This window comes from Rhamphochromis sp. 'chilingali' (genome assembly GCF_963969265.1).
Source record: "Rhamphochromis sp. 'chilingali' genome assembly, chromosome: 11".
Taxonomy (NCBI): Eukaryota; Metazoa; Chordata; class Actinopteri; order Cichliformes; family Cichlidae; genus Rhamphochromis; species Rhamphochromis sp. 'chilingali'.
Window position 1 is genome coordinate 19,401,974 of NC_137938.1, and position 112,950 is coordinate 19,514,923.

The 112,950-nt window shown below is 40.8% G+C and overlaps 5 protein-coding genes across 6 annotated transcripts in view; 4 read left to right on the forward strand and 1 right to left on the reverse strand.

Annotated features, from left to right (window-relative positions):
* Positions 1–205: 205 nt before the first annotated feature.
* Positions 206–48,067, forward strand: nphs1 (NPHS1 adhesion molecule, nephrin). Its single transcript, XM_080897348.1, has 30 exons — positions 206–323; positions 6,932–7,025; positions 11,997–12,191; positions 15,499–15,621; positions 21,937–22,059; positions 22,729–22,810; positions 25,912–26,015; positions 27,845–27,966; positions 28,171–28,342; positions 29,628–29,785; positions 30,895–31,036; positions 35,798–35,922; positions 36,024–36,192; positions 36,374–36,503; positions 36,694–36,866; positions 37,575–37,715; positions 38,262–38,402; positions 40,049–40,170; positions 40,738–40,897; positions 41,007–41,163; positions 41,442–41,593; positions 44,242–44,353; positions 44,449–44,630; positions 44,738–44,788; positions 45,042–45,164; positions 45,683–45,734; positions 46,107–46,239; positions 47,050–47,128; positions 47,288–47,436; positions 47,560–48,067. Exons 2-30 carry the CDS (start codon positions 6,962–6,964, stop codon positions 47,647–47,649), a joined length of 3,726 nt encoding a protein of 1,241 aa, XP_080753474.1. The 5' UTR covers positions 206–323; positions 6,932–6,961; the 3' UTR covers positions 47,650–48,067.
* A 6,179-nt stretch (positions 48,068–54,246) lies between these two features.
* fxyd5 (FXYD domain containing ion transport regulator 5) lies at positions 54,247–60,708 on the forward strand. Its single transcript, XM_080895610.1, has 10 exons — positions 54,247–54,378; positions 55,770–55,815; positions 56,975–57,055; positions 57,225–57,353; positions 57,436–57,483; positions 57,873–57,917; positions 58,358–58,393; positions 58,478–58,552; positions 58,650–58,695; positions 60,268–60,708. The coding sequence occupies exons 1-10, from the start codon at positions 54,322–54,324 to the stop codon at positions 60,290–60,292; spliced, it is 588 nt and encodes a 195-aa protein (XP_080751736.1). The 5' UTR covers positions 54,247–54,321; the 3' UTR covers positions 60,293–60,708.
* A 1,834-nt stretch (positions 60,709–62,542) lies between these two features.
* On the reverse strand, positions 62,543–74,771 carry LOC308405161 (uncharacterized protein). 2 transcript variants are annotated; one of them, XM_080895611.1, is made up of 8 exons: positions 74,685–74,771; positions 68,742–68,805; positions 68,249–68,296; positions 67,330–67,359; positions 66,611–66,676; positions 66,413–66,481; positions 66,160–66,202; positions 62,543–64,954 (listed from the first exon to the last, which is right to left on the reverse strand). In XM_080895611.1, the coding sequence occupies exons 2-8, from the start codon at positions 68,794–68,796 to the stop codon at positions 64,909–64,911; spliced, it is 357 nt and encodes a 118-aa protein (XP_080751737.1). In that variant the 5' UTR covers positions 68,797–68,805; positions 74,685–74,771; the 3' UTR covers positions 62,543–64,908. The 2 variants fall into 2 exon arrangements, with proteins under 2 accessions (XP_080751737.1, XP_080751738.1); XM_080895612.1 differs by lacking the exon at positions 74,685–74,771 and adding an exon at positions 73,406–73,630.
* A 12,356-nt stretch (positions 74,772–87,127) lies between these two features.
* Positions 87,128–106,001, forward strand: fcgbp (Fc gamma binding protein; the record flags this gene model as incomplete). The annotated part of the gene is made up of 23 exons (XM_080896821.1): positions 87,128–87,305; positions 91,739–91,792; positions 93,231–94,472; positions 94,586–94,932; positions 95,098–95,665; positions 95,765–96,363; positions 96,454–97,021; positions 97,259–97,524; positions 97,632–97,973; positions 98,081–98,654; positions 98,758–98,957; positions 99,203–99,344; positions 99,482–99,810; positions 99,910–100,489; positions 100,578–101,176; positions 101,559–102,126; positions 102,237–102,835; positions 102,968–103,535; positions 103,636–103,835; positions 103,934–104,314; positions 104,441–104,727; positions 105,591–105,640; positions 105,738–106,001. 22 exons carry the CDS (start codon positions 87,128–87,130, stop codon positions 105,598–105,600), a joined length of 9,201 nt encoding a protein of 3,066 aa, XP_080752947.1. The 3' UTR covers positions 105,601–105,640; positions 105,738–106,001.
* Positions 106,002–106,706: 705 nt separating this feature from the next.
* The window catches only part of LOC308406480 (FXYD domain-containing ion transport regulator 6-like), a 10,225-nt gene continuing 3,981 nt past the window's right edge, over positions 106,707–112,950 (forward strand). The window contains exons 1-4 of the mRNA XM_080897521.1: positions 106,707–106,936; positions 109,750–109,806; positions 111,415–111,438; positions 111,648–111,671. Of these exons, the coding sequence (XP_080753647.1) occupies positions 109,755–109,806; positions 111,415–111,438; positions 111,648–111,671 (100 nt within the window). The 5' untranslated portion in view covers positions 106,707–106,936; positions 109,750–109,754. The remainder of the gene's footprint in view (positions 106,937–109,749; positions 109,807–111,414; positions 111,439–111,647; positions 111,672–112,950) is intronic.

Below are 112,950 nucleotides of genomic sequence, written 5' to 3' on the forward strand. Positions count from 1 at the left end.
TTTATACATAGAAAAATGTTAGAACTGCTAAGCCAGCTGTAACCTTGTTATTGTTTTTCTGACATTTATTTCACGGCTGACTTGACCCCCTTCGAAGCACCTCCATCAACACTTCTCATACACAACTCCCTTCATTCTGCACTCCGCGCTATTGCTTCTCTCCCTCTCTTTATCTGTTTGCCTCTGTCTTAGACTAAGGAGTGAGAGATGGGGGAGTCCCATTGGCATTCTTTAACATCTCCTAGGCTCACTTGTGTTCAGAGAGTCATCTGTAGATCAGGAAGACAAAAAAGACGCTCCTGAGCCTTTGCGTCACTCAACAGGTAAGCACGGCTCCCTTTCTCTCATGCAAATTCGCACACCTATTCAAAAGGTTCTTGGCTTTTTTAAGAAGGAGGTACGCCCTCTCTGTGTGTCTGTGTGCTTGCCTCATTTTTTTTTCTGTGTACCCTAGGCAGGCAGATGTGCCTGAGTTGGTGAGGGTTGAAAGGAGGCTTTGCCTCTCTGTCTCTCAACTTTTTCCTGGGGAGAGCAGGTGTGTCAGTTTGTGTAACGAAGTCAGTGTAATCCAGTAAACTTGAACACTTTGAGCCAAAGGGACCGGAAACAAAGCAAGTGTTTACTTGAGTGCTTTGAAATTGGACTGGGCGTGTGTATTGGCCAAGCTGATATGATTTAGCTTGTCTGCTCTAATCAGACTGCTTATAAAATGCCATGTTTAAATGAGAAATCGAGGATTTAGATGTAATTAGATTCTGTTGATAATCTAATCCACATCTTTTAGAAGCCCTCTTTATCAGCAACTCAGAGCTGAAGCAGTAATAGTTCACAAGACAGCCTCTATAAGCTACAGTAATTGTACCCACAGGCAATTGGTGAGATTGGTAAGAGTTTAGGTTGGCATTAAGATGTATGACCACATCTGAAATGGATGGCTGCATGGAGGTTGAAACTTCATTTTCTGCGCATTGACTGATTTCATGGGGTTTTATGTTAAATTGGTCTAGGATTGAGTGTATTGAGTCGTTTGATGATGTTATGAAAGATGCCATTAAAAATCTACCTGTCGGGGTCACGCTGAATAGTTCAGCTACTTCTAATGTCCTTGCGGGGAGAGTGGCAGCGTTGTCTCTAAAAGCGAATCAAATTTCAAATCAAACTTTCTAATTTGCATTTGTAAGAAGCTAGAGAAGAACAAGGTCGAAAAGAGAAAAAACACCGAACCAATTGAGTGCTGCAGTAGTAAAATATGTCTCTTTCTTATAGTCGAAGACAAATTAAATTGCCATTCAGTCTGGTATTTATCTAATGCCACATTTTGAATGACACGTTACAGTTATTCTGCAAATGCTACACCGTCGCACTTTTTTTTTGCATACAAAGGCAATCAACATGTATCATTTAATGAGCATTCTTGCGACTGGCTGTATTTTTAAGGCAATTAAGGTGGTTGTTTGACTAGGTAATGGGAATGTGGGGAGGTCAGCCAGGCTGTGTCTGCTTTCATTAAGAATCCCAATGAAAATGGTGACTCACGAGGCCAACAGCAACCGCTCTGTGCTGCACAAACATTTCTCCTCCTCACAGGAAATGGTTGATGTTTGAGGCCTAAATCCCAACGGTAGAGATGAGATTTTGGCATTTCTAATTGCATGGTGACAAATGAACGGAATCCAGCGCTTATCGGGAGATGGAAAATGCTAAATTGCCATTCACGTGAAGACAAAATCTTAAGAAGAAGCCGGGAAATTATCGTCTTTGTGTTTACCTTCACGAGGCAGAGATAAAGAGAAGAAGGGCATTTTTAACCTCAGAAAGATTTTCTATTAATTGAAGAGGGAAATAATTGCCCTTGTGTGTTCAAAGAGTATACTTGGGGCTCTGAAATACACCAATGTTTTGAGAGCGAAAAAATAATTAAGTGTGAGTTAATTCTTATCAAAGCCTGTTGGAGTGCAACTAATCGACTCAGGGAAGATGCGTCAAAAAGCTATTGCCTCCAATTCATTTTGTCTGTTCAGATGAGAAAATGTTTAGTTTTCAATTAAGTAAATCACTATTATTTGTTCCACTCCTGCAGCAGATACATTGAAGTGATTACATACTGATTTAAAATCCACAGAGCTCTCTTCCAGGTCAAATAACTCAAGTCTGTATCCACAATATTGAATGCTATTGGCTTGGAACCACAGCACTGCCTATGTCATTAATTTCTAAAATGTTCTTTTGTCACCATTCACAACAGGAGCATGCCACGATGCAGAAAGTGGACCACATTTCTATACTCATTTATCTGGAGAAAATATCCAAATGCACACTCTAATTGACTATCTTAATGGACTGTGCCAATACAAGTGTTAACCAGAACACTCTGTATGTACTCTTACCTCAACATTTACAACAACTCATATGGAGATTTTCTGACTCACAGCAATATTCAAAAGTCCCGAGCTAACCCTCATGACCCCCATTGAGAACGTTATGTTTGCTGTAACATTTGTGTCTGTGTCATTCTCTCTATGAAGTCAAAAAGTTTAGAATGAATCCTGATCAAATCCATTAAAATGTAGCTTACGTCTACCAAGGTCTTCAAGGTCAACTTAATGGTTTATTGGTCAAAAACTGACAGAAAGCCTTAGAAACTATGTTTTTTACAAGTTTCTGCATATTCAACATATACAGTCAATATATATGAAAAGTATTCCTTTGAGCTCTCCTTCAAGGTCAGTAGATTGATCTGAAGGTAATTAAAATAAAGATGCTATTTAAACCTGTGTTTCTTACTACCATTGTTTGTATTGACAGCATATAGGTATATAGGGATTCTTATATGGGGCATCTAAATATCCCTTTACTTTGGATCTTTGACCTTTTCCTCGGGGTCAAATAAGGTCAAACTTTCATAAAATGTATTTTATCTTTAAATGTATGTTTACAAGCCTTCGTTTTTATTGGCAGCATTTTGGAAATGATACGCTGGCATATGAGGAGTCTAAATATCAAATTATAGTTTGGATCCAAATATCATGTTGTTTTTGACCTCTGATCTCTCTCTTACTTTTCACATCTGCCCTTATTTCCAAAATGCGTGATATCCTTAAAGAAAGCATTGTCAAGACAAAGAGAATGAGGTTGCTAGTTAGTTAGTATTTTACTGTTGTAAAATATAAAATAAGCTCAAGTTTTTTTATGTCCATTTATTTATAAATCTATGCCCACTATCATTATCATTACCTACTTCTACATAATGTCTGTGTAATCAGAGTAAACATGCTACCCTTATCGCAGTTGTACTGCCCTACAAATTTCTTATGTTTAAAAAGAAAACTAAATGAACATATGCAACATGCAACACTATTCCATTAAAAGTAAATACTGCTCAGAGAGTGAGTTGCCTTGGTGGATATTTGCTTTCTCTGAGTGTTTCTTGTTTCTTTATACTTTTCTAGGGAATGGAAAATATGTGCAGAGATTTTTTGAAATTGAAATATGTATAAATACAAATGGAATTACAACATATAAAGCAAAAACAGAGGTTATATCATTCTAACAAGACCGAAAGTTAACATTTGGTAGGGCCGCCTTTGTATGTCCATCTTTAACACATCTTTTAGTCTGATTTCTTTTAGTCTCCAGAAATAATTCTTCAGACTTAATGAAGGGCATTCAAAGCCCTTCTTTAGATGTTGGCTACCTTTTGTTCCACTCTGTGTAGTTTTTCAATCCAGATATGCTTTTACTGCATTTGCAGTGTGTTTGTGGGATCGCTGTTATGCTGAAAAATGAAGCTGTTGCCAATCAGATTTTTTCCCGATGGTATTGTATGGTGGATCAAAATCTGATGGCACTTTTCTGTGTTCATAATTCCATAATTTTTGACAAAATCCCCAACAGCATTGGCTTGTCTTAAACATTGACAGAGCCTCCACCATGTTTTACAGATAGCTATAAACACGGCCCTTTTCTGTATATATCGATAAAATTTTAAACGGGAAATTTCATTTGGATTCATTGAAATCATTTGGATTCATCATTTCATCAGGCCTGTTGACACTGATTTTTAGTCCAGTTCTTGTGTAATCTGGCATTCCTCTTAGTTTAATTACTAAGAACGGCTTCTTGGGAGCCACCCGTCCATTCAGGCCATTTCTGATGAGACTTCAGTGCACAGTAAACGGATTAATGAAAGGGCCAGATATACCTTACCTATTTCTTAGGTCAGGTCTTTCCGATATCTTAAGGCCTTGACCTTAAGATACAATTCGTTGTTTTTGGTTTTTGGTTCCGATTTTTTGCACCTACAGTACTTTAGTTTTTGTCCTCCAACGCTCCATTTTCTTCAAATTTTTAGGGATAACCCCCACACCATGCCAAGACATGCCAGGTTTTTGGCTCATAGTCTACTAGGAATCACCTTGTTGGTGTAAAAACAAAGTTCTATGCCTGTGTTATCTTTAGCATTTGTCATAGTTTCAACTAAACAAATGTGAACAAATTTTGCAACAGGCACCAGGACTGGACTGACAATAAGCTAAAAAGTAGCCAACGTCCAGAGAGAAACAGCTTCAAAAAGCCTGGAGGACTGTTGCCGAAGACCAACTTAAAAATTACAAGAATGTCTGGGTCCTTGGAAGAAATAAAGAAATAAGGGGTCTTTTAAGATTTTTTACAGTACTGTATCAACCATTTTATGCAAAAAGCTATGGAGAGTAGAGCAGGGCGATATGGCCAAAAATATTTATCACGATATATATTTGAAAATTTGCGATAACGATATAACTGACGATATAATTGATGCAAGACAAAATACAACTCCACAACATTACTAGTGCAAAAAGACAACCTTCCTTTTATTTTCACTTAAACAAGAAGCTGGTTTTTATGTACATTAAAGCTATATAAAAATTTAACAGTGCGAATACAAATTCCTTGCTGAAAGTTTAACCAAAAGGCATTTCCAGTAGAAATGGGCTGACATATCCTGAGCATAACCATGTATAATATCCACTGAAGTTAAAAAGAGGTGCTTTGCAACATTAAACTGCAGTGTGCAGTACGTATTTTTCGGACCATAAGTTGCACGGGATTATAAGGCACATTAAGCGAAACAAAGCAGTCAGATAAATCAAACTTTATTAAACTCATTCTTCTTGCTTCCTCCACTTCTGTACCATTGATTCATTAATGTTGAATTCTCTGGCAGCTGCTCTATTCCCATGTTGTTGCAGTATATTAATGACTAACCTCGTATTGTGGATGGATTATCTCAGTTGTTCTCCTGACTGAAGTTTGGTCCGTTTACAGCATCCTGCCATGCGATTGCATTTGTCTCTAACTATCAGGCACGTTAACTTTTATAAGTGGAAAAGTGTTAGTGTTCGTCCTCCAGCTTCACTGTTTATGTCATGCTAACATAGCTGTGTCGCTAGCGATCACGTAGCACATCATTATATAGCAGCTAGCCCAACTTCAGTAACCCTACAAACGTCACTGCTGTTTAGTTTCCCGTCTTCATTTATGTTGGAAGTGATAGCAGAGCTGTACGTTTGAATTTATTCAGAAATCTCTCAGTCAGAACATGCAATATCATGCTTGGGTAACTAGCGAAACTAGCGAGCTAACTTCCGCTAGCTTCCTGCTAACTTCTAACTCCGTTAAATGTAATAAATTTTGTTTTCATGGATGCCTGGAAGTTAAACTTCATAGTTACACCTGGTAAAGCAGCAATGCTGATCGTTTTATTAAAGATGAAAGAATTTAGACAGTTTTTAAACTCTCAGTGGTGATGCAGTGTTCGTTTGACCTGAAGGTACGGAGTTTAGGACCCAGATTACTCCCAGATTTAAGAGCATCTTAGTCCGACAAATACGACAATAACGACGGCCGCTTGCATGTTCTGCAAAAAATGTGCTTTGTTGTGTATCTGACGGACAAACGCCAAACCAGTTCCACATCACTGAAGTTGCACCATTTTTACAAACCAATTCTGGTTCATTTGTTTCACTCAACAATCGGCCATGTGCGTATGAAAACAAAGGCACTGCGCATGCGCGTTTTACTCCCATTCTATCGCGATATTTCATTTTCCTATCGTTGCCTAACATTATACCGGTATTACCGTGAACGGTATAATATGGCCCAGCCCTAATGGAGAGTTTACTTTATAGGGTAAGGCAGCTGCTACGCTATATAAATCAAGTGATAGTGGTTTAATTTAATATCAATTTAATACAAATTCTAAATTTATATTAGTGAAATGTAGATCACTACTAAGGACATTTTTGTTCCATTTTTTTGTGCGTCCCATGTATACACTGGTTTCCACAGGCTAAGTTTAAAAATCGGCTCTCAGAGGCTGAGAGAAAGGTCCTTTATCTTCCATTCTTTGCTCCCAAAGCTGATTCTTTAAGAAAAGCCAGGAGAAATGCTGCAGAGACCACAGAGGTCTTTAGTGCAACTAATCACAAATATGTGTATGGCCTTAAGGGAATTGTGCACACTTTCATACTCATCACAAGACTAACTCTAGCTCAACGAAAATGTTCCTCTGCATTTTCTCATTTGAAACACACTGCAAAGAGTGTATCCTCAAGAAAAGGTTTTTCACCATTAAACGCCATTAAAATTAGAACCATGCTTTTAAATGCCTTAAGCTCCACTTTAATGGAACTATGAATGATTCATTGATTAACTGAATGATCAATTGGAAGTCTGCAGAGATAGAGTTGTAAACATGTGCTGGACTGTTACAAAACAATGATATGTTAAAAAATTGTTTGTCAGCAAATCAAATCATGTCGACACTCACAAAATATGACAAAATATGGAAAGAAAAATAATCCTTCCCATCTTGTCTTTCTAACCTAATGTCTGCCTGTAGTGGATGTGTATATGTCATTTGTGATTTTTTTTTTTTAAATGGTTGTTCCAGGGTTGTTGAAGGTCAGGTGTCAGCGGTGAAATGGACTTCTTGTCAGCCTGGATTGTGTCTCCTGCAGTCCTACCCTTTCTCTGTTTTATCTTGGGTAAGAGAATCAAATGTCACCGTGGAGTTATTACAGTAACTGTGGCCTTTCCAAGTCCCTTCCCTGTTCTGGCCGGTCAACAGAGCATTGGGAACAGTGCTCTGTTGACTAGCCAGAGCACTTTTTTGAAGTCTTAATTTTCACTGAAACAGAATAACGTCGGTGATACATTCAGGTCACCTTCTCAACCTGCCTCAAATAGGAGTGTACAGTAAGTAAAGCACTGTACAACCTTAATCTCATGGTGATCTCTTCACCTTACACGTTGAAAATCTTGCCTTAATTGCTATGTTTTCTGCAGCAATAATTGATTTACTGTGGGTCTTATATAGTGCTGTAAGAAGGTATTTGGCTTTTTTCTGATTTCTTATTGTTTTCCATATCTATCATACTATATACCATATTTCAGATAATCAAACAAATTTCCATGTTAGACAAATTCAAACTGCAGTTTTTAATTGAAGATTTCATTTATTACAGAAAAAAGCCATCCATAGCTACATGGGTGCATGTGAAAACTAACTGATTATTAAATCATGAATTAACTGCAATTAACCACATTTTTTAGAAAGCTGAGTTCAGTTATAATAGCCACCCCCAGACCTGATTACTGTCAGACCTGCTGAATCCAGAAATGATTTAAACAGATCCTGTCTGTCAAAGTGAAGTTTAAAAATCTCAAAGAGCAAGACAACTTGCTGCGACCTTAAGAAAATGATGAGAAACAAACTCACTGACATCAATCGGTTTGGAAAGGGTTTCAAAGGCATTTTTAAGGCTTTGGGACTCCAGCAAACTACGGTTTGGAGCTATTATCCACAAATCAAGAAAACCTGGAACAGTAGTGAAACTCTACTAAAATTACTCCCAGAGTGCACGGACGAGTCATCCAGAAGGTCACAAAAGAACCCAGAACGGCATCTGAGGAACTGCAATCACATTTGCCTCAGTTAAGGTCAGAGTTCATGATTCAGCAGCAAGAAAGAGACTGAACAAAAATGGCATCCAGAGCAGGGTGAAAACCACTGCTGACCAAAAAGAACACGAATGCTTGTCTCATATTTGCCCAAAAAATATCTTGATGATCCCCCAGACTTGTGAAATCACCATTTAAAAACTGCATTTTGTATCGGCTTGTCTTTTTAATATTAAAGTCTGAAAAATGTAAGTGTGAGAAATATGCAAGAACTAGATTGCATTTCTCCTTTGAGGATCATCATCATGGTTTATAGTAAGGTAAGGTCTCCTATAGGTGCATAGGACTTACTCTTAAAATTTCCACTGTCTCTTCGGTTTGCCTAATCAAGTAGAACATCATTGGTTAAATCTTTTCCCTGTTTTTGGCTGATGGACAATTTATATTACAACCAGTTTCCCACCAGATTTATTCAGGGCATAAAGGAAACTTATTCACAGGGAATTAGTTCTTCATCCAGAGTAATGTTGTGTTATTATTGACTAAATTGTAATTTGGCTTGTAACTTTGCTTAGGTGGGAGTTGTTTAAGACTTTTGCTCCATTGTCACAATTCTTTTAAACTGTCAGCTTTTTTGTCATCAAATACTTTATAAAGAAAGTAAATAACACTAAGTGAAAGTCACATCATGTTTTCATGGTGACAAATGACTTCCAGTTCATGGAATTTACCAAACACAATTAAAGAACAGAGATACATGAGGTAGATCTGTCACCTAAACAAGAAATATTGTTCCTCTTTAACAGCAAAGAATAACTTTAACTTACAACATTAAAATAAGTATGGAAATGTGGGTTAAAAGTCAAATTGCACACTTGCAAACATCTATGTGGCAAAGTGGATGAGCAGTTGGACTCTTCAGTTGTCTCATACTGTAAGTATGAATGTTTTACACATTAAGCACATTATTCTCTACATATGTTTATTTGCTCTGATTTGCTATTGCCAAAGTAACATTGCTTTACTTATTATACCTAGGTTTGTTTGTGTAACCATTATGTTGCAGTCAAACTCAAACATTCAGCAGATTAAAGCAAACAGTTAATCACATGTTGCGTTATATTTTATTATGTTGCAGATTTAACTCATTTATATTCTTCCATTGTTTCTTTGTTCTGAGTATCCATGTAGGTCAGGTGTGGGAAAGCTCCCCCCAAATCCCTCCAGCATTTCCTGACTTTTAAAGTGCTGATGATGTCATGTCTGACATCACCAGGTTAATCCAAGAAGAGGGGAGTTTTTTGCACAGGCATGTTTCCTTTTGTTAGTTTATAGGATTATGAAGTGATTTGTCCTAATAGTTTTCTTATATGGAGCATTTAGCTGTGTAAATGAGTTAATCAGGAGAGGAGTGAGCTTCATGTGATTCTCAGCCATTTGTGTTGAGTTGTAGATTTCTCACCTTAAACTAGTGGTACTGGCTACACTAACAGAAGGGGAATTGACAGGTGAGGTGTGTTGCTTATTCCGTGTGCTCTTTGTTTCCTGTTATGAGTTTTGTTTTAAGTTTCACAAATAATGGGGGTGATTGTAAAAAAACAAAACAAAAAACTGCTCATCTCTGGGAACCCAAAATGCCTTCTGAGTCTGGTTACCTACCGCCTTCCTTGACACTCTTTCACAAGCAAAATATTTCCCTCAAGAAGAGGAGAAGGAGGAGGTGAAGAACAAAACAAAGCATAAATACCTGACTCTATCAGAATACCAAAAACACAACTGCACGTGAATACAAACGTTATTCCACATCTGCTGAAGGGGTGGATGGACAAATGCTGGCTGATGAGAACTGTTTTTACAGCTGTTTTGCAACAGAATGTAAAAAAAAACTGAACTGAACTCTTACCTTCAGGCACCAGGACGTCACGTGTTGGTGTTTTGGATGCTAGTTTATCACCTGATGCTAGCTAGTTTGGTTAGCAAGCTAAATTCATAAATTGTATAGACATACATATAGTGTTAAGCAAGAGAGGAATAAAATACTAGAATTTTACTCACCATTGCAGAAGCAGAAACTAGCGCTGTGCCATACTACAGCTCATAATATTGGTCACATAATCCATTAAAAATGCTCCAAAAAGCACCACCAGCAGACATAAACAGTGAAGAGTTACGTGAAATGGTGGATGAAGCCTAAAAGATAACCGGTCTGCTTCACCTACCTGTATCAGGACACCTGTCAATCAATCCAGGTGGATGCATTAGCAAAATAATAATAGTAATAATAATAATGAAACCTAGCCATAGGTGCTAAAACCTTTTGTGTGTGTGTGTGTGTGTGTGTGTGTGTGTGTGTTTATTTGTTTATACCAGGGTGTAAGCGATATTTTTAAAGATGTAAATTTGGACATTTTTAAAGTAACGAGCATCATGTGGCACAAGAAGCATTGGGGTAATTTTTTAGCTCTGGAGATTGCCCCTTGGATAATGACCGCTGCTAATAAGTCACCATACTGCCCCTTAATTTCCCCTATGGGTATATATAAATGTCATTTATAAAAAATTTTTTTAAAAAGCCACAACAAACATGCTTGCTGTTGTTGAGGTATTAACCTCTTGTGCTTTGGTGATAAAACTCTTGTTTATGTGTGACATGCTAAGGTGCAATATCAAGTCCACAAGAAAAAGATTTAACCCATCTCTGTAACGCCACAGAAACATCCAAAGTTTGCTAAGTTTAGCTAACACTACTCACTTTAAGTAGGTTAAAGCCTTAGTGGTTTGGAGATGGAGCAGGTCATCCATGCCAAAGTGTCCTTGATACAGACCACAAAAACTGCCCCCAAAGTGTCTGTGGTGTGTATGTGTCTGTGATGGATAAAGAGCTGCACCTATATTGTAAAAGAGCAGTATGCAAATATTACTGTAAAGCTCTATGTATGGTCCATAAAACTGGTTTAACTTAACGATTATAAATTCAGCTCACTTTAGGACATGGAAATGAAATTGTATTGCTGCATTTTGATATTTCTATTTCTCAGTAAAATCCATTGTGGAAGTATTTTAGTAGGCACTGTAGATCATTATTGACTATTCATTTATGTAAACTGTATGCAAATTTGCTTCTGTGTTTGGCTGTTTGTATGCATCCTCTGTAATGGCCAATCTTGCCCTTCATATTTGACGTGAGGTGACTGGTTCAGCCTTGATCTGAGAGCTCTGCCTCTCACTCATGTTGTCAGATGCAACAGAGCATGCACTTCACAAACAACTTGGCCATTGCTTCAATGAAGGTCAAGATTTAAACAGCCCAATAGAATCAGGTTCTCTGTGGGGCATTGTTTAAACAGACTTACGCTCAGATATTAAACGCTAATTGGAGTATGCACTTGCATTTGGCTTTTTGAACTGAATTTTTTCATAAACTTTTGTGTGTAATACTCATATAATCTTAGCCCCAGTGTAAAAGCCTGGTGGGTGGTCTACTTTAACGTAACCTTCCTGACTCAAGTGCACTGCGCCATAGGCTGTCACCTCAGAGCTTGGCTGAAGGATGGTGAACACCAACTATGACAAACAAGGGGGATTAAAGTGATAATCATTACTCTTCCCGGGAGGAATTAGCTAGTGGGACATCGACATTGAGGAAAAACCACAGGTGAACAAGGTCTCTGGTGCCCCATGTTTTTTTTCCTCTTCCCAATACCCTATCTGCATGGCCGAGGGGGGATTTAATTTGCAGTAATTACTTTATTGACTCATTTTCAGGACCGTATCACTGCAGTTTCCCATCAATAAAACATATGCCAAGATGAATAATGTGGCCAGGCACAATGGGATGCCTTCTCAAACAAAAAGACCACAGGACTGCTCTCCTGTGGTGCATGTTTTTGTCATGCTCCTTCTGCTCATTTTATTTCCTTCATCACACTCCTCACACATACTCAGCTCTTATTCTTTTCCATCTCTTTTCATGAAATCCCAACATATCCCTTTCATGTTTCCTTTCCAATGCGCCTGCTTCTCCTTTTTTTTTTTTTTTTGTTTAATGTTTCCAGGCACACGGGCCCAGCAGGCCTTTAGGACTGAGCCCAAGAATCTAACTGTGCGGATGGGAGCCACAGCTGTGTTGAGGTGTGAGGTGTTGCGAGCCTCGGGGACTGTGCAGTGGGCCAAAGATGGCTTCCTCCTGGGACCTGAGAGAAGCCTGCCAGGCTTTCCACGCTACAGCATGATTGGAAACCCCGAGAGAGGTAAGCCGGGATACTCACGGAATATGGTCTATGGCCTATTGAGCTTTGATGGACCTATTAAAACTAAATAAACATGTATAATAACAGAACCTCAAGAGATGCCAAAATTAGTAAACCTAAACAACTAAAAAATGAAACCATCAGAGAACTGTGTGTTATTTGCGTAAAGGGCACTTTAACATATGATTTCCCAAAGATAGTAGCACAATTTGAATCCCATGTACTTCTTTGTTTTGTTGTGACTTATAGTTTATATGGTTTAATTATGAAATGCTGCTGTCATGTCAAGATGCCCCCAGCGGTACGACTTCAAGGGGGCTTCTCTAAAAGTAAATGAGATGAGGTTGTTGTTGTTATGGCTTCGATGCTCCAATAAGCATGGCTGTTACAGGAACCTTATGGCTATTATAAAGGGGTATCATCTGGGGTGAGGTGAGGTGATGTGATTGTCAACAGCCTCTCGCACAACCCCCTTATCCTGTCACTCGCACATGAAGATTAAAAAAAAGAAATTAAAGCAACAGAGTGCCAGATGATCTGTGAAATGTGGCAGAGAATATAGTGTGTTGCAGAATCTGCACCACAGTCTATAAAAAGTAATAGCCAATTAGAAGGCAATCCTGAGTAAGAGAAGAGCATCTGTTCCTGATCAGCCCACAACTAGACAAGCTGCATTTCACTGTTGCACAGTGTGGGAGACCACCAGTGACACATAAACACTAAGGGATACAATGATGCACATTCTCGTGTGCGCCCTTATTCATGGCTTGAGTTTACACAAATACATTCAGAGGAGTAAAATATTTCTCTGTTGATTAACTGTTAGTGAGAAAATTATTCATTACAATAGACACAGGGTTAGAAAATCACCTTTTATATCCACAACAAGGAAAAAAGAAGTACACAATGAATGTAAGGACCACAAACACACACAAGCTGTCAAACACTCATAGGCTCAGTCATAAATAAAATGCCCATCAGTGCAGGTACCCTTTTCCAGGAAATGAAACTGCAGACTGATGTATGCAATCACTTTACACTGCACAGAACTAGCAAAATCATTTAAGATGACACTTGACTGCACTTTATACGCCACCAGTTTTCACTGATTGTCATCAGTGATGTTTATTGATGCTTAAAAAGACTGAAATCACATATTCACGCACAGAAGAGAGGCCGGCGTTGATTTCAGCATGCACTTATAGTAAATTTAGCACCCTTAGTTTCCCCGAGCTGAAGCAGTAATGTAAATGTGTACTGACATGAGCCTAGATCCAGGATTTCAGCCATTTATGTGCACCAACTCTCAGTGTAAAGACAGAACCTTAAAGATAAAACAGCTTTTTTTAAGGCACCAAAGCATTAGGTTTGTCTTTCTCATTTTGTATTCAAAGAATGGCTCACGAGCAACAACACAACTCTAGAAAATAGCATGCAGCCAGCCAATCAGGTAAAATGTTAATAATGAACGTCACATGTAGAGAGAAGTGAATCAGATTTTATCTTATCTAATATCAGCAAGCATCATAAACTGATAAATCATAGTCACACATAGAGATTAATTGAGGCTCTTACTGGGGCTTTTTGAGATATGTTGCTGTTATCTTGTTATACAGTATCAAATCCATCCATCCATCGCTCCCTCCCTCCATCTATCCATTTGTTTTTATCCAACTCAGGGGCACAGAAAGGCTGGAGCTTGCCTCAGCTGTCAAACAGGAAAAAGAGGGGGTACATCCTCGACAGGTCGCCAGTTCATCACAGGGTTTACATCAAGAGACAGACAGCCACACATGCTAATATCGATACCTCAGGCTTATTTAGAATCACCAGCCCCAACCTAACAAGCATTCCTTTGGACTGTGGGAGGATGCCGCAGTACCCGGAGAAAAGCCATCAGGCACAGGGAGAGGATGCAAACTCATAAAAAGGCCTCAGTCAGCCAGCAGGTTCTTGCCAGGAACCTTCTTGATGTCAGGCAACAGTGCCTGACTAAATGATGAAAAAGGTTGTTTACACGAACATCAACAATTTCCCCTACTCTTTCCCTCTCCCTGGGGACTGACCTTTCCCACTTATGTAATAGTATGTGTTTTAAAGTTTCTGGGCTGATGCACAGATTCATATTTGCAGAAGGGAAGGCATTTTCCACTGCAGGCATAATATCTATGTAGATGTACTGTATCCAAAAATTTCAAAGGCCCTAGATGAAATAGATACAGAGTAATGGGCAAATAACCAATTCTCATTGCAGCCTCTGCCAGTCTCTACAACTTGATTGGACTATTTGTGAGTAATTTCAGGAAAGAGGAATATGATTAATAACTCCAATGTCTCTTTCTTTCTGCACTCATTGATAACTTAGATGTGAAAATTGCTTCTGGTTGGTGTTAATTATCTTGCCAGCGTACTTGACACATGTATTTGTAGGCCTGTGTGGTTGTCAGACTAAGATACTATTTTCCACATATTAGTAGGCTGTGAGCCATCAGGAGCTGGAAAACCAACGTTGAACATCATCTAATCCCCACAGGTTATGGCAATGCATCAAACAAATCAAGCCCTGTTGGCATGCCACACTATCAGAAGAGAGATGCAGAGTGAGGGATTCTGCCTGGCATCAATTAATAGACATTTTATTCAGTCTGCGTTGTGAATTTGGGATTGGATTTCATTTACCACACTGGAAATTCATTCTGAAACAAAATGCTGTGAGTATAAACAACCACTAGCATGTCGATGGAAATGCCTGCAGCTGGAGATTCTCACCAAGTGAAATGTTTATATTTTACAGAAATAAGAAAACTGGCTGTTTATAGTCAAATCAAACAGGAATGTCAGCAGTGGAGTATATTATCGTACTGAACTGATGCGCAGGACTGCCATTTAGATTTCTAAGCTGCCGTGGCTCAAGTGGTGGTTTGATCCCTGGACCCTCCACGTACCAAAGGGTCCTTGTGCAAGACAAAACCTCAGATCTACTAGTTACAGCTGCTTTGCATGAGCGTCTGTAATTGGGTAAATGAGAAGATATTGTAAAGCATTTGGTAGAACTAAAATTAGGTGCTCTCTACATTAAACCCATTGTCAGTTTCTCTTTGATAGTTAATTTTGGCATTATGTAAATTTAAAAAAAGGCCTCTAAAAATGCTAAATGCTTGTCAATATATAAATACTATAAATGTTAGGACCTCCTAAGTTATACTCAGTAGAAGGGGACGCATAGGAAAATGAACCCATTCTTTTTGTAATTATCTACATATGTAGCATCTCTCCAACACAGTTCATCTCTCCATCTCTGTTCCAGGCCAGTATCATCTTCAGATTGAAGATGCTCAACTGGAAGATGACACTCAATATGAATGTCAAGTGACCTCATCTGAGTCCAGCAGTGGAATCATTTCCAGGCTGGCCTGGCTCGACGTACGAAGTAAGGGGGGACAAAAAAGGTTGTGGAGTCTAATAATAATTATGTTTTCTTTTTTCTTTTTTTTCCCCGAGTAACAAAATGCATGTTAGAAGGCACAGTGAGCATCCTCAGTACTCCAGTAACATTTGTGACCTCTTGACCAGTAATCAGCATACAAAGAGCTGTTAAATATTCATTTCTATTGATAAAGAGCTTTTATTTGTGTAAGATACAGCAATTGCATTTGAAGGACAGTTTTAAGTTACTTTGCCCTTGGTACGGCGTGTTTACTGTAGCAGTTTTATTCAATAATACACTGATCAACCACAGCATTAAAAGTACCACCAGGTGAAGTGAATCATATTGATCATCTCGTTAAAATTAAATGTTTTGATGGAAAACCTTGGGTCCTCACATTAATGAGACTGTAGAACACAAAGGTAGTCCTGAATGGCCGTAGCCTCCCTCAGCAGAACAGTGTGCACTCCAACACATTGATGAAGAATGGCTCGAGGAACCTGACAGGGGTAATGACCCAGCCTCCAGGGGTTCAGAGCTTTTTTATTAGCACAAGGGGGATCTAGACAATATTAAGAAGGTTGTTTCAGTTTTGTGCTCACAATTCTGCAAACTTTTCAAACAGTATTCAAGTACTATGCCACCTTTACATGTTCCAGAAGGGTCTGTGGCTTTAACTAGCAGCTGGAAAATATAAAGAGCAGCCTGGCTTCTCTAGCAAGCCTCAAGGCGATTCATGTCTCTTCCTTGCGCAGGAATACATTTTAACAGAAGTGATTGAAAAGTTCCTTCTCAGACATGGAATGGAATAGATGTTATTGTGCAACTACATTAGACCACCTGTAGTCACTCTATAACAACCGGTGTTTCTCTCTCCCTAACCCTTTTGCTTGTGGGAGCAAGCCCATATGTGGTAAGGAAAGGACTCTAAAAGAACCTTTCTTCTCCAGGCGCACTTCATTTACTTACATCCCCCTCCCTATTCTCTCCCCCGCACAATTTCACCCTCTCTCGGCTCGCAGGCTTTCTCTTTGGTGACCATGGACACTGAGGATGGGGGTTTGGATAGGAGGGGCGGTTGTGGCGATTGTAGAGTCCTCGCTCTCTTCTGGGAAGAGAGCAGGTTTTTCTGACATCAATAGGCTGGAGCGAGAAATGGCGGGTAGTGTTGTACTTGAATGGCAGTATTCTACACTGCTGCAGTTTAATATGCTACGGCAAGCCTACACCTGCAGCCACAGCAGGCTTGACTCCCACATTCATTACCTCTGAGATGCTTCTTGCATGTGTGCCCACTTATACAAAATCAAAACTCTCGCTTTCTGCTTTGTCAAAACAATGAAAATATGTGTTATACCAACCAGTGTGTTGCATCAGGGATGGCTGGTAGTAGTATTAGTACTAGCATTTACCTGTGACAGACTCTTTCATAATGTTTCTGACATGCTCACATACGAGTCCACATGCTGCACATCTCAGCAGGTGCTTTTATTCAGTGTCCTGGGCTCACGTCCCAGCTGTTGACTGTTTAACATGGACATTTGTAGATGAGCTGTCGCAAAGGGCAATCAGTGAAGTGACTGGCTTAAAAAGCTCTCTGCAGCCTTGGTCTTAAAGGGTTATTTGTTCCAGCCCAGCAGTTCAAGTGATTCAAAATACGTGACTAATCTGGGGCTTGATAATGAGCTGATGAATTCAATCTCCCGTTAGTGCTGAACTGGGACTGGAAACTGTGTATCCCCTTTGAAGTGCACCGTCTCTGATGAGTTTCCGATGGACTTCTCTATCACTGAACTACGGCTCCCAAGGCCCCGCACCCCTGGCCAGTCAACCATGGCCATATCCTATCAAGCTCTGCATCAAATCAAAACACTATAAAGTCTTTATGAGGAGATACAGTAGGGGAGAGGGGAGGAATTTGAAAACAAAACAGAGATTGGTGGTTGTATAATTGGATTCTTGGGTCAGGGAGAGATATTATGACTGGCTAATTCAAGATGGATCACCACAGGCAGTAAATAGCAGGGATAAAGGCAAAAATGTCAATAAGCCCCATCCTTGGGCTTACAAAGAGATGTTTTCAAGACATTTCCATTGGTGCAACCTAACTCCTGTGTGTTTTTTGCTTCCCTGCGGAGCTTAGATAGGGGATTACTGCAACAGGCAGATCAAGTGGCAGTGAGTAATCCATGACAATAACAACCTCTACCCTCTCTGCTAAAGCCCCCTCCTCTACTAAAACTTACCCCGCACTGTGCCCGTCACATACCTGACACATCCTGTGTCTCGGTTTATACCATTAGCCTTAGCATTTAATCCTATTAATGAACAACTCTCTCCCTCACCACAGTGCACGCCTGTACAGATGCCTCCTGCAAATGTTCAAAACTGTTTTTGATGTGTTCTGGTTTTAGACTGTTACTCATTCATTTGGCATAGTGTGTCACCGAGATATTTATTTATGTGTGTGTGTGTGTGTGTGTGTGTGTGTGTGTGTGTGTGTGTGTGTGTGTGTGTACGTGCCCATGTGTGTAAGCTTATTATCAGCGTTGGTTGGAGGTTAGAGGACATTTTAGGAACCAGGGCTATAGCGAGGTTTTTTTCGGGAGCTAATGAGTTTAGCACTTGAAGAGTATATAATGAGCCTTCATTTTATGATTCCCTGTTATGAATAATGGAACAACTTATAAATGGGGCACAAGCAACGTAGAACATGGTGACTTTATTCATCTTTGTTCATGAAAAGTTCTGACAGTTGCCCAAGATATAACCTCATCAGAGGATGGGGTGTTATACACTGGTGCCATGCTTTAATTCTGACAGCGCCACTTTAATGTTACAGTAGGTTCTTTCTGAAAAGGGGAAGTTCTGCTTAATAGCAACATGAGCGGTTCCTTGTTAATTTATTTAGAATCCATCACAAAGGTGCATTTACAATTGAGCCTAAATCTGTTTTTAATGTTGCGCGTGTGTGATGCACTTGCTGTAAATGGGAGTTTGGGAGATGGATGCTGACAGATGCAGTTATGACATGTTTTGGCTGGAGCAGCGCTCGTGCAGATGAGAGGTGATGGAGGTAGAGCTTTTTGTCCTAAACACCTGTTCCACTTCTCCCTCTGAATGCAGACAGAAAATGGAAAGCTGTTTCAGTGGTTTGCAACATCAGGGATTACATGTCAAATAAATACCATGTTCATATTGTGCATGAATAGCCAAATGTATGTGTTTCTCTGCACATATAATACTGTGTACATCGTAATTTCTTTATATTTTGCTGGAAAATGGAAACTATATAACATAGATGAAGCATAATGCCTACACGAATAGTTCTCCGACCTTCTTTAAGGGCATTCAAAGCTCTTCTTTGGGTGTTGACTGCCTTTTTCTTTCTGATCTCTGTCAACATGATCCCACACGGCTTCAATAATGTTGAGGTCCCTCCTCTGGGGAGGCCAATCCATGAATAACAGTGTTTAATTATATGTTTTTCTATCTAGTGAAAGTGTTTAGGATCAATATGGGCTGAAAAATGAAACTGCTGTCAATCAGATGCTTTCCATTGTATTGTATGGTGGATCAAAATTTAATGGTACATTTCTGTGTTCATTAAACTAAATGGAAACAAATTATGTGTTTTTGTGACAGGCTGCTAGTATCAAATACCTAAAGATGCAAAGTTGTCTGTTATATGTAAAAGCAACACTTGTTAATTACTTCAGTTAGGTGCCTTTTGAATAATTCACTGGTCAGTGTTAAGTAGCTTCCTCTGAAAATGGTCAGGTACAAGCGACTGAACTGAAAATGATTTTAAAAATAGCTAGTGTCCAAAGAAAACCTTTGAAAGCCATTCAGAAATCCTGGAGAACTATTGCTCAAGAAAAAAAGCAAATTGAAAGCAAAATAAAGAGAAATGAGGGGGTGGCTCAAGACTTTTGCACAGTACAATATAGAAGGAAAAAAAAACATTCTTGCACACATACTGTGAAAATATGGTGTTCGACAAGCTTTATCATCCAAAGATGAAACTGATGAGTTGTGTCTTTCTGGTGTTAAGAAGTCAGAGCTCCATTATTATCTATCCTATTCAGCATAAGCTTTTTAGAGACTTTCTATCCTCTGGGCCTTTTCCAATATCTTTCGGAGAATCAGGTTAGTATCACATGTTAGACCATGCAGACACTGGTGCCTGTTTTTAGAGTGAAATGAGATGAATGTAGCTTGTCTGCACATTCACTCGCCTGTGTCGGAGTGTTTGTGCGTGCAAATCTGCATTCACTGTAGACTTGAGTTTATCTTTGGGTGCTTGTGTGCAATGGAGAAAAGAGAGCATGTGCATCTGTATGTGAATGAGAAAGAAGGATAGGTGCAAAGAGCTGCTTATGCATATTGATGTGTGTCTGCTAATCTGGTTCTTATCTGCTTTATCCATCCATCCGTCCGTATTTGTCTAATAAATCGAATATTTCAGCTCAGCGTTTCACATCTGAACTGCAGGATCAAGTCCTTGCCTATCTGTGTTCATATATGTACCTTAACAAGAGAAACAGAAGCAGAAAAGCAGACGGAAAGAGGAAGGATTTAAAAAATCCCACTTAGAAGTATACAAAGAAAGGGCAGAAAGAGTTAATTAAGAAAACAGCATGGTTGCTGTCTGCTCTTTGCTCTGAGTGCGTGTCTAGTAATTGAGTCGGATGTGTGTTTTATTGTTGTCCACATGTTCTATCGCAATTGTACAAATGTGCATTGGTGCAGGTTTAGCTTGACTGGGCTTATTCCCTCACATGGCTTTTCTGAGGGGATGTGATGGATGGCGGCTGTAAGTCCCAGTCCAAGCTGGAACACACCTTCCTCTGCGCTTCTGCAGTTTAACTGCAGTGGTCAAGAAAGATAGTGTGGGTGGAGGGAGGTGGGCTCGGGCTGCTAGAGGGGGATGATGGAGTGAACGAAAGATAAGAGGAACAGGCCAGCATGAGCGAGCGAGGAAAAAATTAGATACCTGCCTGCCTCATTTGTGAACATATCATTATTCTTATTTTAGGATTTGTTAGGCTGCCAGACACCCTTCGAGCACAACAAGTGATGCGCCTGTGTGAATTGTGTGGGCCTGAGTAGATTGAGAGTACAGGGGCTGTCAATAGATGCATGGCCCAGTCATCTTCTCTGGGAAGAGGGAGGGGAAAACAAACAAATGCATCTCATTATTGCTGTGCGCGCCTCTGCAGTGCTCTGGGTAACCCATCACAGTCCACACAGATTCAATTGCTTCTTTTAAATCAGTTTGAAGCTGCAGCCACATCTCATCTGTCTCAATAGCAGACTAGAGCGAAGAGGTGACTCTGCACACAGCAACAGCTCCTCCTAGTGGCCACGAGTCAACTGGACGTAGAGGTAGATGTTGAATGGCTGGCTGGTTTGGTTGCTTGTGGTCCAGCTGTTGAGCCATACATTGGCAGCGGGGTTTATCTCCGGACTGAGCGGCAGCTATCTCCCTGCTCCGCCTAATCCTCCACAGCCCGTCTTATAGTCACATTTCATTCTTGCAGTATCTCTTTTCTCCTCTGCCAGTCTTTCATCTCCCTTTACACGCACACATCTCCTTCCTGTACTTACCAACTCTCTATTCTGTCTGTTAACTCAGGCAGCCTTTGCACTTGATCTCTGATGAAAGAAAACAACCTTCACAGTAACCATAGTTTCTAATTCTACAAGCTCACCCACACACTAAAAGCCAGCACAATACATGGCCAGTTATCTGTAGGCTAGTGCGTGCTTAATTTAACTGATGCTCTTGGTAAGGAGGGGCTAACAGATCTGCAAAGAATCTCTTTCATAATTAGTTGGTGACAGATTTCTCAATTTACTGCCCAAATTTTTTTCGGTCCCTTGTGTTAAAAGCTATGTGTTTTTTCCCTTTTCTTTTCCTGGAATCTCTATTTATGGTCAGATAAAAGGATTGTAGAGAACAGTGGAGAAGTGAAGACTGCTTTGATCAGTCCAGAAAGCACATATTTAGCTTGGGGGTGATCTGAGTAGAGAAGTGTTTGGTGTTTGCTATGATAGATTAGCACTGGATTGGTTTCATCACCGTTTCATCTTTATATTCTCTTCTTGTCCACAATTTGTATTGAAACGCAACCAAACATCAAACCTAAATCATTCAAAAACTGACAGTGTGACACTCCAGTCAGTCCCAGATATTACAATCCTATTATCATATCACTGCATAAAGCTTAGAGCAATGGCTAGAAATCAGTGTAATCTATAGTTTTTTAGGTGCTGATGTTAAGTTGGAAACTTGAGCTGTTTTCTCTCTTTCAGTCCCTCCGTCCAAGCCGTACTTTGACATGGACATGTCAACACCTTGGGAAGCCGGGAAGAAGTACACCGTCACCTGCGTTGCCCCTGATGCAAAGCCTTTGGCAGAAATCACACTTTATAAAGGTGAGTCATGCTTTGTGCTCCATTAGATTTTTATCTTGATGGTCAGGCTGACAAGCTGGAAGGAAGGGCCAGCCGCCTTTTTGATATTCTACAGTCTGCCATGCGTATAGGCCTCAACCTGAATATTTTAACAAGAAAACACAGAATAAAATTCGAGTCCACTAAAGGCTTCTTGTTTCTTAGTTTTGTTTTGGTTTTTTTAAATTGCAGAGTTGAAAGGAGGAGACTCTGTGTGGGAGGAAATAGCCTGAACATTTGAATTTCCAGATGTTTGTTTCACAGTTTCATGTAGAGTCAATTTATTGCAGGTTCCTTGTTGTTTACAAAAGCATCTACAATATTGCCATCGCTTTGTTTTTACCTCTTCTTCTTCTGTCACACCTATTACGCTGTATCGTGCTGAAACCGAGCAAGAGATGTTCCCTTTGTTCCAGCGGTGTGAATTTGTCTGCGGGGTTGTGCTGTAGGTCTAACATATAATTTCATAGTTTCATATTTTTAGACCACGTACGCATGATTTCTGCACGACAGTCGCGCACACATATGCACCATAGTCCAGTATTTGCAATTCTGCATGAGAATAACACTGGTGTTTGTGTTTCGCATGAACAAATTTACACACAGTATTCTTCTTTTTTTTGTGCGCCTTCCCCCCATTGTGTCTTTTAGATGGAGTTGAGCTGACAGGTGCAGAGTCTTTCTCCACGTCTGGCTCAAAGGATAAGCTTCTGAACGCGCATGCTGAAGTAACGTATGTGTTCAGCTGCCTGCCAGACTCATTCTCCTCACCAACCTGCTCAATCTCCCCAAGTCTGTCTATGTTTCTTGTTTCCCTTGTTTTCACCGTGCTCTTATTCTCACCTTCTGTCTTAGTGAGTACAATGAATTTCTGCACACACACAAACTGCTTCTTGGCACTGTGGAGTTGAATTAGCTTCTGTCAAATGCACAAAATTACATTCCAGCAGCGAGACAAATCCAATCCTTGCTGGTTCGCCTGGTGCCCATACATTAAGCGGGGCCATAGATTACTTTAATCCTGCATATCTCCTCTATGTCAAAGATAATAACCTCTTGTCATATCTTCAGATAACATTGGTACTGAGGAGCTGCGATGTTGTTTAACTCTCAAGCAGAGAAGCCGAGGTCTTAAGCAATATTGATGCTTCTTCCACATATTCACGCTGAGCATACACAGCAGTGGGCGATATGTGATGGTTACAGTTGTCACTGAACTGTAGTTTGATATAGAAGATGTAAACAGAGAGAGTAAACTAGACTCAGAATAAATTCACTGTTTCTAAGTACATTGCAAAGTGCCTTGCTTTTATTCCCATGGCTCCTGACAACACACACAGCGTAAAACAGAGTTGGGGTACTTACATATTAGCTAAAACCATCTGTTTTTTTGTTTTATTTAACACTTCTAATATTCCACTACATTTATCATTTAACCAGTTACAGATACTGGTTATCTTATTTTGCAAATAACTGTTAAAATTATCCTTTTTTTCCACAAAACTCAAAGACTAGAGAAAAATAACAACACATTTCTGCCAGAACTCTGTGTTTTTCCTACCCCATTATTCACCTCATGACTTCTAAGATTTATGCTTTTACTGGTGTTCACAGTACACTCACAGACAAAGACAGGCACTTTATCATTGCAACTATTAAAATCAAATTATACAGAAAGAAAAAAGAAAGCTAAACCAGCTGCTCAGTGAGCAATTTGTATGCGTATGTAACAGATTTGTCACTCGGTGAAAAAATCTTTGCAAAAGTGTTTTCTACTTTGATTCTCTTCTGAAATTGTGTGAGTTTGTGAAGAGAATTGTGCCTCGCTAAAATGTGTCATTAGTGAGGGTTGTAAAGTCTTCAACTTATGCTAAAGGATAGAGAGGATACTGAGCTTTACTCACCAGAAATTATGAGACAGGTACTGCTGAATTAGATTAGATTAGATTAGATAGAACTTTATTAATCCCTCGGGTGGGTTCCTCTGGGAAATTCGATTTCCAAAAAAGCACAGCACCGACAGAAGTTACAGAGTTACAGAATATTATATATATATATATATATATATATATATATATATATATATATATATATATATATATATATATATATATATATATATATATATATATATATATATATAAATAAATACAGAGACAATATAAATAAAATATACGAAGGGGATAAATAGAATAAATAGGAATAAAAATTAAAGGTGAGAAGGGAGGTTTTATATTGCTGTGTTCGTGTTTCTGCCTACATCATTATCATCAGTGTTTGCCCTGCAAACATCATTGCAAGTCAGCAATCATTCTGAGATATCGTAGATTGCAACGAGTGTAAATATACCTCAAAATTAAGCGGGAGAAGTTGCGAAACAATATTGATGCATTGATGTAAATAGCAAATTAGTTTATGCTTTTATTTACACCCATCTTTGTTGGGTGTAATGGGTTGGATCCATTTTTCCCCTCATAACTTTGTGGTACAGATGCCACAAGGTGCTAGAAACCTTCCTCTGAGATTTTGGTCCATAGTGGCGTGATAGCATCACAGTTGCTGCAGATTTGTTGTCTGATCTGGATGTTCCACATATGCCAAAGGTGCTCCATCTGATTGAAATCTGATGACTGTGGAGGCCATTTGAGTGCACTGAACTCACTGTCCAATGCTCAAGAATCCAATTTAAGATTATTTGAGAATATCCTGCTGGTAGCAGCCATCAGAAGATGGGTACACTGTGGTCATAAAAGGATGGACATGCAACAAAACTGAGAAAGGCGATGTTGTTTAAACAATGTTTAGTTGGTATTAAAGAATCCAAATTCTGCCAAGAAAATATCCCCGCCTGAGCTGTTGCTACAAGGCAGCATGGATTCATGCTTTTATGCTTTTTCCACAAAATTCTGGCCCTAACATCTGAGTGTCACAGCAGAAATTGAGACTCATCAGATCTAAATTCTCTCTTTTGCAATTCTGTTGAGCCTTTGTGAAGTGTTGCATGTTAAGAGATGCTCTTCCGCATTGCTTGGTTGTAACAATGGATTTTTTTGAGCTACTGTTGCCTTCCTAGCAGCTTGAAGCAGTCTGGCCATTCTCTGACCTCTGACATCAACAAGACATTTTCACTCAGAGAATTGCCGCCTCGCTGGATATTGTCTCGTTTTTGGACATTCTCTGGAAACCCTAGAGATGGCTGTGTGGGGAAAATCCCAGCAGATAAGCAGTTTCTGAAATACTCAAACCAGCCCATCTGGCACCAACAAACATGCCACATTCACTTAAATGAACTTTCATCCCCATTCTGATGCTTGTTTTGAACTTCAGCATTTCATCTGGGCCATGGCTACATGGCTAAATGCAATGAGTTGCTGCCATGTGATTGGCTGGTTAGACATTTGCATTAGCAAGCAGCTGCACAGCTGTACCTAAAAAAAAAAAGTGACCTGTGAGTGTATATTGAACTATATTTACCTTCAGTGCTGTTTGTCATTTCCACCTTCCCTAAAACCTGGTCTCCTGACTCTGAGTCAGATACACGTCATGTGTCTAACTCATTCCTCATGGATAAATATATTACATGATACTTGTCACTTTGTTTATCTCACCAGACTTCCTAAAGCCTAAAAACATCCCCAAATCCGTGCAACCCTTGAAAAGGCATTTGATTGTGACCTTACACTGGACTGTATTTACATCGATGTGTCAATTTTTTTTTTTTATGAAACGCATTTGAATATCTTTTGGGATGATGGGATTTTTTTTTACAGCTTTATATCTTTCAGTAATAGTTTGTTATTGTCATTTCTTCTGTCCTTCTGTTACCTCTTAAAGGGTCACTGCTCTGAGTTCTGACAATGGGAGGGAGTTGGCCTGTCACGCCATGAACCCCACCCTCCTCAAGCCTGTGGAGACCACAATGGCTATGAATGTGTACTGTGAGTGTCTCAACCTGTCTTTAAACTGATGGCCAACACCCTCATTTTATATAAAACACACACACACACTCTACCACACAGGAACAGAACCCGAGGGGGGCCCTTGGGTATCCGGCATTGTGCACTCAGTCTGTGTTAGTGGCGCAAGGAAAAACATTTAAGCTGAAGGCAAAGTCACACCTACTTCAAAACAACATTCAGCTGGGGCAAACTTGTGAACATCCAACTCTCAAGGCAGCCTGTGCTGGACAGAGGGAAGAGGTTGATGTGACCAAAGCAGTAAGCAGTTGTTTTCTACAGTTTTGGCTGTGGCTAATAAAGCAGCCTGCAATTAAATTTCTGTGGGTTTGGATGTGTTTAGTAATCTGGAATTATTTACACGCTTGGTTATTGCCCCAGCGTTAACCAAGGCACATAAACTAATTATTAGATGAATTACACGAGCAAGAATTGTGCTAGAGAATTTTTTTTTAACAATAATATATTTCTAATATGGAAAGCTCAGGACACCACATTTAATAATAATAAATCTTACAAAACTAGCCCAGCAACTTTTGTGCTCATCAGCTCAAATTAAATTTAGAATCCACCGAGGAAGGAAACTAAGCCAGTTTCTGTTGCCTTTTCTTTCATGTTTTTATAAAAACCACGCAACATAATATAATAAATCCATTGCTGCACATGAAGGTTAGCTGACACGTGGGATGTCTTTGCCATTGCGTTTGGCAAAGAAACAATGAAAGCTGTTGTTGCTGAATAAACAACCAGTGCTCTACTGCCGCTGTTGTTTACTACAGTGTGGGTTTGGTGTTTTCTACCCTGTTGATCAGCTGAAGTAATGGATTGTTGAGGCCTTAGAGTGTACCCACCTGCTTGTCCCGGGACTAAACCATGCTGTTGATTAAAGTGGAGGAGGGCTGCTGATACTTTCAGCAGTGAGTGTTCCCTCCTGCTCAGCTGCGGTATTATCCACAGGCTGACTACACACCTTAATGCTGTCCCTATGCTTTCCTTCTGCTCGTCAAATACATTTCATTGCGATGTTGACCCTGTGCTAACTTGCATATGACAAATAAAACTGAAAACTGAAACACACGAGACACAATAGTTGCTGTTTTATCATTCACCAGTAACTGCGAGTGCTCCTCCCTTCCTCCCTGTCTCTCTTCTCTGCATTAAGCAGTATGGGCTCTCTGCTAAAGTGCTAGTGTTGCAGAACTTGGGACCACCGCCGCAGTCTTACTCAGTATGCTAGCCCATCAAAGCCAGCGCGGTGGCCATTTTCAGCCAGCTAGATTGTTAGCAAGGTGGCAATTTGTCATGCTGGCCCAGGGTCTGCAGTCTGCTCTCTGAAACTGATTGCAGCAATAACAAAGGCCCATCCTCTTCTAATTTATTTTACTGCATATATTTTATTCGAGGAGGCTGTAATTTATTCATATTTCACGTTGCCTTATTACTGTTTGAACATCTGTTATTTTGCTTTATGGACTGGATCCAGCTCACTGCTCCCTTAATACTTAATGCTTTCATCAGATCCGGACCTCTTATCCCACAGTCATGCTGAATGACCAATTTATTGGCCCCGTCTCAACAAATAGGGATGCTTCCTGTTCAATTGCCAAGAGTCTCCTCATCGCACTGCAGTTTCTTTTTTTTTTCTTCTCTTTTTCTTTTTTTTTAATACTGTCCTATTGGCCACACCATGGTTCTGTTTCTCTGAGTTACTACACCTCTTTTCTTCTCTCACCTCTTCCTCTTTTTCTCGTGCTCATCCTCTGTGCCATTTCTTCTTGTCACCCCCCACCCCCATCCCCCTTTCTTGACAGTCGCACCTCAGCCTCCAGTTATTCTGGGTCTGGAGAGGAACGAAGTCAAAGCAGAGAGAACGCTTGTGTTGGAGTGTGTGTCATATGGTGGAAACCCCCTTGCCACTCTCCACTGGACCAAGGTAAATCTCCTGCGCCATCTGTTAAGGAAGCTTTGTAACACACTGTCACGCTGGCAAAATGAGCCATTCCTGTTAAAAAACTCGCAGCATAAGTATCCCATTCTTTGTAGCTTCTGTTCTTCGCTGCCTGCGCCATATGGGAGCTTGCAACTACTCAAACATTCTGTTGCCTTTTTGAGTTTCATGTGTTCATCCGTCTGTCAGAACGGAGAAGTTCTGTCTATGACTTGGGAGGAGGACGTTGTTGCTCAGAAGTCCAGCAGCATACTCAAACTGAAGATCACCCCCGCTGACAACCAGGCAGAGCTGTGCTGTGAAAGCTCCAATCTGGTGTCCCGATCTCCTCTTTCTGTCAGCCGCAAAATAACAGTTCTCTGTGAGTGAAAATAACTTTTAATACACTGCGCAGTGCTGGAACACACATGCACACTCTGGTAAAAAACAAAGCCCAGACAGGACTGAGTGATTGCAGGTTATTAATAATATGGACGCATTGCAGAGGAGTATAATACATCTTTCCTCCAAGCCCAATCTTTTTGCTGTCCCAGTAAATATTGTAAAGTTAATATCATTAATGAAACTAATGGTTTCTATGGCTGCAGCCCATAATTCCAATTGCCTCCAGATTAGTACCACTGTATGCTCTTTCGTAGCTGTTACATAAATTTAGCTGAATTGCTTCAACGCGCAGTCCTGAGGCACTAACGGCGACACTTTGAAACAGTAACGCCCATAGTTAAGAGATTATACTTTTCTCTCTGAATATAAAATGTTTGTTTCAGCAACAATAGAACAAATACGAAATTAATATTTATCAGCCTTGGTGCATTGAGTCTAACAATAGCCTGATTTTCACTACAGAGCCACACAATGTGGAGAGCTTTAAATGCTGTCTGATTGATGCGCCAATTTTATGTAAATATGATTAGGAGCGGCCCTTCCGCTTTCTCGTGCTATGTAAATGTGGTTTAAATTGCACCAGCGCGCCTCCATTTACCAAAACCCCCAGCAGGCTGTGGTGCCATGCCTCCCAGTCATCCATTCAGAGATGGTGAAAATGAACCGCTGACTGCCTGACAATGCTCTAGGCGCTGGCAGAAGCTGGAGGGCACGGAGCAAGACTCACTGGTGAAATATGAATATGCCTCCTTCACCATACAGCACCTGCAAGAATTTCAGCAGTCGGTGTGTGTGTGTGTGTGTGTGTGTGTGTGTGTGTGTGTGTGTGTGTGTGTGTGTGTGTATTAGGCAGATGCATTCCACACAGTGTCACATGTGGAACAGACATAAAAACACAAAAGATTTACATGCATGACCCCTCCTACTAGAAGCCTGCCAGCTTGGTCCCAAGGCTTTGTATTCCCCGGAAGGCTTTATACGACTGCATCACTTTGCCTGCAGCTATTGTACCCTGTCTACCCCTCTGGTTAAAACGAAGCAGACTTTAGAAACCACAATGAAAACCCCCAGAGAAAACAAGTTGCCACTCAAAGTGATTTTTTTCCCTCTCACCCTTGATACAGCTCTGTGTTTCACATCCAAAAATAGTTGCGCTGGCTCTGTGATCAGAATATGTAGCTGTTGAATGTACTATTCACGGGATGATATTTTCACTGACTTGTCTTTGTATGTTTTCCCATGCATGTGTGCGTGTACATCAGTTGAGCCTGCTGAGCTGACGCTGTCGGGTTCGTTAACAGCAATTGAGGGGCAAGAGTTGAATCTCAGCTGCTACACCACCTCCAGCAATCCCCCCGTCGACATCCGCTGGTGGCTGGGCTACAAGGAGCTCAACAACACTTCTGTTGCTATGGAGGAGGTGGGACTACATGGGACGCAATTTGCACAACGCTGAAATTCATCCATGCAGTCCTATGACTAGTTAACATCCTGGTCGATTTACACAGAATACTGAAAAAGGTTGTGTTTATATATATATATATATATATATATATATATATATATATATATATTTATATATATATATATATATATATATATATATATATATATATATATATATATATATATATATATATATATATATTTATTTATTTATTTATTTATTTATTTATTTTTATGAATAGATAGGCAAAAGGCATGGAAGCTAATGTACAAAAACATTTCCTTTCAGTCAAGCTTGCCTTCAGGGTATCAACAAAAAACTATAAAAATGCCTCCTATTGCATTAAAAGAATCCTCAATAATGCATTGTGACCTCATGTGAACCGTTATAGATGAAAGAAAACAGTATGACCATGAGCTGTCTCTGGATAGGCCTGCTGCAGCTTTGCAAATGAATCATCCGATTCCAAAAAGAGTATTCTGCTGCTCTTCTCCTCTTTTGTGTATGCTAATAAGATCAAAGTGAATAAAAGCTGACACAGAAGATGAGTATTATTAAACAAGCTCTTTATTCATCTGGTAGCAGCATTTTCATTTGATCTTACACAAGGCACTCACTGTGCCGTATGCAAGCTTTAATGCATGCGACACAGTGTGAGGCGAATGAAGACTGACGCTCCTGTCCAGTGTCTTTGTTAGTCTTTCTGACTGTGGCTTTTACAGTAATTACCACAATAATAGCTTTAATAACCAGATGTGCTGCAAAGGCATGACCACTATCAGGCAGGTGCAAAATGACACTTGCCTCAATTTATAACAGTGTGCAAAGCCGGAGAGTCAGATGAATATACTTATTTATCACAGACCATGCACAACATCAGTTATTACAGTGGCTAATTTGCCATCTGTATTCGCCAAGACAAACCAGCGAGGGTTGTTTTTCTCACAGACCCCCCCCCCCCCCCCCCACCCCCCCCCACACACACACACACACACACACACACACACACACACAACTAAGTAAGGATGCCAGACCAAGACTGTCTGTCCCCCAAAACTGTCAGATGTTCTTTGTGTCTGCAGGGAGACAACGGTGGGATGACAATCATGTCCAACATGACCCACCGGGTCTCCAGGGAGGAGCACGGGATGAAGCTCACCTGTGAGGCTTTTAACAAGGGAACACATTTCTCCAAAACCCAGAGCGATGAACTCAGTGTCTACTGTAAGTGACTTTAAGTTTTCTAAGTAAGCGTGGTTTCTTGAATTCCTTTGATATTAGTGTACATAATTGCCACAAGAAAACTTCATGGAGAATAAAACTTTGATTCCAGCATTGTTCTGAAGGGTTAATGAAACTGTACAGTCCAGTAAACAAAACAATTTTCACAATAGCATTGTGCACCTAAACGTGTAGTGAGGGTGTGCTGGGAACAGCTAGCAGAGGCCCCAGTCTGCGAAATCTTCAACGCACACCTCCGGCAGAGCTTCAACAGCATTCCGAGGGAGACTGGGGACATTGAGTCCGAATGGACCATGTTCAGCATCTCCATTGCAGCCGCAAGGTGGTTGGTGCCTGCAGTGGTGGTAATCCCCGAACCAAATGGTGGACACCAGAGGTGAAGGGAGCCACCAGGCTGAAGAAGGAGTCCTATCGGGCTTGGTTAGCCTGTGGGACTGGCTGACAGCTGACAGGTATCGACAGGCCAAGAAGGCCAAGACAGGCCAAGACCTCAGAAGGTCTGCTAGATGATGTTAATGCAGCACTACGGACGATACCTACAGCCACGATTACCGACTAACAAGTTGATCTACAATACGGCAGCAGTGATCAGTGAGATGCTTGGCTACAAGTTGAACAGCCACAAGGGGCAGTACCCTCCATGGAGAAGGAGGCTAGAGGCTAAGATCAAGGTAGCACAGAGGGAGGTTAGCCAACTATCGGAGTTGCAGAAAGGCGCGATGAGGAAGGTGCCTAAGAAGTACAGGAAGCTGTCCATACCTGAGGCCTTGGAAACTGCCAAGCAATGACTCACAGCCTTGGCCAGCCGCTTGAGGAGGTACACCAGAGAGATAGAAGGCAAGAGAATAAACCAGCTGTTCTCCACAGAACCAGCCAAGGTGTACTTTTCAGTGGCAGGGGAACAATATGAGAACAGCACCACCAAGGCTGGAGGCAGAACAATACTGGAAGAGCATACGGGAGAAGGACGCAACCCATAACGGCAACCCATAGCGGCAATACTCAGTGGCTAGTGGATCTGAGGGCAGACCACAGCGACCTCCAGTAACCATCACAGTGGCAGATATCCAAGAAAGGGTCTCCAGTATGAAGAGTTGGACAGCACCAGGTCCTGACATGGTTCACGCCTACTGGCTGAAGAAGCTGACTGCACTCCACGAGCGCCTGGCAGCACAAATGAACCAGCTGCTAGTTAACGAGAGACACCCAGAATGGCTAACCGAAGGCCGGACAGTCCTGATCCTCAAGGACCCCCAGAAGAGACCGGTCCCCTCCAACTACCGACCAATAACTTGCCTCAGCACCACATGGAAGCACCTGTCAGGCATCATAGCGGCTAAGATGAACAGGCACATGGGTCAATACATAAGCGGGGCACAGAAAGGGATGGGCAAGAATACCAGAGGCGCAAAACACTTGCTACTGGCAGACCAAGCAGTCAGCCGAGACTGCAGGACCAGACTGACCAACCTGTGCACTGCCTGGATTGATTACAAGAAGGCCTATGACTCAATGCCCCACAGCTGGATCCTGGAATGCCTAGAATTGTACGAGATCAATGGGACCCTGAGAACCTTCATCAGGAACTCAATGGGGATGTGGCGGACAACACTAGAGGCCAACTCCAAGCCCATAGCGCAAGTCACCATCAAGTGCGGGATCTACCAAGGAGATGCTCTGTCCCCACTGCTGTTCTGCATAGGCCTTAACCCCCTCAGTGAGATAATTGACAAGACTGGCTAAGGATACCGACTACGGAATGGAGCAGTTGTCAGCCACCTCCTGTACATGGATGACATCAAGCTGTATGCCAAGAGTGAACGAGACATTGATTCACTGATCCACACCACCAGGATATACAGCAATGACATCGGAATGTCGTTCGGGCTGGAGAAGTGTAGTTGGATGGTAACAAAGAGAGGGAAGGTAGTCAGAACGGAGGGGATCAAACTACCAGAAGGCAACATTGCAGACATAGAGGACAGTTACAAGTACCTGGGGATCCCGCAGGCGAATGGGAACCATGAAGAGGCCGCTAGGAAAGCTGCAACCACCAAGTACCTGCAGAAGGTCAGGCAAGTCCTGAGGAGTTAGCTGAACGGTAAGAACAAGATCCGGGCTATCAACACCTACGCCCTGCCCGTGATCAGGTACCCGGCTGGGGTAATAGGCTGGCCAAAGGAGGAGATGGAAGCCACTGACATCAAGACAAGAAAGCTCCTTACCATGCATGGAGGGTTTCACCCCAAGTCCAGGGGTGAGGCTGTGAGGCCACAGTCCAGGATGAGACAAGGAACATCCACGAATACATCACAAAGATGGCCCCAACTGACAGCGTGCTCAATGAATACCTCAGGCAGCAGAAACCCAAGAAAATAGAGGAAGGCGAGGAACCATCATGGAAGGACAGACCCCTGCACGGTATGTACCACCGGCAGATAGAGGAGGTGGCTGATATCCAGAAATCCTACCAGTGGCTGGACAAAGCTGGACTGAAAGACAGCACGGAAGCACTAATCATGGCAGCACAGGAACAAGCACTAAGCACAAGATCCATAGAGGCTGGGGTCTATCACACCAGGCAGGACCCCAGGTGCAGGCTGTGTAAAGATGCTCCAGAGACAATCCAGCACATAACAGCAGGGTGTAAGATGCTAGCAGGCAGGACATACATGGAACGCCATAACCAAGTGGCCGGCATAGTGTACAGGAACATCTGTGCCGAGTATAACCTGGAAGTCCCGAGGTCAAAATGGGAGACGCCCCCAAGGGTATTGGAGAATGACCGAGCTAGGATCCTGTGGGACTTCCAGATACAGACGGACAAAATGGTGGTGGCTAACCAACCGGACATAGTGGTGGTAGACAAACATCAGAAGACGGCCGTAGTGATCGATGTAGCGGTTCTGAATGACAGCAACATCAGGAAGAAGGAACACGAGAAGATCGAGAAATACCAAGGGCTCAAAGAAGAGCTCGAGAAGATGTGGAGGGTGAAGGTGACGGTGGTCCCCGTGGTAATCGGAGCACTAGGTGTGGTGTCTCTCCGCTTACTTGATGTTTTGTTGCACTGAAAATATAATCAGAAGGGTTTTTTTCTTGTCTGTGCTGCTTTAGCTGACCTAGTTAGTATACAAATGGACACACAGATGCAGGTTATTAACAAATGTGAGAAAGAACCTCTCATTAACAGAACCAAAATCAAATATATGATGAGTCTTTTTTTTTTTTTCAAAGAAGCGGATCCCTAATGTTTTTCTGTTGATGTGTCAAAGACCAAAATGCTATCAAGCCTGAAAAAAACATACTTACTTCTTAATATTTTATATGTAGTTGTTAATTAATTTTTGAAAAAAATAAATTAAGTATTCCTTCATTTCCAAATAATACAAGTCAACAAAATTCATTATAAGATAAATCATGCCACCCATTTTACATGCAGCAAGAAAACACGAATGTGATTAGGGTCTAATTACACTGGGTAAGTTAATCATAAACATATAAAGATATATTAGAGGTTAATATGAAAATCCACATCTTGACTTAATGAAGTTTCATAAATACTCATCAAGCATATGTAACAAATTAAACAGCAAAATATTTAAAGAGATATTTAAATTGCAAGTAAGCTTCCAAAGCCATACCTTATTGGTATATTATTGGTAACAATATGCCAATGGATCCTATAGATAGAAAAAACTGACATCGTTTACAGGTTTAATTGCAAAAAGAAGTCAGATGTTAAATAAACTTATATGGAACATCCTGATGCTCACCTATTATATCAGTAAAAACATTATTATAATAAATTTATGGTCTCAATTTCTCATTCCAAGTCTTATTGACATTATGTTTATAAGATAAGTAAAATATAGGATAAGGTGGTATACAGTATGCTTTTGAGTGGGGCTACATTGTGATTGACACGCTGCAACCATGCCGTGTCCCCAGTTTCTCCTTTGTGATGTCTAGTTTGAGACAAAATTCTCAAACTAAGGTTTTAAAACAGGACTTCCATGAACAATGGGTGACAGCATGGACCTTTTATATACAGTCTGCACAAGGTAATAAACCCAAGAAAAAGTAGAGTAGTTACAGTTATACATTAAATGTGTCTTTTTTTTTATTTTCAGTTGAAAAAACAGCCAACACATCCTTGGTATTAAATTAACCATTGCAAAGTACCTACTTACTGGAGGCCAGCCACCACTGACACACTTAAAGAGATTGCTCTGCAGACACTAATATGGAAGCCTAATATGGAAGCCTAATGTGTCTGGGGTTTTCAGGGATGGGCAGTGGACCAATCCACAATGAGGGAAATGAAGGAGGGACACAATCTTTTGAGTGTCTATAATTAGCAAAAGTCTTTTCATTGCATTTTCTTGTATAATTTAATGTTATATTATTGTGTTTGCAATGATTTGAGGACAACTGTTTGTTTTTCCCAGGAGGGGGAAAACAAACAGCCAATTTCTGCCAATTGATTAGATAACAGAGTTTGGAGAAAAGCACCAGTGGGGACCGATGATATTTCAGGAGGTTTACTGCCACCCTGTCCCCCCCACAGTTCCAGGAAAAGTCTTTTGCAGAAATTTTTGAACTGATATTTGTATAATTGATATCAACTTCAGCTCTTTTAAAGAGACCAGTCCCTTAATACAAGATGGAAAACAGGTCTACTTAACATATTTAAAAAAAAAAACCCCAAAGGAACTGATCATAAAAAATTACAATCAACAGACCCCCCTCAAAAAGTCTGGATCAATGCTCCACCTGAAGATGTCCCCTTACGTTCTGGAAGCACGGTCCATATGGTCTGTTTCGCCACTGGGGGAAATCCGAAAGCAACTTTGGCTTGGTTCAAGGTGAGAATGCACTGCCGTAAGAGCATGCCTGACTGTATATTTGTGTCGTGGTGTTTGTCGAGCCTAAACACAGAGATCTACAATCTTTCTTTGTGATTTAGGATGGAACGGCAGTGACTGGTGCACTGCAGCAGACCTCGTTTGATATGGGTGTAGCTCGAGAACTGGTCGTGGTCCTGACAGCAAGTGACAACATGGCCAGCTACCGCTGTGACGCCACGAATAAAGCAAAGAAAACCATCTCTGCATACACCAAGCTCAGGGTTCACTGTGAGTAAGACTGGAGCTTTAAGACTTGAACTTTCTCCCAGTCTAACTTAGCTGAGAGAAAAGCATTATATTAGATAAATGAATTTCACAGCAGATTTGATTTGCTGCATTTTATATCCTTCATCTTGAAATAATAAATGAGTCAAAATTGAATTTTCTTGTTTACTCTGTGGTTCTCCAGTTACACCAGTAAGTATGAAGATCACAGCCCAACAAGAGGTACTTCGTCAGGGTGAGGCGCTAATCCTGGAGTGCCAGGCTGGAAGCAGCAGTCCGATGGCAAACATCTCCTGGATCTTGGGCCCATTAAGGTTTGCCTAGTCAGTAGGCTAAAGGGGACATAACAGAAAAAGCTCTTATGTAAAATCAGATCCCCAATTCACTATCAGAATGAGTCTGAATGATTGATGTTTATCCTATTAAATGAGGAGAAATGATAACTGTTTGGTGCACTTGAAGTCCTTTATTAATTGGATTTACTGGTTGGCAATTGTGTCGTAGGTTGCAGGGAGTCGAGGAGGAACCCAGGGATGCTGAGTTTGGTGGCATTTCAGTGCACAGTTCTCTGTCTCTGAATCTGACTTCACAGCATCACAACCAGAAGGTCATCTGCCAGGCCTACAGCCATGTTTTGGCAGAGGGGACCAACATGTACTATAAGCTCAATGTGCTTTGTAAGTAGAAGGTGAATTGTTTGCTCACGTCTCTCTCTCTTTTTTTTTCTCATTCTTTCCTGTCATTGACTGAGAGATTTGGGTTGCATCATTCTTAAATGATGCACAATGATGATCATTAATGACGTGGATCAAAAAGTAGTTTGCTGATGTGACTTTGCAGAATGTGTGTTCAATATAATTTTTTTTGTTTACCGGAAACCTTTGTTGTGAGTTGTGGGTCTGTTGAGCTCTGTGGCAATGTGTCCTAATTGTGCATTTGCTTTGCTGCATGGCCATGTTTGTCTTTGATGCCATTTCACAGGCAGCAGCCAGCCACTGTTTCAAAGCTTGGTGCTGTGTATGAGCATGAAGGAATGTCACTGTGTGTTTGTGCAGAGCTGCCGTTGGACAACAGTACTGTCACTCGTTGTTTTAATGCCTGTCCCTCTTCCTCCTGTGCTGCCTTACTCCCCCGTCCTCTAAGTGTGTGAAGTTAGTAAGATCTGGAATTATTGGTGGGATGTCGACTTTCTACTTGTTTGACTCTCATTAGTGTCTCTTCGTGCTTTCACGTCCAACATGTTTTGTGTGTCTTTGTGCTCACTCTTGGTGGTTCTGTGGCACTGACTTTATATCCTTGCCACTGATCTATTTGCTTAGTATGAATCCAATTCACTGTAGCTGTATTTTATTTTATTTTATGTTTTTGTGCTGCTTGTCTGTCAGACCCACCAGAATTCAGCCCAGACCAACCAACAGAGGTGCAGGTGCTTGAGGATGACATGGCAGTCATCCCACTGCTGGTCTCAGCTAACCCAGAGGAGGTCTCCTGCATTTGGCTGCACCGCAGGGAGAAGCTGGTCAAAGGTGATCTAGGGTTGTGTGATGGCTCTATAAACCAGGTCGAGTTGAGCTGAGCCAGCAAGTAAGCACTCAGCTCTGCCATTCAGGGTCTGAATAAAACATGGCAGGTTAGCCAGCATGGGACCCTGCCAAATGTGATTCTCATTACTGCTCTAATGTATGCAGTCTAAATGAGGATTGCTGTCTCCCTGAATACAACACAACAGTTCTAAACCTGGCTTCTCCTCCTGGCCAGTGTCACCAGGGCCCTGCTGCACCCACTCTCTTTTTCTGTTAGCTCCATTATACAACAGCACTATAAAATGACTATTTTAAATGCAGAAATCCACCTATTACATTTTAAGCGCTGTGGAAAAGAAGGTGTCTCCCTCACACAGTCTATTGTTGGCTTGATGTGAGAATCCGGCCAGACCAATCAATAATGCAGAATTAGACGTCACTTAGAGACCAGTGGCCAGAGGACATTCAGTTGATGAGCATGTAATGAATACTTAATTTACCATTGCTTTTTACGTCTGTGTGTGCGTGTGTCTGTGTGTGTTTTGGTAGAGGAAGATTACCGCTATCACTGGTTAGATGACCACTCACTGGAGATCAGGAATGTGTCAAGGAACGATGCCGGAGTTTACGCCGTCAAGTGTGAAAACGATGAAGGCGCAAACGAAATCTCCATCACGCTGGACGTTCAGTGTAAGACCCTGCACACAGGAAATGGACGAGCTCGTGTGAATCTTTAGATTTGCACACACTTTCTGATGTTGTTCTGTTGCTCCTATACCTTTTGAAAGGGAGCAAACATTTTATAGAAGTTAATGAAAGTGCCCCAAGAAGCCAACTACAATGGCAAAGGAGATTTTTAAACAATGATTGAGATGGTAACTCTTTATTGAATAGGTTTCCTTCTTTAAATAGAGAACGAGCAGAATTTCTCTTGCCTGTTTTGTAAATTGAATTTGAATCGGAACAGTATGACTGCTTTTGAACTTGACAGTGTGCATCCACACATGCTGACAACAACTCTGACTTCTAGTTCCTCCCCGCCAAACGTACCTCATTCATTAGACCTCCATGCAAGGCCATCCACCACCACTGCTGCCCCAGGCCCAGCCTCAAGCTCTAGGCCCTCTGCCCTGATACTGATGATTTAATAATAGGAATGTGGAAAATGTAGGTCTGCCTGATTCACTAAAGCCCATGGTACATGCCTAATGGATTCTGCCATCTTGATCTGACTGGGCTTGACAGTTGTAGATATTCATTATGTATGGAGAATTGTGGTAGCTTTTATGTGTGGCGGTGTAAGCCACTTATTGGTGTCGTTCTTGGTTAGGAGACCAACATGGGTGGATTCCACAAACCCAGAGGTCTGTGTCTTGCTAGCGTTTCCCATCACTGTTCCTCGAGAGTGAACATAGGTTTAGACAAGTAGGCACTAATGGCTTTATTGTTGCAAGTACACGGCACCCATGGGATGTATGAAAAGCTTGTGAGGCAGAGGCGAACAAAGAAAAGAGGTGTAGTCATGCAGTGAGGAAGAAGATATAGCGTATATGTAGAATGATTGTATATGTATAAAAATGGCAAACTGGAGGGTCACCAGGTTACCCTACTCCTCTTGTTTGTTTCATCACTATCACACCTTCATAGGTCACATGACCAGATGTCTGTTACAGACACATCTATAAGAAGAACAGATGCTCTTACTGTGTTTCTTCCTTTCTCTTTCTTGTTTTGCTTATTTAGTTATTCCATTTGCTTAACTCATGTCCATATTTGATTTATTTTTATTTTTGTTGTGTCCCCTTTTCCCTTTAGCTAATCACTTCCCTATTTATATGTTAGCCAGACTGCCTTTATGCTCTTTATTGTCTCACTGTCAGCTTTCCAATGAGTTTTTATTGTTGTTTTGTGTGTATGACCTTTACCTGTTTCTGCCTTGTTGACAGAGCTTGTTTTAAGTAAGTGCGCTTCATTAGTATTTTTGGATTTTTTTTTTCCTTTCTGATGCTTTTCTCTTGTTTTATTTTTTTGACTAATGACCATACAGAGAATGAACTCAAGCCTGATAGTTAAGTAGTGGAGTTGAGACTTTGCTTGGTCTCCTCTGCGACCCCTGTGTTTTCAATTCTTGGTCTTGGTTATCACCTAAAGAAGTTAATGACATTGTATCCAAAGCACAGTGGCCAATTATAATGGGTTTATGAATATTTGCAAAGGCAAACTGGTGTAAGAGTAATTACAGCAATGCAGCAAGCCTGTTTAATGGTTTGCCAAATGATTTGTCCCTGGTTGACATTGCTCCTGCCGTAACCTTATTCCTTTTTTCTTACCCTCAGATGCTCCAAGTGTCAAAGCAGAGAAAGAGCCGGTGTTCGTGAACCTGGGGGAAACAGCAGATCTGATATGTGTGGCAGATGCGAACCCGATTATAGCTGGCATGTTCTCTTGGAAATGGCTGGTGAGAGCCACATATATAAAAAAAACGTACACAGAAGCAGTCATCCCCTAAATGACCTTCCTTTTATCTGGCTTCCTTTCTTGCCATTTTTTTACTGGCCTTTGCAAATGCCCAGATGCACCATATTTCACTGGCTCTAACTATCCTTCCACCCCACCTCTTCCTGCTCCACGCTCAGCCCAAATCCAGAAAAATAGCTTTCATTACTGCTGCGTGACTAAAGGGCACATTCGTCAATGTGGCGTGGTCTCTGTATCTACCGATGCCGACCAGTCTTAACCCACCCCCTGGCAGTCGTGTGTGCGTGTCACTTTCAACCTGCATGGCCCCTCCTTCTCTCTTTTCCTGTGGCTCTCTAGCCTTTGGCATTATTCTTCTCTGTTCTCAGAGCTTGTTCCATTGAGTGCCCTTCCCATCCAGACCCCAGGCCCTGATGGTTTCCAGCTCAGCTCTTCCTCACAATCTACCTGTCTAGCTCTCATCCATCTAGACAGGTAGGGGAGGCAGATGTGTGCTGAGGGATAGCGGCTGTCGTCTTCTTATCCTGCCTCACTCTATCTTTGACAGGGAGAGGAGGTGGAGGAGATGGGCGAGGAAACCCAGGAAGACGAATCAGGCCTTCTGACCATCTATAATGTGACTCGGGCTCACGCTGGTAGTTACGAGTGCCTAGCCAATAATGGCATAGAACCCCCTGCCAGTGCACATATACGGTTGGTTGTGCAATGTGAGTTTTGTATTCGGTTTTCACTGTGAGAAGGCGATAAAACATTTCCATTTCCTCGCTGTGTGGTATCTGCAAGAATAATCTTCTATGCCCATCTTGTCATATATAGTTAAACCAGAGCTTCGTAAAGGTCCCCAATGGAGAAAGGTAGCAAGCAGAGGGGATGGCACTAGCACAGCTGAAATTGTGTGCCAGGCAGAGGGCGTTCCTCGTGTCGACTTCTCTTGGGAAAAAAGTGGTGTACTCATGGATTTTGAAAATCCCAGGTTGGAGAATTGAATATGTTAATTGTTTATGCTTGTGCTAAATTTGTATAATAAAAATAACTTCAAGTCAAATATTATATGCTACACTATTTTGCAATTTTTTAATATGTCATTGCTAAATCCAGATTTAGTGCTTTTGATATTTTTTACCTGTTCAACACTTTTTTGTGTCAAGCTGAGTAACATTAAAATGCAAAATGTGTGTCTGTATGCCAAGGATTTGTCTTTCTCTATTGTGTTTCTCTGGTTGTGTTTGTGTGCGTACGTTCATGCTACAGGTATGAGGAGATGATAATGAGGGAAGGCTCCTTTCACACCAGCACAGTTCGAGTGGTAAACGTGAGCGCAGTTTTGGACTACGCTGTCTTTAGCTGCACTGCACGCAACTCGCTTGGGGAAGACAAGCTAGACATCCAGCTCATCAGCACAAGTACTGAATCGCTATTTTTGTTTCCTGTGTGTGTGTGTGTGTGTGTGTGTGTGTGTGTGTGTGTGTGTGTGTGTGTGTGTGTGTGTGTGTGTGTGTGTGTGTGTGTGTGTGTGTGTGTGTAAGCCTATCTCTGTAGAGAGTTATAGGACTGAATCTTTCAAAGAAATTAACAGTATGTAATTTTTATTGTAGTTTGATTTTAATGGAGAGAAATCCAGAAAAAAACATACATTACATAAAAAGTTAGAAATTGATTTGTATGCCACTGAGATACGTATTTGATCCCCGAGCAAAACATGGCTAGGTACTTGGTGGAGAAACCCTTACTGCCAAGCACTGCAATGATATGTTTCTTGTAGATGATCACCAGGTTTGAACACACCTCAGGAGGGATTTGGGGCCGGTCTTCTTTACAGAAAATCTCTTAGTCCTTTAAGTCTCTTGGCTGCTGCTTGGCAACTCAAAGTTTCAGTTCCCTCCACAGATTTTCTTTCCATCTTCACTCCACAGGAACCTCAATGCGATGAAGTCATCCTGGATCCTTAGGGGAAAAACAGCACTAAAGCAAAGGTTTCAGCCTCTGTGGTTGACTGTAGGGATGCTGTTCTCTGGGTCGTAATAAGCATAATAACTGTGTTACCAATGGTGTTCTTGGTGATTGTGGTCCCTTCAGATCTGACTTAGAGTAGCTGATGGTAAATGATCAAACTCAGTGGTTATGGCTCAACATGTAGGGATTATTCATGGTTTATTGTTATTATCATGAATAATCATTATTCATGATTATTCATTATACTTGGTAGTGGAGGGCTATTTTTTTTCCTTTATTTCTAATTTGGCAGCGTATCACAATGACTGAGTCTGAGTGCTGCCTTGTCCAAAGTCTATCAGCCGTTTTCAGCAAAATTACAATAGTCTGGGGGAGGCACTAGACATCTAGACTTCTGTAAAGTGAAGAGAGTTGTTGCTCCTGAGAAGCAGCACTTATTCCATTGCTTTATCTCTACCTTATCATTTAGCCCATAGCACTACTTTACTTCTTCCTCAGATAATGCTGCAGTGATATGCTTGAGTCTGCCAGCATGCTTAGAGGTTTCTACCTTCAAGCTACCAGTGTATCTGTGCACTACCACTATTATCAGCACAGTCCAGCTTTGAGCAAAAGCCCACAGCCACAGTTGGACACATTTAATGTTTACTATAAAAACCATAAAATACAATCCAATATTGTTTTTTCCCCAGTCACTTTCTTTTCTTTTCTTTTCCTTTTTTTTTTTTTTTTACAGCTGTGAATATTCATAATTTATCTGACGCAGTGATAATACATTTTATATGCTTCCTTATCATTGTAGAGCCTGAGAGGAGGAGAGCTGTTTTCCTCTTGTAGCATGGTGCTTTTTGGATTTGAAGGAGACGAGATCCAAATAAGGCTGACCTCTCTGCCCTGGAATCTTATGAGCAAAGCTGATAGCGGGAATTATTTACTTTGCAAACTGGGCTGAAGCCCGGAGCCATAGACGAGCAGAGCATCCTTCTTATGTTGCTACGCTACTATCTCTCCTCCTTTTCCCCTCCACTATCTCTCCCTCTGCCCCCCAAAAAACCAACCTCCTTTTTTTTTCTTTTTTTTTTCTTTTTTCTACGCTCCAAATGCCAAATAATCCACTTTTGCTTTACTACCCTGACTGAAGTTATGCCCTGTGTCAGACTGAAGACCTGGATTGCTTACACTGACCTTTGTTCACAATACTGATAATAATCAAGAGGCTTCATCCTTCACTGCAGAACATTTTTGGATCAAATGGATAAATCAGCTAGTTTATGCTGAGAAAGACCAGCTAAAGCTAAATCCCATGTTTACTCATCGCTTATACAACAAAGGGCAAGCAAGAGCAAATGAGGAGTGATGCAAAACTGCTGCTGTCGGGAAATATGAGGGTTTTTTAAGCCTTTTCGCTAAACTTTGACAAAGAATAAACTGTTGGAAAAAATAAACAAGCTTTTAAAGCTTTCCGACAAATTTTAACCACAATGATCATCTCTCTTCTGGCCTGTTTACCGTCATTGGTTGTTCCCAGTTTTCTTGATTAAACATTCCAGACTAATATACCTGGAGTGATGTGTCATGAGGGCACAGCATGAAATTAAACTGCAAAAAAATAAAGCGAGCATTTTGTTCTGAGGTAAACAGTTATACACAGTATGGGTGCAGTATATCAGACAAAATGATTTTGTTCCTAACACAGCTGTATGACAAATGGGGAAAGTGAGAGTACCCCTAAGTGATTTTTCTTTCTATTTTCCTTTTGTCAAAAAATAAATAAATAATGGAAATGAAATAAAATTAAAAAAAAAAAAACATCAGCTCTGAACTCATGTTTATCATTTTGTCTGTTTTTAACAGCTCCATTAAAAAGAAGGCGGCACCAGTCTAATCCACAGTAGCTCTTCATGCCTGCGAATGGAATCACTCGACTATATAATGGCACACATCTCAGTTTCTTAGCACCTAAAGCCTTTTCAAACAGCCCCCTGTTGAGTGACGGTGTTCAGCTCTCTCACAAAAATTGAGCGCACGCTTGCTTCTTCTTCCTTCTTTCTTTGTTTTTCTTCTTTTTTCATTTTTCTGCTTTTTCTTTTACCCTCAGATCACCCAGATCCCCCTTCATCGTTTCGCCAAGTCAGTGTTGGCCATGACTCTGTCACTCTTGAATGGATACCCGGCTTCAATGGTGGTTTGCAACAGAGATTCCGCATCAGGTGAAAGAGCCAAGAAACGATGTCAGATGAACAAGGGTGGGGTTTTTTTTCGGAGTCTCAAAGAATTGTACTTGACTAACTGTTTTGGTTGACAGGTACTGTTGGGATCAGTCTGTCAGTTTCCTGTATGTGGATGTCTTCCCTCCCAGTGAGACAACCTTTACTGTTACTGGTCTGCAGCCTGTCACCACTTACAACCTCTCTGTCAATGCCCTTAATGCAATAGGAGAGAGCGAATATGCTGACAACAATGCAGTACTGACCATCACCACTAAGGGTCAGTTTGGAGTAACCCCACTTTAGGGTTGAACAGCACAAGCACCTGATAGTCTGAGATCTAATTAACAAATGTGCATTTGCGGTCCTATTTTATTTTGTCTGTAGAGAGGCCAGATTCAGATGAGGACCCATCAGATATAGACCCAGCCTCACAGGGTAAGTCTTTTACACAGCAGCTACCTTCATTTGGCTAAATCATGTTAATATATGCACCTCCAATGCTTTTAATGTTTGCTGTAAAAGTGTGGTTGTCATGGCACCCACCCATACTTTTTCCCCTCTGCTAGTTTTTAATCAATAAAGACAATTGAGTGAGTGGTCGGGCCTGTCTCAGTCAGTTTTTATCTTTGCAAATTTCCATATTACTTCCTCTGCACAGAGATAATATTTCTAATGTTTTGCAAACTAGGTGGAAGTGGACTGCCAGTCTATTTGACTGTGGTGTTGACAGCAGTATTAGGAGGCCTGCTGGTGTTTAATTTGATTGGTTGCTTCTTTGGACTAAGGTGGAAAAAGAGGCAAGGTCAGACAGGTAAACATAATTATATTCCCATCAGTGGATGTTAAAATGTTTCTTCCACGGCGCTCTGTCATCGCGTTGTTCTGATTCCTCACATACCTCCACAGCAATATCACTGAGCCACGATACAACTGTCAGCTTAGCCTCTCGCTCTCGCCTCATCTCTTTATGTGCCTTTTTTTTCTATTTGTCAACCCTGTCTCTTCTCCTCTTCCTCACTACATAGGCCTCCACCCTCCCCGCCACATTAATCCTTCAAAGCTGTCACCCCTGTGTTTCATATATATCTGTTATTTCATTTGCTATCATTATGTCCGTCCTCTATCGCTTTTATTGTCTCTTCCCATTTCTTCTTCACTCTAACTGTCAAGGTCTCTCCTTCAAGATTTTTTTTTCTCACCTGCCTTTTGGTTTTCACATAGATTTTTTTTCTTTTTCTTTTTTCTTTACAGCCTACTCGTCATTCATTCACTCTCACTCTCGTCTTTTACATTTCTCTGATTATCTTGGCTTCTCTTTTGTATCCCCAGCAGCGGGCAGCAGGGACAGTGTGTTGGATGGAAAGAAGAAAGAAGATGAGGGGTAGGTTCAGGCCCTGTCATAAGAAGTAATAAAAATACCAACCAAATCCACTCAAGTAAGTCTGAGCCCTCATCCACCCGCTCATCCGTGGACAAAAAAACTCCCCAGAAAACAGCCAGGCAGGCAAAAACAACAAGTCTCTCAATATCCCGTTTATATTAGTGTCAATAAACCCGCACCGCAACCCTGCAACAAATGGATACACATGCCACATAATGTATTGTTATTAAGAAGTTAATGTATGCAGGAAACAAGCTGCTGTGCGTGGTGAATGCTTTGTAACTCTGAATTCACACTGGGGACTAATTACTACAAGTTGCGGGGAAATAAATCGTGGGCTGGCAGATGACAAAGTGTGATTCCACCGTGCAGGTCAAGTCAATCAACTGCGGGAAACTCCAACAAGTACGAGAGCAGAGAGATGATCAACGCGGCAGCCCAGCGCACGCTGCTCGTTGACTCTGGATCAGAAGCGGACAGCAACGTGTACGAGAGCTATGCGGAGGTGGGAACCCGAGAGAGGAGGCAAAGAGCAGAAAGTGAAAAGGGCAATTGAAAAATATGCGAAGACACAAAAAAGGTTGCGTAAACAGATGAAGGAAGGAAAGAGGTTATGCACAGGGTGAGGAATACTGACAGGAGAGGAAGCGGAGAATTCAGCCATAACATGGGAAATTGATAGATAAGCTAATGAAACCTTTAGCAGTGCAGAGAGATGGAACAGAGATCGATACATCACAATTAGCATTCAAAATACATATCGATCTTGGAGAAATTATCATTTTGTACTTTAAAGAAGCCAACGGGGATTTGAACCTTGGAGAAAACAGTTTAGTGTAGTAAAAAGAAAACATAACACTGCTGTCAGAACAGGATGGATCTGCAAACACCTTACACTGATTTGCCTATAAACATATTTAACATATAATGATAACTAGTTTTGAATAGAAGGTTTGGTGTGATTGGGCCAGATTTTCAGCCTGTTTGCAACATTTTTAAGATAAAAAACTGTTTCTGTTAGTGTGTGGATGCCAATGACTTCTCCATTTGATAACAGGGATTACATACCCTTTGTCTTCACTTCCCATGTTTTCCTAAACAGGCAGGAATCCATGATGGGAATCTTCAAAATGTGTTGCGAGGTTATTTCTAGACAAAAGTGGCGACAGAAATAGGTTGAATCATTTCTTTAAAAAATTCACGGTAGCCTCCATCCCTCCATTGATGAGAAACATCTGGAATTGCTATTAAAGGGAAGTTATCGAAGGTCATGGCTGATGAGCTGATGCTATCGCTTCTGTCTCATATTCTGCAGGAATGTTCCCATTATTATTATCCCACCGGTGTCTACACGCCACATCTCAGCCCCCCCCCTGAGGAAACACGTGGACTTGGTAAGACGCAAACGTGGCTCAGAGCAGTCAGGCCAGTAAACACCTCACAGCCTAAATATCATGCTACATTTAGAGTCTATATCTGACCTTGTTCTAATGCAGCACATTTACAGTATTTCCCGATTGTGTTTTCGCCATGCGTTCTATGTGCTCTACAAGATGTCATCCGTCGCCCCGTCGACCATTTGTATGAAGATGTGGGTATGTACCAGGACACAGCGGCTCCCTCTCGTCCTCCCCCTTCAGTTGTGTTTGAACACAAACTGAGTCAACAAAGGAACGAATGGAGATTGCCAACCCGCCCTCGGGTGTGTAAATAAACACACACCCTGTTATAAAATATCTTTGATTTGAACATTATTTACTTGCGATAAAACCGTAAAACACACAATACACGTGTCACCTAACATACATCTAACGTGTCTCTGCAGGGTGCTGAGAGAACGAGGCAGTTCATGGCTGTTCACCAACCGCAGAGAGATTCTGATCTTCCCTTTGAGCTACGAGGAGAGTTAGTTTAGTAGTCGAACAAATTCTATACGGTACGGCTTGTGAGTCGACCGTATCCATTCAATAGAGTATTGTAAAACAGATATTCACCACTGTGTTTTTCTGTTATCATCATTCTCTTTGAATTGTATCTCACCAATCACCTTGAATGAAAAGGCAAAAACCGAGATGTGACATAATGCAAAATTTCAATTTTCAAGTGTTTTGACTTTTTTTTTGTATATTCTGATCATTTGAAATTTTCCTCAAAAGATTGGTTTGACCTAATGTACTGACTGTTACAAAAAGCTGAACAAGCTTAAAGGAAGCTGGAAGAAAGGGAATGAATAGGTTGAGGGGGGGGAAGTACAAGAGCCTCAAGACCCACATGCAATCAAGGATGTCAAACCGATGCTATTGTACAAGCTTTTTCTATTAATAAAATTCTTCATCTCCTTTTTGAGCTTGTTTTTTTCCTTCCCTGAAATCATAGTCTATTCTCCTCTTCCACTCTTGCCCCTTTCACCTTTGCCCTGCTTCTTGGAGCCAAGTGCTGGTCACTACTCACGCTCCCCTCCCCCCCATCCATCGCTTTGGCCTGCAGGTAGACATGAGTCAGTGAGACATAAAAATGGACTGACACGGCTGTGCGCTGGGGCAGAAGCAGTACAGACTGACGGTGCCACCCTGGCAGACATCATCCTTTTGACCCATCCTACATCGACATTTTCCAACATGTATCCAGATGAGAACAGTGTGCCATCCCTCCTTTGTCTCCTACAAAGAGTTTCAGATCTCACAGTTAGTCTGTGGGAATCCCTACAATGGGATTGTAGTGAGGGGTATTTAGCACAGTTATGTCTTCGGGAGGTAAAGCCATATCTAGGGCCAGGCTCTAATCCTGTTTTCTCTGGGATTGAAGTTCGGCTCGCAGCATCAGAGAGAGCGAGAGAAGGAGAAACCATGCAGGGAATTTGTCTTGCAGAGTCGCGGCGAGTGGGCAGTCAGGGAGCGATAGAGAGAGCAGAAGACAGGGTTAAGCTAAGCCGCTGCTGTGGCCACTGCTCCAAAATTCTTCTCTAGTTCAGAGAAAAGCAGTTCGCCAAAGGCTTTCACTCCACAGCCCATGCAATAGTTTTAATCTTTGTAGATATTTTTCAAAACCCAAATGGCATTACACCAGACATTTAAAAACAAAACAAAAAACAAAACAAAACAATGATGTTGACAATGAATTCTGATCAAATGTGTGAGATCTGATTGTAAAGGCAATTTAGAAGAAAAAAAAAACAAACCTCTGCAAAAATGCAAGTCTCTCTGTGACACTGTCCTTCCATTGTAAAGCATAGCAGTGCTTTTAGCTAAATTCTTACATCAGCTTTCTTTATTTCTTTTATCAGAGTGGAGACAGTGTAGATGCTAATATTCAGCAGATGCAGTGTTTACTTCACTGTTTTAGTTTAGCCTGTAAGGAAGCTAATATTTGGTAATTGTCACCTGACACAAAGTACAGCCGAGTAATGCATTTTGACCCATTCACAGTGCTTGGCCAATTAAGTGCTATTATTATCAACTGAGCCATGCTGCTGGCTCAAAGAAATAACATACAGATAGCTTTATATTAAAGAGTTATATGAAGAGTAATACTAGTAGCACTATTTTAAGAAGACGTTTAATAACTTGTGTGTCTATCTTTCTGAAAGTGCTTTCGGAACTAATCACTCATCAGCTTAATGTACTCATATTGGCATGTTGGCCTGACAACAGCTTGGCTACATGAGTTGCTTTTCCTGCAGTGCAGTTACAGGGTACTCTTTATTTATAGTAGTGCATGTAAGCTGTAAGGAGAACAGAAGCTCTTCAAAGTTTCAATAGATCTTTTAGATTCCACCCAATATGCACAAATAGTGACTGGGTTTTCTCACATCTCTATACAAATCCGTTATGCACACACCCTTCCAGCTTCCTCTTTCCCCTCCAAGTACGTTTCATCACATCAGCGTCACATAACTCTCTGCTACAGTCCAAAAATCATGGTTAGAAAGAATATGGTAAATATGGTAACTTGCTATCTTTTTTTTTTATTAACATCATGTGGTCTGCTCTTACTACCAAGTGCAAATTATTTCAGCAGAAATATTGACTTATATGAGGCTGGTACAATCCAAAATTTTGTCAAACCCACATATTTCTGTCTCCTCAGCGGGACGTGTGTGCCAGGAGATAAAACTAAATGTTTTACTATGATTCCTTAGTCACGCATGCTATTCTCCATCATGAACTGTTTGTCTCATTACTGAACAGTTGTTCACTTCCTGTCTGACTGCAGTTTTGTGCCAAAGCCTGTTCATAATGTATCGTTTTAGCTCAGGCAGGAACAGTAATCTGCTAAAATGAAGGCTTGACGGCTCAATATTGTATGTCAGCTTCTATTTTTCCCTCATTGGCCTCGTGAACATTTGTGATGTGTTGTTTTCAGAGGATTCTCAAGAGAGCTCGAAAAGGCAGGCTGTATGAGAGCACAATTAAGTCAAAAGAAGGGGCGGAATTAAGCGACTAATTACCTCATTGGTTTGGTTTAACATCTTCCTTACCACTCTCAGGTAAGTGTTTGGGGAGGGGGAAAAGGTAAGATTTAATAAATCCTCTTTATTGCTTTACCTAGTTGTGCTGCCAGCTGGGAGCAAACTCAAAAATTTAACTGTAATTTCTGCAAACTCTGTCAATGCTCTCATTATTCAGAAATCAAATCAAGAAATCAAATCAAAGCAACCACAGGTTTAACAAATTAGAACATGATTTCACTGGCAGCTATCATGACTCGCTTTGTGGCCCTGCTCTCCTGTTGTTGGGAAGAAGGATGTAATTTGCCCCAACATGTGAATGATAGACTACAACTAACTAAACAGAATATTAGATAATGGAATAATATTAGCAGGTAGAAAGACAATGAATTGTTAATGTTGACAAGGTGGGAACCAAAAGCCTGCTACCTGTAATGTATATACAGTACGGTAGAACTAGTTCAGTTGGGTGTTTTTATTATTCAATCTTTTTTGTGTGGCAGTCTTCTGGGATAAATAAAGACAATGATAAGCATTATTATTATTTCAGTGTCAGAGTCTGATATGAAAGGTTTTAGGAACTTTATACTATTTTACATTTTCACATCCTGAAATCCCAGAATACAGTATCCATTTGCCAGAGCCTGCTATGTTGTCATGTTTAAACAAAACATTGTAGACTTTAGCAAATGAATACAGTAAACCTCTTCAAGGCTACTTCCCCAGTAGCCTCTTTGTGATGGCCAAACCTGTGGCCACACTCTAAAGTCGGTAACTTTTGTATTTTCATTCTTCATTTGAACATAGTAATACATTTTAGTTGCCAATAACTTTATTGATTGGTTTGGATACATTTGTTCTATTTGTAAGCGCGCACATTTAGTTTACTTATGTATTCATACTACTTAATTTCTTTGCTTTCTGACTAACTTTTGTCTTTTTATTTCTTACCTGCCATCATCCCTGGGAGTTGCTGGACAAAAGATGGTAGCCAGGGTTTGAAACCATTAAATACAAAGGAAGATAATTGGACCACACCACCACTTCCTGCTGAAGGGGGAATGTGTGTGTTTTTAACTTTAAAAACAAAGTATTTGTATTTAATTAAATATTTGAGTTTAGGGTTTAATGGGGTTTTTTGATTTTCTTCTTTAGTGTTTAGTTTATTAACAAACTAGATTGTACTGCATCGTTTGTGATTTATGATTGTGTTTTGTTTGTTACCCCCTCATGTGTCACAATGGTCTGATCAGCCATTATATATATACCCTTGTATGTCATTTCATGTTTTAGGTCAATTGTGTATATTTGGGCAGTCATTTGGTTTGTTAAGTTTGCAGTCTTTGCCTGAGTTCAGTTTTGTTTCTTTGACCTCTTTTATGAGCTCAACATTTATTAGTCTTGTAAATATAATTTTTGGGGGTTAAATAAATGGAAACTATATTTTTCTAATAATTCCTGGGCTCCTCCTGTTTTTCAACTCGGTCCATCACACTCTTTCAGCAGAATAACAGGGCTTGCCAGTTTTACAAACTGTCCCTGAATGCCTGACAGGCACTTCAAGGTGTTTATTTGCTCTTTAGATCAGATACAGGTGGATTACCTGTGGGAAAATCAAGTCCAATGCATTAAACAGAATTTGTTGCTTTCTCAGTGGCTGATACCACGTGACATGCTTCCTGGATTTTTTATTTATTTATTTATGTATTTATTTTGAGTCTGTGCCTCTATGATGGCTTCTTAGTAGTAGACAGAAGGTTTAAATGACCAGTGAATTCTCATCATGTACTCGGCTTCCATTTATTCCCAAGTTAACCCTTCAACACTCTTCTGGTCAAATTTGAACAGTTTTGACATTTGACAGCAACAAAAATGTCCTAAATGTCATTCTTTTATCATGAAATTTGACACACAAACACACAAAGATGAAAATATTTAAAACATTTTCTTTGGGTGCTATTAAAGTCTGAGGCTGCACAGAGTCAAATTTGAGGGTTTCAGATACACCAGTGTGGGTCAAATCAAATAAAATGAAATTGGTGCTTTTAGGGAATTACAAAATAGAGAAGCTGTATCTCCCTTACATGCCTGTGTGTAATTTTTTCTGGGACAGTGGTGACAGAGTTCAAGGGGGAACTTGACATTGTCACGAGAGCTGTCTGTGTTCCTACCACACCTGCCCAGGTTCCCACAGACACAGGCACCTGCTGGTTTTTGAAGGATCATGGGAGAATCTTGAAAGAGTAAAACAGCACAGGAGCGATGATGTGTGGTGCACAAAAAGAGCAGGAGTCTTACGGAGGTCAATTTACTCTACTAAGTGAGATTTAATCTAATCTAATTGAGATTAAACTAACTCGTATGAAAATGTATATCAAAAGGAGGGTTGGGTGGGGATGGGATTAGGGAGGGGGTGGGGTCATAAGATTATAGATAGTATCTGTGCTGCCATTTCAGTGAGTGTGGGAAAGTCCCGCATGCAAGGCTTTCTACCACTGGTTCCAAAGCACAGACTACTGCTTGGTTAGTGTTTGTGAACAAACATGAGCAACTATAACTGTGAAAATCCGCTAGCAACCAAAGCAATTACGAATTACTACGTTTTTGATGCAGCAATCAGTTTCACCCAGCAAGAGTCAGGAAGGAGTGACGTAGTTATGAAATACACATGTTTTCCATTTGAGCGTGTTTAGTATGGCGGACAAATCTTGAGCAATGTGTGCATGTCATCAGGTTAGAAACCTCAAAAGACAATTGTGAGGGAGTTCTTGGTTTGAGTCATACTTCGAAGGTATGAAAATGTCAGCTGTATGTAAGGTTTAAGCAACGAAAAAGCGGATAACCAGACTGTGTCATCTTCTGTTGTTCCAGGGTCCAGTTGTAACACTCACTTGAATATTCTTGAGCATTTTACATCATCTCTGCCCAGCCCTATATTCACCCATGCTGCAGTGCATTTTGTATTCTTAAATGGCATTCAGGTTTTCTGCAATTAGGCTCTTCTGATCTGCCAGCCATTAATCCATCATCAGTGAGCCTAACTGCTGCATCCTGGGAGCACCCCAGTTTTGGAGGAGCTCTGACTCATCTAGCCATCAAGTTGGCCCATTTTCCTTGCTCACATCAGTTTCAAGAGCACTGTAATGATTCACCTGTCAGTGGTTGATTAGTGTAAATATTAACACTTCTTAAAACAAACAAACAAAAAAAACACATTTCACATAAAAATGTGAAAAGCTGTTCAAAATGCATCACCAGCACGCTGCACAAAGACTCTCCTCTGCAAGTCTTCTTGAATTGCAGGCTTTGTCTGCTGTAACAGTGTAGGTTTGTGCTTCTCAGTTTGGTAAAGCTCTTAGGTCACAATCACAACCTTCATTTCTTCAGCCTTGAAGCAATAAAGCACGACAGACAAAAAGCAGTAATTCAAGAGTCTGGCAATTCCAATTCCTTAAAACTTCAGTACATCACAATAAATATGAAGGAAGCGGCTTTCTGTAGTGATATGTTCTGGGGTATGAGTATGAACGTTGATTATAATCAGTGCGGTAATAAGTCTTTAAACTGCTATGTATAAATAACTCTTACAAAACATAAAGAAACTGTACACAGGGCAGCTTTTCTATATGCTTTAAAATATAGGGTTAAAATTCAAAGTGAATAATACACATTGCCGGCCTCTGGCCTTTATTTTTTTGCAATCTCATTGCGTTCAGGGACTGATAATTAATACAGCATGCAATGCATTTTTAAGTGAATGTAAACATGCCTGCAATCCCTTAATACAAGGTCACATTTCTTTGTTTTTGCAAGCCAGCGTCAGATGAGAGATGGAGAGAAAACAGGAAATAAATGTGAAGCAAGACGGTTAACTAGCCCAGATAGATACAGTAGGAAGAGAAGGCATACGGTGCTTTGATGAAGCAGAAGTACAAACTGAAAACTGGAAGCCAAAGAACACAGAGGAAGAGACTAAGAGAGAGAGAGAGAGAGAGAGAGAGAGAGAGAGAGAGACTGAAAGTCTGAAAATGAATTCAGACAAATGGGTGAGGAAGTAGTGGGTGATCACATGGGTGTGGTTGGTTAACCGTTTCTCCACTAGCCTTGCACACAAGTGACACACAGAGGAGAGCGCTGTGGATGATGAAGCTGCGGATACATCTCTGGACTCGGGCACCTCGCAGGATGGATACAAAGGTAAGCATAATAGCCTGGATGAAAGACTGAATATCCCAGGGCTGAAGGGTGTTTTGGTCTAACCCAAGTGAAAAGAGATTGATGGAGGATGACAGACAAATGGATGAACAGACAGACGGAGAGTGAGTGAGAGTGCAAGATGTGACAAACAGGCAGGTGGGTCAGGCTAGGGGAAGGGAAAGACGTCTGTACAGCCCAGGGGATACAGGCCTCATCTTGACATATGCTCTGGAGTGAAATGAAGATTGGCATGACCTGCTAATCTGAGCTGTCAGAGCTCATGACGGCCACAAATGCTCACCTGTCACACTGTTCCCAGCCCGGAGGATGAGCTGCCACCGGATAGGTCAAAGATCATGATTAATTTTTTTTTTTTTTTTTCACTGGGAGTGGATTCAAACTAAGTCCCTGGCACAGACTTCCTTTAGCCTCCCTGCCTGCTTCTGTTGCTCATCGTTGGCAGGTGTTGCTATGAAATTATACATCACAATACACTTTTATTTCCTACTTCTGTTTTTTTGTTTTGTTTTGTTTTTGTTTAAGCCGTTGGCAAAATATTGAGGGGGAGGAAGAAATAGCCAACGTTTTCCACTGATGTGGAGGTTGCGGCTCGCCGGTACAAGGATTTCTATTATCATGAAAAGAGTCGTTTTGACATATGCTCCAATGCCATTTTTTAATTGGTGACAGCTAACAAAATATGATGAAGTTAGATCTATACAGCTACAAAGTTTAGCACAGGCATACGTGGGAGGACTGCATCTATAATATGTGGCCTCGATCACTCACATTTGACAAAAAAAAGTGTCTTATAAAGTCTGACATTCAAAGTAAGAATTTGTTTTCTGCTATGCTGAATGAGGCATGTGGGTGATGTCGCCGCGTGCTATAGGAGGAAGAGGAAGCTGCCATGTGGCACGAACCTGACTGATTACAGCTTCCTGACTGGTAACTGAGCGGTGCACAATATGTTGGAGAGTGAATACTGTATTGCCTCAATCGTCTACCCGGAGCCTTTCATTCCCAGGGCTAACAACTGTATGATCATTACATGACTGCAGAGACACAGTACAAATCAGTAGCGTTTTTCTCAGTGCTAATGATCAGCCATTTGTCTGCATGCGGTATGGATGTGCTTGAATATTCTATAACACATGCACCAGAGGATGTAGTCAACGTGTCACCAGTCGTTTTCAAAAGGGCCATCTGAGTTATCTGAGGCGCACTCAGTTACTTTCTACAGTAGATCGTAGAGGTCATTTCAATCCTGTAACCACTGATTGTGTGAAAACTGCACAACAGTTTGTTCAGACAGTAGTTGAGAGCTGCATTCTCTGCATCACTGTTTCACAGCATCTCATGAAAACATGTTTTGTTTTTATTTCTTTCAGATGACTTTGGTTTACTTGAGCATTTTCCTGTTTATGATGTTAAGAGGTGAGTGCCAGAAAATCTGAAGACTTGGCTCACTGAAGTCAAGTGTGAACGTTTTGGGGGTTGAAAGAGACTGTAGATTTCATTACAACCTAATCACCTTGATTAGCTTTAGCAGGGTATCTGTGCAGTAAGCCTATGTTAGGATGCACATTGGCGTATTTGCAGGATTTTTTGAATGCAGTGTCACATGGGACCAAGAACCAGCCAGGGGAACTTTAGAAAGTTCTAAGAGAAAAAAATGCCAAAGAAAATATCTAAAAAATATATAAATAAATAAAAAAAATCAGTCCATTATAATGACTTTTATTGTCTGCTAAACTCTTGCACCTACAATCGTGACATGGTTGCCAGTGTAACAATATGGTTCCGTCATTGAACCACAAAACTGTGATGGGATGGAGCTAAAAATACTGTGTGGCTTCCAACCTTTAGTGCAGCTTATTCTGTTCAGTGGTGGTAATAAAGAACTATGTCTGCTTCATTACTTTTTAGGGTTCCCCTTAAAGTAAAGGAGTAAGCAGTGGAGCAAAGCATGTGAAGCTTATGGGGGGTGTTGCATTAACAAAACAAAAATTTTTTCTTGTCTTATTTTTTTTATCTGTAAGATTAGGAAAAAAATAGCCTGCAACTTGGGGATTAGCTTGTTAACAGTTACATCTAAGCAACACGTCCCATTCATGAAGGTGACAAATTTTAAAAGGATTGGTAAAATTTTAAAAAGTAGAGTGAGCTGTTAATCATTTCTATCTCAGTATATTTTCCCTCGTATGGCTTTATTTGTGTAGTGCTGGCAGCACTGGCCCAAGAAAGTAGAGGTTTTGTGGAGCTTCGGCACTATTTGGAAGGTGCTGAGTGAGTAAACAGACAACAGCCTCTCTGTCCTGTGGTCTTGCACAACAATCCAGCTCTGTTGCACTCAGAGGTTGCCTCACAGGCCCACTCACAAGACTATTACTGTGACATACTCAGTGCATCTGCAGGCCTCGCTACTGTGCCTGGCCAGACACATTCTGAAGTCTGGCCACATTGAGAAAATCACGGGCATTAACAACGCTGTGCTTTGTTCTTGATGTAAAGTGGACAGTATAGGAACCTTCAATGGAAAGTTTGTTTCTACTTTTCTTTAGTTTTTCACATGTGATCTTTTTTCCCCCCACAGTGTCAAGGGCCCAAGCACCTGCAACTGCACCCACACCAACAGATGCAAAGCAGGCTGAATCGACATTTACAGTAAACACTGGTATCTATCTATCTATCTATCTATCTATCTATCTATCTATCTATCTATCTATCTATCTATCTATCTATCTATCTATCTATCTATCTATCTATCTGTCTATCTGTCTATCTGTCTGTCTGTCTGTCTGTCTGTCAATCCATCTAATTCAGTTTCTTTCTGTGTGTAAAAGGAGAAGCACTGGAAAAGAGAACAACTAGAGATATTAACAGCTCCCTGGAAACTATACCTGAAAAACCCACAAACCAGCAAGCAAACGTCTCCCTCAGTGTTACCACATCACGAATAGAGACTTCAGCAGGTAGTTTGTCTTGTGTGTGTCTAACCCCATTATTTCTCTTCTGCATGCTATTTTTCTCATCATACGTATTCATCCTCTTTAGCTTCAAGTACAAAAGCAACAAGTCAACCAAAGCTCACATCAACTTCAGGTATGAGTCTTTACCCTCTGCCTTGCCTAACCTATGTATGTTCAAACATCAAGAGTCAGTAGAGCCATTAAGTTTAGCTAGTAGACCACGTTAGCAAACTGTATCACCACCAGACACCGACAAAAATAGAGCGAGAGAGAGCACTTGAGGTAGAGAAAATGCTACATTCTGAAAAGCATACATTTCCTTTTGACTCATTCTACTGAAACATTTAGAAATTTAATTACTTAAACACAAGACTGAATCTGGAGTTTGATGAGAGGTAACTGTAAGCTATGGAGTCAATATGTCCCAAAAATAAAAAAGTTTTAACTTGTAAATTATTACATATTCAGTAGAGATGAAAAAAAAAAAGTCCAATGTAGTAATTTTTTCCCCTTTTTTTCCAGCACCTGCAGTGAAAACCAACCCTTCTGCACCCGAGAAAACCATCGGTAAAAGGAACACTAAAGTTGTCTGGAGTAATGGAAAAATTTCCCATATTCCTTAGTTACCCTAAATGCCACAGGCATCGTGGTTCTATTGTTATCTCATGGCAGACTGTGACAGTATCACAATTCCCCGTCTTCCAAACAAACCCACAGCGTAGTGATAGAACAGAGCACCTCACTTCCTCTCTTGCTAACAGATTAATGCTTGATTGTACCTTATGCAAGAAGAGATAAGATATTTGTGTCCTCATGCTGTGCCGGCTTACCATAGATAGGTTTTTGATACGCCATCAACAGCATGTTAGCAGAGCCAGTAGATCTCTCATGCCATCTCTGACAGTTGTTCCCCACTGAGCCTCTTTTTTTGTTCCTATAGATATTTCCTCTGTTCAACAGTCAACCTTAAGTCAATACTTTTTTTCTTCTTCCTTTACTCCATATAGAGTGGAAGTCAGAGTGGGACAAAGATTTCACCTATGGTAAGAAGCTTCTCTTTGATTGTGTTTGATTGTGTGTCGTTACTCGTTTTCTGTGGTTATTTGATTTGTTTTTTATATACTTAGATTATAAGTCCCTGAGTTATGCTGGACTGGTCATTGCAGCAGTGCTGTTCGTCTTTGGCATATTGGTCATTACCTGTAAGTATCTGAAAATCTGAAAGCTATTTTTGTGCTTTGCAATTTCTTGTAATAGTCTACCAACTTCCTTACTCTTTTGCTTATGTTTGGACTGTAGGCGGAAAGTTCAATCGGCTGCCCAAATGCCGCAAGAGGTCAACAAAGTAAGTAATTACATTTGTAACTTTTGTTTTATCAGTACAAAATTCGTATACAGTTAAACATCAAAAAATGTCTGGCTATACCTGATGTGAAAAAAAAGAAAGTGCACCTTCTAAAGTCTAAAGTTTTTCATTTCAGGATGTAATAATAAAAAAAATAATCTGGTCCTTCCCAGGTTCTAAAATAATTTAAATACAACCTGCAGAAGCAGTGTGTGAATTCAATAGCTTGTATAACCACCTTTAGCAGTAATAACTTGAATTACTTGTTTGCTGCTCGACTTTGACGCTTTTCTTTTTCAGCCATGCTGTTGTAAATCCAGAGCTGTGTTTGGGATCATTGTCCTGTTGCATGGCCCAGTTTCATCGGTGTTAGTTATCAGACAGATGACCTCACAGATGTCTAGAATATTTTGGTTTACAGGGGATTTCATAGTAGACTCAGTCACTGAGTCAGTTCTGCAGACAAAGGAAATTCCAAGGTCCTTTGTCTGCAGAACAAGCTCAAATCATCACCACTCCACTACAGTGTTTGACATTTGGTATTGGATGTTTGTGATGAACATGATGTTGTGCATTACATCTCGATTTTATTTAGTCTTCTCTGGCTAAAGGAAGTTGTTCCAAAAGTCTTGTGGTTTGTTCAAATGCAGCTTTACAAATTTAAGCTATGCTAGAAGAAGTTTTCTCCGAGCAACCCTTTCAAAAAGGACATATTTGTTTAGTTTTTTTCTAATGGTACTGTAACATATAGCATGCTAACAGAGGCCTGTATTGTTTGAGGTGAGCTTTTGGGTTTTTCGCAGTTTCTGTAAGCACTGCACAATCTGACCTTGTGGTGAATTTGCTTGGCAGATTGGCAGCTGTCCAAAAAGTTTTCCACTTGTGAATAATCTTTATCGCCACATAGTGATGGACAAATTGTTTGGAAATGGCTTTCCCAGATTGATGGGTAGCAACAATTGCTTCCCTGAGATCAATGTTGATGTCTTTCCTCCTTGGGATTGTGTTAACACACACCTGAATGCTCCAGCAAACTTCCAAAACTTCAGTTTTTATAGAAGTTCTAATACTGGCTGATCAGTTACGCAAATATACTTGATTAGCAGCACCTGGTTGGTACTTAGCATCTTGATTCTTTTGGAAGCATTAAATGTGTACTTTATTTTTCTTCTTTTCCTGAGCCAAACCCTTGGAAGTAAGAGAAAATGCACTCTCTTTTTCACCTGACTCTATATCGGCCCATTGTGCATGAGGAGCATCTCTCCTTGTGCTGTTGGGAAACTGCATTTGGATGATTTAAATAGTTAATATCAGAGGCTACTTGATGATATATAGCAATGAGTCACTTCAGACATAATAGCGCAACAGAATGCTGACTGAAATCTCTTTGATGATTAATAGATCAAAGGGATTATCATTAAGCTGTTTGTAGGGCAGAACTGCAACAGATCTTGTTTTTTCCTCATATTTAGGTTTGATGAATATCATTGATTGCTGAAATAGTGTTTGATTCTTTAAGAGTAATGCCTTCCTCCTCCCTCCCTCCCTCCCCCCCCCCTTTTTTTGGTCCAGGTCATACCGGGTAGCCCAAGGATAAGGAGAGAGCACGTATGAATCCAGTAACCAAAGAAAACAGCTGCAAGAAAACAACCAGGAATCCATCAATCGAAAAACACCTGACAGTCTGTGTGTGCGTGAATGTGGACTGACACACTGCTTAGTAACCGTCATAGAAAAACAATAAATAAACTTGGAAATCATGATTCATGCTGACAAGTAAAAAAAGTGGAACCATCATCGGGTTCATCATGGTCAACTATTTCAATAGTTGGCAAGAAAAATTCCTTTAAAAAGTTAAGTGATTATTTATCCGGGACAATAATGAATAGATGAATCCCACTTTAATCAAACCTTCAGCCATGAAGCAGGCTGGTTTCTAATGACCTTTGCATCTTGTAACTAATGCCATAGCCACGGGCAGTGTCTCACAGCTCGGATTTATTATTAAAGGTTATGAGGAATAACCCCACATCATCTCATATTTGACAATCTCGCACAGCCCTTTTCACTGTTCTGTGAGGATATAAAAATAAAAGTTAGCTCACTTCATCATAGCTCCCACACTCGCTTTACACTTTGAATCTTAACGAAAAAGGATGTTTAGTAAGAGTGTCTAAGCCTCTTAGTGGCTCTATGCTTGTAAGCGAGTAAAGCCCTAGATTAAACAACATCCATTGGCACATTATCTCTGTATCCATATGGCATCAAAATTATGCAAACAAGAAACTGGGAGAAGGCACGCAGATTTCATAACACATTTATTAAAAAACAAACACAATCCAGAGCGCAGCATAGATACACAATATACAGTAGTATGTTGTAATCACCATCAGAAGAAAATCAAGGTGACTGCAGCTGTGCAAACAGATCCAATTCATCATATTCTGTCACCTACAGTTTTCCTGTGAGCTATCACACATGTACATATATTGTGATCGTTGGCACAAAATAAACATGAGTTTACCTTAAGAGAAAAGTGCATAAAAACATAAGTAACTTCTTAAAACATACAGGTCCTTCTCAAAAAATTTGCATATTGTGATAAAGTGCATTATTTTCTGTAATGTACTGATAAACAGACTTTCATATATTTTAGATTCATTACACACAACTGAAGTAGTTCAAGCCTTTTGTTTTAATATTGATGATTTTGGCATACAGCTCATGAAAACCCAAAATTCCTATCTCAGAAAATTAGCATATTTCATCCGACCAATAAAAGAAAAGTGTTTTTAATACAAAAAAAGTCAACCTTCAAATAATTATGTTCAGTTATGCACTCAATACTTGGTCGGGAATCCTTTTGCAGAAATGACTGCTTCAATGCGGCGTGGCATAGAGGCAATCAGCCTGTGGCACTGCTGAGGTGTTATGGAGGCCCAGGATGCTTCGATAGCGGCCTTAAGCTCATCCAGAGTGTTGGGTCTTGCGTCTCTCAACTTTCTCTTCACAATATCCCACAGATTCTCTATGGGGTTCAGGTCAGGAGAGTTGGCAGGCCAATTGAGCACAGTAATACCATGGTGGGTAAACCATTTAACAGTGGTTTTGGCACTGTGAGCAGGTGCCAGGTCGTGCTGAAAAATGAAATCTTCATCTCCATAAAGCTTGTCAGCAGATGGAAGCATGAAGTGCTCCAAAATCTCCTGATAGCTAGCTGCATTGACCCTGCCCTTGATAAAACACAGTGGACCAACACCAGCAGCTGACATGGCACCCCAGACCATCACTGACTGTGGGTACTTGACACTGGACTTCAGGCATTTTGACATTTCCCTCTCCCCAGTCTTCCTCCAGACTCTGGCACCTTGATTTCCGAATGACATGCAAAAGTTGCTTTCATCTGAAAAAAGTACTTTGGACCACTGAGCAACAGTCCAGTGCTGCTTCTCTGTAGCCCAGGTCAGGCGCTTCTGCCGCTGTTTCTGGTTCAAAAGTGGCTTGACCTGGGGAATGCGGCACCTGTAGCCCATTTCCTGCACACGCCTGTACACGGTGGCTCTGGATGTTTCTACTCCAGACTCAGTCCACTGCTTCCGCAGGTCCCCCAAGGTCTGGAATCGGTCCTTCTCCACAATCTTCCTCAGGGTCCGGTCACCTCTTCTCATTGTGCAGCGTTTTCTGCCACACTTTTTCCTTCCCACAGACTTCCCACTGAGGTGCCTTGATACAGCACTCTGGGAACAGCCTATTTGTTCAGAAATTTCTTTCTGTGTCTTACCCTCCTGCTTGAGGGTGTCAATGATGGCCTTCTGGACAGCAGTCAGGTCAGGCCCGTTTAGAGAACCTTTTCATGATATGCTCATTTTTTGAGATAGGAATTTGGGGTTTTCATGAGCTGTATGCTAAAATCATCAATATTAAAACAATGAAAGGCTTGAACTACTTCAGTTGTGTGTAATGAATCTAAAATATATGAAAGTCTAATGTTTATCAGTACATTACAGAAAATAATGCACTTTATCACAATATGCTATTTTCTTTGAGAAGGACCTGTAATGTAGTTTTGTATGAAACTAAATAAAAAACAAAACAAAACTTATATACATTTTACAAACTCCCACTATCAGTGGGCCCCACCCAGAATCATAATAAAATCTTTCTCCAAAACATGAGATTTCTATAGAGACAATGCAAGTGCATTGCTGTGTACATTTGTAAATACATGGATTATACTGTGTATTAGAAAGCAAGATTAAGTGCACAGTTTCGCAATGCTTTTAGCCTGCAAAGATAAATATATCAGTAGTTAAAACAAACAAAACAAAAAAACCCCAAAACAGATATTAGCATAACCCTTTCCATTTACATCACTGAGATAGGAGGGGATGAAAAACAAAACAAAACAAAACAAAAAAAAAAAGCTCCACAGCAACATTTGCTTTACACAAATAGAGTAACAACAGTTAGGCTTTACGAGACTGAGCAGCTGAGTAGAATTTGGTTAAAGGCGTGCTGGTGCTGAATAACTCTTTGGGTTTCCGCATGAGCCCGATTGCTTTCTACATTGCTACATCGGTTTTGGAAATGTGCTATGCTTGTCCTACAAAGTGAGAATCAGTAAATACTAAGGGACAGACTGACAGACAGAGAAGAGTGAAATGTTTCGTGCTGCAATTTTTTTCCCCTCAAATAGTCCTCTTTTTGAAATGCTGACAGATATTGAAGGCTTACAGGGGAATGCTACACTTTCAAGACATAACAATAGCGCAGGGCACAGTAAAAACAAAACGCACAAACAATAATCACATCTGGGTTACATCGAGTGGGAAGCATAGTTTTTTTTTTGTTTTTGTTTTTAAACGAAAGCACTTCAGCACACACACCAATAGGGAGTGCACATCCTTGATAAGGACCTGATTGCATAGTTGTTGTGGGGGGAGAGGGGGGGGAGGTTTGCTCTCAGGTCTGGATGGCAGCCAGGCCCACTCCCCAGTGGCAAGATATATTGCAAGATATTTAGTGGAAGAGAAAAGTGAGACGCTGCTTCGGCAAATCCACTATTTAACTCTATATAGTCATTCCCAGTGTTATTAATTCCATTATCAGTGCTCCTTCTGATGGCACAGACAAAAAGCTGACAAGGAAAACAGATTCCCTTTTGCCGACAAACAACCAGGGAAGCCGGCACCTTAGATTCTTGGATAGAAAGGGTTCCTGCACACAGCACGAAAAGGTTGATTTACATAAAACCAGAGAAAACTGTGTGTTCTGTATGAATGAAACAAAGGCATTGTTGGCATTTTCCCCAATCATCCTACTTTATTTAATTCTTGAGATTTTATCCTTCCCTCCCTCATAACGAGGTTCTCTGTAACAGTGTGGGAGGCATTAATCTAACTCTCCACAGCATTCAGAGAGCTATTTACAATCTAAAGTGAAAGCCTTTCAAGAAGAGGGGATTGGAAAACATCATCATTCATGGTGGTTGATTAATTTGTGGCAGTGCAGGAAGGTTTTAGCACTAGCCATTTCCACTTGTTTCAGGGGTTTTCCCCCCCTCTCCTCTTGTAACTGGAAGTTAAGAAGACAGTGAACGGGTTTTTATCTTCCTATTTTGTTGCCTCCTGTCATTCCTAATGGGCCAGGAAGAGAAAATGTGACACAAGTGAATAGGAATGAACGTGAGGCCGGCTTAGGCTGGATTAGTGTGGTTTGTCTCACTCAACGACCATTTCACATAGACGGGTCTCTCAGAGTTACACTGCATAGTCGTTGGGAATAATTTCTTGTCTCAGGAATTAAAGGGGGAAAAAAAAAAAATCAGGGAGTTCTGGCTGTGCTAAATTATCCCTTTCAACAAAAGGAGCTTTAAGCCACATTCACTGGCTTTGATTTGGATTCCTCAAATAGAATCCAATTAGAAGGTTTGACTGTGTTCCAAAAGTCCCAGGCTAAATTATGTGTATGTACAGAACAAATGACTGGGACAAACACAAAAATATACAAAAAACAAACAAACAAAAAACATACTGCATATGCTACACATGTATAGGAGGTTATGTGGGAGGGAGGAATGAACTGAACATTCAGAAGCAGGCTGTTGTTCCAAGAAGTCTAGCTGTCCTGAGTCAAAGAGTAGGAGATAACATTTCCTGATGCATCGACCTCTCTTGCCTGTGTGTTATAGGGCTTGAAGCTGTAGACCAGGAACTAGACGGACCCTTTGTGGTCCTGTTCTATTGGCACAGAGTAGATCCTGAGGAGAGACAGAGTAAGAGAGAGAGAAGAGACCACAGGAGGGGGTGAGGTGAAGCAGGTTAAAAGCAAAATTTCACCTTTAAAGGTATTTTTAGAAAACGTCTGGAGATGCACAAGAAGCGTCTCTGTGTGGCGGAGTTCAGGAAACGGCATGTCTGCTGAGTGCTACAGGGCTTTGACAGGTGCACAGTGACTGCATCACCTCAGAACACAGCTCATCCCCAGGTGGGACTTATAAACCTGGCAAGGCACTGTTGATCCAACCTGTTGATCCAACAAGCCAGAGGTTGCTGTGTGATTAAGCCTCTTTTCAACAGAGCGATCAGTCAGCACCAAACACTGCCAGAGCTGACTGCAGCCCCAGGAGGCAGCCAGTAATCCTGCAGAGGAATTTAACCCTTGCACATCGACTTGGGGATCCGCTCTGCGACAGCTGTTCGCTGCTGCTTTAAAGATCTTTGAAGCCCGATTTGACCTCCATGACCCCTCTGACCCAACCTGCACATCACATTACATAACACCTCCAGGACAAAAGAAATTGATTACACTGCAAAATGTTCTCCAACAGAGGAGGAAAAAAAACCCCCCCCAAAAAAAACCCAAAACAACAGAGAGAGTCTCTCAGTTTAACTGGTTTAGGCTGTTCTGCTGTCTGATTGCCGTTGGCCAACTGTTGTCATTGAGTCAGTCTCATGTTTACCCCGTTGCGTTATTTCTGACTAGAGGTGTCTACTTAGGCCTCAGCTCATGAGGTAAGCTTTTGAACAGGTTAAGTCCTGTCCCATTCGGTCATATAGACCTAGGGGCCCTGCCTTAAGGTTATTGTTTGATTGCTAAAAAGGTAAGGTGTGGTGTGTTCACTGGTGGTGGCGTAGGACTCAGACTGTGTTACTAATTGCTGTGCAAGTCCAGACAGGCTCAAATGGGTGGATGCAGCTTACAATTTTGTTTTTTCTCTAGTTTTCAAGCTGACGAGTTGGATTAAATGGGACAAATCGGCAAGGGAGCCAGAAAGGCTGTTACCCACCCGACTGGTTTTGTTACTCGAAGGCCGACTTAGCGTAAAGAAAAACATGAATTTTTAAAAACGCTGCCACAGTATGCACAACGGACATAATGAGAATATGCATACAGCGTTTTTCTTGAGCACTGAAGTACATAAAAGATGCAAAGAAAATAGTCAGAAAATGTTCTAATTCTTACCCCTGCTCCTGCTGCTGCATCTTGCGCTTCACTATCAATATGGCTGCAAGTAAACGAAGAAAAAAAAGAAAGAAAACAAATAAGGTCAACGCTCCACAAGAGAAAAGTTCACATTTGTTTAAGAATTAAAAGCTGCACAAAGCACACAGAAACTATGCTGACTCCAGCCAAGCACTGGAGGGCTTTAAAGGAATATATTTGTCACCTGTGGAAATGCAAAAGGCTTTATTTCAAGGAAACGTAGAGTACTTACTGACAACTGCTGCGACCGAAAGAGCCAACACCACCCCCGCTATAACTATTATAATCATGTAGCCCTCATCTGAAAGACCAAAAAAAAAAAAAAAAGGAATCAGCACAATGACATTATGAATCACTTGCAAATGTTGACATTTAAAATCATTTTTATACATTACTATATATAAATAATTACAATTCAGATACTTCTTACCACTGTTGCCCTCCACACCAGTGGTTTTGCCTGGCCCAGCATTTAGATTCAAATTGGCTGAAGCTTCTGGAAAGTTACAAAGAGAAATGTCAAAATGTCCACACGCGCGCACACACAAACACACACACTTTCTACAAATGAAATTTCCCTAATTTATCTGCACATTTTGACTCGTGTGCTGCTTGAGAAATTTAAATGCACTTTAAAGGAAATGAACAAAAGATTTAAGCCTATGTACGTGTGTCTACAAGGAGAGGAAAAGAGTACTTGGGGCTTCAAAAAGAATTGTAGCCATTTTCAGAAATGCTGCTTCTCCACTTGGCAGGCAGGCCGTTGTAAACAGATCTGTAAGTCTATCAAATGTCTATCAAAGCGAAGATGAGGAGTGACGGAAAAGCGGATGGTGAGACAACGAGAATGCCAGTGTTGATTAGCTGACCGACAGGATGACGGAGATGTTGACGTGTTCATTGGCCTTTCAGCACAATCCACAGGGCCCCCTCTACAGAGCTAATTGATTCTATTCAGGCCGTAATGGTTGAGGGGAGCTAAAAGCCAACTGGGGCCACAGCTTAGTGGAGTAGAACAACCTATATATACTATACAGACTTACTGACAATAACAGAGGCCATAACCTTCATATACCGGCTTCTGTGCAGCTGTCAGTATAGTGCATGTGTATGAAATAGAGACTACACAGAGTAGGGCAACAAACTCACCACGTTCCACATAATCCTCGTCATCTGGGTCTGCGGGGGGGAAAAAAAAAAAAAGGGGACAAATGAGACGTCTGTTCAGTCAGTGCAGAAATGCAGGTTCTCACTATGACCGCCTTCTTATATTAACAGTGTAAGAGTTCTTAAATTGTACAACAGTGAGGATACAGACAACACTTTGAATCTTTTAGCAACACTATTGATCGTGGTTGTGGTGGTGATAAGGGGTGGGAATATAAAATCAGTTTGAGGCCAAGAGGTCCGAGAGGAAAAAATGAAAACTATAAACAAGAATCAATATTGTAACACAGGGAAGCTAAACCTTATGAGAACACTAAACAATAAGACTGCAAACAAGAACAACGCGGCCTTAAAAACAACTTCAACTGTGAGCAAATAATAAAACTCTAAATGAGGAAGAAGAGCTTTAAGTGGTAGCCACCATACAACAATTACCAGGAGTGGAGATAGATATGGAAAATTATAACCCACCATTACACACGGGGCTGATTTATACAGCTATATCATGTTTTTAATGATATTCTATTTCATATCATATTTCTATTTTACAAGGGGGGAATGAATAAATAAATAAATCAATAAATCACTTGTTCCCTCTGACTACGCTTACCCGGAGTCAAAACAAGGATCAACACTTAGGCGACAACGACAGCACATGAAAAACACGTTGAAGCAGCTAAATGACTTCAGAATATTTAAGCCTAGTAATTCTTCTCAAAACACATTAATAGGCCATTCACCGTCATGCACGGGTGTGGTCGGCCTGCTGATCCGAGCGCTTAATTCTAAGTAAAATGAATTAATGTGTCAGACTGATTCCTAAAGTGACAGGCTGCAAAAAACAATTTGTTCCATAGGCGATGCAGTAAAAGTACTACTGGACAAAATATGGCTTACATACCATCAGCTGATCCTTCAAGTTCTGAAGAGTTACGAAATGCTTGCAGAGCTGAAACAGTGAGATACACATTTTCAAACATTTTATTATTCAAAACAGTTATTGGTGATATCAAAGGAGGCACTCAGCGTGTAGCACGCAGATGAAGACTCAGTCGGTTTAACTGCATACTTGTACTTCATGTACGTCACAGAGTCTCCTGTCACCTGTTCATTTATGACATCTTCCATATCAAAGAAAGCACAGCCATGGGCTTGCTGCTATAAACTTCATGCATGTTTTTATTACTTATTATTGTTCAAGTGTGTCCAATAGGCAGAAAAAAAAAAAAAAAAAAAAAGGAAATCAACAGTGACTGCACGCATTAACCTTGTTGAGGATGACACAGACACATACACATATGCAGGTAGTTGAGGAAAACAGGAGCTGGTACAGGGATGCATAGACCCTGATTAGATGCTTATCACCTGAAAGAGTCAAAGATATGAGAACTTACCAGCAGCAGAAGCTGGCAGAAGTAGCAGCAGACATAGACACAGCAATCGCATCATCTTCAAATGCTGCAGGGGAAAAGAAAAAAAAAAGACACGAAGTTAAAAATATCTGCTATTAATATTCAGTCACTGATATGTGTGAAAGCTTGGTGTTTTTTGGTTTAGAGACTGAGTGAGATTGAAAGCTGAAGTGCTGTCTATTACTGGGGTCTTGCCTGGCATTCTGAGTGCTGCTAGTCAGTGGAAAACTACAAATTTTGAGGCAGGCAGTTCTTGCGCTACTTTAACAAGTTTTAAAGGCATGCGTGCATAACTAGATTGCAATCCTAGATGGGTGGTGTCAACAGGCGTTCCCCCCTCATGATACCCAACAGAAGGAAGAAAAACAAACAAACAAAAAAACCCAACGTTCTAACGATTCTGACACACTCAGCTAGCAACAAGTGCCTATTCATCATTTTCCAACCCTCATGCAAAGCCTTTGGACCAAGGCAAGAAAACAAGATTGAGCAAGAAAGGTGTCCATGAAGAGGTTCACTGACAAAACAAAAAGGAAACTGTGGAGATACAGAAAATCATTTTACTGCTACAATACAACATTGCATTAATAATATATCCCACAGCCTTGATATTGCATTGAAGATGTTTATTAAAGCTATTGCCACCACTTTAACCTTTTTATTACAGATGCAGCTATAATTATTTTATACACATTGCATGTTTGTGCTCATTCAGTGTTGATGCTCAGTCTATTAAAGAAGGTTTTAAGCTTTGTGAAGCGCTATGTCTTCACAATCTATTGTGTAGGTGACTTGGCGCATAGAAGGATAAACAGCATACACGCTTACAACACACATATAATCCAGAAACCTGCCAGGCCAAAGGCCCGAAATTCATTTAGCTTCTAACTGCATTTCAGTTTGCTTAGTAACAGATGGCAGAAGACCAGTTAAGAAAAGGACAAGCCCTTAGAGACCATATAGGCTTGAAATTTATTGCCATGTATGGAAGGTGTTATAAGAGGAACTTCTGTGTACCATTTACTGCAATCGATGTATTCGATGTGTAATTGATGCAAGAAGGGGCATGAACCCTGATGTTATAAAATCATTTTCAAGTGTATTCTTAGCAGGAGATGTGTGCTGATGTGATGCTGCATACTTGCTGCGTGTGTTTTAATAAACTCATTGTTTGATTGCACTCTCCTGGGCCTCTGTTGGTTTGTTTCATTGCTCAACATTTTCAAACTCGTGACAAAACTAATAAATGTATTTCTTATTTATTTAGTGCATCCTGCCAAGCATTAGGTTACTATTGTCATCCTAATTGGAGGGGGAAACAAATATGAGCTCAGTTTAATTTCATTTCCTTCTACCTTAATCTGGTCATTGACACCGAGTGACAAATACATTTTCCATGATGGTGTTCTTGTTTTTTTGTATGGTACGTTGTTATTTTTGAGGAGGAGAAAAAAAACAAAAAAAACATCCATGTCGGAACTTCCTCATGGCAGAGGGCCCAAAAACAAACGCCATCTCTATTCCCTTTTAAAACCATGTAGATGTGAAACGCAGGTGTTCTTGACGTGCCAAACAAAGCCCCAGCTGTGTCCAACACAAAGTGGATGCAGATATTTTTAAATGGAAAAACCATGAGAATGACCTTTCTCCCACTCAGTGTCCCGGATGTAGCCTTCATGGCGCGGTTCAGTCACTCAAAAATTGGCATGCGGTCAGGAACCAATAGTCATTCATGCAGCGTTTAATACTGTACACAGAAACACTGCAGTTCTCCCACTGACCTTTGTGTCACATGTTACACAGTAGGCGCCCCTTCATTGTTAGCCTTCCCCATTGTGTGCTTATTTCCTTAGCTGTGAGGGAAAAACTGAGGTGACCTGCATTGTGAAGATGTAGATTATGAAACACTAAGGGGCGCCTACCCCAGCACTTAGTCACTTACTATATCCTATACTAGCACAATTTAAGGAAGTAGTCCACGATGATCTCTGATTAGTAGCACCAATTCCAAATATGGTGAATGAAAGTGAATAAGATGCAGGGGCAATAAGAAACGGGATTAGCAGACATCACTTCTTTATGCAATACGCTTTTGGACAGATTAATGAGAGATCTACCCAACACTTAATTCTGCCATGTATAATCTCATCTATAAATACTGTTATGCCAGTCGAAAACTGTAGTCTCTCATGTGAGACAAATATCTATAATGTAGGGCAGCATCATGAAGTATTTGGGCTGATTATATTGGAAAAGAGATGTTAATCACACAACTGATTTGAGCGAGAGTGTGCTGTGTGCAGGCCTCTTAAACAGCTGAAGAAAATCTCCAAACGCAGCCAACCTAAAAAGCTGCAAATACAATCCCCTTCTGTGTATCCAATTTGCTTTTCAGAGTTGCACTGGGCAAAATAATAAGCTGATCCAATTTGGAAATATTTATCATCCCAGTCCACTGCTTCTCTATCAAAACAGCTCCTGAATAATATTTACCCCCATTTTCCCCTCCTTTTTTCAAATTGAGTAATATATTCTTGCATATCTGAATTACAACTGAATTTGCTCTTTTACACCACACCCAATTTGCCACATATAATAACCGGGGGATAACTTGTAAAGTGCATATGCCAGCTGCCGTCTAGCTACAGGTGCAAAGATCGTAGACAATAAATGAAGAAATCAACAAATCATCAAACTACAGTGCGGTGCTGCATGACAGGCATATACACTGTGCTGCTGATGCTGCAGGGGGAATATGTCTTGGTTTTGTTTTAGTTCCCCTAATGCAGTTTGACAGGATTAACCCTGAACATCATACCTGTCTAGCCACATTAGCAGACCTAAGAGCACCAAAAATCTTGTTTACCAGAGTTAATTTGGAACAAATGTTTTTGACTCCCTCCAACCCATCCAATTTCATCTGTAACAGCGAAACAGATGCACAAACAGAAGTTTAGTGCAAGTGCATAAACTTAACTGCAGTGGCGACCATCTCTTATCTGCTCACACAGATAACAGCCCTCTGCTCGTTCCACTGTGCACCTTGACAAGGCTCTGATACGAACGATAACAATCAAAGTGGGCAAAAATATCAGAATTTCTTCCATGTAAAGTGTTAACAGGAAACCAAATACAAGAAAAACTGAACGATAGGACACAACTGCAACGAAAAAGGAAAAAAAAAAAACTTTACCATCATTCTGATAATGTGTTATTGCTTAAACCAACTTGGTATATGAGAGCTTGCGTGGAAGAGAAAAGGCACTGAGATTGTTCGTTATTCTTCCCCATTTATTTTCCCAGAAGTGGATGCTTATTCTGGTTCGGCGAAGACTGAAAATATTTTTATTGAAATGTTTACTCAGCTCTGCCAACGGTGCAGCAGCTGTTTATCTAAGTGAAGTTGATGCTGTTCCTTTTTTCCTCCCCCCTCTCTTCTATAGCATACTGCAGTCCCACTGGACCACAAACAAAGTGACAATGAAAGTAATGATAAAAGAAAAAGAATCAAATAAAGCAAAACTCACAATAACTCAGTCGGTTCCGTGCATACCAGTGAGAAATCCACTACGGGCAGACAACAAGTATGACAACTACACAGCTATTTCCAATACAGTGTTAGACTGTGGGTGACTTCTTGAGCATCAGGTCGTACAGCTAAGAGTAAAACAACTAAGAGGATATGAGTGTGTGACTGGCTGTGGGGCTCCGCCGTCTTAGAGACTCATATCCTGTATTTGGCCTCCCTTTCTGCCTGTGTTTGTGTGCAAAAACATAAAACCGGTTAGCACCCAGTGGAATGAGCAGGTATAATTCCACAGCTGCACAAAAAAAATGTTAAAAAAAAAAAAAAAAAAAAAAAAAAATGCAGGTGCATTTTAACCTTTGCTCTGACCAGGGCATCAACAACCTGAATAAGGACAAACAGTACACCGGGCACATACTCTTCAGCTTTACTTTTATCTGATGGAGATAAAGCTGTTGTTCTGTTTTGTTAACACTATCACAAGACCTATCCTGGTCACATCGAGGGTTTTCAAAATCCAACCTATCTGAAATGCATTGTCAGGAAACAAGCAACACAAAATCTCTCTCTCACCATCTTCTTTTTTTTTGTGAGCAAAAACTTTCTGCAAGATCAAGATTTGATACCTGTGCTCTACCTCTGACAAGCCCTGCAAGCAACCTGATTAAGAACAGTGGGGAAAAGACACTGTTATTTGTTTGCAGATTAATTTTTAAGACAAAAAACAGACTCACTCGCACTGGTATGAAAGCAGCACACAGAGAAAGTGAGGTAAGGGGTGCTGAAGTGTCCCAAGAAAGGAAAAAAGAAATCAAACTTTCTTTTTTTTTGAAAAGCACCTGTTTCTCTATGGAAGAAGCCTGCTGATTTGAACTGATGATAAAATTACAGTACTGATGCTGACTCACTGCGTGATCAGCTACTGTTAAGAATCAAGTATGTCTCAATCAACATCTAAAAAAATAAAAACAAAAGAAATAATAATAATTAAAATGACAGGTATACAACAATCTACACGAACTTAGCAAAGACAATAAGACTGTGAAGCTGGCTGATTTCCTGTAGCATTTGAATACTAAAAATCGCACCTTGTGAAACGTTTAAAAATCCAGTGACCTACCAATGCGAGAGACAGACCATTTCAAAACACACACTCCGACTGTGGAATATGGAGCGGTTTTTGTAATAATATCCTTGTGTATCCCTTAAAGTGGCGGACTCACGGCAGACGTCTACCGATCAGATGAGTAAATCGCGGGGGCCGAGTGTGTAACAGGAAACCCTTTTCTGCTGTGTAGGCCACGATCAGGGCAAGCTTCTTCTTTTCTCTCTCCGTCTCCCTGACCTACAAGGGGGATTCACTGTCAACTCATTTAGAGCTAAACTACTAGCTGAACACTTGGAGTTTTAGTTGGCGGAAAGCACCTTCGCCTCTCTTGTTCTTGTTCCTCAGAGCTGTCAAGAAGTGAGTTTCCTGAAAACGAGTGGGGGTTAAACGTAATGTGGCAAAGAAGAACTTGCCCCCGGTTTGGTAATGATGGTTTTGTTTAAACTGAAACTAAAAGCTGCAACGGGAGGGGAGCGAAAACAAAACACTTACAGCACTTATGATCAGACAGTTAGTTGGCTCGGAGTTATTCAGCCACTGATTACGACCACACGCGCGCGGCTGATTGACAGCCTCGCGCGCGCCACTGCACCAAGCACAGGTGTGTTAGCTCAGCCTGAATCTAAGCTTTTCCTCGTCCAGTTGTATGTTGCATAAGCTTTATTGTTTTGTTTTTTAAAGGAAAATCGCTAATATCTCAATGTGTTTAAATTCACTTTGTACTTTCGCACCAGTTGGCGCCACCTGGTTTGATCGTGCTCGGCTGTACTTAACAATCATTCATCATTCAAAAGTCGCTTGTGCGAACAGTTACAGTCTGCCTGTTGTTTTTATTTTTAGCAGGCTAGTGCTTCGTTTACTTAAGGTTTAGCTTGCAGTAGCTGTTTTGCTTACACTTCTGTTGCCTCCCTTGAGTCATTTGTCTAGATTTGAATGACCAGTTCCCTCAGAAATTAAAAAAAAAAGAAAAAAAAAAGTAAAGTGATATTTAAAAAAGAAAAGAAACGGAAGTCGTATTAACTGGTGTCCCGATGAGAACGCTTTGTTTTATACGCTTGACTTGTACTTTAAAAACAGAGCCACCACACCGATAAGCAGTTTGCATTTCTTACCATAATAATGCTAAAAAAATAAAATAATAGCAACAATTTGAGTTTCATTACGTTTCCCAGCTATTTGCAATAAAAAGGCATACAGTACAAAAGTATGCAGGGAGCTAACATGTAGGGAACAAATGTGCAGTTTCAGTAAGCAAAACTCAGGTAGAATATTGGCTGCGAGGTGAACTTACATTTAAATGAGTTGTTCAGTTGTTTCGATACTCTGCTGGTATGTTGTTGCTCGCTCTCCAAGATCCTTGTTATCATGGAAACTGCCAGAGTGTGTGCACATTAATACAGGTGTAGTCAGCCAACAAACTTCGTCATTGGCTGCTGAGCTTGTGGAAATTTGACACCACTTATCTTATCTGTTCTACAACTTGACTTGCTATGCAGATTGTGAAACTTGCTCGGTGCTCCAAGTGAATAGGAGTACAGTGATCACATTAGCGCCAGTGTGTTGTTTGTGCTCATAAAATCATCTGCTGCTGTCAGGGTAGTTCATCTTTGTTTCTTAATCGTGTTATTGTTTCCTCCATGTGCATGTTTCCTGCAGCTGGGATGCAGGAGCATATTCAAATGTTTATTATTGAATCTAAAGTGTAATTCAATTTTATGTTCTCCTCTGCAGGCCTGTCAGAAGCCAGTAGCTATTGGTAGTGAGTTTTCTGTTTATTCTTCTCCCCTCATAATGACCCTGCAGCCTGTCATTGCCAAAGGGAATGACCAACAATGACTTCTACCACATTCCCAGTGTGACATTTCTCCGTGGCCTGTCACAGCCCTGTTAGCATTTTGTCTCTGGACCGGTTGCAACAACAGCTTACTTCGTGACGTGTCCTCCTGCAGGACTAACTATCCTATTAGTGCTCACTTTCCTAACTAGACTGCTGCCAGCTCAATGGTGATCACTAGCTCAGGTCTCACATTAGTGTCCTTAAACTGCTGGGATCATGCAGATCTTTAATCCTGTCTCCCTTTACGACAGTGCTCTTCATGTGATTGCCTCTTTTTCTCATAGGTCAATATGACTGACTTTAGACAGTTGTCTAAAGTATGGCTTTTGTCCAGTGGCTGCAAAGAAACCAGGGAAGGTTTAATGGATCATGGATCATGACATGGATCACCTGCAGTTAATGTTCCAGATGAGCATGGGGAAGAATGTGATATGAAGTGACACAGAGCATACAGCCTTCACAAGAAGCACAAAAAAGAAAAAAATGTGTGAATATTCAAAGATTGTCACCAGTGTTGGTCAAGTTACTTGAAAAAAGTAATCAGTAACTAATTACTGATTACTCCCCCCAAAGAGTAATTCCGTCATTTTACTGATTACTTATTTTCAAAAGTAATTAATTACTTAGTTACTTAGTTAGTTACGATTTACAACCTGAATAGGTAATAAAGCAATAGCTCTTTCAGCCCAATTCTACTTTTTCTGCATAATCCATCATACAAAATGTAATCAAATGGAAAAGTTTCTTTTTAAAACTTGGTTTATTAGTTTTTATCTTTTAACTTTATGTATCAAGCAAAAATGTAATTATATGCAACATTCTCTGACTGGAAGAAATTTGTTTAACATTTAAACCTATTTTCTGCACATTCCAGCACATAAAATAAAATATTATTTTTGTGTTTACACTCAGTCTTTCAAATAAATGCAAGTGAAACACAGCAGAAATTTAAAAAAAATCAAAGACTCCTGTTGCTCTATTTTCACCTGTATAGCAGGCGGATGTTTGCCTTGGTGCAGGTGTGCCGCAGTGGTCAGTGGAAGAATCCGCGAGTTTGTCTGTGAAATTCCCATTCCGTGGTAGCGCACTCGGTGCTTGCTCGGAAGTTAAGGGGTTTTTTTCGCTGTAAAGAGAAGTTTTCTTCCCACGGAATCAAAGTCAAAGTAAGGTCAGTACTTCCACGCTTTAAACGCTGCACGCTCATACTCTCTCCCGCACTCGATATATTATCCATTGTTGATCTGCACACAGCTGTCGCCACAAACGTCGCACTCGCTTACGTCATTGTCATGAGACACTCGCAAAAAAATCACGGTTTTAGTAACGCAGTAACGCAGCGTGCTTACAGGAAAGTAACAGTAATCTAATTAAATTTTTTGCAATAGTAATCCCTTACTTTACTCATTACTTGAAAGAAGTAATCGGATTACAGTAACGCGTTACTGCCCATCTCTGATTGTCACTATGCTGAAAACAGGTGATAGACTTATGTGAGACTATCACATAAAACCACAAGAACAAACTTTAGCTTCCATTTTTTTCTACTTGTTCTGTTAACTTAGCAATGAAACTGGAACACTTCAAAACACACACACATATACACGTGTGTGTATGTATGTATATATATATATTTATTTATGTATGTATATATATATATATATATATATATATATATATATATATATATATATATATATATATATATATATATATATATATATATATATTTATATATGACCTTCTCATGCTATTTGATGCATGAAACAATCTGCACACATTGCATGTGTTGTATATCAAAAAGCAGAACCATTACTGTTAAAATCATGTCCCACAGGCATACTCTATGTCTCACATTTAATTTGTAAAGATATGGTCACCATATTTACACCCAAAGCAGCTCAAGCAAAGATAACCTCTCAAAAAGCTGTGGGCATTGTTATTTGACTTTGCATGCACCTGGGGATTGCCTGTACCTTCTCCCTCCAATGTTGAACAACAAGAATAAGTTCCAGTTTCCTGTTGGCAGTGACTAGTGTCAACTCTGCACATCATCACCTGCACTTGGCAGAGGAATGTGCTTCTTATTTGTAGTGCTTTAAACTTCATCCCAGTTATGACTTAAGATAAAATCAGCAGAACTGGTGACAGTTCTGATCAACATGTTTACTTCAGAAAGTAGAACGGACAACAGCCCTCCCCACCTTCTGTAGAATATACATGCCAGATTAAGTATTTGTAAGATTTCAGTGGAACGACTTAAACTGACATTATCAATACGTTAACGCAGAAGATTCTAATCTGGTGGTAAATTCATTCTCTAGTTCTCTTCACGAACATATCCTGATGCTAGGACACTGCATGAGCACAGTGAACAGATAACATTTAAAACCAGTTGACCCACTGATGTAGGTGTATGCAAAACAGCTGTTGTTACTGATAGATCTATAGTGGCGTGCTAACTTTATGGTGACTTCGTTAATTTGTGTTGCATGAAAATTTTAAACTCTATGAAATGTAAAAATAAAAACGAGCCTTGACACGTGGTAAACCACTCAGATGAATCATGCTCTGCGTGCAGTATCTTTCTATTTCGTGTTTAATGGAAGAGATATATATCCTCCACAGAGACTGTATCTACATTAGACATTGGTCTATATTGACATAATATCATCGCACACGCAGTTGCTGGAAATGACGATGTAAATCATCGTGATGCAAAATATCTCATTTCACCACATCCCAAATTTGCTCTGTTGGTTTGAGATCTGATGATTTTGGACACCATTTGAGTTCAGTGAGCGCACAAGACACAAGACAAGACTCCAGTTTAACATGAATTGAGGTTTGTGTCATGGCCTGTTATCCGACTGGAAGCAACCATCAGATGGGTACACAGTGGACATTAACAGATGGACATGGTCACCAACAATACTTCAGTAGGATTGACAAAGTGGTATAGTATGGTGTCACTCTCTCCCTCCACAACATGCAGAACACCATCAGGGTCTTTAATATTGCCATAGTTAAAAATAACAATCACATTCGAGTAAGCAATGCTGGGCATGCAATGGGCCACTCAAACTATATCTAAATATATTTAGTTCTTTTAGACATCACTTTTGGTTTAGCTCTGCATTATCTCGGAAGCATCATGAGCATTGCCCTGTGTGGTTTCTGTGGAGATATATTACATAGATCTTCAGATGGCATAATTTCATTTAATGGCACTGATAAGACTGATTGTGGATTTTACCCTCCCGTGGGTGATTAAAAGTGCCAAAGGGTCTTTTAATTGGCACTGAAATCTTGTTGTCTCATGTGCAGTGTTCAACCAAAGCCAGGGCAAAAGCTTTTCCTTGCAATAAAGGCATCTCTTTGCAGTCTGTTGCAAAATACTGATTAAACTTGCATATTCCTCTTCATCCTGGACAATTTTTGCCATAATCTTGGAACCAGAATCCTAAAATGGAGAATCATCTTCAAGTCCTTAACAATTTTTGAGGAAAAGCACTGTTTTTTGTTGTTGTTTTATTTTACAAGTCTTATGGCTTTGAGACTAAAAACCAACCAAACATTTAAATCATTTGGTTTCCTGGCATGGACCCGGCTTTTAAGCATAGTCCATAAATTTTCAATAGGGTTGAGGTCAGGGCTTTGGGAAGGCTATTCGAAAAGCTTAATGTTAGCCTCCTTTATCCTTTCCAAAACCAGTTTTGATGTGTTTTTAGGATCACTGCCCTGCTGGAACACCCAACTGTGTTCAAGTTTCAGGCGTCTAGCTGTTTATTTAAGGTCAAGTTAAAGACTTTAGAGGTAGTATGCTTCCTTCATTATTCCATCTACTTTGTGCAATCTACCAGTAGCAATGGCAGCAAAACAGCCACAGAGTATGATGCTACCACAAGCTGGCTCAGTGTTGCTAGAGTCTCACCTTTACTCCTCCAAATTGTCGTTGTTTTATGACCATAGAAAAAATTCGCGATAAAGCATTTGGGTTATGTGGGGAGCTGCAAATTTCAGTCAAGTTTGAAGGTGTCCATTTTTAGAGCAGGGACTTCGTTGTGGTCAGCACACTCTCGGTCCATGGTGATTTAAAATGGCGTAACTATGGACAGTAACACTGGTGTTCCAGTAGTTTCCAGTTTGTGGCAGGGTTGAGCCATGGCGGTTTTGTCCCTATGCATCCTAACCAATTTCCTCTTATCTGAGGGTGACAGTTTTGGTTCTTCTTTCAGAATTCAGTAAGTTTACATCCAAAAACATCATATTTATGTACAGTTTTTGTTTGAACTGATTATGTTGGATTCTATTTAGAAATAGCTTCAAGAGACCTTCTCGACTTGTGTAACTCTACAGTTCACCTTCCTAGATCGTAATTGAGTTCAGTGGATTTTCCTGGTGTTTTAAGTATTAGTCAATCCTATGAGTGCTGTTAAACAAATCCTTTTTATGTCAGCAACAAGAAACTATCAGTGGTAGTAAAATATGATCACTAATGAGATGTTAATAGGCCTCGTCATTGTCAAGCTAAAATTGGCATGATATTTATGCTCATCATGAGTGCATATATAAACCTCTGAGCGGAACAGTAGAAGTTTCATGTCCTCACAGCTTAAATTCCAAGGTCTTCTCTTCCCTCCTTGTGACCTGTGTGAGAACTTTAATGCTAATCCACAGGATTACCTGATGCGCATCGATGGACCTGATATATCTCAGACCCTTAGATAGCGGTGAACCAGCATTGAACAAGAATGTGTAAATGTACCCATTCACACCTTGGGCTGGGATCCACAAGATATGGCTCTTTATCAGATGAAAGATTTCTGTGGAAGTTTACTGGATACAAATGGGACAATCCCAAGCTGCCACAAAACAGTGGATTTCTTTAATAACTGTATCTAGAAGATCTGTTAGATCTTTTTTTTTTTTAGCTGTGGGTCAAGACACTGGAGCTGCTGTATGTGAATAGATAAACATTTCCCCCAACTTTTATAGTAAAAGCAAATTATTTTAGTTTATTTTTTGTTTGCAAAGTATATGGACCTCTTTGTTATGCAGATTTCCTACCCAATCTAACAATGTCTACCATCTGCACTCCAGTCTCGTGTCTGTGTGGAGTCCAAGTCCTCTAGCATAAAAAATACAAAGTATTTCAAGCCTTTTTTCCCCCTACAGCGGTGGTGAATGTATGCCAAACTCTGCAATAATTGGGTTTACTATGACAACTATGAAAAGTTCTATCTTAATGAGGACTGTCTGTTTTACTGTGTGTGAGAGAACATGGTACATCCAAATGGTACAAGATGTGCCTCCTAACATGGTTATGGAGCGTACAACACATTACAGACTAATGAATGCACAGTCATGGTCATACTGTATGCAGCGGTCCCCAACCCCCGGGCCTCGGACCGGTACCGGTCCGTGAGTCGTTTGGTACCGGGCCGCGAGAGTTGAGGCTCAGGTGTGAAATGTATGGTTTTCAGGGTTTTTATCGGTTTTCAGCGTTATTTTGTTATCGTTTTTATCGTTAACTCGGTTTTCCTGGGTCTTTTCACGTGTGTTATGAATAACTCTTCTATTTTTCAGTACCGGTACTAGTTTTATTTTGTTGTATTTGACACCTTAAAGGCCGGTCCGTGAAAATATTGTCAGGCATAAACCGGTCCGTGGCGCAAAAAAGGTTGGGGACCGCTGGGCTAATCCACCACCTTTCATTGTTTATACCGTTACAAAAACAAACAAACATAAAAATGAAAAATCACCATCGGCCCACCAGGCAAATGCCTGGTATGCCCAATGGCCAGTCCAGCTATGCGGTCAGCTGGTGGGTAACAGGCATCTCCAAAAACGTTAGAGCACTTATGGAAATATGTGATGTCTTGATGAATCGAGCAGGTATTTGAAGTTTACACAGCACCATTCTCGCATGAAAATATCTTAAAAGTTTATTTTGTGACCCAGACAGAGTAATATTTCAAACTCCGCCACTCCGTGTTCCTCCGCCACTGCCTCGTTTGAGTTTTGGACGAAATGGATTCTGGGATATTGCATTTCGTCATTTCGAGCTAATTGGAGACCAGAACAGCCAATCAGATATTTTTGCATCCAAGTCTGTGATTGGCTGGTTTTGTGGCACAAATATAACACAAAGAGTTGAACGCGCACGGGCAGAAATGTTGAGAGCGCGAGCAACACATTGCGAGCGAGCGCAAATACAAAAATTGAGCGAGAGGGGCTGCTATTGTGTGTGTGTGTGTGGATAATAGCAAACACTGAAATACATTTTTGCACGTAGCAATGAATTATGTTCACTCAAATTCAGCTTTTCTTCGCTCAAAACAAATTTCTCCTCAAAATGCGACACTTGCACCTGCAAACTTTTTTTTACTTGCGCTCATATATTTTTTTATGTGCGCTCAGAATAGTGGCACAAAAATAACAGCATAATACTGTAGGGGGCAGGTACTTCAGGAGCTATGCTGGACAAGGCGGCCCAGTTTTTTGTCATCTACCAGCTTAGCTGTCGCTGGGTCACAAAAGAAACTTATGATTGAAAAGTTTCATAAAAATAACAAAATGTTGTTACAAATATTCGTAAAAATAGCGTGCTTTGTTTTTATACTTTTTAATATTTGAATTTTCCTTTAACAGTTACATCTAATAACCTCTGCAGTACACTGCTTGCGCCTGTGGGATAATTTGGTGGTTGCCTTGTTCTCATTACTGTGTAAATGACTTGTGTACAATATTCCTAATGGGAGAAGAATTGTTTTGCAGTACACTGAGAGAGTACACAGGGTGAGAAGAGCTATGATTAAGATTAATCTTGACTCACATGTATATGTGTATATTTATTCTTTCATAAACCCAGTATGGTCTGCCAGTGCATGTACATCAAACAGGTCTGCACACATATCTCTGTTGCATTTGCTAAAACTGTCATGCTCTGTTCAATAAACTCAGCAGGTTGATGTATAAGACTAGCTCAACTCTGCTAAGTACACAAACCATTTTTTCTCCCACAGCACTATTGTGCCTGCAAGAGTCTGACTACACTGTATGTGAGTCCTGCTTTATTTTATCTGATGTACTCTGTCACTGTTATGAGGAATGTCAATTTAGTTCTGGATACATGCAAAGTGAGAAGGACTGCATCACACCTGAGCAATGTCATTTGTTCTGTGGACAGGGCTATGAGATGAGTAGCTGCACATTTAGCTAAACCTTGTATTCCTTTAATTACTTTACCACCTTCCAGCTCTATAGCTATAAACACACTTATTGCCACAGCTGAACTGTGCCTTGCCTTAGTTTTTCTATGCACTGTTAGTAACATGATTCAGTGTTTTGGGCAATCATGCATATGCCTCACCTGCATATGACGTGACAAATTACAAAACCTTTATTTTATGCTGTCTTGTTTGCTTGGTGTTTTGAAAACAATTGGACAATTGCACACGGTGACTCACTGTTTTCTGTATATCAGGGTGAAATCGTAGGCTGAGGGATGCTCTGAGCAGTAAAACTGCTCTGCCATTGCCACAGTGTGCTATGAGCCAGCTTGTTGCCCAGAGGGAGAGAGCTACACCCTTGACAATACCTGGGGCTGTGCAAGGAAAAGGAGGCATAGCTGGTTCTGCTGGATTGAGTGACAGCTCTTAACCGTTGTTGAGTCAGCTGCACCGTGCAGCACTACTCCTGCTTTATCAGATTTCATGTGGCACTTTGTTTTCTGATAAAGCTGCTTTTTTAACTTTGTAAAAAAAACAAAAAACGGTTGAATTTATTTTACATCTTGCCATTTTTACCTAAAGCGAGTAAAGCCCTAAACGTATATTTAACATCTTTTCCCCACCTGAGCAGAACGGTGCTGCTTTTTAAGCTGATAAAGGATCAGTTTTATCCTTTGCTCACAGGGAACTATAACATTTTTAAATGGATGTGTCACAAAAGATTGCATTTAATGCCATCCAACTTAACTTTTTTTTTTTTAACTTTTGTGATTAGAGTTTTTGCACTTTATCTCATAACTCAGACACATTTGTTTAATCCATTTAACTTTACTTTCCAGCAGTTTCATAAGTGCTGCCTGTCAGCAGGAGTTTTCTAGTCCCAATAATCATTTTATTTTATTGTGCCTTTATTATTTCAGTTGATTTGATCATTTTGATCACCACAGAAACACTGAAATCTCTACAACAGTGAAGATAATCAGGATGGCCTTACAAGTGTCATTTAAGACCTTAAGAACTTTGTGCATCTTCCTTTTGGAAGATGAACAAAATATCATAAATATGACTCCATTGCACAAAGCTTTGATTACTCTTTGGATTCTATAAAGAAACAAGTTGGCACGGTGGTAATCACATAATCTCCTTTGAATGACTTTAAGTTGCACAGTACCTGTCAGTCAAGTTACTGGCTGAGCATGGACAGAGGTGAGTACCATTATAAGTTGTAAACAAATGAACAGGAAGGTTACCTTTCCGTAAAAGTTTCTCTGCACTTCCTTTCAGATGGCTCCCCCTACAGGTTGATTACACCAACAGGAATTTGCCCTGTCACTTCAGCCCCACTGCACTGGCCTTCTCATTATAGCCGCACACTTGCACTTGAACTTTATAAGGACATTGACTTTGGATTTTGTTTTTATCATGGAGGAAACAGTTGGCATTCATCTCTGCAGAAAATATGCTAATGCTACTGGTGGCCTGTGTGGTAACCCTGACTGTGACCTTCGTGACCTCATAGCAAATGGCACACTGAAGCATCTCCATCTCGGCCATTTTGGAACGCTTTGAAGAAGAGGGCTGAGCAAGACAATATAGGAGAAAGTTGTCTAAAGTGTTCATCTGAGCGTCTGGTCCACTCCTCTGACCCAGAGGCTTGCGGGAAAATTCTGGAAGTTAATGGACCATTCAAACACTGTCATGGCAAAGTGGACCCCTCCAGCTTTAACAAGCACTGCATCAGTGACCTGTGTCTTCATGGAGGTCTCCAGTCTGCGCTGTCTCTCTCTCCCTGGCAGATTATTCTTCTGTCTGCTTTTCCCATAAGGCTACAGTTTATGCCTGGAGGAGTCTCGGATTCTGCTGTGAGTGTTAATGTGCTCCCAGCTCTGCTGTGCAATTGAATTGAATTAATATCCTCTACAATTTGTAACTGTGCTGTTTGTAGTTCAGCATCATTGCACACCAAATGAAATATGGAGAGACTGCAGATGCCTCTAAAAGCACATAAAGTTTCATTGTGTTCTGGATACGCTGATATTGATATTGATCAGGACAGAAGAGGAAAAGAGAATTTTGAGCATTATTTGCACACAAATCAGATGTATGCCTGTAGGCACCTGATGTAAAGTTAATTTTCTTGTGTATTTATGACACGCTGGAAATGTTTGTGTAAATTAAATGTGCAGTGACTTATTGGTATTAAGGCCACAACCTTTTCAGATGCCTGTGAGCCACTAGATGGTACTAATGCATCACTGGCCAACCCTAACCTTTACAACTTTTCCTGTCTTCCCGCCCTAAGTTACTGATGTTGCTGTGTACCGCTGCAGACCCATTCTGTCCCTCCTGTTCCAATAACAACATGATTTCTGCCTCTGCCTGTGCTGAAAAAAATAAGAGGGATGGCGCTAAACACAGGGAGAACTCACTGTCAGTCCAGAAAACTGTGGCTGCTTCCACTATAGAGAACACGTGAAGGTTGAAGCGATGGCGTCCACATGGGAAGATAGCTGTTTATGTCATGCTGTGGAACCTATTCTTTCATCTAGTAAGAATTGGGAGGTAAGCTTATTACATTTGTTTTAGGTTGCCACTCCAAACCTAAAGCGGCACGGGGATGGAGCCCAGTATATTTAATAGGAAGGCATTTGAATGTCATGGTTCATGTACACTTGCAGACATGCTTTCTTAGAAAGTAGGTGTGCCTGTTTTGATAGCAGCACTGGGCAAACATATTCATGTAAGGCAGATCTGTCTGCAAATTTATAAAATTCACATCCAGGATTTCCTTAAAATCATTCAATTAATTAAAGGCGGTGACTCGGTTACCCTCAACATGATGCATTCATGTCCTGTAGCAGACAACTGATATTTTACATGACATATACTTTACTAAAGCTAAACAGAAAAATAAACATGGTGGGAGGGAGTGTGAAGGGGGCATTTTAGTAAACTTAAGTCCAAATCTTAAAGATTAAAATGAACAAGCCTACTCTAGAAGTGAGACTGAAGCCAAACTGAACTAAAACCAAAAAATGCAAACAAACAAAAGAAGAACAAATGTTAACAGTAAAAGTCTAATATTTCACTCCTCTATGATGTAGTTCTCTGTTGTGCACTGTGGCCTTTTCACACAATCCTAGATCATTTTCCTCTTGTCAAAGTTTAGCACGCCTGCATATTTGCACTAGGAGTTGGCTAACCTCTGAATGAACACCAACAGCCTGATAAATTGCTTAAATTATTGATTATAAAAGACATAGAACCATTTAAATGATCAGTGTAATAAAGTATTATACAATTCACGACTGTCACTTTTTTAATGGCCTATGAATTCCTCAATTCAGCTACTACACCTGTGTGTCATTGTGCTCCTCACTGTGTCATGTGAGTAGCCTGACATTAGCTATTCATACACCAGTACTTGAAATAAGCAAGGCCCACCGACCACTGCAAGAATGGTGACTCAGCTGTAAAAAACATTAATTAATTAATTAAATAAAATAAGACTGTGTTCAGGCCTGCTTCTAAGATTGTGGGTTTTTTTTACCCAGAGCCTAGAGAACTGTGCACATCCAGATCAGCTGGATGCACACAGCTGGCACATCTAGGTTTATAGGCCTTTATCATAGTCTCCAGTCAGGCCATGTAAATGCCTACAGCGCACCTTAATCTCTCATAATTCAAATGTATTTGGACTTAAAGCTGATGGAGTTCATCATTTGGTCCTCACATCCAAACACAGCAGTTGCAGCTCTGCAGTCTTTGTTTTTTCAGAGAACATGGTCACCCAATGAAAAGCTTGTCTGAGGTGCTCTAGTTTGTACCCACAGTTCTGCTTCATGTCCCTATGAGACACACACAGAAGCTTTTTGAAGACAGTGCGGAGTGTTGTTGAATCACAGCCATGTGCAGAGCGCCATGTGTTAAATCCCATTACTTACTTCCATGATTGTAGTAAATTCCTGTTGATAAGCACAGGCGCTGCTTAGCTGCTTAGATCTTTATAATTCTGTCTGAAGAGCAACTGTTGGTAAGGATGTGACGCTTTCTATGCTGAGTAAATGGTTAATCATTCTTTTTCTCAGTTAAAGATATATTTACCCCGAGAGCTTTAGAGGGCCCTTTTATTGATGTGCAGGCATTTATGAACATTTTATGCATGTAGCAGTCATGCAGACTTTATGAGGGACAATAGCAATTGCCCATAATCATTATGATGTTAATAGTAACAGAGGGAGTGACAAATGGAACAGCACTAGGGATACATCTTGCCATCTCATACCTATATTCATCATTTAATATGTATTTTATGTCATCCTGGGATATCTACTGCCCCAGTTGGTATAATTAACAGAAACCCTCATTATTTAAACCAAATTAAACAGTATTTTATAACCCTTTAAATTTAAATAGAAAATGATCAATTTTCACAAGACTTATCCATTTCACATCTAACACTGTGCGCCTTGACCCTGCCTTGTACTGAGTTGGAAAAGCTGTGCTAAAGAGAATGGTCAGAGATAAGGGCCCTTTAGATGGAGCGTATGTATAAAGTAAAAGCAATATTATGTAAATCAGATTTAAAAATTAGTTTAATGAGATATACGCTGTGTAAATCAGCTCAGCAAGGCTGCTGATGTAAGACTTGTCTCCCTCCTAGGTATGTCATGCTCTAAGAATAGCCGCTATGAGCTCAGTGAGGTCCACCGTCCTGTTGTGTCCACTGAGCCTTTCCTCTCTGGCAAACTGCAGCTGGAGAAGCAAGAAGGGCTGCCTGTGTTAAACGTGGCTACGCCCACAGTGATGGCCAATGTGTACGCGTTTCTGAAATACACTAGGGGCAAAAGGACCTTTGTGGCCACTTCTACTCTCAGAAAACTGCCTATAGTGTAACTGTAGCAGAGGCGTGGTCTACAGGCCCCACAGATAGTGATTCAAGGAATGGGTGTGCCAAGTGTTACATGTCTTTGATTTCACCATTGTTGCTGATGTTTTTCTATTTTATGGTAGAGTTTGTACCTCTGTACTGTCAGTTCGTTCTTCTTTCTGTCCTTTTAAAAAGGATCACAATGACATTTTCACAATAAACACAGTAATATTTCACTTTAGGTTTCTATTGGCGGTGACTCAGGAAAATACAACAAGTAAAACAGTGTTTATGAATTAAGAATGCAAGCATGAACTGATCTCTCTGCTTTCCAATAAACAGAGAGGAACACAGTCTGCCATTTGACAATGGAGGATATAAATTACACTATTTGTTTAGCTGCAGACTTTTCACACTATTTGTTTAGCTGCAGACTTTTCACACTATTTGAGGTCAAAATTGACTTGTCATCCACCCACTAAGTTAACCTCAAGTTAACCATCTCAGTCTCAGGCCTCTTGTGTGGAAACAGATGTGATGACTTTCAGCTGAGAAATGGTCATCTTGCTGAAGGATTTGAGAGTTCCCGCAGCGAGGTAGTATATCCTGGACAGAACTGAAATGACATTTGTGGGGGAGGATAAGATGAATACAACGTGTCACAGCATGACAGCACAGTATGTGATATCCTGTTGGTGAGTAGTTCTGAATTGCAACATCGTTGTAACAGTGGTGTGGAGCGTGATATTTACACTATTATGTGCATCAGGGCCGTTTGTGCTGTGGCGCGTCAAATTACCTCCGCACTGGACGCATGTACGGCCGGCCATGCCACAGGAATACAGATGAAACCGTGGTGCCTTTTATAAAGACTTTTGCAACTCGTTATGTCACATTTCTGATTTTAAAAACTCAGGTACATGGTGTTTTTGGCTGGATCAGCAGAAACAGGGACTTTTTTAAAGCAATGGTACAGAAAACATATGTTGCTGTATGTATTTACAGGCTTGTTAGCATAGAATGAGATTATTTCTAAATGTGTGCTAAGGTTTTTCACTAAACAAAGATGCTTTTTTTAATTGTAAACCATCATTTTAAAGTTAAAACATATTACTGTGAATGTTGTCTCATTTAACTGAAATCTGATGCCCCTCACAGGAGCTCCATGTGGAGTGAATCTCTCTAAAAGATTTGCCATCGTTTTAAATTGTCTTGCATGGATCGTCAATTAGTCCATGACCAAAATTGACTGGTATTTATATGAAATCATTCAACTCAGTTTGAACCCTCAAAGGACTTTCTACTATAATTCTCACTGATCTAATCACTCACACACACACACACCTGGATGCATCGAGGGAGACTCAGGGTTCAATATCTTTCCCATGGATACTTTAACAGATAGACTATAGGATGGAATGGGGATTGATCCACCAACCTTCCAATCGGTAGACAACCCACACTACCACCTGAGCCACAGCCACCTGAAATTAAGGTACTGTACACGTATTGCTCCATACCTATACAGAGCCTTATTTGGGGGGATTTTGATATCAGCGAACTAACTTTTATTCTGTGTTGGGAACACATGCCGGCTTCAACGTCCATCCACATGTTGACATTCTGCAATCAATTGACTCAGACCACACCAATCTTCAAACAAGCTTCTTATTCCGATCATGGCTGCACACCAGTAAAGTTTCGTGACTGCATGGTTGTTGTATGAAACCTGCCCAACTCTGGGTAGTAGTTGTTATAGTCAGTGCTGGTATGGTAATATGCAAATAGTCATAGCAAAACAAGTCAAAACAACAGCAATACTTTCTGTTATCCTAGCTGCTAAACATATTTACTTTCCATTATGCAATTATATTGTCTGCGCAAGTGACTTATTGAGTGCTCCAGAGAAGCAGTCAAGTGACTATTCCTTCGTCTAAATCTCTGACAATTGTTATCAAGGAAAGAAGCTATCCATTCATTATAGAGTAGCATTCATCCCAGCCTTTGTAACTTTGAAATGGAGGCATTTTTCAGCCGCTCTCTCTTTGGTGTCATATTGTTTCTTTGTAATGTGTATGCTATCCAAGAACTCTCAAGCCGTGTTTTTGTATTGCCAGCCTGAGAATCCTTTGACTGCTTTGGCAAAAACTGTCTCATTAATTTCCTGACGCTTTTATGACATATTTTCATCATGCACAAGATGATGCCATAATCTAATATTGACACAATATTGGAATTACTGTTACCAGTTGAACCCCGAGACATTTATCAAAAAAGAGGACCTGTCAGTAGTGTTAAAACAGGTCTATTGAAAAAGAAGAAAAAACAGTGAGGGCGCACCTATACCCAGTCCAACAATATGTCTATAATAACGAAACAAGGCTTTCTCTGACCCTGCCCAAGACCTCCTGATCACCAATTAAATATTTGAGTATTAGATTTTTTTTAACAAACTCTACTGTACACTTTTGAGCTCTGAGTTATATTTACTTTTGCTCTATCACATATAATTGTTGCACCCTTCACTGCCCACTGTTATTCTTTGAGTGACACACAAAACCAACAGAAACCTCCCATTTCGCCCAGCTATATCCATATTACAGTAATGTTAGTTTAATAATTGTTGACTCAGTTCCATGGGATCATCCACCCAATCTGCAAGCTTTACAAAGAACACATCATTCATGAGAAACTTCCTTAAAGTATACGGTGTCGTGGACAGAAGCAGTTTGGACATGGTCAGAACGTCTCATTTGAGAAATGAAGAAAAAGTGTTCTTAGCTGCTTATCTTAATAAAAAATACAGTGCCGCAATAAAAAAGTATTTGCCCATGATCTGTTTTTTGTTTGGTTTGTCACATTTTATAAAAACAAATTTTGATGTTAGTTGAAAATGCAGTTTTTAAATGTTGACTTTATTTAATAATGTAAAAAAAAAAAAAAAGCTATCCAAACCTATATGCCCCTGTGCGAAAAAGTAATTGTAAAATTTTCACTAGCCACACCTATTACTGCCAGATATGTGAAATCAATAAATCATTTAAATAGAGCCTGTTTGACAAAGTGAAGTAGGTTAAAAGAGCTCAAAAAGGGACACATTATCCTATGAACTGAAAAAACAAAACAAAGTCACTGACATGTATCAAGGGTTGCAAGGCCATTTACAAGGCTTTGAGACTCCAGTGATCTTGATGATCCACAAGACTTTTAGAACAATATTCTGTGGATTGATGAGACAAACACTGAACTTTTCAGAAGGTTTAAGTCCTGTTATATCTGATGTAAAACTAACACAGCAATTCATAAAAAATGTGTTAGTAATATGGATGTTCTGGGGCTACTTTGCTTCTTCAGGATCTGGGTGCTTTGTCGTAATTGATGGAACTATGAACTCTGTAGTCTATGAGAAAATCCTGAAGTAGTGTCCAGTCTTTATTTAGTGCCTTGAAGCACCCTTGGGCTATGCAGCAGGACATTGATCTGAAACAAAAGCCAGTCCACTTCTGAAAAACATAAAATGTAGGTTTTGGAGTGGCCCAGTCAAAGTCCGGACTGAAATCCTATCACAATGCTTTGTCAATTAATGCTTGAAAATGCTCCCATATGGCTGGATTTCAACAGTTTAGCAGATAGCAGTGGGACAAGGTTCCTCCACAGCAATGTGAAAGAATCATTGCCAGTTACTGCACTTTATGTTCTGGCCATTGTGATGATGATTATGATCATTGTTATAGACATAAACTGAGTAAAAAATAAGAAAGCAACTGTAACATCAGAAATCAACATTAAAATAAAATAAAAAATAGTATATAAACACTGTCTGTACTTTTGTATTGTTCAAAGTTGTTCTATTATCAAGAGATCTGAGTAACTTTGAAGGTAAGCAGTGATTTTGGCCTTATCAGGTTCGTGCCTTTCCTAATCTAAAACAGATTATATTGTTTGGTTACACCAGAATATACAACTGGATATCAGCTGATAATAAAATTAGCCTATATCTCTCAGTGTTTAGATATTGAGTGTCACTAGATTTTATTTTGATGAAAACTTGTAAAATGGGGTCAAGCTTTATGTTTTATTATTTATGTAAGAGAAAATGAGAACAAGAGTTACTTAAAAAAAAACATACTTTTTTTTCTTTCTTTCTTTCTTTTTTAATAAAAGTTTATCAGAGACCATTAAAAACATCTAAGAATTCTTGACAGATACCAAAGTGTGCTCACACAGTAAAATATAAATGATTCATTCCATACATGGGCCTATAGTTTGTATTAGACGTCACACCCATATTAACAAACAGCAAGTCAACCAAGTTCTGCCTAAATTTGTTTTAGAGGAAGGGTATTGTTTTGATAGAGTTGTGGACATTTCGTGTTTTTTTATTGGTTGTTGCTTTTGCCCATTAGGCTATAAAAAGATCGAGGTGAAAGACCTATCATCCCAAGCATTGCTCGAAGCAGGTAAGCATTGGGCTCTTTACGATTCAGGCTGGTTAAATAATATAACTCAGAAAACTTTCAGCAATTAAAACAAGAATTTCTTTCCTTCAGCCATGGGAGCCCTGTTGATACTTTGCGCTTTGGCAGCTTTACTCAGCTGTAAGTATATTTGGTCATTCTTCATTTTGCTTGGATACATTTGTTCTTTTCTTCAACTCAATTCGAGATGTGTGTCCACGTAGATTTCAATTATATTTTTAATTCTAAAATATAGTTGTTGTTGTTGTTGTCCATGAATTTTCAAATGCTTATAAAACAGCTGAAAAAATGTTGTTGTTTTTTTACTATGATGCCAAATTACAGTTACTAATTATAGTTTAGTTGTTTTCCTGAACAGAAAAATTATTTTTAGTGGTTGAATGCTTGATTAATTTTCTACTTCTCAAAGAAGTCCATTGTGCCAGCTCAAATATTACTATAAAAGCAGGAAATCAGTTCAGTTCTTGCAAAGAATCAATTCACTCAATTGTTCATAGAAAACTATATATATATTCTTATATATTCTTTTTGTGTGTTAATTCCAGTCACCTTAAATTAATTACCTCGTAAAAATGGATGAAAACTAAGAATCTCAGGATACAAACCACACAAACTTTGCAGAATGAAACTGCTCAATTTGTTTTTTGGGTTTTTTGGGGTTTTTTTTTTTTTTTGCTCAATTTGAAGCAATTTATCCAAGATTCCAGTCTCATGATTTGAAAGCATTGTTGTGTCACCACACTAGGTGTTTGTGTGAATGAGGCAGAATGTTAAACAGGTAAAGAATTTGAGAGTGCGGCACATAAAGGATAGCCATCTAAATTGAAATTTGCTTTTGTTGGGAATAGCATTTACCTTTAGCTGCTATTGAGTTGGCACTATTAAAACTGAATGGATGAAACAGGAGTGTAATCTAAATCCCTCAGGCCCTGACTGAGCCCAGAATGTGGTCTTTTCACAGCAAAAGCGCAGATATTGATAATATTTCCATTATGCAATTATATTGTCTGCGCAAGTGACTTATTGAGTGCTCCAGAGAAGCAGTCAAGTGACTATTCCTTCGTCTAAATCTCTGACAATTGTTATCAAGGAAAGAAGCTATCCATTCATTATAGAGTAGCATTCATCCCAGCCTTTGTAACTTTGAAATGGAGGCATTTTTCAGCCGCTCTCTCTTTGGTGTCATATTGTTTCTTTGTAATGTGTATGCTATCCAAGAACTCTCAAGCCGTGTTTTTGTATTGCCAGCCTGAGAATCCTTTGACTGCTTTGGCAAAAACTGTCTCATTAATTTCCTGACGCTTTTATGACATATTTTCATCATGCACAAGATGATGCCTGCCTTTTTCGTTTCTGAGAATGTGAAAAGCTCTTACTCTGTGTTTTTTTGCTGTTTTCCTGCTCTCTCACCTTCTCCCAGGTCCATCTAGCGCTGGATGGGCAGGGAGGGAGTTTGCCCTTTCCTTCCTACAGAATTATCTTCAGCACTATGACACTCCCCAATATCAACTCCACATCACTGCTATTCAGGCAAATACTAAAGTGACAGTGCAAGTACCTCCCTTAAGCTTCAAGCAAGAAAAAACTTTAAATGCTGGAGAGGTGGTTACCATCAGTCTCCCCGATGGCGTTGAAATGTATGGTAGCACGAAGTCTTCCAATACAGTGCGTATTGAAGCCTCCGCAGATGTGACTGTAACCTCCTTCAACTACAAGCTGTACACAGCAGATACATCTGTGATCTATCCAGTCAGTGAATGGGGTACAGAATATTTCATCTTTACACCTCCTGGAACCCCTTATGCAACATTTAAAGAGTTCTCTGTGACAAATGGAAAAGAGGCCCAAGAAGTTGAGATCTTCCCACAAGGGGCAATCAAGTTTGAGAACCGTGTCTACGATCAAAACAGCAAAATGGTATTAAACCTCAAGCCATATGAGAGTGTCCAGCTTCAGAGTTCATATGAACTTTCAGGCACCAGAGTTTCCTCCAAACACCCTGTTGCCGTTTTCAGTGGTCACACTTGTACCTGGAGATTCGCAAAATGCAACCATGTTTATGAGCATCTACTGCCAGTAAGCAGCTGGGGAACAAGCTTCGTCATGCCTCCCCTGAGTTTCCAGAAGAATTTTGATAGTGTCTACCTTCAGGCCTCCCAGAACACAAGTGTCACTGTCCAAAATGGCCAACGTAAAGATGATTTGAGTTTGAGCACAGGGCAGACAATAGAGATCCAGTACCACAATCCTGACGCGCTGTCCATTCAGGCTGATCATGGCATCCAGGTCCTATTGCTCTTCAATGGTGTGGAACATAGCTGGTTACTGTACTACGACCCTTTCTTGACGAATGTAATATCCACAGACCGTTTCTGCTTTTCCTACTCATTTGAGGCTCTAGCTGGGTTTGAAAACAAAGCTTTAGTTGTAGCACAAACCAGTGCAGCAGCAACACTCCGTTGGGATAATACAGAGCTGCCTCGTGATGTGCAGTGGAAAAAGATTGAAGGATCAGAGTTCTCTTGGGCAGAAATATCCTACAACCAAAGCCCTACCAACAACAAACACACCCTGTCCAGCTCAGGTTCGCCTTTTGCTCTCTACAGTATAGGATTCAGTCAGATGAACGGTTATGGGTCCCTAGGACAGTGCGTGCAGCCAGGTAAGCAGCACACAGTATTGATGTTTAGCATTCCCCCCACTCCTTCACCAGTAATATTTCACATTTATTAAGCAGACTGATGTGAGTAATTATTGTTTTGTTTTTTTTAACAGGAAGTGCATCTCTGTCCTGCAGCAGCATCACCTGCAGGGTCAATGAGATGTGTGAGATGAAGGATGGCCGTCCCTCCTGTGTTCCTGTAAAAAAAAATCCTGGAACATGCTGGGCAGTGGGAGATCCTCACTACCGTACTTTTGATGGACGACACTTTAACTTCATGGGTACCTGCACATATGTCATTTCTAAAAACTGTGACAAGGGTGATAGTCTCCCTGCATTTGAGATCCTCGCCCAGAATGAGCACAGAGGAAATCTCAAGGTATCATATGTTGCCATGGTCACAGTGAAGGTGTTTGATGTTACCATCACAGTAGTTCGGTCCGAGACTGGGCGTGTGAGGGTAAGCCTTCCAATTTATTACTGCTAAAAAGCTGTTTAATTTTTCAAACATCCTGACTTGTCTTTAATTATTTATTATTATTATTTATTATTATTTATTATTTCAAAATAATATTTATCAAAATGCAGTGTAGTAAATAATTCTTTTCATCTTTCATTTGGGCAGATTGACAATATTCTGTGGAGTTTGCCAGTAACCTTGAATAATGACAAACTGAGAATGCATAAGAGCGGAAGCTCTGTGCTCATTGAGACCAATTTTGGTCTGACAGTCCGTTATGATTGGGAACAACGGCTTGTGGTCACTTTGTGCAGCAGTTATGCTGGTAAGACTTGTGGACTGTGCGGTAACTTCAATGGAAATCCCAGTGACGACTTCACCACACCCTCTGGCGCACAGGCAGGTGGAGCTCTGGCCTTTGGTAGGAGCTGGAAGGTGCCAGGGCTTGGGGAAGCTCAGTGCAAAGATGGCTGTACAGATGGGTTGGATAACTGTGAAAGCAGCCTGATGAAAACATGGGAGAGTGACTTGTTTTGTGGCATCATTGCACTTGACCTATTTAGCAAATGTCATAAAATCATTGACCCACTACCATACATAGAGGACTGTAAATATGATTTATGCATGGGAGGTGGTCTGCGACATTTCCTCTGCAGTGCAGTGGAGGCTTATGCTGAAGCTTGTCAGATTGCTGGGGTCCAGGTTCAAGAGTGGAGGAAGAAGGCACAATGTCGTGAGTAATTTAACTAAGTTAACAATTTAATTAAGCGACATTTATTTTTCATTAACTGTTAGAATTACTAATTACATTATTCTTTTTTTCTCACTAAAGCTGCCAAATGTCCAGCAAACAGCCAATATGAGCTCTGTGGCAGCGCCTGTCCTGACACATGTTCGGACCCAAATGCTTCCTCCAAATGCAAACGCCCTTGTGTGGAGACCTGTACCTGTAAAGCAGGCTTTGTTTTAAGCGGAGATAAGTGTGTTCCTGCTGCTCAGTGTGGCTGTACCTATGAGGGTCGATATATTCCTCCCGGAGAGGCATTCTGGGCTGACCAAGGCTGCAAGCAATGGTGTAAATGTGTAGCTGGAAGCAGACAGGTTCAGTGCGAGGAAAAGGGCTGCAGGACCGGGGAGGAGTGCAAAGTGGTTGATGGCATAAGAAAGTGCCAAGCATTGTCTTTCAGCACCTGCCAGGCCACTGGTGATCCCCATTATATGACCTTTGACAAGAAGAAATTTAACTTCCAGGGCACATGTGTCTACCAGCTTGTTGCACTCTGTTCCAAGGACCCAGAGTTAGTGCCATTTGAAATCCTAGTGCAGAATGATCACCGGGGCAGCAAGGTGGTCGCCTACACCGGGTTAGTAGAGATCAAGGTGTACTCCTTCAGCATTATCATTACTAAGACACACAAAGGCCAGCTTATGGTAAGAAGTACCTAGTGTTTAATATGACAATGTTAATTCTGTGAATTGTGGTCCTATTTTCACCAAACTGAATGTTTCATTTGGCTTCAGGTGAATAACGAGCTGGTCAATCTGCCTATCACCCTGGAGGAGGGAAAGATATCTGTCTACAAGAGTGGCTGGTATGCAGTCGTCACAACTGATTTTGGCCTGAAAGTTTCCTTTAACTGGGACAGTGCCGTGTTTGTAACACTGCCAAGCAACTACATGGGTGCCGTTTGTGGCCTCTGTGGCAACTACAACGGCAAACCTGAGGATGACCTGATCCCGAAAAATGGTAAAACACCCGTTTCGCCAGTAGATTTCGGTACCAGCTGGCGAGTGGCTGAGATCCCGGGTTGTGTCGAAGGCTGTAAAGGGGTCTGTCCTGACTGCGACATTAATCAGAAAGTTCAGTATGAAAAAGATGATTTCTGTGGTGTGGTAAAAGATGCAAAAGGGCCATTCCGCGACTGCCACGCCAAGGTTGATCCAGCTAGCTTTTTTGAAGACTGTGTTTATGATGTATGCTTATATAAGGGCAGGAAGGACGTGCTGTGTAAGGCTATTACAGCATACACATCTGCCTGTCAGGCTGCAGGGGCCAATGTGTACAACTGGAGAACGGTTCACTTCTGTGGTGAGAAATGCTTTCATTTTATAGATAATTTCCATTGAAAAATAATTAATTAATAAGTATATTTTTCATGAATTGGAAAAAAGGAAAAGGTAGAATAAACAGTGTTTGTCTTGTTTTTTATGTTACACACTTCAGTGAATTTTTCTTCTTTTCCCTCAGGTTTTATGTACCTTTTCTAATGGCTGCCTGCTTCTGTGCTCTAAATTGAATTGGCTCTTTTATGTCCCTTGTATACAGCGATGCAATGTCCCACCAACACCCACTATGAAATTTGTGCAATCGCCTGTCCTGCGACTTGCCAAAGTCTGACTCCTCCTAAAGGCTGTCAAGCTCAGTGTGCGGAGGGCTGTTCCTGTGATGATGGTTACATCCTTAGCGGAGATGCATGTGTTCCCTTATCGGAGTGCGGCTGCGTTCACAATAACCGCTACTACCGAACTGGAGAAGTGTTTTATCCCAATGGGAAATGTGAGGAGGAGTGCAATTGCAAAAAAGGAGGAGAGGTAAAGGAAACTAGAGGAGGGAAAAGTAAAGATTAATCATTTAGATGAAGCTTTTTACTGACCTGGTTGGATTTTTTTTTTTGTTTGTTTGTTTGTTTGTTTCCTAGGTTGAGTGCAAGAAGTTCACATGTGGCCCTAATGAGAAGTGTAAAATAGAAGATGGTGTCCAAAAATGCCACCCTGTTGGCAAGGGTGTATGCCAAGCTGCTGGTGACCCCCATTACCTCACTTTTGATGGTAAAAAATTTGATTTCCAGGGGACCTGCACTTATACACTGTCCAAGAGTTGTGGACTGGAAGGTACCCACTTGGTGGACTTTTCCGTTCAGGTAGAAAATGAGCAGTGGGACAGGGTTAAGAACAGAAAGGTGGTGTCTGTAACCAAGCTGGTTGCCGTGGAGGTCTACGGCTTCACTCTCATCATGAGGAACAATATGTTTGGAGTCCTGGTGAGTAGTTGGCCTACTTTAAAGAAATTTGTAATTACTTCTTTTATGTAGATACAAATGTTGATGTGGAGTTATTTCTTGCACTAACACAGATGTCTTGCTTTTAGGTAAATGGCGTGTTGAGCTACCTTCCTATGAATCTAAATGATGGAGCCATTCTAGTTTATCAAGAAGGCAATCGTTATGTTATTGCAACCAATTTTGGGCTCCTTGTCACTTATGATCTGGTCTATCAAGTGACAGTCACAGTACCTGGTAATTATCGTGGTAAGGTCTGTGGCCTGTGCGGCAACTACAACGGGGACAGAAACGATGACTTCGAGATGCCCAATCGTAGGCTTACCAATAACGTGAATGAGTTTGGAAAGTCATGGAAGGTCACCATTCCCAATGTTGTGTGTGAAAATGGCTGCGAAGGGAATTCTTGTCCTGAATGTGACCCAGCTCTCAAGGCAGTGTTTTCAAAGTCCGCCTACTGTGGTATAATGACCAATCCCAACGGGCCTTTTGCAGTTTGCCATAGCATCTTGGACCCTCAGCCATATTTTGCTGACTGTGTGTTTGATTTGTGTGCTTCCAATGGTGATGGAAAGGTGCTTTGTGACAGCGTAGCAGCCTACGCCTTTAACTGTCACGCTGTAGGAGCCGATGTCAAAAACTGGAGAACGCCTTCCTTCTGTCGTAAGTCATGAAGTTCACAAATTCATCTTTATTATACCCTTTTAATACTATTTTGGCTTCATCTCTAAAATAATTTCTCTTTTCTTGTGATACTTTATTTCAGCCATGAAATGCCCGATCAACAGTCACTACGAAGTGTGTGCTGAAGCCTGCTCCGCCTCCTGTGCTGGCCTCACAGAGATTGTTCAGTGCCCCTCCAACTGCACAGAAGGCTGTGACTGTGATGCTGGCTTCTTATTCAATGGACAGACTTGTGTTAAAGAGATTGAGTGTGGATGCTATGAGAATGGAAAAACTTATAAGGTATGACTGAGGAATTACAATAATATAGTTTTTCTGTGTGTCAAAGTGGCTTTAACAAATACTGATATAGAAATAATGCTTTTTCTCTAGAGTGGTGGACATTTCGATGTTTGATTTATGGTTTTTGATTTGCTCTTAAAATTTTAGTGTTTAAATTGCTGATTAGGCATGAAATAATGTTTTCTCACTAGTTTCTAATGAGTATTTTTTTTCCATGTCTAATGAACCTTGTTCTGTGTCACCAGCCTGGTGATGTTGTGTATGAGGAAGACTGTAACAGAAAGTGCACATGTAATCCAGGAAAAGGCCTCATCTGTGAAAAGCACTCCTGTCCTCAAGACACCAAATGCATGGTCAAGAACGGAATCAGGGCATGTTACAACACAGGCAAGACACAAACACTGTATTTTGTATTTACCCATTTGATAAATCTTTACTGGTAAATGAAAAAAATACAGTAACTTGAATAATTAGGGTTCAATTAAAGAGCTATTTGAAAATTATTCTTTATTTATCCATTGCAGATCCCTGCAAAGATCTCAAGTGTCGGGCACAGGAGACATGCCGAGTTGAGAAGGGCGAGGCTACGTGCATCCCCAAATACACAGGCACCTGCTGGGCCTGGGGCGACCCTCACTACCACACATTTGATGGGTACAACTATGACTTCCAGGGGACCTGCAAGTACGTCATCTCTAAGACGTGCGGCGAACTGGATGGTCTAGTTCCATTTTTGATCACTGAGAGGAATGACAACAGAGGCAACACAGCAGTTTCCTACGTCAGAAATGTAGATGTGTTTGTGTACGATTACCAGATCACCATCCAGAAGAACCAAGTTGGTCAAGTCATGGTGAGTTTCAGTTTCTTGCCTGCTTACTTTTGACATTTGCTTGTGTACAGTACATATATATATGTGTGTATCCATTGTTCTGGTGCATTTTGTTTAAAGGTGGATGGGGAGCTGCTGAATCTTCCTGTACTTTTGGGTGATGGTAAAGTCTCAGTGTTACAAAGAGGGAACACTGCACAGGTGGAGACAGATTTTGGTCTGGTTGTCTCCTATGACTGGAACTGGTACCTTGTCATTAAGCTTCCCAGCAGCTACTTTGGCTTGGTCTGTGGTTTGTGCGGCAACTTCAACGCTAATGTTCTTGATGAAATGCTAAATCCAGCAGGCAAACCAGTTTCCTCAGTCATTGAGTGGGGCAAGAGCTGGCTAGCACCTGAACAGGACAAGGAACATCCTTGCTGGGACACATGTGAGAAAAACTGCCCTACCTGTGACAACGACGATGTTAAGCTCTATAAAACCGAGGCGTTCTGTGGGGCTCTTGCGGACAAGACCAGCGGCCTGTTCCAGAAGTGTCATGAAAAGGTGGACCCCCAGGCCTTCATGAACAACTGTGTGTATGACATGTGTTACAACAAGGGGGACAAAAAGATGCTGTGCCAGGCTCTGGCCTCCTACAGTGATAAGTGTCGTGACGAAGGAATAATAATCAAGAACTGGAGAACAAAATTTGGCTGTCGTAAGTATTTGAAAAACTCTTCGTCTAATGATTCAAATCAAATATGTAGTTCTTATTTTCTGATTGTCTCTATTTAATTCATAACCAGCGATGAACTGTCCGCGCAACAGCCACTACGAAGACTGCGCCAGCCCGTGTCAGCCATCCTGCCCATTAACTGGAGAAAAGCAGGTCTGCAGCGGGACCTGTGTGGAGACCTGTGTGTGTGACGAGGGTTACGTCCTCAGCGCCGGCGTCTGTGTACCTGCAAAAACATGTGGTTGCTCATATCAGGGTCGCTACTACAAACCAGGACAGCAGTTCTGGGATGATGAAGCTTGCCATCGCCTGTGCGAGTGTGATATGACCCTGGGCATTGTGGCATGCCGTGAGGCTTCCTGCTCTGCCAAAGAGCAGTGTACTGTAGTGGATGGAGAGCGCGCCTGCCGACCCATTAGTTACGCCACTTGCTCGGCCTCAGGTGACCCGCACTACCGCACTTTTGATGGCCGCAGGTATAATTTCCAAGGCACGTGTGTATATCAGCTGGCAGGGCTTTGCTCTCAGCAGCCTGGGCTGGTGCCGTTCAAGGTGACTGTGCAGAATGACCACCGGGGAAGCAAGGCCGTGTCCTACACAAGCACCGTCAAATTTTCCATATATGGCATCACTCTCACCATAAGCAGAGAATACCCTTACAAAGTCTTGGTAAGTGATGATGTGGATAATGTGAAGCATATAGGCGATGTAATAAAATATTGAATGCCTAATGCATTTTGTGCAGCTATTAGAGGAGAAAAGGAAATAGGGCACAGCATGTAGTCGCTTTATTGAAAATAAAAAAACAGAAGAGATACTCTGAGCCTCAAATCGTTGGATGATAATGCCTTTTGTCATTGTACTAATTCTGACATCCCTCATGCTCTTCTGCATATGTCTTTAATTGCATATTAAAATTTTGATCCTGGCAGACTTAATTAAATCAAGATTTAACTGCACATTAGAGTGGATTAGCAAGGGCCACAAAATTATTAAATTTATAAGCTCCTAAAAATATTCCCTTCTCCTTCCCTCGTTTTCTGCTTTTCAGCTCGACGGGCAGCTTGTTTTGTTGCCACTGAATTACAATAACGAGCTGATGGTGTCCCTCAGCGGCTGGAAAGCTGTAGTGGAGACAGCTGCTGGTATCACGGTGACCTTTGACTGGCAGAGCACAGTGACCGTTACTCTGCCCAGCACCTACCAGGGTGCAGTCTGCGGCCTGTGTGGTAACTACAATGACAAAGCTCAGGATGACCTGACAATGCCCAACGGCAACACCACGTCTAATGAAAGACAGCTGGGGGACAGCTGGCAGGTGGCCATTGTACCAGGCTGCTCATCAGTCTGCCAAGGGCCGTGGTGCCAAGCCTGTTCAGACTCCCAGAAGAAAGTGTATGAAGCCAACAAGTACTGTGGCATTATTGCAGACAAGGCAGGGCCCTTTAAAGATTGCCATAGCCGTGTGGACCCAGCTCCTTACATGGAGGACTGTGTTTTTGACGTTTGCCAATATCAAGGGCACCATGGATCAGTGTGCGATGCTGTGGAAGTGTATGCCTCTGCATGTCAGAGCATTGGAGTCACCATCTACTCCTGGAGAGCAGAAAGCTTCTGTCGTGAGTTTGAATAATTTTTTTTTTTTGCCTGTTTTATTAAGTCTCTTGTTTCAAAATATCTTTTACCTTTTACCTTCTTTGCTTTCCCATCTTCTCATTCCATCCCACAGCTATGGCTTGTCCTGCTAACAGCATTTACAGCCTGTGTGCCACGGGTTGTCCAGCCACCTGCGCAAGCTTAACCCCCGTTACCAGCTGCCACAGGTATTGTTCAGAAGGCTGTGAGTGTGACGAAGGCTACCTCCTGAGCGGGGATACCTGCGTGCCTGTGAAGGACTGCGGGTGCTCTTATGATGGTCAGTACTACCAAAAAGGAGACGTCTTCTATTCTGAAGACAAGTGCGCAGAGGAATGCACTTGTGGGGACAATGGAGCTGTGTCTTGTCAAAAGGCCAAGTGCCGTCCAGGAGAAATCTGTAAGCTTGTAAATGGAGTGAAAGGCTGCTATCCAGAGGGGGAAGGCAAATGTGTGGCTTCCGGTGATCCTCATTACATTTCCTTTGATGGACGTAGGTTTGATTTCCAGGGTACCTGTGTCTATGTACTGGCCAAGGTTTGTGATGATGACAAAGGTCAGCTGACGCCGTTCACCGTCACTCAGGGGAATGAGAAGTTTGGAAATGGAAAGGTGGCTGTGACGAAGTCAGTGGCAGTGTCAGTCTATGGTTATGCCATTTACATCCAGCAGAAAATGCCTTGGAAAGTCTTTGTGAGTTTGTTATCTTGATCAAACATACTTATGTAAATATGTCTTGTATTTTTTCTCATTTTTTTCCCCAAAAATGATTTTTTGTCTCGATCTTCTTCTTTTTTTTCTTTTTTTTTTGTCTCGATCTTTAAGGTGGATGATGAACTACTAAACCTTCCGCTATCCCTGGAGAATGGGCGTCTCAAAATAACCCAGGAAGGTCGCAACATAATTGTTCGAACAGCCTTTGGACTGACAGTCCTCTATGACACTGTGTATTATGTTGAGGTGATTGTTCCCTCTACATACCAGGGAAAGATGTGTGGTCTTTGTGGAAACTACAACAAGAACGGTGGTGATGATTTCATTCTTCCTGGTGGCAAACAAGCCAAAAACGTTGATGAATTTGGGATGGCATGGACGGTGGACCTACCTGGGTATATATGTGGAGGCTGTGGAGGACAGTGCCCAGAATGTGAGCAGGCCAAAGCTGTCCTGTATGGAAAATCCGACTCCTGCGGCATCATCAGTGCGCCTAATGGGCCTTTCAAAGCCTGCCACAGTGTCATTGACCCAGCAGTATATCTGTCGGATTGTGTGTTTGATGTTTGTGCTGTGGGGGGCAACAAAGACACTCTGTGTAACAGTGTGCAGGCTTACGCTTTGGCCTGCCAGAGTGCAGGAGTTCAAATCCAGCAGTGGAGGAGCAACTCTTTCTGCCGTAAGTAACACACAGCAGTCTCTAGCTGAAGATTAGCTCATGTATTCATCTGTGCTCTGTATTTCAGGCACAAATTTTTTGCCCTTGTTTTCTCTTCTAGCTGCCTCATGCCCTCCACACAGTCACTATGAGCTGTGTGCCGACACCTGTAGTGGGACATGTGCCAGTTTTGTTACCCCGTTTGGTTGTTTTCCGGGCTGTTTTGAAGGATGCCAGTGTGATGATGGCTTCGTTTTCAATGGTGTCCAGTGTGTTGTCCTGGAAGACTGTGGGTGTATGTACAACGGCAGATATCTGATGGTAAAAACTGACTAGCCCTATATTCTGGTCACTGAATTAACACCTGAATAGAGCTATGACAAGTTCTGTATGATGAGTTTTTAACATCTTCTTCCCAGGTGGGCCAAGAATTGGTGGACAACGACTGCAAGTCAAAGTGTGTGTGCCAGGCCTCTGGTATGGTAAAGTGTGAAAAGCTGTCCTGTGCCAGTGGGGAAGTTTGCGATATCAGAGACGGAGTCAGGGGTTGCCACCTGAAGCAGGGCCAATGCGTCGTCAGCCGTGATGGCCAGCTAAGCTCCTTTGATGGTATGTCAGGCGCGATAGGAGCACAGGGCGCTTTCCAAGTGGCGTCTCTGTGTGACGAGAGCGCTGAGCTGTGGTTCCGTGTGGTCGTGGACGTTAGGGTCTGCAACAAGGGGGCAGCTCCCACTGTTGCCAGTGTGTATGTGTTCTTCAGCGATACCATCGTGGCAGTGAACAGCGAACACGTGACCTGGGTGAGAACATTTTTATGCAAAAATTGAATGTGATTGGTTTGAGCTCAGTTTTATACTATATTAGATAATAATAGACATTTTATACCATAATAATAACAGTTATGTTCCATTATCTGTGTCATTCAGGTAAATGGCAGGAAAGTGTCTCTTCCCAGCAAAGTGACAAGCACACTCTCTGTCCAAATCTCAGAGAGGGCTTTGATCATCGAAAGGGCGTCCGCTGTGCGGGTCACTTACTCTATTTCTCAGGAGGTCACCGTCATTATTCACAGTAGCCTGTCTGGTAAAATGTGCGGCGCCTGTGGTAACTACAATAACGACTCCAAAGATGACATGACGACAGCAGATGGAAAAATCACAACTGATGTGTCTGTAGTTGTCGGCTCCTGGAGCGCTGGGGACTTTTCCAGATGGTGAGTATTTTAAAGACACATTGCAGCATTTCCTGTGTATAAATATATGGGGGTTAAAGGGGAAGATATAGTACTACACTTAGTGCTATGACAGGATCAGCCTTCGCTTCACTACTTACTCTCATAGTGATCCAGAGCTCCAGATATTAACTTTTAATTATTTGGCTCCATGTTAGAGGGTTTATTTTTTTAATCTTAAATGCTATCTTTCCCCGTATTATGCAAACTGCAAACTTAATTTGACCACTGAAATAATCAAGTACAGATCAGCGAGAGATGGGAAGGTGCTATGACCATTCAACCGCTTATTCTCTTAACAGCAAGAACTAAACAAGGACTCCACAGAGCCCTTTTAAGGGAATGAGAGTGTGGTTTTTAATTGCATTTGGTCCAATTTAATTAAGAAATGCCAGAGAATCCCCTGTGGTAATTACTGATTAAAAAGCAGGTAAGGCTGACAGGCATGGCCATCAAAAGCTACCAAGCTTGCAATCCAATCACTGCTTGTCATCCAAGGACACTTAAGACTCATCTGGGTGCAATATTAATTTGAGCCCTCATGTTTAGTTTTGTGTCCTAGCCTTAAGTCACCTCTTTGGAGAGCAGAGTTTTGTCCGTCTCTTTCCTCCCTTGACTTGAGTTTTTCAGAGTTGTCGTTTATTTGGCTTTTTTTTTTCCAACAAGTCCATAGAGAACACAAGAAAATAACTCTAATAAGAACAAGTGCTAATCCTCAGTTCTTTTAAAACACAAATTTCATGTACAAAGTCATCACACGTAATTTCCGCTGTGCCCGAGTGGACACGACTTTCCTTTGCTCCAGTCTCCTTATAAGTTCATTTTCCCTTTTGTTTTCATTGCAGTGGCCTGTAGAGATGCTGGTCCTGTTCCGACAAAAGCATCTGGTTAACAGGTAATAAAATATAAAGTTCAGATATTAACTGATGCTTGCTCATGAATAAAACAGCTGCACAGTGGCTCACGTCCATGTTTCTTCCCCTCTTAAACAGGATGAAGAATCTCGCTTGTTCACAGATTTACTCAACCTGCTTCAGCACCTCGTCTTGATTCATGGAATAGTTTAAGTTGCTTCCTGGTGATTGTGCCTTCTATTGTTTACCCAGGGTTTAGAAAAAAGAGGGAAAGAAAGGGGCGAAAGAGGCATGGAGCTCATTCTTGACCAATATCTCCATCTAGTGGGGGAGAAAATTATTCCATCTCCTTTCCCGTTATGTCTTGCCTGTCTTGCCTGTCTTGCAATACTTTTTAATATGTGTCTGTTATTAAAAAACACATTGTTCTGACCGCTAAATAAAGATATTTTCTCTGCAGTATGTGGGTTGTTTGTGATTCTTCGCGTGTTTCCTCTAGAGAAGCTCTAGCAACCTGTATCAATTTAAACTGGAAAAACATGACATTTTGCACATGTAATAGAAGTAATGCTAACCTAATGCCATTATAAGAAACCTATATGTACTAAAGGTCCTTAGAGTAGGGAGGGGGGCCCTTCCTCCACCCCGGCCAGGCTTTGCTGTCAGGGGACAGAAAGCTGGCACTCTGACTTGGAAAAACACCTCGCGAACAAAGTTTTCATGTAGCTGAGAGAAAACTGCAACAGTGACAATCTGTCCTGGCCATCTAGTGTTTATTTGCTTAATTGCACCGAGCCTCTCTTTGAAGCCTGGAAATTGCAGCACAGAACAAAGAGTTCACTGTGTTCCGTGCAGTTTGTGGCTATTATTTGCCAGTGGGGAGAAATGAGCGTGATTAATAGTTCATTATGGAATACATGTTGACAAGAGGCGCTGGCAACAAAGAGCGTGGGAATAATAATGATGATGATGATGATGATGATGTCCTCTCACAGTAGCGCTGCAGTCCAGCTCTGCCTGCGTTGTTTACTTGTGAGCGGGGCAGTCCTGGGTAATTTTTGGGAGTAACTTCAGTGGCACCCCGCCTCCCCCTTTCATTCCTGATGCAAGACCAAGGAGAAACCGACTTGGTCCAGGCGGGAATGGTGAACGATCCACACAGAATGCAACCCAGACGGCTTCATTTTTAATCAAGTCATAATAGAAGGTTTTGCATGCATTTTATTTATTTGTGCGTGTTTAACGTAGGGAAACTTTTTTTCCTCCCCTCCAAGTAAAGTTTAGCTCACTGAGCGAAAAGTCTCAACTCACATTAGTTTCAAGGAGGCGGATATACGGTAAGTTCACTTTGACTTGTGCTCTGCTGAAATGAATGCGTTTCCTTGAACACGACTTTCATATTAATGCAGGTACAAATATATTAAATAGATTCTGCACGCATATAAACAGGACCCTGTGTCAGCAGCGTTTGATTGGTAGATATGTTCTTAGAAAGATATCGTCTTTCTACTTGGTTTCTCCAACGTTGTTTCCACCACCACCCCCAACTAAACGCCTGCGTCCACCATGTGACCGTCTAATTAGATAAGCCATCGCTCATGCTTCTCTCACGCCTACGCGTTCTTTGCATATACCTGCAATGCTTCTGTGCACTATGAAAGCCTTTTTTCCCTGCTCATAAATTTGCTCTAACTTCTACGTGCCAAGTTCACTGGAGGCTCGTTTTTGCGCTGAGCCGTGAGTTTGTGGCCAACAACTTGTGAAATGTCACTTAATCTGTAACAATCTGAATGGCTTCAATTGTTGACAACTCGCAGATGTCAGAATATCATAGTTTTTCAGACTATACCTCACAGAATAAACTACGAAAGGAAAAAACCTCAAGTGTTGTTCCTTGGAAGTATGGTGATGCAGTCTGTTTGGAGTCTAAATATACCCCGTAACGGGTTTATGTAAGTGAAATGTAAAACACAAGCTCCTATTCCTAATTGCAAACAGTCTGTGTTAATCCCACTTTATTATAACCCATTATAATTCATTTTACGTGTTGCTCTACGGGCTTCTTTCCTGTCTCCCCATTATATTCCTCTCCATCACTCAGAAGGCTAACAAACAAGATTATTGGATTGGCACTTGTTCGAATAACTCACCCTGTATTTGTTTGATTAAACCTGATTGGCAGGCCTTTGTTGTTAATCCTGCTCCCAGGGTTGAAGTGTTCATTTCTCTCCACTCCAGGCTCCAGGCTCGTGTTCACACCCCCACTCTAGTCATGCATGAATCCCCATCAGTGCTTTGGGCCAGGGAGGGAGCCATTGGCTCTGCTAACATAGGCTTTGATCTTTGCATTGCAAAAGATGTTATTTCATGGCTTAGATTTTCTATGACTGCAGAGCTAAGCTTTGCGTACCTGCATTACATTTTTTGTTGTCCTGTTTTGGTATTTTTTTCTTGGTAATTAGGGCTGTGAAGCAAACAAAATTTCGCCTCATATACTGTCTTGAATGGACCTTCAGCCCATTTCCAATCATGAAGGGTGGGATCTGGTGAGATCATAACCTAAAACATAACCTTACACATATGGGTGTAAGAGAATCCCAGTGTACTAGGTAATATATAGACCGTAATGCTTCCCCCAAGGTTTTGCTCCACTTGTAAAGTAGATGACCCAGCAAAACCAGTCCAAATCCACTGACCAAATATCAAGTGCAACTCAACACCAGGCTTGCCTGGTACCCCTCCACTGCTGAGCTCCATATTCTGAGGGGCTGCGCTTGAAATAGAACCTCTTCGCTTACCCAGATTTAAGGCACTATGTATTAAGACTCCCATACAGAAAACATTCATGAGCCTGTTATGTGGCATCTAGCTGAGAAAGAGCATTGTCTCCCTACCAGGCATGGTGTCAATGATTTTCCACGTGAAACTCAGTTCAGTTTAACCATAGACTATTGTGAAAACAGTTCTGAACTTCATCGAAAGTGGCTGATTCTCCGTTAGCAGAACAGTGTGAGCAGCTGATTTATTTTAGACTAGAGGATGTCAGATATTCATGAAGAAAGATGTCATTCAGATTAAATTAAGCTTCTTCATAACCACACAAAGTTGTAAGCAGGCTGCTTCTATAGTTCTACAAAAACACCATCTGTGAACTTGGAGCATGTTTTGGAAACACAAAAAGTTATCTTTCACTTGCCTTAATTGAACACAAAAACATTCGCTAAAAGTCCAGGCTGGTAAAAGCATCTGCTGTAATCAGTTCTCCCAAATCGTCTTGGAATCAGACGTTCTTGTTAAGGAGATGAGATCTGAAATGAGGGTTGTAGAATTTGTTCTTCTAATGTGTAGATGTGTAAATTATGCCTTGATCAAGACAACTCTTAGAATTTTAGAAAACTCATTAAAGAGGTGCCCCTAGCTGGAAAATGCTTCAAAAATCTTCCTAAAACGTTGCGAGATTCCTCTTGATTGTTGCCCGATCTCATAAGCAGCTACCGGTAACATCTGATTGAGGCTCTTCTTTTTCATCTTTCCACTACTCACTTTGGGGTTGCCACAGCGGATTACCTTGCCTCCATATTACCCTGTCCTTAGGATCCACTTTTATCAACCAACCCTATGCATGACCTTCACTACACCCATAAAGATTCTCTTTGGACCTCCTTTGTCTTTTTCTCCTGCCTGGCAGCTCCATCGTTAACATCCTTTGTCTAATAATATCACCAAATCAGTACTTGCCTGCACTCTCTTCTTCACCTCTCTTGTCCACTGTCTGTAGCTTAAAATGGTATTATTTGTTTGTCCCACTTGTCTGTCTTTCATTCACACAAATGTGTTATTTCTTCCTGTTTTCTCCAGTGCATACCTCTCCTTCTCCAGGCTAGCATCTGATTGAGGTTGTTGCTAATAAAGAAAGTTGTTTGAGTTACTTTTTTTCAGCCTGCACTGTGAGGAATCAGTTGGCGTCTTGAATAAAGACACGAAAAGTAAAACTGTGTGTTATTAATCCAGTTGAATTGCGTTTGTCAGTTGTCTTTTTTGGGGGGGGGGGTTTACAACTGTGTACAATCGGGTTAAGACATTTATTGTTTCCTGTTATTGTGATTTCACATCCTGACACAGCCCAATCTTGTTTGACTTTTCCAAACAGGTACAATGGATCTTGTGACACTGGTGGCATTCAGTTCCTGGCTGGCTCCTGCGCTTGGTGGGTATTCTTTTCACGAGACCTTCAGCAGAATTACGTGCTTTCCCCCCTTTAAAACAAGCATGACCTTCTTCAGTTGCTTCCCCTTTCCCTAGCTTTTGCTTTAAGTCCTTCCATGCTAAATGAGCTGATGTGTCTGTATAATAGGATCAGCATTTGGAAGGGAGGTGTTTGGTAAGTTTGCGTGAGTGGTCACTGACGAAGCATGAACGTTCGATGTGCTTCTGTTTAATGTTGCATGCATAATTGTATGGCACTTTAACATGGTCAGATGTTTATAATGTCTAACATAATTTGCATACTTAAACAAAAATCAGCTTAAATCTTTCACCCCGGTGTTGTACACAGAGAAAAGGCCGTGTCAGACTAGTGTAAATGTTTCCTTATACAGCAGTTTGAATAAATCAGTTATTCAGACTGCTGCCAAGTTTTCCATTGTTAATGCAAGCTCTGGTCTCAGAGTTGTTTATCCGTGCACCCCGCATGCCATCGGCTGTGCTTGATCTTAAGCAGATCTTCTTTGACTTTTATGTCCGACTCTTGGGTTAGACCTTATTTTGGAAGACTTGTCGGCATCGGTATGATAGAATGTGTTTCTGCTTTGGTGAGGAAAAAGAATAATATTAGGATTTACTGCCCAAGAACAAGGTCAGTGTTAACTGTGTGACTTTCACCCTTCCTCTCCAGCAGCCAGGATGCAGTAGAACAGATAACATATTACTGAGTTCAGGGTTTCAACCGCATCAATCTTATTTGTAGCAGTTCATGTGATTCTTTCAGCAAGTGTCAGAAAAGTCTCTAAGCTTAAACTTTAGAACAGAAAGCTTTTACTCTTTAATAACTCTCCGCTTGCCTTATCATGTCAGTGCTTTCAGCATCGGCTATTATGGTCGAATATTGTTAATGATAACCGTTAAAAATAACGCATTAATTATGCAAAATGTTGCCTAACACAAGTATTTATGTAGCGTTCTCTTGTGCTCCTCCAAGGTTACACTGTTCTCACTCGGACCACTGACGCTCACATAAACAGTGCCTGCTTTCTCCTTTCTTATAATGAACAGTGTAGATCTGAAAGTCTGCAGCCAACTTTTTTTTCTCCACATGGAGGCAGAGATGGTGTTTGAACAGACCGATCTGAAGTTCCCCGCATTAGTGACAGAGCACGGATTAAAACAGGGCGATGAAATAAAAATACTGGGGTAGAAGAAGCACAGTTATTATTTTCCGGGATTTTTTTTTAAATATCTGGGCTAGCGAGCATTTTATCCTCTACATTTCTTGTGATGTTTGAGACTTAAATAGAAACTGGTCCTCCTGCCAATAACTGGAACCCCTCTAATCCTGATTTTATTGATTTGAAGTTGGGTCTTAACAGTGTTAACACGCTGTTCCCATGAGAACAATGTCCATGCGTGCGTGTTTTGTTCTGTTTTGTTTTAATTAAGGAGCCAGCTACAAAATGAAGACCTTCATTAATAGGCGCTGTTTCAGATGTTTGCTCAACCCAGTTTTGTCCAACAACAGCCTCTCATTTGCTGACATGCACTTATGTAACCTGCTGAATTTCTTAATAGAGGTCAATGTTCTTTGCTTTCTCTCTCACAGTTTCTGCAGCTGATGATGACAAAGGTGGGTATTGTGGGGTTTTGTTTTTTTTTAGAAAGTCAAATTAGCTTAATCTAAGTACTCGCTGTAGAGCATTTACTGTAAACTGGTACTAGGCTCATAGTGGTTAATAATGCTCTAGAACTGATGTCATATTGTGAGTACTCGCTGAAGCGTGTCAGTGCGTAAATCTGCTTCTCATTTGTTTCCTCTTTTTTGCTTTCTTCTTCCAGACTACGACAGGGATTTTCAATACGGTGAGGGCTGAGCAGATGAACTTGGGCTTTTAATGATCGACCCTCCACACAGGAAACATCTGGGAGGTTGAGATGAGTTTACATTTTTCACTTGTTTTTTCTCCAAAAGTGATGGAAAACTTCCACCCTAAGGCCAAGCTTCTGGAGTAAATCCAATGTAAATACCGAGCACTGTCACGGCTTTTTAGTCGACCCAAAGGAACAGAGTGTAGAGAATGACTGAACACCTGCATTTTATATGCACTTTTATTGTGTTTTGTTCTCGAGGGTAGGGGATTATTTGGTAGTTGTCTCATGCCCACAGTGTACTATTCCACACAATTACCACTAAAACGGTGATCAAAACGCATCATTTTCACTGGGGAAAGTTTTTTGTTTGTTTTTGTCCAACTCGCTTTTTCCTCCATGTGTTTCTATTTGCTTCACTTACTTAAGGTCCACCAAAGTGTTTCCTGTTAAAATACACTTGGGCACAGCACTAAAATAATCAAAATGCTACACTACAGGAATAGGCTTTCCTAAGAGCAGTGATCTGTTGTTTACCGGATGCAATAACAGAGCTGTCTCAAGGAAGATATTGGTGGAGAATGAGTGCACTGTAATGCAAAAGTACCACAATCATTTGTATACGCAACCCTAAATTTGCAACAACAACAAAAAAAAAGTTGTGACAGTGTGTGAAATGTAAATAAAAATGGAATCTACTGATTTGCAAATTCAAATACAATTTTATTTACTCATTTTGAATTTGAAGGCAGCAACACGTCTCAAAAAAAGTTGGGACGGGGACATGATGTTACCAACGTGCAGCATCCCCTCTTCTTTCAACAGCAGGGAAACATCTGGGAATCGAGCAGACCAGTTGCCAGACCTTTGGGAGAGGAATGTTGTTGACATGGGATTCTAGCAGCTAAACAGTCCTGGGACTTGTTGACTGTATTTCTCATTTTGTGACAGGCTCTTTTACAATGAGTGTAATAGAATCAGAGATTCAAGCTTTCGAACTGAGCACTGATACCAATCCAGATGTTTCATACCTGTCCTCTTTAGCCAGCGGGCATGGCATCCATGTTTTCCAAAAAGAATTGAAAATTCGATTTGATCACATAACGGTTTGGCCAAGAGAAGGTTTCTGTGGAACCCAACCTTTTTTTTTTTTTTTTAGATGCGTTGCTGCCATGAAATTAAGAATGATCAAAGTTTTTAATGAAATAGTCAAAAATTGAGAAAAAGCCTTAGAAGTTACACACTACACTTGTAAGAATCATAGTTCGTATTG

Coding starts and splice junctions, on each gene's coding strand:
- nphs1 (XM_080897348.1), top strand. CDS start 6,962: ATGGACTTCTTGTCAGCCTGGATTGTGTCTCCTGCAGTCCTACCCTTT. Junction 41,594..44,241: donor CATCCAGCTCATCAGCACAA/GTACTGAATCGC, acceptor TTTTACCCTCAG/ATCACCCAGATCCCCCTTCA. Junction 47,129..47,287: donor TGAGGAAACACGTGGACTTG/GTAAGACGCAAA, acceptor GTGCTCTACAAG/ATGTCATCCGTCGCCCCGTC.
- fxyd5 (XM_080895610.1), top strand. CDS start 54,322: ATGATGAAGCTGCGGATACATCTCTGGACTCGGGCACCTCGCAGGATG. Junction 54,379..55,769: donor CTCGCAGGATGGATACAAAG/GTAAGCATAATA, acceptor TATTTCTTTCAG/ATGACTTTGGTTTACTTGAG. Junction 58,696..60,267: donor TGCCGCAAGAGGTCAACAAA/GTAAGTAATTAC, acceptor TTTTTGGTCCAG/GTCATACCGGGTAGCCCAAG.
- LOC308405161 (XM_080895611.1), bottom strand. CDS start 68,796: ATGATGCGATTGCTGTGTCTATGTCTGCTGCTACTTCTGCCAGCTTCT. Junction 66,677..67,329: donor CGAGGATTATGTGGAACGTG/GTGAGTTTGTTG, acceptor GTAACTTTCCAG/AAGCTTCAGCCAATTTGAAT. Junction 64,955..66,159: donor ATGCAGCAGCAGGAGCAGGG/GTAAGAATTAGA, acceptor GTCTCTCCTCAG/GATCTACTCTGTGCCAATAG.